The sequence below is a fragment of the Hordeum vulgare genome, chromosome 1H, assembly GCF_904849725.1.
Source record: "Hordeum vulgare subsp. vulgare chromosome 1H, MorexV3_pseudomolecules_assembly, whole genome shotgun sequence".
NCBI classification, from domain to species: Eukaryota; Viridiplantae; Streptophyta; class Magnoliopsida; order Poales; family Poaceae; genus Hordeum; species Hordeum vulgare.
In genome coordinates this window covers 90,232,117-90,376,295 of record NC_058518.1, presented here as the reverse complement: position 1 = coordinate 90,376,295, position 144,179 = coordinate 90,232,117, and the positions used below count along the sequence as shown (strand labels likewise).

At 44.7% G+C, this 144,179-nt stretch overlaps 2 protein-coding genes and 1 long non-coding RNA gene across 8 annotated transcripts; all 3 read right to left on the bottom strand.

Annotated features, from left to right (window-relative positions):
- Positions 1-45,169: 45,169 nt before the first annotated feature.
- Positions 45,170-82,701, bottom strand: LOC123425867. Of its 2 annotated transcripts, XR_006621944.1 has the most exons (6): positions 82,530-82,701; positions 82,303-82,452; positions 46,134-46,294; positions 45,732-45,827; positions 45,555-45,652; positions 45,170-45,470 (listed from the first exon to the last, which is right to left on the bottom strand). It is a non-coding gene; the product is annotated as an uncharacterized LOC123425867 (long non-coding RNA). The 2 variants fall into 2 exon arrangements; XR_006621943.1 differs by lacking the exon at positions 46,134-46,294.
- A 14-nt stretch (positions 82,702-82,715) lies between these two features.
- On the bottom strand, positions 82,716-92,018 carry LOC123425848. Of its 5 annotated transcripts, none has more exons than XR_006621942.1 (3): positions 91,535-92,013; positions 88,321-88,412; positions 82,716-82,802 (listed from the first exon to the last, which is right to left on the bottom strand). XR_006621942.1 is itself a non-coding variant. In XM_045109595.1 (2 exons), exons 1-2 carry the CDS (start codon positions 91,874-91,876, stop codon positions 89,856-89,858), a joined length of 462 nt encoding a protein of 153 aa, XP_044965530.1. In that variant the 5' UTR covers positions 91,877-92,018; the 3' UTR covers positions 89,084-89,855. The 5 variants fall into 5 exon arrangements, 2 of the variants coding, with proteins under 2 accessions (XP_044965530.1, XP_044965536.1); XR_006621918.1 differs by lacking the exon at positions 82,716-82,802 and adding an exon at positions 89,505-89,975 and having other exon boundaries at positions 88,234-88,412; positions 91,535-92,018; XR_006621936.1 differs by lacking the exons at positions 82,716-82,802; positions 88,321-88,412 and adding exons at positions 89,084-89,461; positions 89,550-89,975 and having other exon boundaries at positions 91,535-92,018.
- A 10,986-nt stretch (positions 92,019-103,004) lies between these two features.
- On the bottom strand, positions 103,005-133,673 carry LOC123397097. Its single transcript, XM_045091780.1, has 5 exons — positions 133,346-133,673; positions 105,934-105,968; positions 104,684-105,026; positions 104,356-104,594; positions 103,005-103,431 (listed from the first exon to the last, which is right to left on the bottom strand). Exons 1-5 carry the CDS (start codon positions 133,671-133,673, stop codon positions 103,024-103,026), a joined length of 1,353 nt encoding a protein of 450 aa, XP_044947715.1. The 3' UTR covers positions 103,005-103,023.
- Between the last annotated feature and the right edge of the window lie 10,506 nt (positions 133,674-144,179).

Below are 144,179 nucleotides of genomic sequence, written 5' to 3'. Positions count from 1 at the left end.
TAACGACTATGATGCGGCCCTTTCCTATTTTGGGGCGATGCCCGAAAAGGGAAAGAGGCACATCTAAGCATTTCGCAAGCGAGATAATCATAGCAAATACATAAAACGAAGAATGACAAATAGGGCATACATTTGCCATCTCACATAGTATAATATAAGGTTTACATCCACACAATTATTCACACAAGATAGTCCCCCTACGGTCTACATGAAACAAGGAAAAGACTATGATATCCCGCATGCTGGCCCACGATCACGACCGCGTCCTCAGTCCTCCGGATAGTTCACGTACAGACGGTCGTTGTCCTCATCGTACTGCCATGCCAGCTGCGTGCCCTCTGGATTTCCTGCGTCGGGCGTACCTGTACCTATTGGGATGTTGTAGTAAACTGTGAGCCACGGGGACTCAGCAATCGGATGACCTTGGTATCGAAACTAGTCAAGTTATTAGGTGAGGAAGGTTCAGTGTTTAGGTTGCAGCATCCTAAGCTTGTATGGTGGCTAACTTACGAAGATCAGAGTTATTGATATGGTGGCCTACACAAGCGGTCGAAGACTAGGTGATCACTAAGTGATCCTGAACACCTACTTACGTCAAACATAACCCCACCGTGTTCTCGATCGAAGAGAGGTCTTCGAAGAAGACAGTCACGGTTACGCACACAGTTGGCAGTTTTATTAGAGTTAATTCAAGTTGTTTATAACCGGATGTTAACAAATTATCCATGTTGCCACATAACCGCGAGCACGGCTTTCCGAAAGATTAAACCCTGTAGGGGTGCTCCAACTAGTCCATCACAAACGGTCACAAGCCGCAAAGTAATCCTCTATCACGAATCTCGTGATCTCGTCAGATTCCTTAGAGGAAAACCTCGACTTTGAGGAGACCCAAAGTTTCACCAGAATCCCTATGCGCAAGATATATCGCTAAGGTAAGACAAATCTAGTAGGACCTCCCGTCGTGTCGACGACCCCGATATGAGCCGCGTATCTCAGTCTCCGGACACGACGGATGAGCGACATGTACAGTGGCCTGATAGAAATCTCTCAAGTTGCCCTGAGTTGGCACCGCACAGTGCTCTAGTTTGGACCAACACTCATGAGGAGCACTGGCCCGGGTTGTAGATTAAATCCTCGGGGTAGCTATTCCCTATGCAAGTTATTATTAGGTGGTTAGCAAATTAAAAACCAATGTTGGGTCCTACCGGACAAGCCTTAACACTACAAGATTTATCAAGGGGGTCCCCATAACAACCTCGAACGTGTTAGGAGCAATCAGTTATGGAAACAAACACTGGTAGCCGATACTAAGGTGGCAATAATAGAACAAATCACTCGGCAAAAGGCTAGGCCTTCCGTCATTTATCAAGTATATATGTGCATTAATTAAATAGCAGTTTAATCATAATGATATCAAAAATACTCATGTTATCACATGAAATAGCTGGCACCTGCAACTAGCAAAGGTAATCATTAGAAGCTGAGCAAGCCTACTTAGCCAAACAACATTAGCTAGGAGGGGAAGGTGTTTGGGTTTCATGGCAATGACATGTGGCATTTTAACAAGTGGTATGCAGTGAGCATATATCGAAGGAAACGTGATTCTAAGCATAACAAAGCTAGATACGGTATCAAGGTCACGGTCATCTTGCCTGTGATGTCTTCAGCTTGGAACTGCTCTTGATCGTCCTGCACGTACTCTCCATAATCCACGTACTCGCTCTCCGATCCCGGTGCTACCCAAGATAAAACTAACAGCCAATGAACACCAACACAACATGATGCCACAAACAATATGATGCATGAGATGAGAAGGAGGCATGCATCACTATTCTAGTCACTTCCATATACATTCAATGAGAAGATAAACTTCTGGACAGAACTTCACACTAAGCTATCTTGACATGCATGAGGATGGCATGAATAGGTGCATCACGAGAAAAACAATGCAAAAGCATATAAAGAACGCAGAGAATGGAGCTACGGATCAACTAGAAACTACAAAACAAGATATGGAGTCCTACGGTTCAAATCCACCACAAGCACCCTCCAATGGCACTCCTCTGGTGTTACCAGGTTGCCACATGATCAAACAATCAAATATAAGTGGAGTGGTGCAAAGAAACACACCACACCATCAATAATGCTCACAAAAGCTTCAAAACCACTAAAACATGCAATCTGTCCTAAACAACATCATAGCAGTTTGTCTACAACATTCAAAGTACTTACAACCACCCAAATGAGCCAAAAAAGATGAGAAGATCTATGGTCACAAACTTGGAAGCCAAATGTGTCAAAAGCCATTCAAAAGCTCTACAAGCCTGAGCAAGAAGCTACTTCAAAGGCATCACACATGAGAAGATCTATGGTCACAAACTTGGACAAAAATAACAGATTTCTGGGACTTAGTGAAAATCTCAGATTTTCACCAGCTGCTTATGCTCTGAAGCATTTTGACAGCCTCCAAAATGATATCTACAGGAAGTGAAAGTGCATGAAATTTAACAGAGATCTAGACAAACCCAAAAGCTCACATACCTTAGTTTGTTGCATGGGCTGATTCCCAACACATGAGCTTGTGCAACCACATCAACAAGGGAAGAAAATAACAGCAGTTTTTGAGACTTAGTGAAAATCACAAATTTTCACAAAGCTGACAATTTCACCCAAGTGTCAACTTTGACAAGGCACAACAAGTTCATACAAACTCCTATGTATAAAACAAATCCATGTTGTAGAGGGGTTCACCCACTACTGCCACATCAAGGATTCATCCTCATAGGCCCAACACACCACATGGCACCAAGCTCAAAACATAGCATCAAGACAGAAAAATGACAGTTTATGAAGTTGCTCCAAAGTGAAATCTGATTCCACCAGTGGATTACTGGGATGATTATACCCCAAATCCATATATAATACGTGGGTACTTGCATGGATCAAGTAGACACAAAGCTAGCTCAAAAAACTACATGGAAATCAACATAAGCATATGAGGGCATTATCACATGTGAATCAAGCATACATGGCATCTCTATACCTACCTATGCACACACACAAGGTCATACACCACCAACAACAACATAAGGGCAAGCATGAGCGGTTAGCCCTCATGCTCAGGTGCATAGGTGCACCCATGCCCACACACACACATGCATGACCACATACACACATGCATATCCACACACAATTGCATAAACTCTCAAAGCTACCACATGAAACTCACTCACATATACCTAGGTGTCCAAAAGAACACCCCATGGTTTGCTAAGTCCACCAAGCACACACTTGCTCATGTGTGTGTGACACACACACACTACCACTACACACACAAGTGCATGCACAAGCACTTGCACACACACACTCCATATACATGTGTTGGTGCACACTTGCACAACTATGTGGGGTAACCCACACACATACACACATGCACACACTAACGCACATGCTCACATGCACACATGCACTCAAACACCCACATACACACATCAACTACACACACACACATATACTAAACATGTGCACCTCCACACTACTCACCACATACACCAGTAGCTCAATTAAAAGGGGGGGGTGAATCCCACTGGTTGGTGTAATAAACAGAATAACTTGCTCCCCAAGGCATGCCAAGTGAAACAACACAGCAAAACAGCAAAAAAATAAAGGGGGCAGCCCTGGGGTCGAACCCAGGCTCTCTCTGGTGCACAACCAGCACCACACCACTGGGCTATCTCAATCTCTTCGATAGAGAGGAGGAGGGAAACAGGTTATCCTGCCCCTGTAGAGCTACTACACCACGAAAACATAAATTAAAAAGGGGGCACCTATGGGACTCGGACCCACGACCAACAAGCGCCAAAACCACCTACTCACCACTCTGCTACGCTGCAGATTTTAGCACAGAGGGGGAAATAACTCTTTTGAGTAACCCCCTCTGTCCCTTCTACTGATCGACGGCGGCCGGAACAGGGGATGGTCACGGACGACACTACAGACTACAATCGATGCGGCGGCCACTGGCGTAGGAATGCGGAGACACAGGGGAATCCATTCCCGAGGCTAGTGATGACCCACAAGTATAGGGGATCAATCGTAGTACTTTCGATAAGTAAAAGTGTCGAACCCAACGAGGAGCAAAGGATCTGACAAGTGGTTTTCAGCAAGGAAATATCTGGAATCGGTGAAATTGTAGATAACAAGTGATTGTGTGGTTTGATGATTTGTAGCAAGCAACAAGTAACAAAAGTAGCAACGATGCAACAAAGTGGCACAATCCCTATTGTAGCAAGGGACAAGCCTGGACAAAGTCTTATAGGATGAAAAACGCTCCCGAGGACACACGGGAATTTCTGTCATGCTAGTTTTCATCATGTTTATATGATTCTCGTTCGTTACTTTGATAGTTTGATATGTGGGTGGATCGGCGCTTGGGTACTGCCCTTACTTGGACAAGCATCCCACTTATGATTAACCCCTCTCGCAAGCATTCGCTTCTGTCACTCTAGCTACCCATCATCTACTTACTACTTCCCAATGCCTTCCTCTAGGCCCAAATAATGGTGAAGTGTTATGTAGTCGACGTTCAAATAACACCACTAGAGGAAAAACAACAAGCAACACATCAAAATACCGAACAAATACCAAATTCACATGACTACTATTAGCATGACTTATCCCATGTCCTCAGGAACAAAAGTAACTACTCACAGAGCATAATCATATTCATGACCAGAGAGGTAATGAGTAGCATCAAGGATCTGAACATAAACTCTTCCACCAAGTAATCCAACTAGCATCAACTACAAAGAGTAATCAACACTACTAGCAACCTTACAAGTACCAATCGGAGTCGCGAAATGGAGATTGGTTACAAGTGACGAACTAGGGTTTGGAGATGAGATGGTGCTGATGAGGATGTTGATGGTGATGAGTCCCCTCCGATTGAGAGGAGTGTTGGTGATGACGATGGCGACGATTTCCCCCTCCGGGAGGGAAGTTTCCCCGGCAGGATCGTCCTGCCGGAACTCTAGATTGGTTCTGCTCAAGTTCCGCCTCGTGGATATTTTTCTGATATTTTTCTGGACGAAACCCTCCATATAGCAAAAGAGGGGGGCAAGTGGGCCAGCAGGGTGCCCACAATCCCCCATGGTGCGGCCTGGGGGGGTGGCCGCGCCATGCAGACTTGTGGCCACCCCCTGGTGCCCCTGTGGCGCTTCTTCGGCCCAGTATTTTTGATAAATCTGGAAAAAAATCCTCGTTGATTTTTAATGCGTTTGGAGTTGTGCAGAATATGTATCTCAAACTTGCTCCACTTTCAGGCCAGAATTCCAGCTGTCAGCATTCTCCCTCTTCATGTAAACCTTGCAAAATAAGAGAGAAAATGCATAAGAATTGTACCATGAAGTGAAATAACAGCCCAAGAAGCGATAAATAACAACATGAGAACATGATGCAAAATGGACGTATCACCTAGCTAAGCGAGAGGGCGGCTGCAGCGGCGACGCAACAGGGCTGCTTCTCCTGGCCATGGTAGAGCACGCGGCGGTGGCAACTACGCTACGGCGAGCAAAGGCTCTACGGCAAGGGGAAGAGAAGAAGGAGGAAGAGGTGATGCTCACCCCACACGACGAGGAGGAGAAGAAGGCCCGACAAAGAGGAAGAAGAGGAGATGCGGCGGCGACCCCCAGCTCCTTCCGCCTGAGATGACGATGCCATGGAGGGGCCGACAGAGAAGGAGATCGACCCTCCTAGCACCGGGAACGGGTTGGAGAAGTCCCCGACATCCTCGCGGACACCTCGGATGCGGCAGGGGAGGATGCCGGCGACGAGGAGGACGGCGGGATCGACGGCGGCACTCACTGAATCCTATCTATCTCTGAACTTTCTCTCAGGTAACCTACCTGTAGAGGAGAGGAAGGAGGGAGAAGGAGGTGGTGGCGGCGGAGAGGAACCCTAGGAGAAGGGGCACGCATGCCGAGGGATTAAATAGCCCCTCGACGTCCGTGTACTCACGGCGTCGACCCTCTCTCTCGCGCACCCACCTCTGTTTGACGGGGGAAACAGGGGACGCCGTCAGGGAGAAGAAAGGAGAGGCGAGCGGGGTGCGTTGAGGAGAAAAGGAGAGATGGGCCAGAAGGACGGAGGAGGCCCATCCACTGGCGCCATATAGAAGGAAAGAAAAACCCAGAGGGTTTTACCATTTAAAACAAATGCACAACAAGAATAAAACTCCTAGGGAAATCTAGGTCTCCAAAAATAAAAATAAAATGACCCTGGTCATAAGGGAATTATGACCCAATTAAATAAAATACCAAGATGATTTTTGGAGCAATGAAATATTTACAAAATAGAATTAATTAATCTATTTTGTGAATAAAACCCCATTTTAGCAATGTTTTTAAAATACCCTAATCACATCTCCAGATCCACAAGAGGAGGCACTAAATAATCTACATTTTAAAATCAGGAAAGGAGCAAGTAAAACTTGAGCTCAAGAAAGAATAAAGAAGAAGGGGTTTCCTTTGAACTCTAGTTTAAAAACTAACATAGTTGAAACCCAAGCTTTGCACACCACATCACAACATGCACTATCACACCACATGCATGGATCAACAACAACAACAACACAAGGCATGGCATGAATGCAATGAATGGTATGATGCAAAGGGGAAGACATGAAATGCCCACATAAAATAACAACTCTCATATAGCATGACCACATGGATCCAAACATGAAAGGGTTTCCAAATATGGCAAGGCTACACTTGGGGCATTACAAACTCTCCCACACTACAAGAATATCTCGTCCCGAGATCTAGGAATGAAAGAACTCTGGGGATTCGGAACGGAGGTGATCCTCGCACTCCCAAATGGCCTCTTTATCGGAATGATGTGACCACTGCACCTTGAGAAACTTGATTGACTTATTGCGGGTCTTGCGGTCAGTCGTCTCGAGAACTGCAACTGGATGCTCACGATAGGATAGGTCGAGTTGAAGGTCGATATCTTGAAGATCAACTGTGCGCTCGGGAGTCTTAAAGCATAGCCAGAGCTGAGAGACATGGAACACGTCCTGCACATTTGCGAACTTTGAACCGAGCTCAAGTTGATAAGCAAGGTCGCCTCTCTTGCCAACAACTCTTAAAGGACCAACGAAACGAGGAACAAGCTTGCCTTTGCTGCCAAAACACTGAGTGCCCTTAATAGCAGACACTTTGAGATAGACGAAGTCATCGAGCTCATAATACATGTCACGATGCTTGCTATCACAGTAGCCCTATTTTTTTTGCTGTTTAACTATTATTTAAAAGTGTTAGTTCAGATCTGGACAGATATATATATTGACGTATGAGGTCATCTCGGAGATGCTATATGTCATTCCCGACCTCATTTAAAATGCCTAGATAGGTAGATTAATTGCGCTTCACCTCTTGTCATGCTTAACCATATTTAATATTATCAGTAAACAATCGGGATAGAACTAACTAATTCGTATGTGGAGTTTCGTCAATATGCAACTCGTTGCATATTGAACTTCACTTAATGTGTAGTGTTTGATTGTTGTGAATTGTCATGCTATGTCTTGCATATATCCATCCGTTCATGCATCATATGTGTTGTGCATCGTGTGGTGTATATCGTGTGTTGATGCTTGTTTCCGGTTTGCTTCGTCTCGATAGAGTTCCGTAAGCGTGTCGGATTGTGAGGAACCGTTTGACTACATCGGTTTGTCTGCTTCACAGAGTCATTCTTCTTCCAAACGGGATCTCAGGCAAGATGACCATTTCCCCAGATACCATTACTATATTTGCCATGCTAGTTTTATCGTTTCTATCGTTATGTCTGATGCCTACCACCTGTTAAATATCAGCCTCCCAACATTGCCATGAAAACCTTCAACCTGTTCACAACCTAGCAAACCACTGTTTGTCTATGTTACCGCTTGCTTAACCTTGTGTTAGCGGTGCTAGTTGGAGGTGCAATTGCTTCCATGTGATAACACGGGTTCCTTGTTATATCACCCTATTAAATGCTATTTAATTTAATGCACCTATATACTTGGTGAAAGGTGGAAGGCTCGGCCTTTCTAGCCTGGTGTTTTGTTCCACCTTTGCCCCCTTAGTTTCGTCTACCGGTGTTATGTTCCATAATTGAGCGCTCCTAACACGATCGGGGTTGTTATGGGGAACCCCTTGATAATTGGTTTTAGATTAAAGCTGGTATGGCAAGGCCCAACATTGGTACTACATTTGCCCAACATAATAATACTGTTAATACTGAAAGCATAGGACATCATGAACCCGAGGAGTAATTTTACATAATACAGGGAGGGCCAGTGCTCATGGTGCTGGTCCAAAACAAAGCACTTTGCGGGGCCAACCCAGGGCAACTTGGGTGATTTCTATCATGCCACCGTACGCGTAGCTTATCCGTCATGTCCTGAGAACGAGATACGCGGCCCCTATCGGGATCGTCGACACGTCGTGCGGCCTTGTTGGATTAGTTTTACCTTTGACGAATGTCTTGTGCTTTGGGATTCTGGTGATGCTTTGGGTAATCTCGAAGTTGAGGTTTTCCACTAAGGAGTCCATCGAGATCGTGAGTTTCGTGATCGAGGATTTCTATGTGGCTTGTGGTAATTTGTGATGGATTAGTTGGAGCACCCCTGCAGGGTTAAATCTTTCGGAATGTCGTGCCCACGGTTATGTGGCAACATGGAAACTTTAATAACACTGGTTCTAGATAACTTGAAGTTAACTTAATTAAAATATGCCAACTGAGTGCATAACCATGACTGTTTCTTTCGTGAGTTCCTTCTCCGATCGAGGACACGGTGGGGTTATGTCTGACGTAAGTAGGTGTTCAGGATCATTCGTTTGCTCATCAGTTGTACACGTCCGTTATGCATAGATCTTTCCCCTCTTATTCGTGTACTCGTAAGTTAGCCACCTCATATAAATGCTTAGTCGCTGCTGCAACCTCACCACTTAACCATATCTCACATATTAAGCTTTGCTAGTCTTGATACCTTTGGAAATGAGATTGCTGAGTCCCGTGTGGCTCACAGATTACTACAACACCAGTTGCAGGTACAGGTAAAGGTTACTTGACGTGAGCGCGTTAATTGTTCATTTGGAGTTGCATCTTCTTCTTCATCATCGATCTAGGATGGGTTCCAGGCCGACAGCCTGGGATAGCAAGGATGGACGTCGTATTCTTTTCTCGTTTGTTTTCGTCCGTAGTCGGACCCTGCTCTTCTTCGTGATGTTTATGTATTGTACTGATGTAACATGTGGCGAGTGTAAGCCAATTCCATATATGTCATCTTTTCAGTACATGTACTTGTAACGATATCCATTCTTGTGAAACGATGAGATGCGCCCCTATCCCTAACGAGGCCCTCGTGCAAAATTGAGGATAGGATCGCATCTTGGACGTTACAAGTTGGTATCAGAGCAGTACCGACCTAGGAGCCCCCTTGATTGATCGAACTTGGTCGAGTCGAGTCTAGTGAAAAAATTCTTTGAGTCTAATTATATATCGGAGAGTAGGATTCTTTTTTCTCCTCTTCTATGCTCTGGTGAGGAATCTCGTCGTAAGATTTTAATTCTGCTCCTCTTCTCACTCAAATTTTTTTAGGATCACGCGGATATTTTTGGAATCTATATGATGTCGATGTGACGGACTTCTGTCTTGGTGCCTCCTGTCTGACTTGATTTCTTCCGAGGAGTTGAGCTCCAGCGGATTCTTGAGCACATCGTTATCATTCAGATTTCTTATTATCTCAGGACGAAGGATGTTCGAAATTGCTTCAATACTAGTAGTGGCTAGAGGAGTCCGGCTTCCCGAGTACTGATGCAGAGAGTTCCGTATGTATCGCCATACTTTGTATCGTTGTGATTACGAGTGTCTAAAATAGATGAAGTTCCGAGATTCTGGTTATGTGTTGACGGATGTGATACACTGGACGGGTTAGTATAGGAGTTGAGTGATATATTACTCCTTGTATCCGTGGACCAGATTGCATGACCAGATATTTCGGGAGTTCTTAGGTGGGAATTCAAGTAGTTACTTATAGGACAATCTTCCAACAAATGCATGATCTTAGGTTGGGGTTCAACATCTAGTGGATTCGTTTGTTCACGGTCGTCTTACAGCGGTTCTCGTTGTGTCTTAAAGAGTCCTTGTAGCTTGCTACGACTCGGGGCACTTCGCATGTCGTGTGCACTGCCTTGCACAGGATGGCTACTATAAGGATCGAGCCCGTGCGATCCTGTCCATGAAAATATCAGACGAAATCTTTCTCATGAGTTTGTTCTGGCTAATTGCAAGCCGTATTCTTTGTTTTGTTGAATATGGTAATTCGAGTTGCTTCGATGTCAAATGGTGATTTCATATCTTTCCAAGAGTTGTTCTCGTATTTCTATGGGAATTTTCATTAATTCTTTTGCTCAATCAAGTGTCTTATAAATTCTTGTCAACCGGAGTCGTCATATCAATTCTTTTTCAACCGGTGTGCTTCTCTTCAGTCAATTATATCCTTTTCAAGATTTTCAAGATCAATCTCTCTTTTCTTTCCAGAGTTCATCTCATCTGTCCAAAGTTGTCTTTGTTTTTCCTGCCCTCCGGCCCTTTTCTTCAATGATTAGTTTATCATCCTAGTGCCTTCCTTTTCATTGTTGCTTCCATTATTTTTCTTTTCTCTCATATTCGGTGATTCATTGTGAATATTCTCAGGAGCTTCATGTTCATCTTTATTCATTCATGTGGTATTTTCCGGTGAATTCAATTCAGTTATCCGTGTTCATCATATCCTTTTCATCCTTGTAATTCTTTCCTATGTTGGAAATTCTTATCAGCCTATCTTGTTATTCATTCCTCTCTTTTCTATCCGGAGTGTTGAAGATATCTCAGAAGTTCTTGTTTTCAATTCTTTCAATTATTTCGAGGGCCTCACCTCATCTAGTTTTCATTTATACCGGTGCAAGATCTCTCTTTCTAAGCAATCTTTCAACGGTGGTTTCTTTGAGTGGGCCCATAACCCACAGGTTCTTTCCCAAGATCTTATCTGGCTCTTGTAATCTTTCCCGGAGATCTCTAATTATTTAAACTATGACGTAAGTATGGATTTCATCAGCCATATTCCCTCTTCAAGATAAATTTGATTTCATTCTCTTATTTCACTCAACCTTTCATTCTTCATTGTTCTGGAGTGTCTCAGTTATTCTTGGTGGTGTTCTTCTCATCATTTTCAGCTTGGAAGACCGAAGGGGTGTTTTTCTCAAATCTTGGTTCATTCTCTTGAAGATTCATCATTCTAGCTTTGTGGCATCATCTTGGATTGTTCCCAATCATGAGTATATCTTTCTTGCTATTCGGTGCATTCTAAGTTGTTTTCATTCTCGATCCTCTCAAGGCCATCATTTCAGAACATTCTTCGTCCTCAGCTTTCAGCTTTCATCCTCAATTCTTCTCAATTGTTGTCTCTTCGTTCGTCTCTCAATTATTTCGGTGCCTTGTTCAAGTTTCTCTCTCAGGTGGCTCATGATCTCTTCATTCTCATGTATCTCCATTCATTCATGGTTTCCTCATTTATTTCAATTCTCACTGGTTTTTCTTTCAAGATTTCTTCTAGTTTGTGCTCATATCTCTCTTCAATCATTTCTAGAAGAATAAGTGGTACGCTAAATCCGTTGCTTGTCATCAATTAAACTTGATGAAGGATAAGCATAACATAATTCTTATTCTTGTTCATAGTGATTTGAATTCTTCTTCCGGAGTGGCTCATGATATCAATTTCTTGTCTCAAGGTGTTCTTCAAGATTCTTGTGGTAGTAGTTCTCATTTTCTTCTTCGTTCCCTCTTTCCAAGATCTAGTTTATATTCTCTTGTTCCAGAATTGCGGTGATGTTGCTCATTTGGGTCAATCATGTTGTTCTATCAAGATCATGTTGGTCCCTTGTTCAATTTAGTTGTTTATTGTGAATCTTGTCCGGTTCTCCTATCTTATCAAATTTTTATTCCATTTTCCTACCGAAGTGCTCCCGAAATTTTCTGTGAATTCTTGCTTGTTTCTCATATCATTCCTCGTCTCTTTGCAACCTTCAAGGATCGTTGGTTTCACTCGTTTGTCAAAGAAGCGACTAAGTTTTACCTCTTCTTTCTTATCCTCTCCCCCTTTCATTCTTGGATCTCGGGTCGAGATCCTCTTGTAGTGTAGGAGAGTTGTGACAGCCCAACACCGACGTTCCACAAGATTCCCCTTTTATTTCGTTTTCGTCGTGTGATTATTTTTATTTGTCGCATCATCATCTTATCATGCACATCATCCGCATTGCATCGGCCCTCCGTTGTCGCGAGTTTTCAAAAGTTGCATTCGTTGTTAGTTGCCGGTTCTCGTCGTTGTCCGTTCTGAGCCCGACCACACACGCGCATGCCCGCGGCATCGTCAAAATCTTGTTTTTAAAAGTGTGTATAAACTTTCTCTGATTGTGTTGAAACTTGACGTGTCGTCTTATTTAGTTATAGGTAGGCTGCCTGCCAAATTTCGTCGCAATCGGAGTCCGTCTGGTACCCGAACGGTCGACCATAGCGACACCGTCTTCGGTCTATCGTCGGACGTTTTTTGGTGTTTTAAAATCGTGTTGCCGCGCCGCACCGTTTCCCTTTTTTCCCCGGCTAGCCTACTCTACACGATCACTTAGCCGACCCCGCGTTCGAGTTGGTTTGATTCCGATCGCGTGGGCGAAAACGGGGCCAGATTCGGACAACCCTAGCCCGTTTAGTCTATAAATAGAGACCTAGCCTCCAAACCCTAGCTGTCGCCTCGGGATCCGCGCCCCACCTACCCCCAGCCGCCGCACTCTCTCTCCTCTCTCCTCAGCGCCACTGCCGGGCCCGCCGAGCCCGCAACCGGCCCACCGAGCCCATCTGACGAGCCACCGCCCGAGCCGGCTCCCTCCTCCTCCCGATCTGCAGCTCCCGCGCCTCCCATGGCCGCCGTGCCTCCAGTCACCTGCGCCGCCTGCGCCTGCCGTCGGACCCACCGGGAACGGAGTCCCACGGCCAGATCCGGCGAGCTCGCCGCCACCCGCGCCGGATCCCGCCGCCACAGGTCGCCCCGCCTCCTCCCGTCGATCGCCAGCCGCCTGCAGAGCCGACGGGAGTCCGATCCAGATCGGATCCTGCCCCCGTTGACCCGAGCCGCTTGCCCTCCAGCGTCGCCAGCTGGGCCCCACGTCAGCGCCGCAGCGGCCCCAGGCCAGGCCGCTCGCCCCTCTAGCGCCGCCCCGTGGCCTCGCCTCCCTCTCCTGTCGCCCGGCCAGTCACCGAGCAGGCCGGTCAGCTCAGCCCGAGGTATGAGAAGCCGCACCTATTCCCCGCCCCGGCGCAGATTAACTATTCAGTGCCATGCTGTGTAGGCCCAATTGCTGTAAAATCGGCTCGTGAATATTTTCCTATTTAACCTGCGAATTAGATTTTCAGAGCTATGCTATATTTAAAACGCCCGTAGAATTTAATCTGTGTATCGGATCGTGACGTATTGTATATGAAACTTGTGTAGTTTTTCACGTAGATTCATAATTTGTAACTTGCATGCATGTTTGATGTGATTTGACTTGCCATATGCCTAGTTTTGCGTGTTGTTCCAATAGGGAATTGTTTTGTATTTATTTTCGTGCGTGTCCGGATTGCTCAAACCCCGTGGATGAAATGCTCATGTTTTTAGGGACCTCGTTCCATGTATTTTAGAGTGGTCGTTTGAATTTTTGCATGTAGGATTCCGTCGCTAGTTTGTTATACCGCGTTTAGGACGTATTCTCGCATATTCGTGTGGCGATATTTTTATGTTGTAACCGCACATGTTATATATGTTTTCGGGATAGAAAAATCCATAGAATTTAAATGTGCATTTAGTTTTAGCTTTTGAGCTAGTTAGTGTGTGTGATATTTTGCCATGTTGCCCTCTTGTCTATTTTGTGTGATTTAATCCGTGCATGATATGAAGGAGTTGTCAACTAGAGATTTGTCCTTGGATATGTATGCTAGCCTCTGGTGATTTTGGTTGCAATAAAAATCCATGTTTAGGTGTTGTTTGCTTGCTCTCAACTTTCTAGAAAATAGTGTTGATTTGTAGATGCTGAAATATTTCTAAGTCTGAAATCGGTTATATTTCGTTGGTGTCTTGTCATGAGTTTATCTGGTGATCTGTAGCTCTTTTGTGGTTGGTGCAATGGAGTTAATTGTAGACCTTAAGATTCTCTAGCATGCTGTCAATTTTCATGCCATTTGGAGTCATGTAGCTTATGATTTTGCTGCTGTCAATATGCCTTCAGATCGAAAACTGCACTGTCATAAACTGACATTTTCACTAAGTCTGAAACTGTGTGTGAGAAGCCATTTTGCGAGTTCTTTTCCTAGTGATCCATGCTTCCATGCTAAATCTTATTGGTAGTATGTTGTAGTGCATCTTGCCCTCTATCGTCTCATGCCTTGGTTGAGCATATTGGATTTATGTAGCTCGTAGTTGTGGGGTGTAGAAAATGCTATGTGGCAGTTTTTGGTAGATTGTGTCAATTTCTTGTTTAGCTCGTAGTTGTTGAACCGTTGCTCCGTTTGGATCGTCTCCTATATGAAACTTAATCAGACTCTCGTGTAGTTCCATATTATCTCTCTGGTTGTATGTTTTGAAATGTTGTGGTTGCCATTTGCATGCATATTGCATTCATGCCATCATATCTTGCGGTGTTCGTATCTTTCGATCCGTAGCTCCGTTGGAGATGTTCTCTACGAGTAAAGTGAGTGAAATGACGCGTAGAATCACGTGAACCTTTTTTTTGTTTCACTAATATTTAAAAGTGTTAGTTCAGATCTGGACAGAATTATAAATTGACGTATGAGGTTATCTCGGAGATGCTATATGTCATTCTCGACCTCATTTAAAATGCCTAGATAGGTAGATTAATTACGCTTCACCTCTTGTCATGTTTAACCGCATTTAATATTGTCAGTAAACAAACGGGATAGAACTAACTAATTCGTATGTGGAGTTTCGTCAATATGCAACTCGTTGCATATTGAACTTCACTCAATGTGTAGTGTTTGATTGTTGTGAACTGTCATGCTATGTCTTGCATATATACATCCGTTCATGCATCATATGTGTTGTGCATCGTGTGGTGTATATCGTGTGTTGATGCTTGTTTCCGGTTTGCTTCGTCTCGATAGAGTTCCGCAAGCGTGTCGGATTGTGAGGACCCGTTCGACTACATCGGTTCGTCTGCTTCACGGAGTCATTCTTCTTCCAAGCGGGATCTCAGGCAAGATGACCATTTCCCTAGATACCATTACTATCATTGCCATGCTAGTTTTATCGTTTCTATCATTATGTGTCGCTGCCTACCACCTGTTAAATATCAGCCTCCCAACATTGCCATGAAAACTTTCAACCAGTTCACAAGCTAGCAAACCACTGTTTGGCTATGTTACCGATTGCTTAACCTTGTGTTAGCGTTGCTAGTTGCACGTGTAGTTGCTTCCATGTGATAACATGGGTTCCTTGTTATATCACCCTATTAAATGCTATTTAATTTAATGCACCTATATACTTGGTAAAAGGTGGAAGGCTCGGCCTTTCTAGCCTGGTGTTTTGTTCCACCTTTGCCCCCTTAGTTTCGTCTACCGGTGTTATGTTCCATAATTGAGCGCTCCTAATACAACCGGGGTTGTTATGGGGACCCCCTTGATAATTCGTTTTAGATTAAAGCTGGTCTAGCAAGGCCCAACATTGGTACTACCTTTGCCCAACATAATAATACTGTAAATATTCAAAGCATAGGACGTCATGAACCCGAGGAGTAATTTTACATAATACAGGGAGGGCTAGTGCTGATGGTGCTGGTCCAAAACAGAGCACTGTGCGGGGCCAACCCAGGGCAACTTGGGTGATTTCTATCAGGCCACCGTATGCGTAGCTTATCCGTCGTGTCCTGAGAACGAGATACGCGGCTCCTATCGGGATCGTCGACACGCGGGGCGGCCTTGCTGGATTAGTTTTACCTTTGACGAATGTCTTTTTCATCGGGACTTCGGTGATGCTTTGGGTAATCTTGGATTTGAGGTTTTCCACTAAGGAGTCCGTCGATATCGCGAGTTTCATGATCGAGGATTTCTATGCGGCTTGTGGTAATTTGTGATGGATTAGTTGGAGCACCCCTGCAGGGTTAAATCTTTCGGAAAGCCGTGCCCACGGTTACGTGGCAACGTGGAAACTTTGTTTAACATTGGTTCTAAATAACTTGAAGTTAACTTAACTAAAATATGCCAACTGAGTGCGTAACCGTGACTGTTTCTTTCGTGAGTTCCTTCTCCGATCGAGGACACGGTGGGGTTATGTCTGACGTAAGTAGGTATTCAGGATCATTCGTTTGGTCATCAATAGTTCACGTCCGCTATGCGTAGATCTTTCCCCTCTTATTCTTGTACTCGTAAGTTAGCCACCTCATATAAATGCTTAGTCGCTGCTGCAACCTCACCACTTAACCATATCTCACCTATTAAGCTTTGCTAGTCTTGATACCTTTGGAAATGAGATTGCTGAGTCCCCTGTGGCTCAGAGATTACTACAACACCAGTTGCAGGTACAGGTAAAGGTTACTTGACGCGAGCGCGTTGATTGTTCATTTGGAGTTGCTTCTTCTTCTTCTTCATCGATCTAGGATGGGTTCCAGGCCGGCAGCCTGGGATAGCAAGGATGGACGTCGTTTTCTTTTCTCGTTTGTTTTCGTCCGTAGTCGGACCCTGCTCTTCTTCATGATGTTTATGTGTTGTACTGATGTGACTTTGATGTAGCATGTGGCGAGTGTAAGCCAATTCCATATATCTCATCTTTTCAGTACATGTACATGTAATGATATCCATTCTTGCGAAACGACGAGATGCGCCTCTATCCCTGACGAGGCCCTCGTGCCAAATTGAGGATAGGATCGTATGTTGGGCGTTACACAGGTGCAGACACTGCCTACCATGGAGGTATGAGTACGGACTTGGTGGCTATTAACGAGCTACGAGTGAAAGGATGTGCCGTTCGCTCTTCCTACTATTGTTGTTCTACTAGGATGTGGATGGTTAGCGTCTTGGAAGCTGGGACGACAACCTCGGGTGGAGGTTTGCATGGTTGGCTCTCCGATAGTCATCATGGTAGTGGTGGTGGCAATGCCTCTTGGCCGTGTGGGGGTGAGTGACAGAGTCGATTCAGGGAGATCTCGAGTATGGGGTCCCGAGCAAGTAGCCCAGTTGCGATGGTAACAAGGAAAAGTGATTTTACCCAGGTCCAAGCTCTCCTAGGAGATCAAACCCTACATCTTGCTTGTGTAGTATTGTTTTGGTGTGTTGTACAAAGTACTGGTTCATCTACCACGAGATCGATGATGTCTTATATGAGCCCTACCACTGAAAGTGCGTTATATCGACTAGAGGGGGGTGAATAGGAGATTTTTAGAATTTCATCACTGATGAAATTCCTTTTGAGGAAATTCCTCACTGATGACTAACTTACAGCGGAAACGGTAAAGGATCAGAAGTGCAAAGTTGCCCAACAGCAGTTTTTCAGTGTGAGGAATGTGAAAACAGATTGCACAGTGAGCAGGCACGCAGAAAACAGATGAGGATTAAAAAGCGTGAAGAATTTGGGGTTGAGGAATTTCAGAGAAAGTCTTCAGCAAATTCTTCAAACAGTAACAGTGAAAGTCATGAACACATAATCTGAGGAAAGTAAGGAGTTGAGGAATTAGAACCCGTTTCACAGCGAAGACAGTAGTTGATGACCCAGTTCCAACTGTTGTGATAGTTGTACATCTGGCTTGGAGCGGCTTGGTGTTGAAACCAAAGGACACACAGTCCCGGGACAAACAGTCCCTACCGTGTTCTCCTTGGGCTAAGAACACAAAGTCCTCGCTCAACACTCGTGGTAAGTCTTCACGGCAGACTTCCAAACCCTCACAAACTTGGTCACTCGGCGATCCTCAATTGACTGCTGGATTGCTCTATACCATGACTGTGACAGCCCGATGTCGACGTTCCAGAAGATTCCCCTTTTCTTTCCGTTTTCGTCGTGTGGTTATTTTAATTTGTTGCATCATCATCGCATCATGCGCATCATCAGCATTGCATCGGCATCTCCGTTGCCGCCAGTTTTCAAAACTTGCATCCGTTGCTAGTTGCCGGTTCTCGTCGTTGTTCGTTCTGAAACCGACCGCACTCGCACGTGCCCGCGGCATCGTCGAAACCCTGTTTTTGAAGTGCATTTAAAACTTTCCCTGATCGGGGTGAAACTTGGCATGTGGTCGTAATTTGTTTTGTTAGGCCGCTTGTCGAATTTCATTGCGATCGGAGTTCGTCTGGTACACGAACGGTTGACCATAGCGGCACCGTATTCGGTCTACCGTCGGACGTTTGTCGGTGTTTTAAAAATCGTTGCCGCGCCGCCCGCTTTCCCTCTCGTCTCCGGATACACACTCTACACAGCCACTCGTCCATCACGCGTTCGGAATTAGTCGAGTCCGACCGAGCGGTTGGATCCGGGTCGAAATTTCGCTAAACCTATCCCCCCCATTTCTCTATATATAGTTCCCCAGTGCATTTTTAGACACCCCCTCTTCCCTGCCTCGAAATCCGCGCCCTAACCCTAGCCTCCTACCTCTCTCTCCTCAGCCCCAGCCGCCGCGGGCCCGCGAGCCCAGATCGGGCCTGCCCGGGCCCGGATCACCCCGCCGCCGCAACAGCACCTCCCGGGCGCCTCCCCGCCTCCTGTGCTCCTCGTCCTCGTCTTCCCATGGGCAGCTGGGGCCGAAGCCCTCGTCGTCGCCGGCCGGAGCTCGCCCCGTCAACACCCCGGACCTGCAGCCGCCGCGTCGCCCGCCATGGCCACGAGCTTCCTCGCCCTCGTGCTGCCCTCGATCCCGCGAGCCAGTGCGCCAGGTCGAGGGGAGGAGCCCTCGACCGTTTTTCCCCGAGCCGCCGCTTGCCCACCCGCCGGTAGCAGCATCCTGTCGCCGCCTCCCATCGGTCGCCACTCTGCCAGCGCCGGCAACATCATCCCATCGTCGGTTCCCGTTGCCACAAGTTGCAACGTCGCAACCGCGTTCCAGATCGAGATGGAGCGTCGGCTCGAGCGCGTTGACCGCGCGTGGGCTCCCTGTCGTGGCCCAGGCGGCCTGCCAGCCCCTTGACCGAGCTCGAGCTCTATGAGATCTGGCCCACCCGAGCTCCAGCTGCCTCCCTCAGCCTCAGCGGCCCACCATCGACCTCCTCCTCTCCTGGGCCGAAGCCCGCAAGGTGAGGCCCCCTTGGTCACCCTAAATCGCGCACTAGGCACTAGATAATAACCTGCGCTGCCCCATGTATCGCCCAGTTACAGATAGTTTCGGCCCGTGTCGGTTTTTATTTTTTATTTTTTCCGCAAATTATTCTTTTTCAGGAATTAGGCTATATTTTTAGAACGCGTGTAGTTTTATTTCCGTAAGTCGGATCGAGGCGTATTGTATATGGTTTTGGCGTAGAATTTTGCGTAGATTACGATTATCCAACTTGCATAATTGTTTGACGTCGTTTAGCGTGCCGGATGCCTAAAAGAACGTGTTTTTTAATAGGATACGCCCGTATTTAATTTTCTCGCAAGTCAGGATTGCTCATATGCCGTAGTAGAAATGCCCATGTTTTAGGAACCTATTTTCCATGTATTTTAGAGCGGTCATTGGTATTTTTGCGTGTAGGGATTGCGCTAGTTTATTTTTCCGTGTCTAGGTTATTTATCTCGCATTTATGTGTGGCATTATTTGTGTGTTGCAACCCCACATATTTTATATGTTTTGGGATTTTTCTGTGCAATTAGTTTTAGCTTTTGAGCAAGTTAGTTCGCGCGATATTTTGCCGTGATGCCCTTTTGTTTAATTCGTAGGATTTATTCCGTGCTTCGTTTGAAGGAGTTGTCAACTAGAGAGTTGATCTTGGATATTTTGTCTAGCCCCTGGTATTTTTGGTTGCAATAGATATGCATGTTTAGGTGTGGTTTGCTTGCTCTCAAGTTGCTAGAAAAGTGCTGATTTGGAAGAGCTGAAATATTTCTAAGTCTGGTATCTGTTATATTTTGTTGCTGTCTTGTCTTGCTTGTAGCTTGCGATCTGTAGCTCTTTTGAGGTTGGTCCAATGGAGTTAGTTGTAGCCCTTGTGTTTCTCTAGCATGATGTGAAATTTCATGCCATTTGGAGTCCTATGGATATAGGTTTTGCTGCTGTCAATATGGCTTCAGATCGAAAACTGCACTTTCATGAGGTGTAATTTTCACCAAGTCTGAAATAGTGTGTGAGATGCCATTTTGTGTCTTCTTTCCCTAGTGATCCATGATGCCATGATAGTTGTTGTTAGTTGTTTGTAGTAGTGTTTCTTGCCCTCTTTCGTGTCATGCCTTGCTTAAGTTTATCGGAGTAGTGTAGCTCGTAGTTGTGGGGCGTAGAAGATGCTATGTGGCTGATTTTGGCAGATTGTAGCCAGTTCTTGTTTTGCTCGTAGTTGTTGAACCGTAGCTCCAATTTGATCGTGTCCTACATGAAACTTGCTTAGAATCTCATGTGGTTTATTTTTCTCTTGCTGGTTGTATGTTTTTAAGTGCTCGTGACCGTCGTTGCACACATATTGCATCCATGCCATCATATCTTGCGGTGCTTGTATCTTTTGAACCGTAGCTCCGTTGGAGATGTTCTTTATGTGTAGATTGCTTGAAATGACGCGTAGAATCATGTGAACCTATTTTTTTTCTGTTTAACAACTAATTAAATGTGTTAGTTCAGATCTGAACAGAATTGTAAATTAACATGTGAGGTCGTCTCGGAGATGCTATATGTCATTTCCGACCTCATTTAAGATGTGTAGATAGGTAGTTTAATTTCCGCTTCACCTCTTGCATGTTTGAAAACATTAATATTGCCGTGTAAATAACCGGGAGTGAACTAAATAATACATATGTGGAGTTTCGTCAATATGCAACTCGTTTCATATTGAACTTCACTTAATGTGTAGTGTTTGTTTGTGTGATTTGCCATGTCGTGACTTGCATGTATACAGCTGCTCATGCATCATTTGTGTTGTGCATCGTGTGGTGAATTTCGTGTGTTGATCCTTGTTTCCGGTTTCCTTCGTCTCGATAGAGTTCCGCAAGCGTGTCAGATGTGAGGACCCGTTCGACTACGTCGGTTCGTCTGCTTCACGGAGGCATTCTTCGTCCAAGCGGGATCTCATGCAAGATGACCATTTCCCCAGATACCATTACTATCATTGCCATGCTAGTTTTATCGCTTCTATCGGTTATGTCACGTTGCCTACCACATGCTAAATATCAGCCTCTCAACAATGCCATGAAACCTTCAACCTGCTCAACCTAGCAAACCACTGATTGGCTATGTTACCGCTTGCTTAACCCTGTTGTTAGCGTTGCTAGTTGCAGGTGCATTACTTCCTTGTGAAAACATGGGTTCCTTCCCTTATCACCATATTAAATGCTATTTAAATTAATGCACCTATATACTTGGTAAAAGGTGGAAGGCTCGGCCTTTCTAGCCTGGTGTTTTGTTCCACCTTTGCCCCCTTAGTTTCGGCTACCGGTGTTATGTTCCATAATTGAGCACTCCTAACACGATCGGGGTTGTTATGGGGACCCCCTTCATAATTCATTTTAGATTAAAGTTGGTCTGGCAAGGCCCAACATTGGTTTTACATTTGCCCAACATAATAATTTGATAATATTGAAATGCATAGGGAGTTAGCGCTACCCGAGGAGTAATTCTACATAATACAGGGAGGGCCAGTGCTGATGGTGCTGGTCCAAAACAGAGCACCGTGCGGGGCCACCGCGAGGAAACTCGAGGTTTGGCACTCGTACGCTTCGCTTATCCGTCGTGTCCTGAGAACGAGATACGCGGCTCCTATCGGGATCGTCGACACGTCGGGTGGCCTTGCTGGATTAGTTTTACCTTTGAAGAGATATCTTGTGCATCGGGATTCCGGTGATGCTTTCGGTAATCTCAGAGTTGAGGTTTTCCACTAGGGAATCCGACGAGATCGCGAGCTTCGTGATTGAGGATTTCTACGTGGCTTGTGGTAATTGTGATGGACTAGTTGGAGCACCCCTGCAAGGTTAAATCTTTCGGAAAGTTGTGCCCGCGGTTATGTGGCAACGTGGAAACTTTGTTTAACACTGGTTCTAGATAACTTGATGATAACTTAATTAAAACTTGCCAACTATGTGCGTAACCGTGACTGTCTCTTTCGTGACTTCCTTCTCCGATCGAGGACACGGTGGGGTTATGTCTGACGTAGGTAGGTGTTCAGGATCATTCATTTGATCAACAGTAGTTCATGTCCGTTATGCGTAGATCTTCCCCCGCTTATTTCTTGTACTCGTAAGTTTAGCCACCAAATATATGCTTAGCCGCTGCTGCAACCTCACCACTTAACCATACCTCACCCAGTAAGCTTTGCTAGTCTTGATACCTTTGGTAATGAGATTGCTGAGTCCCCTGTGGCTCACAGATTACTACAACACGACTTGCAGGTACAGGTAAAGGTTACTTGACGCGAGCGCGTTGATTGTTCATTTGGAGTTGCTTCTTCTTCTTCTTCTTCTTCTTCTTCTTCTTCTTCTTCTTCGATCTAGGATGGGTTCCAGGCCGGCAGCCTGGGATAGCAAGGATGGACGTCGTTCTTCTTTTCTCATTTGTTTTTGTCCGTAGTCGGACCCTGCTCTTACTCTTGATGATTATGTAATGTACTAATGTGACTCTGATGTAGCTTGTGGCAAGTGTAAGCCAACTCTATATATATCTCTTCTATTTAGTACATGTACTTGTAACGATATCCATTCTTGTGACACGACGAGATGCGCTTCTATCCCTGACGAGGCCCTTGCGCCAAATTGAGAATAGGGTCGCATCTTGTGCGTGACAACTTGATATCAGAGCAGTACCGACCTAGGAGCCCCCTTGATTGATCGAACTTCGCCAAGTCGAGTCTAGTGAAAAACTGCTTTTAGTCTAGTTATATATCGGAGAGTATGATTCTTTTTTCTCCTCTTCCATGCTCTGGTGAGGAATCTTGACGTAATAATTCAATTCTACTCCTCTTCTCACTCAATTTTTTTTTAGGATCACGCACATATTTTTGGAATCTATATGATGTCGATGTGACGGAGTTCTCTCTTGGTGCCTCCTATCTGCTTTAAGTTTCAGGGGAGTTGAGCTCCAGGGGATTCTTGAGCACATCGTTATCATTCAGATTTCTTAATATCTCAGGACGAAGGATGTTCGTAATTGCTTCAATACTAGTAGTGGCGAGATAACCCCGATGTCCCCAGTACTGGTGCAGATTGTTCGGGAGTACTGCAATACTTTGTACCGTTGTGATCACGAGGGTCTGTTGTAGATGAAGGTCCGAGATTCTGGTTGTGTGTTGACGGATGTGATACAGGTGACGGGTTAGTTTAGGAGTTGTGTGATATTACTCCTTGTATCCGTGTACCAGATTGCATGACCAGATATTTCGGGAATTCATAGGTGGGAATTCAAGTAGTAGCTTATAGGACTATCTTCCAACAAACGCATGATGTTAGGTTGGGGTTCGACATCTAGTGGATTCCTGTCCACGAAAATACCGGATGAAATCTTTCTCATGAGTTTGTTCTGGCTTGTTTCATAAGACGCATCCTTGTTTTGTTGCAATGTGGTAATTTGTGTTGCTTCGATGTCAAGTGGTGATTTCAGATCTTTCCTAAGAGGTGTTCTCATATTTTTATGTGAATTCTAATTCTTTTGCTCAATCAGTTGTCTTATCAATTCTTGTCAACCGGAGTCGTCATGTTAATCCTTTTCAACCGGTGTGTTTCTCTTCAAGTATTTCAATCCTCTCCAATTTTGCAAGATCAATCTCTCATTTCTTCCGGAGTTCATCTCATCTGTTCCAAGTTGTCTTTTGTTTTCCCCGCCCTCCCACCCTTTTTTTCAGTGATTCAATTTTCATCCAAGAGTTTCCCTTTCTCTGTGCTTCCGCTGGTTGTTCTTTCTCTCTTACCCGGTGATTCATTGTGAAGTTTGTCAAGAGTTCTAGTTCATCATTCCTTCAACCTGGTTATCTTTTCCGGTGAATTTAATTCAGTTCAAGTTATCCATGTTCATTATATCCTGTTTGTCCTTGTAATTATTTCCTATGTTGGAAATTTTTATCAGCCTATCTTGTTTAGTCATTCCTCCCTTTTCTATCCGGAGCGTTGAAGTTATCTCAGAATTCTTGTTCTCAATTTTGTAGTTACTTCGAGGTTCCAACCTCATCTAGTTCTTGTTATACCGGTGCAATATCTCTCCTTATAATCAGTTGTTTCAACGGTGGTTTCTTTGAGTGGGCCCTTAACCCATAGGTTCTTTCCCAAGATCTTATCTGTCTCTTTTAATCTTTCCCGGAGATCATTAATTCTTTTCAACTATGACGTAAGTATGAATTTCATCAGTCTTATTACTTCTTCAAGGTCTATTTGAGTTAATTCTCATATTTGGCCCAACCTTGCATTCTTCATTATTCCAGAGTGTCTCAGTATTCTTGGTGATGTTCTTCTCGTCATTCTCTCCATTGAAGATTCGAAGGAGTTTCTCTCAAATCTTGGTCCATTCTCTTGGAGATTCATCATTTCAGCCTTGTGCCATCATCTTAATTGCTCTCAATCATGAGTATCCCTTTCTTGCTATCCGGTGCATTTCTGAGTTATTTTTATTTCTCGTTCCTCTGAAGGCCATCATTTTAGAAGATTCTTCGTTCTCAGCTTTCAGCTTTAATCCTCAATTCTTCTCAATCGTTGCCTCTTCGTTCGTCTCTCGATTATCCGGTGCCTTGTTCAAGTTTTCTCTCAGGTGGCTCATGATCTCTTCATTCTCGGGTGTTTCCATGCATTCTTGGAATTCCCATTCAGTTGTGAATTCTTACCGGTGCGTCCTGCAATCATGCCTCAAGTGGTGCTTATCTCTGTGTCTCTTGAAGATTCTTTCAAGAAGAATAAGTTGTATGCTAGATCCGTTGCATGTCATCAATTAAACTTGATGAAGGACAAGCATAACATAATTCTTATTCTTGTTCGTAGTATTTTGTATTCTTCTTCCGGAGTGACTCATGATATCAATTCTTTTTGCAAGTGCTTATCTTTCTTTTCCGGAGTTTCAAGTTTTCTCAAGATTCTCTCCGTGAGGCTTCATCTAAATCTTGTCAAGGTCATAATCTTATTCTTTTCTACCTTCATATCGTTGCATCATTCATTTGTATACGGAGGTCCTTCATGGTGGTTCATCAAGGTTTCAATTCATTCTCAAGTGTTCTACAAGATTCTTGTTGGAGAACCTCAAGTATCATTTCTCTTGCTTTTCCAAGTGCATTTGTTCGTCCGTTATCCTTTGAGGTGGTATTATAGCATTCTTGTTAGTGTAGGAGCCTCGAAGAGTTTTCCTTTCAAGTATGAGATAATTAAATCCACCAATTCTTTGGTCATGAGATATTTTCAACCCATGATTTCTTCATTGAGCTATCTTGGTTTGGATTTCACCTAAAGCTTTTCCTATGCAGTGTTGCTATCATGGTGCTTGTCATTAATCCAAGTTTTCAATGTATCCTCTTGGTGGAAGAAATTGTTCATATTTTGTTTCTCCCAATCAATCCTTGTTTCTTTTAGTGTTTGGTTGTCACCTCATATTTGTTGAGATGATTTTCACAAGCCCACTACTATCTTGTTCTTTTCGTTGTTGTTTTTCCAACAACTCCGTCCAATTCTTCTTGCAAGAATTCTTGTCAAGTTCATTGGATTTAGTAGTTGTCATTCTCTCTTCATTCTCTTCTTCCGTATGAGCTAGTTCCTATTCTATTGTTCCGGAGGCATTGTGATGTTGCTCTTTTGGGTCTATTATGTTGTTCTATCAAGATCATCGTGTTCCCTTGCTCTATTTAGTTGTTTGTTATGTATATTGTCTAATTCTCCTACCTTTTCGAATTTTTTGTCCCATTTTCCTACCGAAGTGCTGCCGAAATTTTCCGTGAATTCTTGCTTCTTTCTCATATCATTCCTCATCTCTTTGCAACCTTCAAGGATCGTTGGTTTCACTCCTTTGTCAAAGAAGCGACTAAGTTTTACCTCTTGTTCCTTCTCATCCTCTCCCCCTTTCATTTTTGGATCTCGGGGCGAGATCCTCCTGTAGTGTAGGAGAATTGTGACAGCCAGATGCCGACGTTCCAGAAGATTCCCCTTTTCTTTCCGTTTTCGTCGTGTGGTTATTTTAATTTGTTGCATCATCATCGCATCATGTGCATCATCAGCATTGCATTGGCATCTCCGTTGCCGCCAGTTTTCAAAACTTGCATCCGTTGCTAGTTGCCGGTTCTCGTCATTGTTCGTTCTGAACCCGACCGCACTCGCACGCGTCCGCGGCATCGTCAAAACCCTGTATTTAAAGTGCATTCAAAACTTTCTCTGATCGGGGTGAAACTTGGCATGCGGTCGTAATTTGTTTTAGTTAGGCCACTTGTCGAATTTCGTCGCGATCGGAGTTCGTCTGGTACCCGAACGGTCGACCGTAGCGGCACCATATTCGGTCTACCGTTGGACGTCTGTCGGTGTTTTAAAAATCGTTGCACGCCGCCCACTTTCCCTCTCGTCTCCGGATACATACTCTACACAACCACTCGTCCGTCACGCGTTCGAAATTAGTCGAGTCCGACCGCGCAGTTGGATCCGGGTCGAAATTTCGCTAAACCTAGCCCCCCCCCATTTGTCTATATATAGTTCCCCGGTGCATTTTTAGACAACCCCTCTTCCGTGCCGCGAAATCCGCACCCTAACCCTAGCCTCCCACCTCTCTCTCCTCAGCCCCAGCCGCCGCGAGCCCGCGAGCCCAGATCGGGCCGGCCCGGGCCCGGATCGCCCCGCCGCCGCCGCAGCACCTCCCGGGCGCCTCCCCGCCTCCCGTGCTCCTCGTCCTCGTCTTCCCGTGGGCAGCTGGGGCCGAAGCCCTCGTCGTCGCCGGCCGGAGCTCGCCGGATCGAGCAGCTCGCCCCGTCGACGCCCCGGACCTGCAGCCGTCGCGTCGCCCGCCATGGCCACGAGCTTCCTCGCCCTCGTGCTGCCCTCGATACCGCGAGCCAGTGCGCCAAGTCGTGGGGAGGAGCCCTCGACCGCTTTTCCCCGAGCCGCCGCTTGCCCACCCGCCGGTAGCAGCATCCTGTCGCCGCCTCCCGTCGGTCGCCACTCCGCCAGCGCCGGCAACATCATCCCATCATCGGTTCCCGTCGCCACGAGCTGCAATGTCGCAGCCGCGTTCCAGACCGAGATCGAGCGTCGGCTCGAGCGCGTTGACCGCGCGTGGCCTCCCTGTCGTGGCCCAGACGGCCTGCCAGCCCCTTGAACGAGCTCGAGCTCTGTGAGATCTGGCCCACCCAAGCTCCAGCTACCTCCCTCAGCCTCAGCGGCCCACCACCGACCTCCTCCTCTCCTGGGCCGAAGCACGCAAGGTGAGGCCCCCTCGGTCACCCTAAATCGCGCACTAGGCGCTAGATAGTAACCTCCGCTGCCCCATGTGTAGCCCAGTTCCAGATAGTTTCGGCCCGTGTCGGTTTTTATTTTTTATTTAGAACGCGTGTAGTTTTATTTCCGTAAGTCGGATCGAGGCGTATTGTATATGGTTTTGGCGTAGAATTTCGCGTAGATTACGATTATCCAACTTGCATAATTGTTTGACGTCGTTTAGTGTGCCGGATTCCTAGAATAACGTGCTATTTTAATAGGATACGCCCGTATTTAATTTTCGCGCAAGTCCGGATTGCTCGTATGCCGTAGTAGAAATGTCCATGTTTTAGGAACCTATTTTCCATGTATTGTAGAGCGGTCATTGGTATTTTTGCGTGTAGGGATTTTGCTAGTTTATTTTTCCGTGTCTAGGTTATTTATCTCGCATTTATGTGTGGCATTATTTGTGTGTTGCAACCCCACATATTTTATATGTTTTGGGATTTTTCTGTGCAATTAGTTTTAGCTTTTGAGCAAGTTAGTTTGCGCGATATTTTGCCGTGATGCCCTTTTGTTTAATTCATAGGATTTATTCCGTGCTTCGTTTGAAGGAGTTGTTAACTAGAGAGTTGATCTTGGATGTTTTGTCTAGCCCCTGGTATTTTTGGTTGCAATAGATATGCATGTTTAGGTGTGGTTTGCTTGCTCTCAAGTTGCTAGAAATGTGCTGATATGGAAGAGCTGAAATATTTCTGAGTCTGGAATCTGTTATATTTTGTTCCTGTCTTGTCTTGCTTGTAGCTTGTAATCTGTAGCTCTTTTGAGGTTGGTCCGATGGAGTTACTTGTAGCCCTTGTGTTTCTCTAGGATGCTGTGAAATTTCATGCCATTTGGAGTCCTGTAGCTATAGGTTTTGCTGCTGTGAATATGGCTTCAGATCAAAAACTGCACTTTCATGAGGTGCAATTTTCACTAAGTCTAAAATAGTGTGTGAGATGCCATTTTGTGTCTTCTTTCCCTAGTGATCCATGATGCCATGCTAGTTGTTGTTAGTTTTTTGTAGCAGTGCTTCTTGCCCTCTTTCGTGTCATGCCTTGCTTGAGTTATCGGAGTAGTGTAGCACGTAGTTGTGGGGCGTAGAAGATGCTCTGTGGCTGATTTTGGCATATTGTAGTCACTTCTTGTTTTGCTCGTAGTTGTTGAACCGTAGCTCCGATTTGATCGTGTCCTACATGAAACTTGCTTAGAATCTCATGTACTTTCTTTTTCTCTTGCTGGTTGTATTTTTGAAGTGCTCGTGACCGCCGTTGCACACATATTGCATTCATGCCATCATATCTTGCGGTGCTTGTATCTTTTGAACCGTAGCTTCGTTGGAGATGTTCTTTATGTGTAGATTGCTTGAAATGACGCGTAGAATCACGTAAACCTATTTGTTTTGCTGTTTAACAACTAATTAAATATGTTAGTTCAGATCTAGACAGAATTGTAAATTAACATGTGAGGTGGTCTCGGAGATGCTATATGTCATTTCCGACCTCATTTAAGATGTCTAGATAGGTAGTTTAATTTCCGCTTCACCTCTTGCATGTTTGACAACATTAATATTGCCGTATAAATAACCGAGAGTGAACTAAATAATTCATATGTGCAGTTTCGTCAATATGCAACTCGTTGCATATTGAACTTCACTTAATGTGTAGTGTTTGTTTGTGTGATTTGCCATGCCGTGACTTGCATGTATGCAGCTGCTCATGCATCATTTGTGTTGTGCATCATGTGGTGAATTTCGTGTGTTGATCCTTGTTTCCGGTTTCCTTCGTCTGACGTAGGTAGGTGTTCAGGATCATTCATTTGATCAACAATAGTTCATGTCCGTTATGCGTAGATCTTCCCCCGCTTATTTCTTGTACTCGTAAGTTTAGCCACCAAATATATGCTTAGCCGCTGCTGCAACCTCACCACTTAACCATACCTCACCTAGTAAGCTTTGCTAGTCTTGATACCTTTGATAATGAGATTGCTGAGTCCCCTGTGGCTCATAGATTACTACACACCAGTTGCAGGTACGGGTAAAGGTTACTTGACGCAAGCGCGTTGATTGTTCATTTGGAGTTGCTTCTTCTTCTTCATCTTCATCGATCTAGGATGGGTTCCAGGCCGGCAGCCTGGGATAGCAAGGATGGACGTCGTTCTTCTTTTCTCGTTTGTTTTCGTCCGTAGTCGGACCCTGCTCTTACTCTTGATGATTATGTAATGTACTGATGTGACTCTGATGTAGCTTGTGGCGAGTGTAAGCCAACTCTATATATATATCTTCTATTCAGTACATGTACTTGTGACGATATCCATTCTTGCGACACGACGAGATGCGCTTCTATCCCTGACGAGGCCCTCGCGCCAAATTGAGGATAGGGTCACATCTTGGGCGTGACAATTACGCCTAACCGTCTGGAGGATGCACAGTCCTCAAAGGTAAAAGGCTTCAGTCCCACACAGGAACAACTTCTTCAGTGATGCTCAATCACTTGGTTCTATGTTTGTGGTTTGGTGTTTGGGGTATTTCCTCACTGATGAATTACTCTCGAAGACTCTGAGGAATTGGGTTGCTCTTAAGACAAGTGTCAGTTTCTGACGGAGCAACCGACCAGCTAATGGTTGTGGGGGCGGCTATTTATAGCATGGGAGCATCCCGACATGATTTGACACTAATGCCCTTAAATAATATGACCGTTGGTGTGGATCAGACCAATGATGTGGCATGTCTATCAAAACGGTCGGAACCCTCAACTGTGAGAGTCCTCATGTCACTCGTATTCCTCACTTGAGGCTTTTGGTAGGATTAGGCTTGGGTTGAGCATCATGAGGAAATTCATTCCAAAGTGTAACTTCGACCCCCTTTAACAGTACGGTGTTCCTATTACTCTAGTGTGAAGAAAATAAAACAGAAAGAGTAAATCTTCATGCTTCAAAGTCTTCAAAATGATTTTCTTCAGGACACACCGAATTTCTCAATTTCAATATCTTCATGAGGAATATCAAATTCATCACAGATTCTTCGCGATTCAGTTCTTCAGCTTCAGACCAATTTCTTCAACCGAAGATATACATTTTTAGGGGTCGATATTCGCCAAGTATTTCAAACTCCTCAGAGACTTATAGATCCTGTGTACACTCAAGAGCACATTAGATACTTAACCTATAAGTCTTCAAACCACCAAATCACTAAGGGGCACTAGATGCACTTACAATCTCCCCCTTTTTGGTGGTTGATGTCAATTAGGTTCAGTCTTCAATAGGGATCAAAAATATGAAGTGTAAATACTCATTTGAGGAATTTGAAATCAAGATTCAGAGAGACTCCCCCTGAAGATGTGTGTATTTTGAGGATTTTGCTTTTCACAGAAAATGCACATTGATGATTTATATCATGGAGATCTCCCCCTAAGTCTTGTAAATCATGCATACATGTAACATATAGTATGAAGAAAATGAAGATGAATGATGACAAATGGTATCTGACGTATTCCAGCATGCGTGCATTAAAACTTGAGGAATAAGCATGCGAAGAAAAACGTTCTAAAGCGTTAGAGTACCATCGGGCTTAAGTTACAACTCATTACATAAAAACTTCACAAGAGCCAAGAGTTTGTAACTTAAATATAGTTCATAAGCCCCAAAATATCCCGCTTGAAGACTAACTCTCAAGTTTCTCCCCCTTTGTCATCAAGTGACAAAAAGGGACAAACTGAGGACTATCACCCGTGAAGACTTCATTTCTTGGCGGTTGATGAAGAGCCATGATGCTTCTTGGGAGTAGTCTTCTTCCTTGGACCGGTGGCAGTGTCGAGCTGTTCTTCATCACATTCAGCAGTGCGGAATGAAGAAAAGGAACTATCTTCAAGGTTTGGAACTGGAATTGGCCTGAACTTCTTCTTGGGCGGCCACGACCAGTCAAAGTCTCGCTCAAAGTCCAATTCTTCAAGTTCTGTCTGAGTCTTCAGATGAGCAAGTGTAGCCCAGGTGCGATCAAAAACCTCATGCAGATAGTGATGGTTAAGATTCACAAAGTTCTGTGTTTCAATGAGGGTTTTCACAATGGCGCCGAACTGGCGTTTGACCCACTTGTGATTGCGATCCACCTTCTGGTGAAGACTGAGGAGAATCTCTCTTGTATTCACAACGTGAGGAGCAACAGGGCTTGGCGGGTGAGTCTCAGTATCATCCCATGAAGAATATGGCTCAGGCTCTCTGAACTGGCCATCAAGGGGCCTACTGCCTTCATCAATGACAGATTGGCCTTTTCCTTCAACAGGCTCGAAAGTCTTCTTGTTGACCCTGATAAGAGGCATGTAGCCAACATGGTTGTTGCAATCAGCGTGAAATTTGATGCATGTCCTTTTCCTGATGAATCTCATGATCCATGGAGCATATATCTTGTGATCAAAAGGACGCATTGCATTGTCGGCCAAAGTCCTCAAGAAGAAATCATGTATGTTGATAGGAATACCATGGATGATGTTGAAGAGGATATTCTTCATGATGCCTACGACATCTTCTTCATCATCATGGCCTTTGATCGGCGCAAGCACACTGCAGAGGATTCTGTAAACTGACCTTGGTGTATATTTGAGCTCGTGGACGATGAAGGTTTTTCTCGGTGGTTGCCCTTTAGCCAAAGGCTTTATGAGGACTTCCATCATCCCATTGGGCAGCTCACGCTCACCGTAAAGCTTCACAGCCTGTTCTGAGGGAATCGATAATGGCAGTTCACGCAGTAGCTCAGTAGCAGGAGCCTTGTAGTGAGTGTTTTGTGTCATCCAGTCAAACACCTAGGTGTTAATGTCTTCAGGATCGCCAGATATGTGAAGAGTGGCATAAAACTGAAGAATGAGATCACTGTTCCAATCAGAGATGTCTGAGCACATTGGTAGTAGTCCAGCTTCATGAAGGACATTGAGGACTGGAGCCAGGCATGGTATTGCTTCAAGTTCAACATGAGGAATATGCCTGTGCTGGAATATCTTTTTTCTTCCACACATCACAGAGGCATAGTAATTCAGTTGTGTCCTCGTCCAAAACTTCAGATGTCTGATTCGAGGCTTATCATAAGGATTTTCTCCAATGAAGTACATGCGTTCTTCACAGAAGTTCTCCTTCTGAAACTGTGGTCGCTTGGAGAATGGCTGACGCTGCATTGGCTGAAGATTTTGCTGACGAACTGGAGGGGAGACAACAATTGAAGTCTCTGGATTCAGCACGACAAAAGCATTCTCTTGGTCTGGTGCATTTTCCTCGGCATTGCCCTCATGGTGAGGAATTTCATCAACTTGGGCTTCAGGCTGAGGAGCTTGCTCATGTTGTGCTTCATGTTGAGGAATGGGATCTGGCTGGACATCAGGCTAAGGAATAGGTTCATTCTGAGCCTCAGTGTGAAGATCCTGCTCAGGTGGAGGAGTTGGGTCAGCCTGTTCCTCATCTTGAGGATTTTTCTCAGGACTGTGAATTTCATCAGCTTGAGGAATTTCACTTTGCTCTTCCTCAGCTTGCTTGGTGACAGAGGCAGTTTCATCAGCTGGTGCAGTTGATCCTTGTGCAGTGTCTTCCTGAGGAATCGAGGGCTGAGGACTGTCGTCAATACGAATTTCTTCGTCAGTGTGTTCCTCAGATGCGGCATCCTTCATTTCCTCATCTGTCCCTTTCTCTTGGTCTGCAAAGGTGACCATTTCATAAGACGGAGCGACGTTGAGGGGGACCGGGTCCAGTGGAGCATTATCTTCAAGCGCTTTGAGGCGCTTGGCCTCAGTTTCTTCTTCTGCTGAGGAGGCCTTTCTCTTTTTGGCTTCCTTCTCAGCAGCCCTGGTCTTCTTCACGTCTGATGCAGACGGAGTCATCTTCTTCACCTTTGAAGCTTTTGGTGAAGGGGTTCTCTCGACAGATTCATCAGCTGGCTTTGAGGAACCAGGTGGAGCAGAGTCATGAGCTTGCTTTGATGAAGCAGCTGGGTAAGGGGCTGTCTCACAAGCTGTAGCAGATTCTTCAGCTGGATTTTCCGTGGTGATTTCTTCAATAGCCAGTACATCCGCACGACTTTCTTGGGGTATTTCCTCAGCTTGAGGAGTTTCATCAGCTTGAGAAGATTCATCAGCTGGCTCTTCAATCAGAGGCTGAGGAGTTGGTACTGGAGGGGCAGCCTTCTTGTTGTAGTCGTGAACAGCTTTAGTGGCAAATTTGATGAAACTGCTCTTGAGACTCTGACGATCATATAGCTTGGAGTACTTATCAGTCAAAGTCTTCAACTCAGCTTGTGTTGACACCAGTGCATCAGGCGTCAAGTTGAGGAGATTCTGTTTGAGGAATTTCTCCTTTCTAAGCTTAGCAACCTTGGCCTGCTTGGCTTGCTGCTCCTTCCACTTGGCCTCATTGATGAATGTGGCCACCATGTGGCTGATGCCAGGGGGAAGTTTCAAATCATCAAGCGGAGTGTTAGGGTCATCATACCAGATGTTTATGTAGTCTAGGAGGACCTTGGGGTCTATGGCCAGAGAATTGGCGCTACCCGAAGCTTGAGCTACCCTCTCCTGCTTGTTTCTGATTATTGCTTGCAGGGCTTGATCATCATATTCATCACTACCCTCTGATGCAGACGGGATTGTGATGATTTTGCTGGGGTTTGGTTGTGTTCCTCTTTCATCAGACACCTGAGTCTTCACAGGAGGTGGTGAAGACTTTGTGTCCGAGCTGGTTGTAGCTCGGAGTGAGGAGCTGGAGGTAGCGGGCAGTGGCTTCATGACCGGCTTCAGTTCTGGTTTCTCTTGAGGCTTTGGTGGTGGTGCTGAGGATTTTGGCGCTAAGGGTTTTGTAACTGATGCCTGAGCAGATTTCTCTTGAGGCTTCGGAGCCCTTGGTTTTGACAGCACAGACTTTGGTTGAGGAATTGCTGAACCAGAGGTCTCAGCGGCAGAGGAAGTAGCTACAGTCGAAGCAGCAGCTGGGGATTCATTGAATTTCCTCACCGCAACAGCTGCCTGCTTCTTGAGCTTAGCCAAATGCTTTTCCTTTTCATCAGGATAGTCATCAAGGGTCTTGAGGCTTGAGGGGTGTGCTACTTGATGAGCCTCAAGTGGGGCCTGTTTGCTAAGAGGCTTCAGGGCGAATTTCTTCGCATACTTTGCAGTTACAAATCTGTATTCCTTCCATTCCTTAGCCCATCGGCGTTCTATCTTGTGAAGCCGAATCTTTCTCTTGGCCATTGTTTCATTTCATCAGGTGTGCAATAGTCCAAGTAAATATCCTCAGGGATATCCAAAGCTGTGTTCTGCTCAAGTTTCTTCCCTCCCTTATGTTTCCTGTCATCTTCCATTTTCTTCAGCTAAGGATTTTCCTGATGAGATTGAATTCTTGAGGATTCTGATGAGACTTGAAGATTTTCTTCAAGAAATGCTGTAAATGAGTTAATGTGATTAGAACCGAGAGATTCATCAGCTGACATGTGTGTACCTGTGAACAGAGTATAGTTGCGAAGAATTTGGAGAGGTCATATGCGTTCTCAGATTTGAAGAAAATGAAAAAGTTTGACAGTTGAGGAATTTAACCAGTGGTTGAGGAATTTGCCTAAGCATACTGTTCTTGGGTTCCAGAGTTGTACAAGTCCGAAAATTCGCACAATTGAGGAATCTCGTGAAAATCTTAGATGCTTAGTGAAGTTCATCAATGGTGTGGTGATAGGCAGTGTTTGAGGAATCAAGTGCATATCGATTCATGACGAAAAACAGATTTCACATCGGAGATGTAAAATAGTAGATCTAACACGCTGTAAAAATGGGGTTTTTATTTACCCTTGAAGGCGCGCACAAAGAACACTGAAAAGTTGTAGAGAGAAGCTCTTCGGTGCATGTCCAATGCGCCCTAACCCGGCAGCACAGGACGTCTACGGCGGCGGCGGACGAAGATGGTCCGACTCCGGCATGGTTCCGGCGACGGGGAAGTCGAGGCAGTGAAGCTCTCCTTCGCCGACAACGAGACTTCCAGCGGTGGTGCTAGGGTTCGGTGCTTTTTTCTGTAGCAGGAGAGCGATGGGGCGAAGAAGTGTTTGCCGAGGGGGATAAGGACATATTTATAGCCAGGCAGTTACTGTTGGCGCGAAGAATTCGGACCAAACAGCCCCTACCTCTACGTGTCCGCAGGACACGTGTAGCTCCCGAGCAAGGCGGTGGACATAGTGGAGATCGTGGTTATCCGAACGTGGGAAGTGGGGTTCAGTTACTGTGCATTAAAGAAATATTTTTGAAGAGTTGAGGATTTTGTTACATAATCATCAGCTGACAAGGACGCAGTGAGGATTTTGAACAAGGTTTCAAGTAGAACGCATATGAAGAATCGAATAGACTGGATGAGAATATCATAGAGGGAAAGTAGGGTCCGATCACATTCACTTAGATAAAATATCAACTTGAAGAAATAGCTATAAGTGAATGCTATTGAGGACTTGAAATCACAGTCTATCTAGTCAAACGAAAGTCATCAAGTGCTTTTGAAGATTTGAGTAACTTGAGGATTTTGTGATAAATCGTCACAATGAAGAACAACTGTTTTGAAGAAAAACACATTTTGAGGAAATGGAACATTGAATAAAATCAACTTGAGGAATTTCACGTTGGGCGGTGGCGTGACCCACCATATAAGAATGTTGATTACACACGCCGCGTACAATTGTCGTAGGGCCGTGAGAATCAATTTCTTCGTTGATTTCTTCACATTCAGAGTGATATTCTTCATCAGTTGAAGAAAATCGATTCATCATGTGTTGCACATCTAAGTCATCAATTTTGCATAAGTGTTAGGATGTGTGCATGTTGTTACAAAACATTTAAAGATTTTAAGATATTTAGCTCACACCGCAACTTGCAAAACCTTTTCTCATCCAAGGGCTTAGTGAAGATATCTGCCAGTTGATCATCAGTCTTCACATGGTCGATGAGGATATTGCCCTTGAGGACATGGTCCCGAAGAAAGTGATGACGAATTTGGATGTGCTTAGTCTTCGAGTGTTGTACTGGGTTGTATGCAATCTTGATTGCACTCTCATTGTCGCGGTAGAGAGGCACATTCTTCATGTTGATGTCGTAGTCCTTGAGGGTTTGCTTCATCCATAGTAATTGAGCACAGCATGAACCAGCAGCAATGTACTCAGCTTCGGCAGTGGAGAGTGATACGCATTTCTACTTCTTTGAGGACCAGCAAACTAGTGATCTTCCGAGGAAATGACATGTACCAGAAGTTGACTTGCGATCCACACGATCACCAGCATAGTCAGAATCAGAATATCCTACCAGATTGGAGCCCTTGCGATACCATAATCCTAGTGTTGGTGTGTGAGCTAAGTATCGAAGAATATGCTTCACAACCTTATGGTGTGATTTCTTCGGTTTTGCTTGAAAACGTGCACACATGCAAACACTAAGCATTATATCTAGTCTAGATGCACATAGATACAATAAAGAGCCAATCATAGAGCGATATACCTGTTGATCAAATTCTTTACTATTTTCATTAGTGCCGAGATGGCCGTTGGTAGGCATTGGAGTCTTGGCACCTTTGCATTCATGCATGTCGAATTTCCTCAGAACATCCTTGAGGTATTTCTCCTGTGATATGAAGATTCCATTGCGTTGTTGACGAATTTGAAGACCTAAGAAGAATTTCAGCTCCCCCATCATAGACATCTGATATTCTTCACTCATCATGTAAGCAAATTCATCACTGTATCGTTTGTCAATACAGCCAAATATGATATCATCGACATATATTTGGCACACAAATAGCTCATTATCATAGGATTTAGTGAAAAGAGTTGGATCGAGTGAACCAGGTTTGAAGCCTTTCTTCATGAGGAATTACTTCAATGTGTCATACCATGCCCGAGGGGCTTGCTTGAGACCATAGAGCACCTTTTTGAGTCTGAATACTTTGTCTGGATTCTTTGGATCCTCAAAACCTGGGGGCTGAGCAACATATACTTCTTCCTCAAGCTTACCATTGCGGAATGCACTTTTCACATCCATTTGATATAAGATGATGTTATGATGATTAGCATAAGCAAGTAGTATTCGAATAGCTTCAAGTCTAGCTACAAGTGCAAAAGTTTCATCAAAATCTATTCCTTTAACCTGGGTGTAGCCTTGGGCTACAAGTCGTGCCTTGTTCCTCTCCACTTGACCGTCCTCATCTTGCTTGTTTCGGAAAATCCACTTGGTACCAATGATGTTGTGCTTGCGAGGATCTCGTCGTTTGACGAGCTCCCATACGTCATTCAGCTTGAATTGAAGAAGTTCGTCTTGCATAGCTTGGATCCACTCCGGTTCTAGGAAAGCCTCAGCAACTTTTGAGGGTTCTGTGATAGATACAAAGGAAAAGTGCCCACAAAAGTTAACTAAGTGTGAAGCTTTTGAGCGAGTGAGAGGACCTGGCGCGTTGATGTCATTGAGGATTTTGTCAAGTTCTACTTCATTTGCAATCCTCGGATGAGTTGGTTGAGGATTTCGTCTGGGCTGAGGAAGTGGTTCTGGAGCAATTTCCTCAGGAGCATCTTCTTGATTTTCATCAGTGATGGGGATGGTTTCTTCATCTATTTCCTCAGTGGGAACAATGTCTTCAGTAGGTTTGAGCTTTATTGCTTCCTCAGGAGACAGCTTATCTGGATCAGAAGGCAATTGCTCTCTTTGCGAGCCATTAGTTTCATCGAACCGCGCACCTACAGTCTCAACAACTTTGCTGTGATAGTTGTTGAAGACTATGTAGGTGTGCGAGTCCTTTCCATCACCGAGCATAAACCCTCATGTGCCTTAGGTGCAAATTTTGAGCTATGGTGAGGATCTCTAATCCAACATTTTGCACCGAAGACTTTGAAATAACTTACATTGGGTTTCTTATCAGTGAGGAGTTCATATGAGGTTTTCTTGAGGAATTTGTGAAGATATACCCTGTTGATGATATGGCATACAATGTTGATTGCTTCAGGCCAAAAGCGACGAGGAGTCTGATATTCTTCAAGCATAGTTCTTGCCATCTCAACCAGAGTCCTGTTCTTCCTTTCGACGACAACGTTCTGCTGAGGAGTATAAGGAGAAGATAATTCGTGAGTAATACCAAGTTCATCAAGATAATCATCAAGACCAGTGTTTTTGAACTCTGTTCCATTATCACTCCTGATATGTTTTATCTTGATGCCAAATTTTGTCGAGGCCCTTGAAGAAAATCGTTTGAAGATTTCCTGCACTTCAGTTTTATATACTATGATATGCACCCATGTATATCTGGAATAATCATCAACTATGACGAAGCCATATAAAGATGCTGCATTGGTTAGTGTGGCATAGTGAGTAGGTCCAAATAGATCCATATGAAGCAATTCAAAGGAACGAGTGGTGGTCATGATAGTCTTCAAGGGATGCTTGGATCTTGTCATTTTCCCAGATTCAGATGCACCGCAGAGATGATTTTTGAGGAATTTGACTGATTCGATGGCGATGACATGCTTGTTCTTCGCGAGCTTATGCAAATTCCTCATGCCTGCATGACCGAGTCTTCGATGCCACAACCACCCTTCTAAGGTTTTTGCTAGTAAGCAAGTGGCTGGTTGAGGACCTGTAGAGAAATCAACAATGTACAAATCCCCACTTCTGACACCTTCGAAGACTTTGGATTTGTCAGATTCCATGATCACAACACATCTATATCTACCAAAGATAACAATCATATCAAGATCACAAAGCATCAAGACTGACATGAGGTTAAAACCAAGGGATTCAACAAGCATCGCTTTGTCCATATGCCTATCCTTGGAAATAGCCACTTTTCCAAGTCCCAATACCTTGCTTTTACCTTTGTCATCATATGTGATTTGCTTCAGAGGTGATGGAGTTAGTGGCATATTCATCAGCAAGCTTTTATCACCAGTCATGTGATGTGTTCCGCCACTATCAAGAACCCACTCAATATTCTTGGGTTTGTCATCCTGCAGATGAATTAGTACAGCTTACCTTCTCATATGCTTCAAATTTGAAGAATATGATTTCAATTTCATCAGATAAGAATTTCATCACAACAGAATTATGAGGACGTGTGAAATATTTATATTTCATCAATATTAGCTTGCATCCTATCAAGCATTTCCTCAGGTCTCCAGCAAATTCTTCAGATGATGATTTTCATCTGGAGACCTGACCTGAAGAAGTGATTAGTTCGATTTCTTCACCACCCACATCTGAAGAGGTGGTAAAGCATTCATCATCCTGCGAGCACCATATGAGAAAGGTGGCATTGAAGCTAATGCACTTCTCTTAACAGTAGGGGGTTAAAGTACTCATATGAATATGCAGAGAATTGGTTTGAGGATTTATGAACATCATGATTTGAAGAGTAACGCTCATATTCATATTCCTTGTAGTTTCCCTGCATGATAGATGCATTAGCATGGGTATGAGCGTAATTTTGATCAGTTGAGGATTTTGATCCTCTTGAAGACTTTGGTCCTCCTGAGGAATTTTATCTGGGGTTCAGATTCTTCATCGGTGGTGTCATGAGGACATTCACCTGAAGATTTTCAAGACAGCTTTTGGGAATCCAGATTTTCCTCAAGGGAGGACCATTCCTGTAGTTAGTTCCAACATATCGAGCAAATACTTCACCAGATTGATTTTTGAATAGTTTATAGTTGGAGTCAAATGACTCATCTGAGGAATAGGATAATTCACATGAAAAGCCAGTTAGATTGGATGGATCAAAAGGAGGCCCAGTAGCAGCAACCCATGAGGTTTTGGGATACTGCTCAAGTTTCCAATAAGATCCATCAGCATTTAATTTCCTCTCAAAGGCAATTCCTTCTTTCCTCGGGTTCTTGTTCAAGATCTGCTTTTTGAGCACATCACAAAGGGTTTGATGTCCTTTGAGGCTTTTGTATATGCATGTCACATACAATTCCTTCAACCCCGCATTTTCATCAGTAACATTTGTGTTTTCCTCAAGTGAGGAAATAGACACTACAGGTGCAGTTGAAGAATTTGTAGCAATAGAAGCATTTGATGATTCTGGTGAAGAATTGGTAGTTTCGCGTTCAATGCATTTAAGACATGGAGGAATGAATTCAGCTTGAGTAGAGCTGATCTGTTGAGCTAGTAATGAATCATTTTCCACACGAAGATCATCATGAGAAATCCTTAGCTTCTCTAGATCAAGCTTCCTTTGAAGAAATTCATAGGAAAATTTCTCATGATCAGCGAGGAGTGTATCATAACGATCTTGAAGATCATCAAATCTAGACTAAAGACTTTTCACATCTTCAGTGAGGATTTGGGTAAGATTCATTTCATCATTCAACAGATGATCACTTCTATCTAGCAGTTTCTGAAGCTTTTCCAGGGCAGTTTGTTGTTTAGTGGCAATGATAGCAAGTTTACTGTAACTGGGTTTTTTATAATCATCAGGTTCATAGTCACTTGAATCATAGGAGGAAGCATCATTTGGTACCTTTGAACCTTTTGCCATGAAGCAATAGGTTGGAGCGAAGTCATCAGCATAGTCATTAGTGTGGATGGAGTTATCATCTTCTTCAAGGTTGAAGATTGACTTGCTGACGAAAGTGGTTGTCAGTGCAAGACTAGCCTGTCCAGATTCTGAGTCTTCATCAGAACCCTCTTCTTCATCACATTCCTCTGATTCTGCCTCGGAATCCATTTCCTTGCCAATAAGTGCCCGAGCCTTTCTGAAACTAGTCTTCTTGTGCAATGAGGGCTTTGAAGATGAGGATTTTGAAGATTTCTTCTTCTTCTTCGAGTCATCAGAACTGTCATCCTTGTATTTCTTCTTCTTTGATTCCTTTGCCCAACGGGGACAGTCAGCAATGTAATGACCTGATTTCTTGCATTTGTGGCAGGTTCTTTTCTTGTAGTCCTCAGATGAAGATTCTGATTTCCTCATGCCTCTTCTTGAAGATTTACCGAACTGGCCACATCGTGTAAACCTCTGGAATTTCCTCACGAGCATTGCAAGCTCCTGTCCAAATTCTTCAGGGTCACCAATGCTATCATCCGAATCTTTTTCTTCACATGAGGAAATTGCTCTAGTCTTCAGTGCACGTGGTCTAGAATAGCTTGATCCATATAGATCTTTCTTTTCTTGTAGCTGGAATTCATGAGTATTGAGTCTTTTGAGTATATCAGCTGGATCAAGCATCTTGTAGTCTGGCCTTTATTGAATCATCAGTACTAAAGTATCAAATGAAGAATCCAAAGATCTTAGCAATTTCTTCACAACTTCGTGATCAGTAATGTCTCGAGCTCGCAGTGCTTGCAGTTCATTTGATATGTCAGTGAGGCGATCAAAGGTATCTTGGCAGCTTTCATTGTCATGCCTCTTGAAGCGATTGAAGAGATTGCGAAGAATATCAACACGAGAGTCACGCTGGGTTGATACTCCTTCATTTACTTTGCATAGTCTCTCCTAGATAAGTGTTGCAGAGCCCAGAGCAGTCACTCTTCCAAACTGGCCTGGGCTCAGATGGCCACAGATGATATTCTTCGCTTGAGAATCAAGTTGTTTGAATTTCTTCACATCCGTAGCAGAGACACTAGCAGAGATGATGGGGACGCCATGTTCCACAATATACCAGAGATCATTGTCAATAGCTTGTAGATGCATTTGCATCTTGTTCTTCCACAAGGGAAAGTTCTTTCCTTCGAAAGTAGGACATGATGCAATAACCTTAAACATACCTGCAGTCGACATAACTAAAACTCCAGGTGGTTAAACCAAAATCACACAAAACAAGGGAGTACCTTGCTCTGATACCAATTGAAAGTGCGTTATATCGACTAGAGGGGGTGAATAGGAGATTTTTAGAATTTCATCACTGAGGAAATTCCTTTTGAGGAAATTCCTCACTCATGACTAACTTACAGCGGAAACGGTAAAGGATCAGAAGTGCAAAGTTTCACAACAACAGTTTTTCAGTGTGAGGAATGTGAAAACAGATTGCACAGTGAGCAGGCACGCAGAAAACAGATGAGGATTAACAAGCGTGAAGAATTTGGGGTTGAGGAATTTCAGAGAAAGTCTTCGGCAAATTCTTCAAACAGTAACAGTGAAAGTCATCAACATATAATCTGAGGAAAGTAAGGAGTTGAGGAATTAGAACCCGTTTCACAGCGAAGACAGTAGTTGATGACCCAGTTCCAACTGTTGTGACGGTTGTACATCTGGTTTGGAGCGGCTTGGTATTGAAACCAAAGGACACACAGTCCCGGGACACACAGTCCCTACCGCGTTCTCCTTGGGCTAAGAACACACAGTCCTCGCCCAACACTCGTGGTAAATCTTCAGGGCAGACTTCCAAACCCTCACAAACTTGGTCACCCGGCGATCCACAATTGAGTGCTGGATTGCTCTAGACCATGACGCCTAACCGTCTGGAGGATGCACAGTCCTCAAAGGTAAAAGGCTTTAGTCCCACACAGGAACAACTTCTTCAGTGATGCTCAATCACTTGGTTCTATGTTTGTGGTTTGGTGTTTGGGGTATTTCCTCACTGATGAATTACTCTCGAAGACTCTGAGGAATTGGGTTGCTCTTAAGACAAGTGTCAGTTTCTGACGGAGCAACCGACCAGCTAATGGTTGTGGGGGCGGCTATTTATAGCATGGGAGCATCCCGACATGATTTGACACTAATGCCCTTAAATAATATGACCGTTGGTGTGGATCAGACCAATGATGTGGCATGTCTATCAAAACGGTCGGAACCCTCAACTGTGAGAGTCCTCATGTCACTCGTATTCCTCACTTGAGGCTTTTGGTAGGATTAGGCTTGGGTTGAGCATCATGAGGAAATTCATTCCAAAGTGTAACTTCGACCCCCTTTAACAATACAGTGTTCCTATTACTCAAGTGTGAAGAAAATAAAACAGAAAGAGTAAATCTTCATGCTTCAAAGTCTTCAGAATGATTTTCTTCAGGACACACCGAATTTCTCAATTTCAATATCTTCATGAGGAATATCAAATTCATCACAGATTCTTCGCGATTTAGTTCTTCAGCTTCAGACCAATTTCTTCAACCAAAGATATACATTTTTAGGGGTCGATATTCATCAAGTATTTCAAACTCCTCAAAGACTTATAGATCATGTGTACACTCAAGAGCACATTAGATACTTAACCTATAAGTCTTAAAACCACAAAAATCACTAAGGGGCACTAGATGCACTTACAACCACCATGTTTATATGGATAGTGGGGGGTCTAGGCTTACAACAAGGTCAACTATGTAGAAGGTAAACATGTTGTGGACGAACTCTAAGTCTTGGCGTTTCACTAGTGGAGAACGGGGATTTAGTCCCGGTTGGGAACTACCTTTAGTCCCGGGTCGCCAAGTGGGATTAAAGGGTGGGGCTAAAGGGTCTAGCATTTAGTCCGAGTTGGCCACACCCGGGACTAAAGTCCGTCCACGTGGCCGCGGGCGTGTGGCGGGGGCTGGATGACCTTTACTCCCGGTTGGTGTCACCAACCGGGACTAAAGATTTTGTATTTTTTTTGTTTCAGGTTTAGGATTTTAGGGTTTTATGGTTTATAGTTTATTTTTCCTATTCATTTTGTGTTTTCCATTCAATTCTTTTTCATTTCAAACATATTTTACGCTACTACATACTGTACATGTTGATGCATATCTTTACCTAATAATAAAGAGGCTATTGCTTCCGTCGGAAAACCCGTCGCTGCCGTTTTTCAAAAAAGCCCCTGTCTTTTAGGTAATTAAACCCACAGTACCTTTTATGTGTTACGAACAGGAAAACGTTTCATTTTTGCACAGAGCCCCCTATGGCATTGGATAAGAGAAACGCATCTCGGCTGATAGAAAACGCACGAGAGGGCTATTGCTTCTGCCCTCATAATCCCACATCGATACTTCACAGATAATTTCATCACTTTATATACATGCGCCTTGGTGATTTTACAAGAGACAACGGAAATCAACAGAGGAACAAATTCGAGAAGAAGAAATTGGGATGACACAAATAGAGGTGGAGCCTCGAGACAGAGGGGGCTCAGGGCGAAGGAAAGGGACTGGCGCCGGCGATGCATAGGTGGAGGTGGGGGCGTCGGGGTTAGAGGATTCAGGCAACCGATGGGGTAAGGCTTTCCGGAGACTCAGGAAACACCATGGGGGCGGAAGAGAAAAGAGAGGAGACCGGGGGTAGGAGTACCGGCTGGCGCTCGGGCACTGGAGCTGGCCCCGTCGCCCCCAGTCTCGAGCAACCATCCACAATGGGAGGCCGACCTCGCAGCAGCACACCATGGGAGGCGGTCGCGAGGTGCAGAGGTGGGAGGCGGTGGAGGAGCAGAGGAGGAGGGGAGTATGGGCGCCATTGGAAGGGGGAGTCGGGGAGATTGGGGATCCACTCGGGCTCTCTCCCCTAGCGGCGCGAGGTGGAGGAGAGGAGGGGGGCTGGGGATCGGGCAAGGTTAGGGGATTTAGGAGTGGGTAAGGTTGGGCCTTGGCAGGCCTAATGGGCTGTGCACTACTACTTTCTCTCTTTCCTTTAATTTCTTTCTCTAAATTCTTTAATTAAAATGTGTGGTATTATTTTTTCCCGTTACAACGCACGGGGCCTTTTACTAGTATAATATAATTTCTCGTATGACCATACATACATATATATATATACATACATACAATTTGGTATATACAATTTCTCCTATACAATGTGAAGATCATTACATGTAATGGTATTCTCCGCTTTTAGGTATGACCTCATTAAGGAAAAATTCTGTAATTTCCTCTTGAATTGCTCGTATGCGGTTCTCTCGTAAGAGCTTCCGCCGCATTTCTTAAATCTTTAAACAATAAGATCAATGTAAATATATTAGTAGTATATATATTAGATCATCATAAAAATAATATGAATAGTGTTTACATACCTAACGTTGTTGTTCATCTCTGTGTCATTCAGTCGCTATGCGAATGTTCTTGCAAACGTAGTATGCACATAAACTAGTCCATGTTTCTGGCTAATGCACTATGCGAGAATAGAATTCAATTAGACAATAATCAAGCATGATAATGTATTGAAACTAGAATTAAAAAGATGCACGAACCTAGCTAGTAGTACTTAATTAATTATCTTGACCGGTTTCCAACATAGCTTTGGTTTCCATTCACCCCTAACCTCTTCGATTAACCGTTTCCAAACCCTGCCCGACAAAGAAAATGAATAAAGGAGTTATTAATTACTTGGTATAAGGAAATGAACAAAAGAGTTCGATATAGTGCGATAATGACTGAAATTACCCACGGAGCATTTTAACCACGTTGGTGTAATCTTGAGATTTTTTACCTATTGAGTCTAGGACTTCAATAATTCTAGCATCAACTCTAATGATTAGTAATATCCAGTGGAACCAGCGCACGTTTATATAAACATGCATGCATAACTCATCAACTACACTTAACATCGATTAAGCAAAATAGAATTTGTAGGACAAGATAGTAACACTCACTTGAAATTGTAAGGTCATAGTATTTCTGTTTTAGTATTTTGTGCCTTTAAAAACATTAGCAAGTTCCTCTCTGAGTCTTCGGGGTGGTCTTCTATCAATTTTTTAGTAAGGATATATGGGTCAATGAACCCAATGGCATAGATTTGCTCTCTTTTCTCATTCTGTATAATAGCGTACAAAAGAATATAGTGAGGATAATTACAGGCAATGAACGAGTTGATCTAGAGACTTAAATTATAGAAAGAAATCACTTAAAGACAATAGCAACTAACGATAGATTTATCAAGTGTGTCTTGATTGTATAACTCAAACAATTTTTCAAACTCAATGTATAGGTCATTTTTTGTAGAAGTAATGCTCTTTCTTGACTTTCACCATGAGGTACAATCGGCCGACGACAACTTCTTTCATGTACCACTCATGCAATCTTCGCATTTGTGTTGTTAGCTGCGAGACCTGCTCAGGTTTGACCAGAGGGTGCCCGACGACATATCGCCATGCTACTTCAGCCATGACGACTTACTCGGTGCCTAGGAGTTGATTAACACTTGATGTCTACAACAGTGTCGCTCAGCACCTTGAGCGGGGGGATCGATTGCATTGCATGTTCTCCGAGATGGGGAATTGTTTTCCCACTTTTTTTTACTATCTGTAGGCTCCGACTACTACATTTGTTTTTTATATAATATCTTGATAGAGCGGTCATAGTCTGATGGGCTATTCGCCACATGTGACGGGGGTCGCTCAAGAAATTCCACAAAGTGTCTATGGTTTTTTCAGGTATTATTTCCTTTGACGGCTCCCAAACGTATCTATAATTTTTTATGTTGCATGCTTGTTTTGTACCATTTGTCCTATGTTTTTACTATGGTTTTATGATTTATTGGGACTAACCTATTAGTAGTTGCAAAAACGCACAAGTTCTTGTTTTTTACACTTTGATGTGTAGGAAATAATTGGAAATTGGCGAAAATCCGCAAAAGGAGCCTTGTGAGGTTTACCCCGAAGACAGCATCAAATGAAAAAAGTTAAAACTACAAAAATATGGGGAATTTTATGGCATTGATTCTGGACTACAAATTTGTCCAAAACGGTGTTCGTATTCGATCTCCCATTTTACAGGAAGAAAATATCTGATTACGAGAATTGATGACGTGATTTAGTCCAACTCTTACCATATTTGATATATTCGGCGAAACCACGACTTTGGGGACTCATGGTGCTGTGAGGAGTCCCTAGGAAGGTTCTAGAGGTGCCCAAGAGCCATTGGATCAAGGGTCCATCTATCAAAGGACCATAGAGCACCATGGAGGCACATATAAAGAGAGGAAAACCCTAATTTTGTGGCATCCACAAAAAGGCACGAATTTGCCTCTCCCTTGGCAGCCGCCAAGAGGGGGTAGACTACTCCATTGCAGCACCAAGACCAAGGAAGAAGGGAAGCCAAGGGGACGCCGCCCGTTGCTAGCGTCGTGGCCGCAACCGCCGCCGACGTCGTGGCCGCCATCGCCTCCATCTCTTCGGGGTCGCACCTCTCCATCAACAACTCTCTCTTTCTCACCATGATGATGTTTGAGTAATCACCCTCGAGGATGAGGGTATGTACCACTAGCTATGTGTTCAATCTCTCTCTCTCTCTCATGTTCTTGAGATGTCACGATCTTGATGTATCACGGGCCTTGTTAATCTAGTTGGATCATATGATGTTGTTTCCTTGCTACCTTGTTGTGATGAATTGAACCTTTGCCTTTGAGATCTCGTTATGTTTGATTGAATATTTTGGTTTGAAAACACGTGATGCATGCCTTGCATGCGGATACCCGTAGTGACATTGGGGTATTCAAGTGATTCACTTGATATATGTTATGGCATCAACTTGCGGATTCCGATGACCTTGGGAATCTTTGCATAGGGGTTGATTGCACGTTTTCATAATATGTTCTTCGATAGAAATGTTGGAGTGATCCTTGAAGTTCTTTGTGTTAGATTGAATATGAAGAATCTGAAATTGTTCGATCCATGTCGTATAATTAGCCCACGGATACTTGAGGTGATATTGGAGTATCTAGCTGACATTAGGATTGATTAATATGCATCATGGGTGTTATTCTAGTACAAACTCTACGGCTATTTGTGACACTTATAGAAAATCTCAAAAGATTGATGAGAAAGAATAACTTTGAGGTGGTTCTACTACCTACACGAATTTCATCTTATTGTTCTCTGCTAGATAGGAACTTTGGAGTGATTTTTTTGTTTCACGTTGAGGGATGACCATATGATTCTATTATGTTAGCATTGTTGAGAGATTGCACTAGTGAAAGTATGAACCCTAGGCATTATTTCCAAGCATTTATACGATGTTTTGCTCGTTGTTTTCCACTTGCTACCTTGCTGTTTTTATATTTTCATATTGCGAAAACCTATATCTACTATCCATACTACACGTGTATCACCGTCTCTTTGTCGAACTATGTGCACCAATACAATTTACCATTGCATTGGGTATGTTGGGGACACAAGAGATTTCTTGACTTTGATTGTAGGGTTGCTTGAGCGAGTCCATCTTCATCCTACACCTCCCACGGATTGATAAACCTTGGATTATCCACTTGAGAGAAATTTGCTTGTCCTACAAAACACTACACTTGGGGGGCCAACAACTTCTACAGAACATGCTACGACCGACGTCAGTGCGTAAGGTCGGGTTCATGGCGATGCGACCAGCATCGGTGCGCCAGGTCAGGTCTGTGGGCTGGTCATGACCGTGTGTACGTATGCCCGTACGTGTAGCGTGTGTGTGCGGTTGTGACAGTAGTGTGTGTGTGCTATAGCTAGGCCGTTAGAGCAACTCTACCAGACCCTGTATAAACACGACCTGCAAACGCGTTTTGCAGTTCGACGAAGTGGGGTTTTGCGGGAAGAAAAGTTGCGCTGCAGAACAAAACCCACATAATGAAACTGTATAATTTGAAAAATAAACATTTGCGGGCATGTTCAGAACCATAGTCATGATCATACAAGACTACATTCATGATCATACAACACTACATTCAGTACTAGAGGGGGGCATCACCTACTGGAGCTCAACGGAGCTCACCAGAGCTACTACCTATACTACCGCACTACGCAAAATGGAGCTCACCGGAGTCGAACTCGTGCAGTAGTAGATAGCCTACATTCAGTCGTCGTCCTCGTCGGAGGAGAGCTCGACGTAGATGCGCTTCTGCGCAGTAGCTTCGCGGTGCCACTCCTCCACCTTGTGGCCGAAGGCGATGGCCGACGCGACACCCTGCTCGTAGAGCACGGTGTCGATCTCCTCCTCCCTCCGGCCGCGCTGCTGGTCCTCTTCCGCCTCTCATGCACTCTGCGCCAGCAGCACGGGCAGGAGGCTATCCGCCTCCGCCGGAGGGAGGAAGTCCTCCGGTCCGACGACGGCCCCGGCACGTCGCTTCGGCACCGCCTCGGCCTCCGGCTCCATCTTCACCGACGGGAGCTCTTCGAGCTCCCTCTTCACCGGTGGGACAGAGGAGGACGAGCGGGAGCTCGACGCCTCGATTGAGCTGCTGCAGGAGAAGAGGCGGCCGCGTCTGGCCCAGTGCGTGTACCGCGAGCGGCGCGCTTACGGGCGGTGTCGGATCTGACGCGACGAGCCCTCTCGGGGTCGTCGTTCCTACGGCTACCGAAGCTGTCCATGCGCGACGGTGGATTGGAGCGGCTACGCAGTGTAATGGAGGCGCGCGGCGGTGGATTGGAGGCGCCGACGGTGAGGTGGGGTGGGCTTTTCGCGGCGGCGGTGGGATAGGGTTTCGACCCGCATCCAGCGGTTGAACCCGCAGTTATACCGGTCGAGGGGTCGCGTTTACGGGCCACCGTAAAAAAATTCCAGGTCGGATCACGTTTGCAGTGTCTGCTTTGACAGGAAAATGAACCCAAACCCGTATAGTCGTTGAATTTTTTAAGGACTGACCTTTTGCAGGGTCTGCTAGAGTTGCTCTTAGCAGCAATATGTAGAGCAGGCTGCGTTCAACACGTAGTGCACGTCATGCGCCTGGCTGTATGAATCGCTCACAAATATGTGCGCATGGAAACATGGGCGCTGCGTTACTGTCAGGGCTACAAAGCCGGCTGGGTTGAATTGTGTTAGTTGCGTAGTGGTTAGTACAGCTAAAGAAAAGTAAGGATTTGTTGTTCGGGCGTTTGTCGCCGGAAAATTACTTGTCTTCTTTTTTTCCTTTTTTGTCAGTGTGAGAGTGAGATAGAGAGAGGGCAAGGCTGCGCCAACATCTTCCATTCTTCAAGCTGTTGTGTCTAACCCCACTTCAATAAACAGTGAGTGTGGCAGCAGCGGACGAGCTGGCTGTAGCGGGCGGCGGGACAAACGCTAGGTTGTGCATGATCTCTACAATGCAGAGCCTCATTATATTTGTACGCGACGGCCAGCTACTACTGAGTAATGCTAGACATGCTAAAAATTACATAGACATTTTATAGGATGCTGATGTGGATGATTAGGATTGGAAGTGGGGGAGGGGGGTTGAAAGTGACACGCAGCATCTCACGGACATTATCATAGAAAGAGTCCCTTTGTCAAGTGACACGTGCTACTTCTACTTAAACATACAAAGGTGAATCTTCTTCTTTACACGTGTCAGCTTGTGCCCTTCGAGAATGGTATACTACTTGAAAATCCTTCCGTGTGCATGCATAGATATTGCCGGAGCTTCACGGATGACGAGGAGGAGTGCTAGCACCTGCGTACGACTACACCATCCGATAAGGAGGCCTCGAAGTAAAGACGAAAGAAGATGGAGCTGCGGAGTCTATAGCGGCCGGGCGACCAACGTCTAGCGGACGTCGGACAGACTCCAGCAGTCGGACAACCGATGCCGCCTGGACGTCCGACACATCCCAGCCTCCGGTTGTCCCACGCGGTCCAGAATTCCGGTGCCAAGATACTAGAGGGTTTCGCCCGGAAATCCGAGCCATCCGGACGACCGACAAACCGCCCGAACTTCCGAGCCCTCATGAGTCGTCGGACGTCCGACGCCGTCCAGATGTCCGAGACCTCCTCTGCACAACCGTGGCTTCTGCCTTGTATCTCTCTCCCACTTACCCCTTCGTGGGTAGCACTATATATACTCCACCCCCACCTCCTTTCTAGGGTTAGCTGTGTACTGACAATTACTTGTTGAGCTTAGCTCCATCTACTACCTGCTCCCATGGAGGTGCCTCCATGTGAGAAGACCACTTACTGGATGCCAAGGCCCCTTACGAGGGAAGATCCCCTGGTGGGTTCAAGGCCCCATCTCCCACGAGATTTGGGACGAACTCTACCATATATATTACTTTCCTTTGTTGTTCATGTACATTTGTGGATCTCGTATGTGGTGAGTCAAGTGAATGTGTGATTGGACTTGTTCTTGAGTGTTTCCCCTTGTCATTTCTTCCCGTTCATCCATGTGTTCTTCGTGTTCTTGAGGAATCCCCCTCCAATTCATGAAAGATCGACACCCACGGGCCTGCCCCGTATCTTATTGGTATCAAGAGCCACATTTCTCAGGAATTTGGAGTCCTCTCCTTCTTTTTCTACCCTTAATTATGTGTGTTTGTGTCCCAATTCGAAAATTCCTCACAAAAATAGCCATACCATTTTTTTGTGATTTGATGTTCTTGTGAGTTTTTGTTGATTTTGATCCATGGATCTAGTGTTTGACAAGTGGATCTACCTCCCTTGGCGTTTCCTAGCCCTAATTTCTCGTTTTCCTCATCAATTTTGACCTCAAAAATCAAAAATTTCGTCCAAAATCGCGTCCTCAATCGGGACGCCGAGCTGACCCAGACACCCCGGTCGTCCGAGACTTTCCGGACGTCCGGCCCCGCCCAAACCGTTGTACGTCTAACAGCCTCCGGACGTCCGGAACACCCCAACAGAACAGATTTCTCGGATTTCCGGACCGCCCGAACGTCGGAGCCTGAGATGTCCGACATCCTCCGGACGTCCGAGACCTGTAGTTGCTGATTTTGGCTGAATTTTGTTTATTCCATAACTAATTCATCTAGACTCCGATTTTGACGTTCTTTAGCTCGTTTTGTAGCTATTGACACCCTTCATCCCACAAAATTATTTCCACCATCATTTGACACCATCATATTTTTCAAAATTTGGCAAGTTTGCCTAAGCCCTCCACCATATCTCCCACATTTCCACCAAAGACTTCCACAACCTAACCCATTTTGGTTATCATTGGATTTGTGGTTGCTTGAGTTGTGATTCGAGTCTCCTAAAGTGTTTCGCTACTTAGGGACGGTTACTTCATCATCCACCATCGTTGACTTGTATTGATCCATCATCTACATCGACCACCGACGATCGACATCGACGACGACCATCCATCATTTGAGACTATCTTTAACCGGAAGCAAGGCCGGTTACCCCCGACTTCGTGAAAGGTTAAGTGTGACGAAGGTATACATTTTTTCATACACTTTTTCTTCCTTGCCATTACATCTTGATAGCCCCACCATCTTTGCAGTTACCTTCATACATACTGAGACTAGCTATCCGAGTATTGCCGGTCTTCGCGAAAACTTGTGCACCATAGTGATACGATATCATACTGTTGCATCATTGGAAATATCATATTGTGTAATTACTTGCTCCCATGCATATCTTGTCATACTTGTCTCATATAGTTGGTTGAGGCTCAATAAGAATAGTGGAAAGGAAAAGAAGACAACAAAAGCTTCTAAGCAAGAAAGAAAGATCAAAGCTTATAAGCAAAAAGAGTTGAGCAAGACAAGAGATATTTGTGCATGAGGATACATAAATAGGAAACGTTTTGCTTACATGAATAGGATTGGTGCGAAGTGGTGAATCTTGCCCAAATGTGCAATAAGCTAGCGTCTCTCCTTGTGTTTGTGAAATATGAGCTTTGCTCATCCCTATAGTCGCACAAGCCCCATTATCCCACCGTGTGTGTTTCTTTATTGCCCTTCTCTATATTTGTGATCACTTGCTTTGCATTTTGAGTCCTTTGATTTTATTTCAACATTTGCAATATCTTGGACTTCAATTTGCATGAATTTGTGCCACTTGTCCTAACCAAGCCACCCGATAAGCTTTATTTTGTACTCCCTCCGTCCCAAAATAAGTGACTCAAAAGTGACTCAACTTTGTACTAAAGTTAGTGCAAAGTTGAGTCATTTTTGAATCACTTATTTTTGGACAGAGGGAGTAGGTGTGAGTGGACAAGTCCTGTACCAATTCCACTATTCTCTCATGTCACATTGAATGAAACGGGATACATTCTCAACTTTGGGAAACGGTATTGGTATTGTTTATCTCATTTCCCACTCACCGTTGCTCGAATGTTGTGATGGATAGGCAAAGCACATCTACTTAGGTCTACAACGACAATGACAAGTTCGATGCCATAAAGAAAACCATCGACGCCAAGATGGATGCTCATTTGGAGGAGCTCCAAGCCCTCATCAATAACTGCACGAGATCTTCATCATCTTCGAGAAGACTCTCAAGTTCACGTGCTTCCGAGATACCATCTCCGGCAAGATCAAACCGACATCGACACCATCACCGACACGAAGAAATAACGACGTCCACTTCAAGGCGTCCAAGGATGAACAAGCGTGAAGGTCACGAGCTCGACACCAACCACCACTCGATGACTTCACCACCTACCTTGGCATCTTTGCCAAGCGACTTCAAGGCACCTTCGCCTTTGGATATGCGGCATCTTCACCGGCAAGTACCCCAAGAAAAGCTTCCCAAGCTCAAGTCCGCGACTTCCATGAGCTACTACGACTTCGACATCGACTTCAAGAGTCCATTCTATGGAACTCATGAACCCGAAGAGTACTTCGAGTGGGAGCGCAAGATGGACACCTACCTCAAGCTACTTCAAGTCCCTTCCGAAGACCAAGTGAAGTGCGCCACAAGAAACTTCCACGACTACGCGTCGACATGGTGTCTTCACACACCTTCGAAGAACTTTGAGATGAGTTGGTCCAAGATGAAGAAAGCTATGCGGCAAGAGTTTGTTCCTTCTACATACACGGAACATCTTCAACGCCAATTGATGAACACCATACAAGGATCCAAGCCCCTCGGCGAGTACTTCATGGAGATGAAGAAAGCCTTGCGACGAGCTGGAGTTGTCGACCCCATTTGGATGACGCTCCACTTCATGATGGGATTGAACAACGACACTGCCGAGACTATATTAACCAACACCTACAAGTTCTCGATGACGTCTACTTTGGTGCTCTCAAGAAGGAACAAGAACTCAAGGCCAACGCTACTCGACCCCGAGCACACTTCGCGATGACCAAGCTACATGACTATGAACATGAGGACGGTACCACCAAGATGTCCAAGCCCGACGATATCCAAGACGATGCTCCCAAGTCCGATTTCACCGCCATCCCTCTTTGTGGCATTGACTATGCCGAGTCTAACACGACTCTTTTTGAAGATGGCGCGGCGACGACCACGACTACGGAGCCACTCATGGAACATGGTTTGAAAGCGAGCGACAAGGTGGCGAGCAAGGATGATGCTTCCATCCTTGGAGGCGAGAGTGATGATGTGCCATCTTCGGCCTTCATCCACAGCAACGGTGACGACATGGTTGAGCATGGGATTTTTCCCTTTGACCACGGCGGAGTTTGGCGATGAGTTGAGAGACTTCTGCCACCATATTGAGAGTGAGAGTGACTTCACTACTAGCCCCATATGTGATGAGTTGCCCCCATTCCCATGTGAGGAGAGCCACAACACCCACCACTTGAGTGAGATGAGTAACTCCACCATATGTGAGTATGAGTGCAACCACCTAGAGGGAGTGAGTGAGCCACCACCACATAGAGCGAGTGAGGTTGTTGATACGGCATGTGAGGCCATTTTGATTTCTAACAACTTAACCTCTACTTCTATTGTGTCTTCTCATTTGGTGCTAGGTCCCATATATGATGACACGCCGATCCTCGATGACTTTGTCCCTCCTTTGGACAAGACAACGGCCATGGTGGAATATGATGCACCCCCACATGGTTCCATCATGATGAAGATGACCATGATTTTTATTTTCCACCTCACTTACACCACATGAGTGGAATGCGAAAGGTACAACAGGTGAAAGTGATGCTATTGTCCCACTAGTGGACTACCTCAAGATTGATTACTTGCATGATGTTGATCACCCTATTGATACTTCACATGCTATGTTTTCTTCATGCCTAGATGTGCCACCACTTTATGATACATATGATGATGAGCATGTCGAATTACCTACTTGTGATGCTATACTCCATAGGATATCTTGTGAGAACTCTATAGGTCACATCATGTTTAACAATCCGCTTGACTTGTCATATGTTATGCATGATATCACCCATATTGCATCTTTGCAATCTCATCATAGTAACTATGCATATCCCATTAAAATTAATCCAATTTGTGAATAAGGCGTAGATGACAAGCCCATGTTTATTAAAAATTTATTTTTATTGTGATGATATTGCTGTTGGAAATATGCCCTAGAGGCAATAATAAATTAGTTATTATTATATTTCTTTGCTCATGATAATCGTTTATTATCCATGCTATAATTGTATTGATTGGAAACACAATACTTGTGTGGATACATAGACAAAACACTGTCTCTAGTAAGCCTCTAGTTGACTGTCTCGTTGATCAAAGATGGTCAAGATTTCGTGACCATAGGCAAGTGTTGTCACTTGATAACGGGATCACATCATTAGAAGAATCATGTGATGGACTAGAGCCAAACTAATGAACGTAGCATGTTGATCGTGTCATTTTGTTGCCACTGTTTTTCTGCGTGTCAAGTATTTGTTCCTATGACCATGAGATCATATGACTCACTAGCACCGAAGGAACACCTTGTGTGTATCAAACGTCACAACGTAACTGGGTGGCTATAAAGATGCTCTGCAGGTATCTCCGAAGGTGTCCGTTGAGTTAGTATGGATCAAGACTGGGATTTGTCACTCCGTGTGACGGAGAGGTATCTCGGGGCCCACTCGGTAATACAACATCACACACAAGCCTTGTAAGCAATGTGACTTAGTGTAAGTTGCGGGATCTTGTATTACGGAACGAGTAAAGAGACTTGCGTGTAAACGAGATTGAAATAGGTATGGGGATACTGACGATCGAATCTCGGGCAAGTAACATACCGAAGGACAAAGGGAATGACATACGGGATTATATGAATTCTTGGCACGGAGGTTCAAACGATAAGATCTTCGTAGAATATGTAGGATCCAATATAGGCATCCAGGTCCCGCTATTGGATATTGACCGAGGAGTTCCTCGGGTCATGTCTACATAGTTCTCGAACCCGCAGGGTCTGCACACTTAAGGTTCGACGTTGTTTTATGCGTACTTGAGTTATATGGTTTGTTACCGACTGTTGTTCGGAGTCCCGGATGAGATCACGGGCGTCACGAGGGTTTCCGGAATAGTCCGGAGACGAAGATTGATATATAGGATGACCTCATTTGATTAACGGAAGGTTTTCGGAGTTATCGGGAATGTACCGGGAATAACAAATGGGTTCCGGATGTTCACCGGGGGGCAGCTCACCCCGGGGAAGCCCATAGGCCTTAGGGGTGCCACACTAGCCCTTAGTGGGCTGGTGATCAAGCCCAAAGAGGCCCCTGCACAGGAATAAAAGAAATCAAAGAGAAAAAAAGGGGAAGTGGGAAGGAAGGGAAGGACTCCACCTTCCAATCCTAGTTGGACTAGGATTGGAAGGAGGACTCCTCCTCCCCCCTTCGGCCGAACCCCTTGGGGCTCCTTGAGCCCCAAGGCAAGGCCCCTCCCCTCCCACCTATATATACGAAGGTTTTAGGGCTGATTTGAGACAACTTTGCCACGGCAGCCCGACCACATACCTCCACAGTTTTTCCTCTAGATCGTATTTCTGCGGAGCTCGGGCGGAGCCCTGCTGGGATAGATCACCACCAACCTCCGGAGCGCCGTCATGCTGCCGGAGAACTCATCTACCTCTCCGTCTCTCTTGCTGGATCAAGAAGGCCGAGATCATCATCGAGTTGTACGTGTGCTGAACGCGGAGGTGCCGTCCGTTCGGCACTAGATCGGAGCGGATCGTGGGACGGATCGCGGGACGGTTCGTGGGACGGTTCGCGGGGCAAATCGAGGGACGTGAGGACGTTCCACTACATCAATCGCGTTTATTAATGCTTCTGTTGTGCGATCTACAAGGGTACATAGATCTGAAATCCCCCTCGCAGATGGACATCACCATGATAGGTCTTCGTGCGCGTAGGAAAATTTTTGTTTCCCATGCGACGTTCCCCAGCAGTGGCATCATGAGCTAGGTTCTTCCGTACATGTTATGTCGAGTAGAACACAAAAGTTTTTGTGGGCGGTGATGTGCGCTTTGCTGCCCTCCTTAGTCTTTTCTTGATTCCGCGGTATTGTTGGATCGAAGCGGCTCGGACCGACATTACTCGTACGCTTACGAGAGACTAGTTTCATCGCTACGAGCAACTCCGTTGCTCAAAGATGACTGGCGAGTGTCGGTTTCTCCAACTTTAGTTGAATCGGATTTGACCGAGGAGGTCCTTGGATGAGGTTAAATAGAAATTCATATATCTCTGTTGTGGTGTTTGCGTAAGTAAGATGCGATCCTACTAGATACCCATGGTCACCACGTAAAACATGCAACAACAATTAGAGGACGTCTAACTTGTTTTTGCAGGGTATGCTTGTGATGTGATATGGCCAACAACGTGATGTGATATATTGGATATATGAGATGATCATGTTGTAGTAGTTAAATATCGACTTGCACGTCGATGGTACGGCAACCGGCAGGAGCCATAGGGTTGTCTTTAAACTAACGTTTGTGCTTGCAGATGCGTTTACTATATTGCTTGGACGTGGCTTTAGTAGTAATAGCATGAGTAGCACGACAACCCCGATGGCGACACGTTGATGGAGATCATGGTGTGACTCCTGTGACAAGAAGATCGTGTCGGTGCTTTGGTGATGGAGATCAAGAAGCACATAATGATGGCCATATCATGTCACTTATGAATTGCATGTGATGTTAATACTTTATGCACCTTATTATGCTTAGAACGACGGTAGCATTATGAGGTGATCTCTCACTAAAATTTCAAGTTCAAATTGTGTTCTCCCTGACTGTGCACCGTTGCGACAGTTCGTCGTTTCGAGACACCACATGATGATCGGGTGTGATAGACTCAACGTTCACATACAACAGGTGCAAAACAGTTGCACGCGCGGAACACTCGGGTTAAACTTGACGAGCCTAGCATGTGCAAACATGGCCTCGAAACACATGAGACCGAAAGGTCGAGCATGAATCATATAGTTGATATGATTAGCATAGAGATGCTTACCACTAAAACTATTCTCGACTCACGTGATGATCGGACTTGAGATAGTGGATTTGGATCATGTACCACTCAAATGACTAGAGACATGTACTTTTTGAGTGGGAGTTCTTAAGTAATATGATTAATTGAACTAATTGTCATGAACATAGTCTAATGGTCTTTGCGAATTACGATGTAGCTTGCGCTATAGCTCTACTGTTTTTATATGTTCCTAGAGAAAATTTAGTTGAAAGTTGATAGTAGCAAATTTGCGGACTTAGTCCGTAAAACTGAGGATTGTCCTCATTGCCGCGCACAAGGCTTATGTCCTTAATGCACCACTCGGTGTGTTGCACCTCGAGCGTCGTCTGTGGATGTTGTGAACATCCGACATACACGTTTTCTGATGACTACGCGATAGTTCAGTGCAAAATACTAAATGGCGTAGAAGAAAGGCGCCGAAGACGTTTTGAAACGTCGCGGAACATAAGAGATGTTCTAAAGAGATGAAATAGTGATTTCATGCTTGTGCCCTTGTTAAGAGGTATGAGACCTCCGACAAGATTCTTTGTCCACGAAGTAAAGGAGAAAAGCTCAATCATTGAGTGTGTGCTCAGATTGTTTGAGTACGACAATCGCTTGAATCAAGTGGGAGTTAATCTTCCAGATGAGATAGTGATGGTTCTCCAAAGTCACTGCCACCAAGCTGTGAGAGCTTCGTGATGAGCTATATCATATCAAGGATAGATACAATGATCCTTGAGCGATTCACGATGTTTGACACTGTGAAAGTAGAAATCAAGAAGGAGCATCAATAGTTGATGGTTAGTAAAACCACTAAGTTTCGAGAAAGGCAAGGGCTAGAAGGGATACTTCGTGAAACGGCAAAACAGTTGTTGCGCTAATGAAGAGACCCAAGATTAAATCCAAGCCCGAGACTAAGTGCTTATGTTATGAGGAGAACGGTCACTGAGGCGGAGCAACTCTAGATACTTGGTAGATAAGAAGGCTGGCAAAATCGAAATAAGTATATTTGATATACATGATGTTGATGTGTACTTTACTAGTACTCCTAGTAGCGCGAGGGTATTGGATACCGGTTCGGTTGCTAAGTGATTAGTAACACGAAATGAAAGCTAAGGTATAAACGGAGACTAGCTAAAGGTGACGTGACGATAAGTGTTGGAAGTGTTTTCAAGGTTGATGTGATCAAACGTCGCACGCTCCCTCTATCATCGGGATTGGTGGTAAAACCTAAATAATTGTTATTTGGTGTTTGCGTTTAGCATGAACATGATTGGATCGTGTTTATTGCAATACGATTATTCATTTAAAGAGAATAATAGTTGTTCTATTTGCTTGAATAATTACCCTCAATGGTTTATTGAATCTCGATCGTAGTGTTACACATGTTCATAATATTAGTGCCAAAAGATACAAAGTAATAATGATAGTACCACTTAGTTGTGGCACTGCCACTTGAGGCATGTTGGTATAAAATGCATGTAGAAGCTCCATGCTGATGGATCTTTGTACTCACTCATTTTTGAAACGTTTGAGACATGCAAACCATACCTGTTGGTATAAATGCATGAAGAAACTCCATGAGAGATGGATCGTTTGGACTCGCTTGATTTTGAATCACTTGAGACATGCAAAACATGCCACATGAAACAAGAGAGTAACTTGTTGGGAATAATACATTTTTGATGTGTGGAGTCCAACGAGTGCTGAGTCACGCAGTGGATATCATTATGTTCTTACTTCACTAACGATTTGAGTAGATACATGAGTATTTACTTGATGAATCACAAGTCTGAAATATTGAAAAGTTCAAGACAATTTCAGAGTGAAGATCGTCGTGACAAGAGGATAAACTGTCTACGATATGATCATAGAGATGAATATCTGAGTTACGAGTTTTGGTACGCAGTTAAGACAATGTGGAAATTGTTTCTCAGTTCATGCCACCTGAAACACCATAGTGTGATGATGTGTCTGAATGTCATAGCCACGCCCTATTTGATATGGCGCATACTATGATGTCTCTTATCGAATTACCACTATCGTTTATGGGTTATGCATTAGAGACAACCGCATTCACTTTAAATAGGGCACCGCGTATTTCCGTTGAGATGACACAGTATAGACTGAGGTTTAGAGAAATCTAAGCTGACGTTTCTTGAAAGTTTGGGGCTGCGATGCTTATGTGAAAAAGATTTCAGTCTGATAAGCTCGAACCCAAAGCGGATGAAAGCATCTTCATAGGATATCCAAAATAGTTGGATACATCTCCTATCTCAGATCCGGAAGCAAAGTGTTTGTTTCTAGAAACAGATCCTTTCTCAAGGAAAGGTTTCTCTCGAAAGAATTGAGTGGGAGGGTGATAGAACTTGATGAGGTTATTGAACCATCACTTCAACCAGAGTGTAGCAGGGCGTAGGAAGTTGTTCCTGTGGCGCCTACACCAATTGAAGTAGAAAAACTGATGATGGTGATCATTGATCTTGGGATCAAGTTACTACAAACCTCGTAGGTCGACAAGGTCGCGTACTGCTGTAGAGTGGTACGGTAACCCTGTCTTGGAGGTCATGTTGTTGAGCAACAATGAACCTACGAGTTATGGAGAAGCAATGGTGGGCCCGGATTCCGACAAATGGTTGGAGGCCATGAAATCCGAGAGAGAATCCATGTGTGAGAACAAAGTGTAGACTTTGGAGGAACTGCTTAATGGTAGTAAGACTATTAAGTAAAGATGGATCTTTTAAAGGAAGACATACGATGATGGTGATAAGTCACTATTAAGAAAATCTCGACTTGTCGCAAAGATGTTTCCGACAAGATCAAATAGTTGACTATGATGACACTTTCTCACTCGTAGCGATGCTAAAAATCTGTTAGAATTATGTTAGTAGTTGCTGCATTATTTATGAAATATTGCACATAGGATGTCAAAACATTGTTTCCTCGATGGTTTCCTTGAGGGAAGATTGTTTGTGATACAACCAGAAGGTTTTGTCAATCCTAAAGATATTAACAAGTATGCAAGCTCCAGCGATCCTTCAATGGACTGGTGCAAGCATCTCGGAGTTGGAATACACACTTTGATGAGATCATCAAAGATTTTGGGTTTGTACAAGGTTTATGAGAAACTTGTATTTCCAAAGAAGTGAGTGGGAGAGCTATAGAATTTCTGATAAGTATATATATATGTGGTTGACATATTGTGGATCAGAAGTAATGTAGAATTTCTGTAAAGCATAAAAGGTTGTTTGAAAGGAGTTTTTCAAAGGAATGCCTGGATTGAGCTACTTGAATGTTGAGCATCAAGATCTATGGAGATAGATCGAAACACTTAATAGAAGTTTCAACAAGATGCATGCCTTGACAAGTTTTTGAAGGAGTTCAAAATAGATCAGCAAAGAAGGAGTTCTTGACTGTGTTGTAAGGTGTGAATTTGAGTAAGACTCAAAACCCGACCATGGCAGAATAATAAGAATAGACGAAGGTCGTCTTCCATGCCTTAGTCGTAGACTCTAAAGTATGCCATGCTGAGTACCGCACCTGATGTGTGCCTTGCCTCAAGTCTGTTAAGAGGTACAGAGAGTGATCCAGGATTGAATCACTAAACAGCGGTCAAAGTTATCCTTAGTAACTAATGGACTAAGGAATTTTTCTCGATTATGGAGGTGGTTAAAAGAGTTCGTTGTAAAAGGGTTAGGTTGATGCAAGCTTTGACAGTAATCCGAATAACTATGAGTAGTGAAACGGATTCGTATAGTGGAGTAGATATTTGGGGTATTTCCGAATAGCACGTAGTAGCAGCATCTAAAAAGATGACATAAAGATTTGTAAAGAACACCCGGATCTGAAAGTTTTCAGAACCGCTGACTAAAACCTCTCTCACGAGCAAGACGTGATCAGACCCTAGAACTATATGGGTGTTGGATTCGTTAGAATCACATGGTGATGTGAACTAGATTATTGACTCTAGTGGAAGTGGGAGACTGTTGGAAATATGACCTAGAGGCAATAATAAATTAGTTATTATTATATTTCTTTGTTCATGATAATCGTTTATTATCCATGCTATAATTGTATTGATTGGAAACACAATACTTGTGTGGATACATAGACAAAACACTGTCCCTAGTAAGCCTCTAGTTGACTAGCTCGTTGATCAAAGATGGTTAAGGTTTCATGACCATAGGCAAGTGTTGTCACTTGATAATGGGATCACATCATTAGGAGAATCATGTGATGGACTAGACCCAAACTAATGAACGTAGCATGTTGATCGTGTCATTTTGTTGCTACTGTTTTTCCTGCGTGTCAAGTATTTGTTCCTATGACCATGAGATCATATGACTCACTGGCACTGAAGGAATACCTTGTGTGTATCAAACGTCACAACGTAACTGGGTGGCTATAAAGATGCTCTGCAGGTATCTCCGAAGGTGTCCGTTGAGTTAGTATGGATCACGACTGGGATTTGTCACTCCGTGTGACGGAGAGGTATCTCGGGGCCCACTCGGTAATACAACATCACACACAAGCCTTGCAAGCAATGTGACTTAGTGTAAGTTGCGGGATCTTGTATTACGGAACGAGTAAAGAGACTTGTCGGTAAACGAGATTGAAATAGGTATGCGGATAGTGACGATCGAATCTCGGGCAACTAACATACCGAAGTACAAAGGGAATGACATACGGGATTATATGAATCCTTGGAAAGATCTTCGTAGAATATGTAGGATCCAATATGGGCATCCAGGTCCCGCTATTGGATATTGACCGAGGAGTTCCTCGGGTCATGTCTACATAGTTCTCGAACCCGCAGGGTCTGCACACTTAAGGTTCGACGTTGTTTTATGCGTATTTGAGTTATATGGTTGGTTACTGTTGGGGATATTACCTGTTAATAACCCGCCCAAGTTGGGCCGGGTCAACTTATCAGGCGATTCATCTGAGCGTGGTTCGGGCCTTGGCCTGGCAAGACCGAAGGTTGTATGGCAGTTTATAATTTCCGGAAGGTCTCCAAGATTTGGAAGATGGCGACTTGGAGATCGTAGAGGTCACGATTTGTAGAAAGGAAAGTACCCTTGTAAACCCTAGGGATTCGACCTGTATATAAAGGTGAGTTCCAGGGAAGAAGAGGACAGGTTAGAAACCATCGAGTACTAGGTCTGGCGAGTTACGCCCTCCTTGTAATCAAAACTCCATCAATACAACTCAAAGCAGGACGTAGGCCTTTACCTCCTCACAAGGGGCCGAACCTGGGTAAATCGCCGTCTCTCTCCTGTTCAACCCCTTTGAGTCGCCACCAAGGTGCGATGGCTCCAGTACTAAGTCCTTTCACGAGGACATCTGCCGTGACAAAACCACGACAGTTGGCGCCCACCGTGGGGCTCACGCACGGTGGAGTTGAGTTCTCAAAGGGAGCCCTACCAGGGTTTGGGAGTTACGCGACGGGGCTCATGCCCGGAGCCGCCGTGGGAAGATCTACATCGACAACCAGCAATGGGGACCCGAGGCGGATTCGATCGAATCTGGTTACAGGGTCCCCTTTGGCAAGATCAACATCTTCATCGGCATGATCGGATCATCTGTGCCTGAGCCGGACATCTCCACCGACATCGTCGAGCCGGCCAGGTATGTCCGCCCAGTAGTGACGCCAAATCTGACTCACCCGGTCTTTGTTGGGTTCACGCAGGGATCGGAGGAACCAGAACACTCGGCGTCCCAGGAAACTACACCAGTCAACACTGATGACGAATCATCCATGGGCGATTCAGATTGAATCCGGTCTCTACATGGGGATTGTCTTGGGGGCTTGTCGCTGGCCATGGACCCCGAAGTCCTTGACCGAACCCGCCGCCAGATCGCTATTTATATGGCGGGGGCGACTCAACCCTCGCAAAACCCTACAGGAGGCGACGGAACCGGCGAGACATCTAGAAGCCCGGCCGCTGTCTTGGTGGAATTAGCGGCGGAAATCACAAGGCTGATGGCGACTCCCCTCACACCGGAAAATCAGGAGGAGGTGAACACGGAGCTGGCGAAACTCAGAGAAGCAGTGGCAAAGGCTCATCGGGATGCCGAGGTGGAGTCCGCCAGGATCGAGACTCGGCAAGCTCAAATTGCGGCCGAAAGGACTCGCTTAAATACTGACAACTGGCGGCTCGAACGACACCAGCGCGCATCCGACGCCGTCCATCAACGGAGACACCAGGGTCGCCTGCCCCCTGATCTCAACCCGACCCGCCTGTTCGATACTCCACGAACTTCTGGGGCCGGAGCCGCCCTAGGGGGAGGACCGGGTCAACCGCCTAACCCACCGGTTCAGCCAATTGAGGATCGCATTCCGCGATTCCGGACGCCTCAAGGTCACTTTTCCAATCCGGTGGACAACGTCCTTGCTGCAACTCGCCATTTGGAATCTCTTCCGATTCACGACAACACTCCTGCCGAGATAGAAGCAATGAACGCCATTGAGATGTTGAAGACGGCGGTGGTGCAAAACGCCCAGTTCTCACATAGCCTAGATAGGCTGCATTCCACTCCCCAGGCGAGTTACACCAGGAGTCGGCCAGAGGACCAGCCCGCCGTAAACAGCGGGCCGCGACCCGTCCCTCAGGACAACCCGCCTGATCATCAGAACCCGCCGGGCCGGGATCTCCCGAACATCCAAGTCGCCCCAGCCCCTCTCGTCGGGAGCGGCGGGCGAGTAGGGGTGCCGTGCTTGGCCCCCGCCCTTCGCAACGAACGAATGCCCAAAGATTTTAAGGGACCAAGAAAGGTGCCTAACTACACCCCGGACCTTGAGCCGACATCATGGGTCGAGAGTTATGAAATCGCCATGGACATGCTCGACGTAAACGAGGCAGTCTTCGCCAGATACTTCACGATGATGCTCGAGGGGTCAGCACGTACTTGGTTAAAAAACTTACCCCCCAACTCCATCCAGACCTGGGCCGAATTGAAAGAGCGATTCATCAAAAACTTCCGAGGAACCTACAAATGTCCAATGACGATCGTCGATCTGCAGCACTACGTTCAGCGCCCTGATGAGTCAGCCCACCATTGGTCACGGCGGGTTGCGGAAATTATCCATTCGTTAGATGGCATTACGGCGGCTCAGGCTGTGTTGATCCTCGAGCAGAATTGCCATTACGAACCCCTGGTACAAAAATTGGGGCGACTCAAGCGAAAGGTCCAAGACATGGGAGAGCTGATGGACACCCTCACTAGGTACGCTGAAGCGGATGACACCAAAGATCCCGGTGAGGACGGTAAAGCTAATTCGCCCAAGAAGGACGAGTCATCCAAAAATCATACCCGGTTCCAGGGACGTAACCGCCACAGTCAAGGAGCCAATGGCAAGAGAAGGCAGCAAGAGGAACCTTCAGATTTAGTCGCCAATACCAACACCAATAGTGGCAACCAACGCCAGAAGAAAAATAGGGGATTTAGTGGTAAGAGGTCGCGTAACTATGAAGAGTTACTCAAGGGCCCTTGCCCACACCATGCCACGGCAGACGGCCCGGCGACTCACTCCTGGGAGAACTGTTTCGTAATGCGGGAGTTTCGGGCGGAGGAGATCAAGAAAAGCCAAAACGATGACCCGGACCAACGGCAGGAGCAGTTTGCTGCACCCAACCAATGATAGAACCCCTTTGGCGGTTTTCCCGAGCTAGGGGCTCAGGGAGGCTCGCAGCCAAGCAGCGGCCAGTATCCGATGCATCACCAGCGGCGGTATAACCCGCCAGGAGCCTTTCAGCAGCCGCCCCCATAGGGGGCTCCGCAGGGTCAGGATGACAACGGAGGCTTCCGCAACAATCCCAAACAGTTAAGCAATGGGCAGTATCACATATTCACCACCAATGCTTGCAGACGTGATAAGAAGGTGAGTCACCAGGCGTACAGTGTGTCTGAGCTGGCGCTTCCGAGGTACCTCCACTGGTCTGAGCAGACCATATCATGGAGTAGGGAGGATCACCCGCCCAGAGTTGACAACCCTGGCGATTTAGCGTTGGTCGTAGCTCCCCAAGTTGTGGGGTACACCTTGTCCAAAGTGCTAATGGATGGTGGCAGCAGCATTAATATCTTGTATTTCGACACTTTCCAAAGGATGAACCTATTGGAAAAGGACCTGGTGCCTTCAACCACGGTTTTCCACGGAATCGTTCCAGGCAAGTCGGCGTACCCCATAGGCCGAGTCAGACTCACAGTGGCGTTTGGAACGGCGCAGAATTACAGGTCCGAGTCGCTGATGTTCGAGATGGTCAAATTGAAAAGCCCCTATCATGCGCTATTTGGGCGGCCGGCTTATGCTCGTTTCATGGCTCGCCCATGCTATGTTTACCTTAAGCTCAATATGCCCGGTCCTAAGGGACCCATCACGGTTGAAGGGGATAGAAGGATTGCAAAGGAATGTGAAGAAGGGGACGCGGCTTATGCGGAAGTCGCCTGCGCTGCAGAGGAGCTCAAACATCATCGGGCCAATGTTGACCCGGCGGACATGTCACCCCTAAATAAGCCAACAACAGATACTGAGTCGCCCCTCAAGTTCAAACCGATGGATGACACTAAAACGATCGATTTCGTTCCCGGCGATTCATCCAAGCAGTTCACCATTGGGACGGGCCTGGATCCCAAATAGGAAAGTGCGCTCATCGAATTCATCCATGAGAATTGGGACATCTTCGCATGGAAGCCTTCTGACATGCCTGGTGTGCCGAGAGAATTCGCTGAGCACCATCTTAATGTTGACCCAAAGGCAAAACCTATCCAGCAGTATCTTCGCAGGTTTAACGAGGAGCGACGCAAGGCGATCGGGGAAGAGGTTGCCCGTCTCTTAGCCGCCAGATTCATCGTGGAGGTTTTCCACCCCAAATGGCTGGCTAACCCGGTTTTGGTACTCAAGAAGAATGGTACTTTCCGTATGTGCATTGATTACACGGACCTCAACAGAGCTTGTCCAAAAGATCCTTTCGCTCTTCCCCGCATTGACGAGATCATTGACTCGGTGGCGGGATGCGAACAATTGTGCTTTTTGGATGCCTACTCTGGATATCACCAGATCAAGATGGTCGTGGAGGATCAAGAGAAGATAGCTTTTATAACCCCCTTTGGGGCTTTTTGCTATGTGTCCATGCCTTTTGGACTCAAGAGTGCGGGGGCGACTTATCAGCGCTGCATCCAGAATTGCCTCCGCAGCCAAATCGGTCGCAACGTCCACGCCTACGTCGATGATATTGTGATCAAAACCCGCCAGGGGGAGACGCTACTGGAGGATCTCAAGGAGACTTTCGATAATCTGCGGATATATCAGATGAAGCTGAATCCCACCAAGTGTGTTTTTGGTGTTCCTGCAGGGAAATTGTTGGGCTTCCTGGTGTCTGAGCGTGGCATTGAAGCTAACCCGGACAAAATCGAAGCAGTTACATCCCTTGGAAAGCCGGCAAACGTTAATTAGGTTCAACGACTGGCGGGTCGCATTGCGGCTCTAAGTCGCTTCGTAAGTCGCCTGGGAGAAAAGGCGATTCCTCTTTATCAGTTACTAAAGAAATCTGACCAGTTTGTTTGGACAAATGAGGCAGACGAGGCGCTCGAAGCCTTGAAACGGCAACTGGTTAACCCGCCGATCCTGGCCGCCCCGACTGAGAAAGAGCCCATGCTTCTGTATATTGCGGCAAACTCCAAAGCAGTAAGTGTGGCAGTGGTCGTTGAAAGAAAGGAGGAAGGGAAGGAGTACCCAGTGCAAAGGCCGATGTATTTTATCAGCGAAGTGCTAACCCTTTCCAAGCAACGGTACCCACATTGGCAGAAGTTAGTGTATGGGGTGTTTATGGCGAGTCGGAAATTTAAGCATTATTTCCAAGAACATCCTATCAAGTGGTTAGTTCTGCCCCCCTCGGGGACATCATCCAGAATCGGGAGGCAACAAGGCGGATTGCCAAGTGGGCGATTGAACTTGGGCCGCATCACGTACGATACACCCCCCGCACAGCCATCAAGTCTCAAGCCTTAGTTGATTTCGTCAATGACTGGACGGAGTTGCAGGCCCCGGAGGACAGGCCTGATCTTACATACTGGACTATTTATTTTGATGGATCTAGACAGCTGGAAGGCTCAGGGGCTGGCGTGGTATTGGTATCCCCTCAAGGAGATAAATTCTGTTATGTCCTCCGACTCATGTTTCCGTGCACTAACAATGCTGCGGAATACGAAGCTTTGCTTCACGGCTTGTGACTCGCCAAGGAGATGAATCTGATGCGAGTCAGATGTTTTGGTGACTCTGATTTGGTGGCGCAGCAAGTTTCAGGTACCTGGGATTCTCGGGACCCTGTGATGGCGACTTACAGAAGGGCTGTGTCTGACGTGGCGGGTCATTTTCATGGTTATTAGGTTGACCACATTGATCGGCGCCTCAACAAGGCAGCTGACGCCCTTTCACGTCTTGGTTCCCAGCGAAAGTCAGTTCCTCCCAATGTTTTTCTGGATATTTTGCATAAACCATCCGTGAGTTTACCATCGGAGGAGGAGTTGGCAATACCGGATCCTGAGTCTCAGTTGGTGGCGGCTCTCCACGTCACGCCGGATTGGGTTCTTCCCTATTTGGCTTATCTCGCCCGAGGCGAGTTACCAACAGACGAAGTTTCGGCCCGTCAAATTGTTCGGCGGAGCAAATCCATGGTGATCATCAATGGTGAGTTATGTAAGCGGAGCGCCTCTGGAGTTTTTCAACGATGCGTTTCCTCCGAAGAAGGATGCATAATCTTAAATTACATTCATTCCGGAGACTGTGGGCATCATGTCGGGTCACGCTCTTCGGTGTCAAAGGCATTTCGTCATGGTTTCTTTTGGTTGACGGCTCATGCAGATGCAGAAGAGATAGTTCGTCGGTGCAAGGGATGCCAGCGTTATGGATGACAGGCTCATGTGCCGGCTCAAGAACTAAGAATGATTCCCATCACTTGGCCTTTTGCGGTCTGGGGGTTAGACATGGTCGGCCCCTTTAAAATGCCATCCAACAAGAAAACCCATTTGCTGGTGGCGGTTGATAAGTTCACCAAGTGGGTTGAGGCAGAACCTATTGGAACTTGCGATGCGGAGACAGCGGTCAAGTTCTTGAAGAAGCTGATCTTCCGGTTTGGATATCCACACAGTATCATTACTGATAATGGTACTAACCTGTCCCAAGGGGCGATGCAGGAGTTTTGCCGTCGAGAACATATCCGGCTTGATGTTTCTGCGGTCGCTCACCCACAATCTAATGGGCAGGCGGAACGGGCGAATCGGGAGGTTTTATAAGGAATCAAGCCCCGACTCATGGTTCCCCTAGAGAAAACCCCAGGATGTTGGGTCGAAGAATTGCCTTCAGTACTGTGGAGCATCCGGACCACCCCGAACCGGTCCACGGGTTTTACCCCTTTCTTTCTGGTCTGTGGAGCAGAAGCCGTTCATCCTACTGACATAAGGCATGACTCGCCTAGAGTTGCCGTATATGTGGAGCAAGACAACGTACTGGCGCATCAAGACTCCTTGGACGCCTTAGAGGAGGCACGTGACTTGGCTGCGGCCCGTTCGGCCATCTATCAGCAGGATCTACGGCGTTATCACAACCGCCGGGTTAAGAGCCGGACCTTTCAGGAAGGTGAGTTAGTTCTTCGGTTGATACAAGATCGTGCTGGCATGCATAAGTTGTCACCACCATGGGAAGGACCGTTCATCGTGAGCAAAAATCTTCGCAACGGCTCTTATTATCTGGTGGATCTCCGGCCTGACCGGCCAACCACGGAGGCTGAGTCAACTCGCCCCTGGAATATTGCCCATTTGTGGCCTTATTACACTTGAGCTCTTAAGCTCTGCATTTTGTAAGTTTTTCAGTTTCATTATGAAGTAATAAAATTAAAATGCTTCCCGACTTTGGGGCTTCCTCATTGAGATCAATTTTGTCATCCCGTCGCAACCTTATGAGCCGACGAAATCATTATCATCTAGGGTGGCGCTTGAGCTTTCTGACTCGCCCCATCCTGTCGCGACCTTATGAGCCGACGAAACCATCATTTAGGGTGGCGCTTGAGCTTTCTGACTCGCCCCATTCTGTCGCGACCTTATGAGCCGACGAAACCATCATTTAGGGTGGCGCTTGAGCTTTCTGACTTGCCCCATCCTGTCCCGACCTTATGAGCCGACGAAACCATCATTTAGGGTGCGCGCTTGAGCTTTCTGACTCGCCCCATCCTGTCGCGACCTTATGAGCCGACGAAACCATCATTTAGGGTGCGCGCTTGAGCTTTCTGACTCGCCCCATCCTGTCGCAACCTTATGAGCCGACGAAACCATCATTTAGGGTGGCGCTTGAGCTTTCTGACTCGCCCCATCCTATCGCGACCTTATGAGCCGACGAAACCATCATTTAGGGTGGCGCTTGAGCTTTCTGACTCGCCCCATCCTGTCGCGACCTTATGAGCCGACGAAACCATCATCTAGGATGCGCGCTTGAGCTTTCTGACTCGCCCCATCCTGTCGCGACCTTATGAGGCGACGAAACCATCATCTAGGGTACGCGCTTGAGCTTTCTGACTCGCCCCTTCCTGTCGCGGCCTTATGAGCCGACGAAACCATCATCTAGGGTGCGCGCTTGAGCTTTCTGACTCGCCCCATCCTGTCGCGACCTTATGAGCCGATGAAACCATCATCTAGGGTGCGCGCTTGAGCTTTCTGACTCGCGCCATCCTGTCGCGACCTTATGAGCCGACGAAATCATTCTTGGGTGGCGTTTGAGTTTTCTGACTCGCCCCATCCTGTTGCGACCTTATGAGCCGACGAAATTGCTATTTTTTATTTACCTTCCTGGCAGTGCCACAAGGTTTTCCAAACTTTTTTCTGATTTATCTTGAAATATTTGTTATCACTTATTATTCATTAAGATGATTTCACATATGTTTTTCAAGCTTAGAACAGGTTGATGATCAAAATCACTTTATCCATGGCGGATTAAGCATTATAAAGAATTTTCAAACGGCGGATCTAGTATTTCGAATCGCCTTAAGGGCGACATAAGGATTCTTTTTGAAGGTATCACAAAAGCAGTACCGATTCCTAAAGGAGACCTATTTCATGGCTCTTAGGGCCAAATCAATGAAGTTTATTCTGCTGACGCCCTTGGATCGTTTTGCTGCGAGCTTTGGCCAACCTCAATTTGCAAGTCGCCCAGTACCCAGTTACACTTGGCCAGAGCTGCAAAGTCATCTTCATCGGTAAGGATTGATGAAAGATCTGCGTCCAAGTCAAAAGGGTTCTTGGGTCACCGTGGAGTTAAGCTGGTCGTCACAAAGGTTGGCGGGTTTACCTTCTTGTTCTTACTATCATAAGCAGCCTGGTACTTTGATAAGTCCAGACTTGCAGCAAGTTGAGTCGCCGCCAGCCGGGAGTCATTGATGACACACTGGTAGTCCTCTTCGATGAATTCTGACCCGTCATCCTTGAGTTGAGGAAAGCCTGCCGCTACTTCTTCTGGGTTGATCTCTGGAGTATACGCTAAGCAGCGACTTAATGTAGTCAGCACTCCCTTCCGGGCGGCTGACCGAGTCAACTCACCAATCTGGGGAGGAAGCGTGGATAGGCAGCCAAGCATCTTCTTTATGGAGGTTATAGGCTCCTTGGCGCCCATCACTGCTTTCACAGTCAATACACTGTCGGTATACAGCTGCTCTGTCAGCGTGTAAATCGCCTTCAGCATCAGCACGCAATCATCCTGAAGGTTGGCGGCTCTCAGACATGTAAAAGGGGTAATGATAATCAGCGACTCAAGATAAAGAGTTATTTGTTTAAAAAGGTCAAAGGTTTGAGTATTTTACCAAAGACAGCTTGCGCCATGTTTGAGATATGACGTTTCAAACCAGATAGCTCTTGTTGCACAGTAGCTAGCTTGGCTTCAGCTTTCTCTGCTCGTTTTGTTGAAGCATCTTGGTCAGCTTGAGCCCTTTTTAAATCGGCTTTTAGTTTTTCCATCTCAGCTAAGACCAGTTGATACTTCTCCTCCGATTTGGTTCGGGCATCCTGCTGATCAGATAAGTTTTTCTTCAAGTCGCCAAGTGCTGATTCAGTCTGGATAAGAGTTTCCTGTTGAAGTACATGATAAGGGGCAAGTCTCAGAACTATTGCAAGCAATATCCCTGACACTTGGGGGCTAATGTATAATTTTTTTCACACAAAATTATACAGCATCAAGACCCGACTCATCTTTTTACTAATGACCCGGCCCTTGGGGGTTACTGGTCGAAAGTTTTTCTAAATGATCAAGACCCGGCTCATCTTTTTACTGATGATCCGGCCCTTGGGGTTACTGGTCGAAAGTTTTTCTAAATGATCAAGACCCAGCTCATCTTTTTTACTGATGACCCGGCCCTTGGGGGTTACTGGTCGAAAAGATTTCTAGTGATCAAGACCCGGCTCATCTTTTTACTGATGACCCGGCCCTTGGGGGTTAATGGGGATAATATAGTATATAACAAAACTTACCTCATGTTTATTTTTTAGCATCCGAAGCAGGCTTTTCTCCATCTCATAACTCGCCTCCAGGCGACTTGCAAAACCAGAGCAAAGTTCTTTGAATTCCAGATGTTCATATTCAGAAAGCTTAGCCTTGGAGAGTCCAGACTCAGGAACGGTTTGAGATGATGATGGCACATGCTTTGATAAAACCGCTGTGGCCGGTTTAGAAAAGCTGGTACCAGTGATAATTACAGCGTCCGGGTCTTCTGTTGTTGTCAATGGACTTGGCGGCTTTGGGGCATCCATTGTTTCCTTGGGCGAGCTAGGAGGATCCATTTGATCCTTAGGCTTGTCTTGGTCCGGGTTATCTTGGATCGGCGCCGGCTCTTTGATGGGCTCTGAGATTATGATAGGAGTTGACCCGCTGGTTTTCCTCTTCTTCGCCTGTGCCCTAAAAGAGGCAAGAGGCGCGTTTGACGACTGAAAATTTATCACCATCAGATTCAAAGTAAAATTATCAAAGGACTTACCCAGGGACACGGATCATTGGCGGAAGTGTCGACATTACTGAGTCGCCAGATGTAGGAGGAGAATTCTGCAAGAATTATACGTCAAAGATATAGGCAGGTTACAAATGCGATCCAAAGAAACATGAAGAAGTGTTGTTCATGGGTACCTCATTTGGCTTTCTCTTGTTCTTTGTTGGTAAGCCGGACACCAGATCACCGGAATGACTTCGGGTCTTTCGATTTGAAGTGTATTGTGCTTTCTTCAGGAGGAAATTTGGGTCCAAACAAGCATTTGGATGTGAGAAGAGAACTTTCCCACAAATTCACCTGGCCGGCTTAGGAGGAGAAGGAGATGAATCGGAGGAAACAGAAATTACCTCTACGGAATCCTCCTAGCTTTCGTTGTCTTCATTCTATTCAAGAGAGGTAGAGACATAAATACAAAGTCAACAGTAATGGATGGCGAGTGAAAAGAAGATAAGTTTTTACCTCTGAAGGTGCATCGCCGACTTGAGATTCATCGGCTTCGGATGGCTCGGCCACAGCAGCTTTGCCCTTGCCCTTGGTTTTCTTCTTTGGGGGCGGCTTAGCTTGCTTCATGGTTGGCTTTTTGGGCTTCTTAGACCAAAATTTATCACCTTTCTGGAATGGCATATGTTATAAAAGGCCATAATTCGAATGAAACACAAGGAGTAAAGACAAAAGGCGGGTTAAAGTTGCTTACCTTGGGCGCCAGATTAATCTTGCAGAAGGGTTTGAGGCCGATTTGGCCGCATTTTCCCGCAGGCTCGCCGGTCAGCTTCTTGATGATGGTGACAATATCATTTTCCGTTAAAGCCGTGTGGAAATAACATTGAGGATGATCTAAGGTGCCGTCAAATTCGCACATTAACCCGTCCCGGCGACTTAAAGGGAGGATGCGCCATTCGACCCAGCAGCGGATCAAGTCAACCCCAGTAAGGCTGTTGTTTGTCAAAGATCTTAACTCGGATAATACTGGGATAAAATCTGATTCCTCCTCTTTGGTGAGCTTGTCCGGAAGCTTGAAATTCGTTGGAAGGCGATCTGCCCTATAGCCCAGAAGCTTTTTTCGCCTGCAGGCGAGGTCTCTTGACAATAGAACCAAGACTCACCCCAGCCTTTGGGATGGCTTGGCATGGCGAGTGAGGGAAATGGGCTATCCCTGCGGCGCTGAACATTTACACCGCCGAGTTCCAGGCTGGGGCCGTTGTGAAATTCTGTTTGGCGATTTAAGTGGAAAAAGTACGAGAATAAGGGAACTGAGGGTTCCATCCGCAGGTAGGCCTCACAAAACACTTGGAACTGGCATTGGTTGCTTATCGAATTGGGCCCTAGATCCTGGAGGCGGACGCTCATGAAAGCCATGGCGTCTCTAAGGAACTTCGATCCAGGCGGCTTAAAACCCCGCTCAAGGTGTTCGACGAAAACAACTATCTCCCCTTCTTTGGGATTGGGGATTTCCTCTCCAAACCCGGTACGCCAACCGATAACATCCTGAGGGTCCAAATTTCCCGTTTTCACATAATCCGCTAGTATGGTATGTTGACTTTGGTAGGGAGCCAGTCACTTTTGAAGACGGTGCCCATGCTACAAAGGAGTAAAGTACGGGTGAATTTACACGCTTGAACATCTATCGTAAGAGGTGGAATAAGTTCTTTTGACTCGCCAAGTAATTTGTCCGCGGACTGAGGAGAAATCTTGACCCGTCATATAAAGATCCGAGTCAGGTTGCTATGGCGACTTACGAAGTTTGGCTACTCACAAGAGTTGTGTCTTAAAGCGTCGGAGACATTTGTTCAAAATGGTGAAGTATGAAGACTACAAACAGCTTTTACGCAACGAGTGGTAGATTATGGATCTACTGGACAGCCGAAAATAAATGGGGAAAATGACTGGATCCGGCAACTTACAAGCAGGATGAGATAATGTTGTTGGTTTGATGCAGTATTACTCTAAAACATGCAAATCAAGGGCGGATATGTGAAGGTATTAGAGACCTTGGTTTTCTCGTCGTCATCAATACTAACTAATCAAGGATAAGTAACAAATATTCGGGAAGACATCAAGAACATGGCAGTGATGAACTTCGAAAAGGGATGGAGATCTGCTCTTAAGTAAGCGGTGACCTAACCTGATGGGTTCGGCCAGAGATGGTCGACGGCGACGAAGGCTTTTGGAGGGGCACGGAAATCTCGGTCGGACGCAGAGATCTTCGGCGGCGACGAAGTGCCTGGCAACAGCGAGGTGGTCGACGATGGTGAGATGGTCAACGGCGGCAAGCAGCTCGGCCGCGGTAAAGTGCTTGACGGCGACAAGATCTTTGGGCGGCACCAAAGCTTTCGGGCGACGACAGGAACTGCGGTCAGCAGCGGAGCTCTCGGAAGGCAATAAGGGTTTCTCGCTATGATAATGGGGAGAAGGTTGACGAGACTGGTGGGTGGAATGCGCCAGACCTGTCCCCCCCCCCCACTTATTTAATAGGGCAGGCGCTGGAATCGAGGCGCCGTGGGCGGGAACCGCCGAAGGATAAAAAGATTCTCCATAATGGCGCTCCGGAAATTTTGGGATAGCAATACCAAAGGATCCCTTAGGATTACGTTAGTCTTTTCCGGAATTCAAGGGATAAGAAGATGCCAACAAGAAATGGTTTGGCGATTTAAGTCTTTCCACGATAGATGACGGGTTAAAGTTTCTGACGTATAGAGAAGGATGAAGAATGAATTGCCTTTAACTGAGCGAAAATATTGGCGTGAAGAGAATTCAAGTCAATCTGGGGCCTAATGTTGGGGATATTACCTGTTAATAACCCGCCCTAGTTGGGTCGGGTCACCGAATCAGGCGATTCATCTGAGCGTGGTTCGGGCCTTGGCCTGGCAAGACCGAAGGTTGTATGGCGGTTTATAATTTCCGGAAGGTCTCCAAGATTTGGAAGATGGCGACTTGGAGATCATAGAGGTCACGATTTGTAGAAAGGAAAGTACCCTTGTAAACCCTAGGGATTCGACCTGTATATAAAGGCGAGTCCCAGGGAAGAAGAGGACAGGTTAGAAACCATCGAGTACTAGGTCTGGCGAGTTACGCCCTCCTTGTAATCGAAACTCCATCAATACAACTCAAAGCACGACGTAGGCCTTTACCTCCTCACGAGGGGCCGAACCTGGGTAAATCGTCGTCTCTCTCCTGTTCAACCCCTTTGAGTCGCCACCAAGGTGCGATGGCTCCAGTACTAAGTCCTTTCACGAGGACATCTGCCGTGACAAAACCACGACAGTTACCGAATGTTGTTCGGAGTCCCAGATGAGATCACGGACGTCACGAGGGTTTCCGGAATGGTCCGGAGACGAAGATTGATATATAGGATGACCTCATTTGATTACCGGAAGGTTTTCGGAGTTACCGGGAATGTACCGGGAATGACGAATGGGTTCCGGATGTTCACCGGGGGGGCAGCCCACCCCGGGGAAGCCCATAGGCCTTAGGGGTGCCGCACCAGCCCTTAGTGGGTTGGTGGGCAAGCCCAAAGAGGCCCCTACGCAGGAATAAAAGAAATCAGAGAGAAAAGAAAAAAAAAAGGGGAAGTGGGAAGGAAGGGAAGGACTCCACCTTCTAATCCTAGTTGGACTAGGATTGGAAGGAGGACTCCTCCTCCCCCCTTCGGCCGAACCCCTTGGGGCTCCTTGAGCCCCAAGGCAAGGCCCCTCCCCTCCCACCTATATATACGGAGGTTTTAGGGCTGATTTGAGACAACTTTGCCACGGCAGCCCCACCACATACCTCCACGGTTTTTTCTCTAGATCGTATTTCTGCGGAGCTCGGGCGGAGCCCTGCTCGGATAGATCACCACCAACCTCCGGAGCGCCGTCATGCTGCCGGAGAACTCGTCTACCTCTCCGTCTCTCTTGCTGGATCAAGAAGGCCGAGATCATCGTCGAGCTGTACGTGTGTTGAACGCGGAGGTGCCGTCCGTTCGGCACTAGATCGGAGCAGATCATGGGACGGGTCGCGGGACGGTTCGTGGGACGGTTCACGGGGCGGATCGAGGGACATGAGGACGTTCCACTACATCAACCGCGTTTATTAACACTTCTGTTGTGCGATCTACAAGGGTAGGTAGATCTGAAATCCCCCTCGTAGATGGACATCACCATGATAGGTCTTCGTGCGCGTAGGAATTTTTTGTTTCCCATGCGACGTTCCCCAGCAATTGCCATGCTAACTTTGCATCATTTGCGCAATTGTTCACGTATGCCATGCCATGATTACCATGCTTTGGATGTGCACTGTTTTGGATGTTGTCCATGTTGTGTGAATTATGCTTCCGCTATTGCACATGAGGATACCTCCATAGTTTCCTCATACATGTTAGGAGATTGTGTTCCATCCCATCCATTGCATTATCCAACTAATTGTGTGCACAATACGTTTGACATTGCTATGAATGATATGCTTGTGCCACATACTTGTTGTAATTTGCGTCCCACTCATGTTGACCATAATAACTATCATTGCATGATGGATGGCGTATTCCTATACCATGCCTCAAATATCTTTGAGCATTGTTTATCTTGTGCTAACTCTCACGTGCACATACACATCATGATGGATGATGTGTACATATACCACACACATACTTTGTTTCGTGTGTCTCCTTGTGCAGGTACACATGATTCCTCGTCAACGTCGCAAGCACACGAGTTGATGAAACGATCTCTAGAGAGCAACAAAGACGTGTGATACCATGGAGTGCTTACCCTCCACCAAAGTTGTCAGAATCGTGACTCAAGTCTTAGAATCTTATGACTTTACAATCCAAACTAGCCCCTCTGATTCTACGATTGTTCATAGAATCTAAGTTTCTACGATCCTAATAGTTATGATTCTACGATTCACGATCCTACCAACGGAGCTACGATCCGATTCAGAATCACAATTCTAACAACCTTGTCCTCCACCCACCCACGTTGCGCAAATACTTCGCGCATTTCTTCTACATGGCTCTCACATGGCTATGGCTTATTGTCCATTACCCATCTTATGTCCATATTGCCATGTTCACTTTGCATGATATGCTCATTTATATGCCCTTGCCATGCATTTGTGTCCCATGTCTTGCATCTCACATGACACTTGATTCTCGTATTTGTATGTGTATTTGCAAGCATCATGGAGATATTAGTTGTTATTGCAATGTTTGCTTTGTGCCCCATGCATATGATGATGCTTTGCTCTTGTTTTGTGATCATGCTCGCTATATGTCATGTGCATTATTTATGCCCACTAGTTTCACACATGACATGATTTCCTCTAGTATGTTGCGTCTTCGGACTACTAGTTTGCGTGACATAATCACTATACTTGCTTATGTTGCATCACCGATGATTAATACTTGCTCATTTCATGCGGTTGATGACAACCATTGCCATGCTTCGCACATGATTGATATTGCCTATTGTCATATGTCTCTATGTGTTGCCTCATGCTCGCTATTGCCATGTATTGAGTGCAACAATGCTATTAATATTGCTAATGAGATTGCCCCCATAGCTTTCACTCATATTATTGGAGATTTTGACAACTTTCATGTGAAGCTTGCTTGTCTTCCTTCCTTGCACCATATGCCTATTACCATGAATATTGCCATTGTTGCATCATATTATTCATGTTCTTGTGCCCCTAACGGTTATGTGCAAGAGAAGAGAAGAATCATGATGGACGATGTGTTCATCTACCATGCACATACATTATTTTCTTTGTTGTGTGTATGTGTAGGACGCTTCGACTACATGTCAACTTCCACATCACATGAGTTGACCATTCGAGCTCTTGAGAGCAATCCATGCTACTCCGACGTGTTTCTACATCGCACTTGCTTGCGCGTCGGCATTGTGACGGACGCACAAGGTCACACTTTCGAGGTGACATCCTTCTTGAGCATGGATATTGTGACTCGCGCTACTTGTGTTGCTTGTACCAAGTCATATATTGGTCCTCTTGGACCACTTACTTGCACACGTGTTAGTGATATTGCTTTTCTTCAAGCTTGCCTCATTTCCATGCCTCATGATATATATGCCTTGTGTGTTGCATCCGATTTGTGGATTGTTTGCTCTTATCATATGCTTGGTTGCAACAATGCCCATTATTAACTCGTGCCATGCCACATTGCTTGCTACATGCTTGACTTGCTTGCCTCACACATGATGAAAAATTGCTATTTCTATTGTGTTGAGTGCTACACTACCTTCATTACACCATGCGCACATTATGCTTGGATTTCTTTGCACTTTGGATTGCTCCATGTGTTTACAGACTTCATCTTACTTGGTGTTGTGAATGATTCCTGTGCCTACCGTCAACCATTCGTTGAGCACTTTGTGCATGCTTCTTATGATCGTGAGATAGATGCTTGTTATCTTGTCACGCATATTTGCATCTCTACCTCACCCTTGCACAATTGTTCCCGTAATCACATTGCGTGTGCTCAATTTATATTCTTGGATGACATGCCACAATCCTTTGTAACATCACATGATATGCATGATGACAACACTAGCTCGGCGATTCACCACATGAATGCTTGGTTTTGCTCTAACGCTAACCACATTTGTTTTTTCAAGTGTTTGTCGTATTTTCTCCTACCACATGAATTCGTAGATGGTGATGATACAGAGCATCCCACGGACATCAATATGGTATGAGTTGCCAAGTGACACATGTTACTTCTACTTCAAGCATACATAGGTGAATCTTCTCCTTCACACGTGTCAGCTTGTGTCCTTCCAGGATGATATACTACTTGACACTCCTCCTGTGTGCATGCATATGTATTGTCGGAGCTTCACAACTGACGAAGAGGAGTGCCAGCACCTGCGTACGACTACACCATCCGCGAGGGAGTCTTGGAAACGAAGACGGAAGAAGACGGAGCTGCGGACTCTACAGTGGCCGGACGACCGACGTCTACCAGACGTCCGATAGACTCCAGCGGTCGGACGACCGACGCCGCCCGGACGTCCGACACATCCTAGCCTCCGGACGTCTGACACGCTCCAGAATTCTGGTGCCAAGATACCAGAGGATTTTGCCCGTAAATCCGACCCAGTCGGACAACCGAGCCCCGGACGATCGACAGACCACCCGGACGTCCGATCCCTCACGAGTCGTCGGACGTCCGAGACCTCCTGTGCACAATCGTGGATTTTGCCTTGTATCTCTCTCCCACTTACCCCTTCGTGGCTAGCACTATATATACTCCACTCCCACCTCCTTTCTAGGGTTAGCTGTGTATTGACAATTACTTGTTGAGCTTAGCTCCATCTATTACCTCCTCCCATGAAGATGCCTCCATGTGAGAAGACCACTTACTGGATGCCAAGGCCCCTTATGAGGGAAGATCCCCTGGTGGGTTCATGGCCCCATCTCCCCACGGGATTTGGGACGAACTCTACCATGTATATTACTTTCCCTTTGCTGTTCATGTACATTTGTGGATCTCGTGTGTGGTGAGTCTAGTAGATGTATGATTGGACTTGTTTTTGAGTGTTTTCCCATGTCATTTCTTCCCGTTCATCCCCGTGTTCTTGAGGAATCCTCCTCCAATTCGTGAAAGATCAACACCCACGGGCCTGCCCCGTATTAGAAGGGGCCCATCCCACCTGAAACTCAGGGAGCTTTACATAACTCTCTGAACTAAATCTTCTCCCCGAGTTCCAAAGATGACAATCGTCTTGTCCTCCATCCTTGCATCGTCATAGTGGTGGACGACAATTTATGGAGAAGATGAAGTCTGAACATTGTAGATAAGGCATGCACTCATCAATGATGGCCTCCTCGGTGGAGCTATGATGCATGCAGACACGGTTGCTGCTCGGCCTTCACTGCAACACCACTAAATCTTCTTTGGCCAAAGGGTGGCCTTCATTCTTCCTGGCCTTTATGCCAATAAAAAGTCAACACAACGTTTGGTCAAAGTCCATGGCAGGATGTTGTGAAGACCTCATCATTCAAGTGGTCCCGTCCCCGGCGAGGGTGAGGTTGACTCAAGTGAAGGCTATTTAGGACTCGATCGTGTTTCTTTATCTCGCTATGGGGTCCTCTTTAGAAAAGATGCGGATGCATTTGTAATTTCTTGCTTCTTTTAGATCCAAAAAAATGATGTGCACTTATTTTGTGACGCTTTTTTAAGATATGATCACTTTTATTAGCCATAAAAAGGATAGAACGTATTAACCAGTCGCCGCACCACACCATACCTTGGGGACATAGATTATACTAGCACATATGCCCGTGCGTTGCAACGGGAAAAAGTAAGGTTGATGTTCCACCGCTTCCTAAATTTTAAACCATTTGGCTTTGGTTTAATTAGACTTTAAATTCAACCAAATTTGTATTAAATTAAATTTACTTAAATTTAAAGTCGATAAGATACCCCAAATCACTTCATTTTCCTCATATTTTTTAGATCCCATAAAAATATCTGTTGTTGGTCTAAATTCCTTCTTTACTTGTTTGGCTTCTATAATTAAAGGTAATTCATTTTGACATAGTTTTTTCCATCGACTTCAGTTACAAATTGAATAACTGTTAGCAGCAAAGTTGTACTTGCTTTGGTTGGTGGGGCAACTCCTCCATCATGAAATGCATTATTAACTTGAAGTTTCAAGTAACACCATCAGAATTACATCATGTAAAATCTGAAAGAGAATAGGTTTATGGTTTACCTCAAGCAATTATTATCAGTACGGTGAGGAATCATAGCCCGAGCAATCTTAGCCCAGGGACCAACCTCATGGACGGAAGCCAATAACTTGGAATCCTCTTCAGGGCGCCATTCCCCATGATCTATATCCGGATCAAGAACATTACACCACCTGTTTAATGAGGATAAAAAAAAGCATCACCATCAAACCATAAACTTTGAAGTGACATGGTAAGACTACTACATTACCTCTCGCTGCATTGACTTTGATTGCGGCCAGGAAGAAACTGAGCAATCTTATTCCAGCTGCCAGACCTAAAAATCTTGCCAGATACCAGGAGGCGCTTGTCCTCATCCTCAGACCATCTCCCCACCCTTTTCCTTTCAGGGATTAGCGTCGCGCCCTTTATTCATTCTCCCTTGTACTCGTTAGTCTCACAATTTGGCATGGAAGGTATCAGGATGCACAAAGGTGCTGGTAGTAGAGATGTCTGAGGTCCAACAAAAGTGGTGGTATGCTCCCTGGTGAACATGCGCAGAGCTAATACATGATTAGTTGACATGCCCCCCCCCCACACACACACACACTTCAAAACTGAAAAAAGAACTTGATTTTGTTAGAGTTATAATACAAGTCATGTATCCTTCTGTAATTATCCCAATGTATAAGGGGTTTCCTGCATATAGTCCACCACCTGTACATGTATATATATACCGGCCTATGGCCTCATGGTAATACAAGTTGCTTATTCCTAACATGGTATTAGAGCCCTAGGTTTTTTCGCACGCGCAACTCGTGCTGGTTCCTCTTTCCATCACGGCCGCCGGCTTCTCTTTCCGTCACAGCCGTCGGCCGCTCGTCCCTGCTCCAATCCCGCCGGCTCCCGCAGGATCCCGCTCCAGGCCCCGTCCCGCCCCGCTCCAGGCCCGGCTCCCGCAGGATCCCGCTCCAGGCCCCGTCCCGCCCCGCTCCAGGCGTCGTCCCGCCCCGCTCCAGGCGTCGTCCTGACTCGAGGCCGCCGTTGGATCTCGCAGCCCCGGCCCGCCCCGATCCCAGCGGCCGCTGGATCTCGCAGCCCCGGCCCGCCCCGATCCCAGCGGCTCCAGGCGCCGTCCCGACTCGAGGTCGCCGCTCCCGCAGGCTCCTGTCTCGACGCCCCGTCCCGCCCCGCTTCAGGCGCCGAGGCCGCCGCTGGATCTTGACGCCTCGGCCTGTCCCGATCCCAGCGGCTCCAAGCTGTTAGAGGCACAGGCGGCCGCGTCCCATCTCCTCAGATCGCGCCGCCCCTCCGCCCGAGATCGTGTCCTGTTGTCTGACGCGTTTCGTTGATAAAAAAAAAAATGTCTGCTGCGTCCGGTTACATTGCTGTTCCTCGTTGTCCAGTGATTTTTGATGGCACTAACTACATCGAGTTCACTGGCTTCATGCGCATCCACATGCGTGGCATCCGCCTATGGGGCTTTCTTTCCGGCGAGGTCTCTTGTCCGCCATGTCCGGTTCCTCCCATGGCTCCCCCCCCCCCCCCGCCGATCCCACCGGCTCTTCCTGCGGATGCTTCTCAGGCCGCAAAGGATACGACTCAGCTTGCTTATGAGGCCGCTGTGAGTGCTTATGATGAGAAGGTCTTGGCTTATGAGGAAGCTCTTCAGGTGTATCGTGATGCTCTGTCTGGTTACACCCAGTGGCTTGATGATGATGCTCGTGCTGCCGCTGTTCTCACTGCTAGTGTTCTGCCTCAGTTTGCTTCTGAGTTTCTGGGCCTTCCTACTGTCTTTGAGATGTGGACCCGCCTTCGTCAGCGCTATGAGCCCTCTGGTGATGCCTTATACCTCTCCGTGGTCCGTCAGGAGCATGCTCTTCATCAGGGTGACTCTACTGTTGATGCCTTCTATGCACAGAGTTCTGCTATCTGGCGCCAGCTTGATTCTCTTCGCAGTGCTGGTTGTCGTACTTGCGCCTGTTGCCAGGCCGTCCAGGCCGACTTGGAGTTTCATCGGGTCTACGAGTTCCTGTCTCGGCTCCGTAAGGAGTTTGAGCCCCGGCGTGCTCAGTTGTTTGCTCGCGGCCGTATTTCTCTCATGGAGGCGCTTTCTGAGATTCGTGCTGAGGAGACTCGCCTACGTGGTGCTAGTTTGCTGGAGGTTCCCTCGGTGCTCGCTGCTCGGATTTTTTCTACGCCACCTGCTGCACCGACCCCTTCTCGCTCGAGTGATCCACCGCTCTTGCCCACTCCTTCTGGCGGCTCAGGTCGCCCCCGTCCACATTGTAACTACTGCAACAATGATGGTCATATTGAGCCGCACTGTTACACGAAGAAGAAACACTTGCGCAAGGCGCGGTCCCCATCTCCAGCGATTTCGTCATCTACCTCGACAGCTTCAGCCATCGCTTTGACTGAGCAGGATATTCTGAGACTTAAGCGTCTGCTCGCTGCTTCCGGTTCTTCCTCAACGGGTACTGCTGGTTCTGTGACTGAGGCTTCCCGCACTGAGCAACCACCTTCTACACAGTCAGGTACATCCCCATGGGTTCTGGACTCTGGAGCTTCCTTTCATATGACTTCTAATTCTTCCACTCTGTCCTCTCTTCGTTCGCTTGATTCTCCTGTTCATGTCCTCACCGCTGATGGTACTCCCCTTCCTGTCGTTAGTAGAGGCACTCTTACCACTCCTTCTTATTCTGTTCCTGATGTTGCTCATGTTCCTCGACTTACCATGAATTTGTTTTCCGCTGCTCAACTTGCTGATTCTGGTTGTCGTGTCATCCTTGATCTTGACGCTTGTTCTGTCCAGGACCGTCGCACGCACACTCTGGTTGGGGCTGGCCCTCGCCGCCGTGATTCTGAGGGTCTTTGGGAGGTGGACTGGCTTCATGTTCCTTCCTCTGCCCCTTCTCTCGCCAGTTCTTCCGCTTTGGTCGCCTCGGCTACTGGTTCTTTCCAGCAATGGCATCATCGACTTGGTCATCTGTGTGGTTCCCGTTTGTCGTCGTTAGTTCGTCGAGGTCTTCTGGGGTCTGTCTCAGGAGATGCCTCCTTAGAGTGTCAGGGTTGTCTTCTTGGCAAGCAGATTCAGTTACCATATCCACATAGTGAGTCAGTGTCTAAGCGTCCTTTTGATTTAGTCCATTCCGATGTATGGGGTCCGGCTCCCTTCGATTCGAAAGGGGGTCATAAATACTATATTATTTTCATAGATGACTTCTCTCGTTACACATGGCTTTATTTCATGACTTCTCGTAGTGAGGTGTTGTCCATTTATAAGCGTTTTGCTGCCATGGTTCATACTCAGTTCTCTTCTCCCATTCGTGTGTTTCGTGCTGACTCCGCTGGCGAGTATATCTCTAAGATGCTGCGTGGTGTTCTTGCTGAGCAAGGGACTCTCTCTCAATTCTCTTGTCCTGGTGCTCATGCTCAGAATGGCGTGGCTGAGCGCAAGCATCGTCATCTTCTTGAGACGGCTCGTGCATTGATGATTGCTGCCTCTCTCCCGCCGCATTTTTGGGCTGAGGCCGTCTCCACCTCCACCTATCTCATCAATTTCCAGCCTTCCGCTGCTCTACAGGGTGGTGTTCCTTTCGAGTGTCTTTTTGATCGGTCTCCCGATTATTCGACGCTTCGCTTGTTTGGTTGTGTTTGCTATGTTCTTCTTGCCCCCCGCGAACGCACCAAACTGACCGCTCAGTCTGTTGAGTGTGTCTTCCTAGGTTATAGTGATGAGCATAAGGGCTATCGTTGTTGGGATCCTATCGGTCGTCGGATACGTATCTCTCGGGATGTGACTTTTGATGAGTCTCGTCCCTTCTACCCACGCTCATCTTCCTCGACTTTTTCCGTAGAGGATATCTCTTTTCTCACTTTTCCTGACACGCCTATCACACTCGTTGAGCCTTTGCCTACTCATTCTGCTCCCTCTGCTTCTCCACCTCCAGTCGATTTGTCGCCATCATCTTCCACGGTCTCCTCGTCTAGCCTGTCACCGGATTCTACACCTTCCTCTCCGGTGACTTCTTCATCGCCACTCTCCGATTCTACTTTAGCGATTCCTCCTTCCATTGTTCCATCTTTTCCTCAGTGTTACACTCGTCGTTCACGTTCTGTGGATGCTTCTCTGGATGTGCCGTCCTCCTCGTCTCAGCCTACTTATGGCTTGCGTTCTCGTCCTCGTCCGCCTGTTGATCGCTTAGGCTTTTCCACTGCTGGAGCTGCTGTTCTTGAGCCAACTACTTATCATCAGGCTGTTGTTCACCCTGAATGGCAGTTTGCGATGGCTGAAGAGATTGCTGCTCTTGAACGCACAGGTACGTGGGATCTTGTCTCCCTTCCTCCTGGTGTCCGTCCCATCACTTGTAAGTGGGTCTACAAGGTAAAGACTCGCTCCGATGGTTCTCTCGAGCGTCACAAAGCTCGTCTTGTGGCTCGTGGTTTTCAGCAGGAGCATGGTCGTGATTTTGACGAGACTTTTGCTCCTGTAGCTCATATGACCACTGTTCGTACACTTCTTGCCGTGGCCTCTACACGCCACTGGTCTATCTCTCAGCTTGATGTTAAGAATGCTTTTCTTAATGGTGAGCTGCGTGAGGAGGTGTACATGCAGCCTCCACCTGGGTATTCTGTTCCTGATGGCATGGTATGCCGTCTTCGTCGCTCTCTCTATGGCCTTAAGCAAGCCCCCCGAGCCTGGTTTGAGCGGTTTGCCTCTGTGGTGACTGCCGCTGGTTTTTCACCAAGTGTTCATGATCCAGCATTATTTATTCACCTTTCTCCTCGTGGTCGGACTCTTCTTCTTCTTTATGTTGATGACATGGTTATCACTGGGGATGATCCTGAGTATATTGCCTTTGTCAAGGCTCGTCTTAGTGAGCAGTTCCTTATGTCTGATCTTGGTCCTCTTCGCTATTTTCTTGGGATTGAAGTCTCTTCTACCTCTGATGGCTTTTTTATATCCCAGGAAAAGTATATCCAGGATCTTCTTGCTCGTGCTGCTCTTACTGATGAGCGCATTGTTGAGACTCCTATGGAGCTCAATGTTCACCTTTCTGCTACTGATGGTGATCCCCTGCCTGACCCGACGCGCTATCGTCATCTTGTTGGCAGTCTTGTTTATCTAGCTGTCACTCGTCCGGATATTTCTTATCCGGTTCATATTCTGAGTCAGTTTGTCTCTACTCCCACATCGGTTCACTATAGTCATCTCCTCCGTGTTCTCCGATATCTTCGGGGCACAATCTCTCATCGTTTATTCTTTCCTCGCTCCAGTTCTTTACAGCTTCAGGCCTATTCGGATGCTACGTGGGCTAGTGATCCTTCAGATCGCCGTTCACTTTCTGCTTACTGTGTTTTTCTTGGTGGTTCTCTCATTGCCTGGAAGACGAAGAAACAGATTGCAGTTTCCCGTTCGAGTGCAGAGGCTGAGTTGCGAGCGATGGCTCTTTTGACGGCAGAGGTGACTTGGTTACGGTGGTTACTTCAGGATTTTGGTGTTTCTGTCACTACACCGACTCTGCTTTTATCTGACAGTACAGGTGCTATTAGCATTGCGCGCGATCCTGTGAAGCATGAGCTCACCAAGCATATTGGTGTTGATGCTTTCTATGTGCGCGCTGCTGTGCAGGATCAGGTTGTTGCTCTTCAGTATGTGCCTTCCGAGTTACAGTTGGCGGATTTCCTGACGAAGGCCCAGACTAGAGCACAACATGGCTTTTATCTCTCCAAACTCAGTGTTGTTCATCCACCATGAGTTTGAGGGGGGGTGTTAGAGTTATAATACAAGTCATGTATCCTTCTGTAATTATCCCAATGTATAAGGGGTTTCCTGCATATAGTCCACCACCTGTACATGTATATATATACCGGCCTATGGCCTCATGGTAATACAAGTTGCTTATTCCTAACAGATTTGAGCACTGGTCTAGGTGCCACGGAACAACATCGACAAAGCGTTCTGTATTTTCTGAGCGGTTATGCTACGCTTCCGGATATTATTGTTACGGATTAATATTACAAAATGAACAACCCACACTTTAACGATCTGCATATACCTTTCTGTTCTTTCCTCTTCCTCATCGGCCGGACATCCTCCAGCTGCGGTGAGGTCAATCCTCTGCTAGATCCCACCACCATTGCGTGCCAGCTGCATGAAACATGACGACCAAGATGCAGATTTCATTTGTGTAGCCTGACAGTGATGTACATGAATTTATGACTTTTGCTAGCTGAATAACTCTGCTTTATGTGCAAGTCAGTTCACACGTGTATTTCCAAGCTGAGGGCGTTTAGACTCACTCCTCCTTGCAGATCTGGCTAGCCACGCCGGACCCCCCCCCTCTCTCGCGCACCGCCGGCAGGACAGCCGGCCGCCGCCGCTGACGAGGAGCCGCTGGAGCTCCACGTCCCCAACCCCCGAGCCGGGACCCCCCTCTCTCGCCACCGCCGGCAGGACAACCAGCCGTCGCCGGTGACGAGGAGCCGCTGGAGCCCCACGTCCCCAACCCCCGAGCCGGGACCCCCCCCCCCCTCTCTCATGCACCGTCGGCAGGACAGCCAGCCGCCATCGATGACGAGGAGCCGCTGGAGCCCCACGTCCCCAACCTGTGAGCCGGTCGATCCCGTCGGCCTCTGCTTCGCGCGGCATCGAGCAGCAGCAGTTGGGCAGAGGAGGACGACCGCGGGGTGAATACAAAAAACTGCAGGGTTTCTAACGCAAAATTCTAAAACGAAATCTTTTTTCACTTAAAAACGGAGTGCGGGTTGAATACACAAAACGACAGGGGCTTTTTTGTAAAACCGCCATGACGGACGACAGAAGCAATAGCCGCTTTATTATTAGGGAAAGATAAACTAGCAAAAGAGCCTGTGCGTTGCAACGGGATAAAAAGAAAACACCCTTCGACTTAAAAAAAAGAAACAAAAAAAAAGGAAACCCCCCTTCCCCATGAACCAGCCCAACTAGCCGGCCCACCTAACAAGCCAGCCCAGCCGGCACCACTAACTCCCCGTGGGGGGCACCGACACCCCACCCCGCAACCCCCTCTCGCTCCTGATCCAGATCTGGATCGGGGCAGAGTGCCCCACGTCGGCGCTCCCCTCCCAGGCTCCCAGGCAGCGCTCGGTCGCCCCGCTCACCCCACGTCGCCCCGCTCCACTGCCGGCCACCACCTTCCCTCACCACCGCGCCAGCCCCTGCGAAAATAACCAGTATGTTCGTGCACTAATAATAACATACCTTGTAAGAATAAAAGACATGATGGTGGAACGAGATTGTCCTGACCAGTTAGTTCATAGCATGGAGAGCTTGTTTCGTTATCCTTGATGCAATCCCAGTTGTCCAACTTGACGAAACAACTCAGGTCTTCACAAAACAGTGCCCTCGCATGTTTCCTCCGAAGCTCGCTGAGTACGGACACTTGTCAACCGGGTCCCACCACCAGCCAGGCTACTCAGAATCTGGATTAGAATCCTCCTTCGGGATATTGGCTCCAGACGCAATTGTACTATTCATTTCTTTGCTGAGCACTGGAGGTCTAGCATCAGCCGCGCCACCTGTTCCCCTTCTTTCCCTTGGCTGCATCAACCGCTATGATTCTGACCTCAAACCAATTGAGCTGCTGCATCTCTTGGAATAACTCCAGGCTTCAATACGCTTGTCAAAGACAGTGCCTTTCCTAGGTCTGTAGTTCTTAACTATAGCTATCAACTGAAAAAAGCAGAAAGCACACCAGCATTGACAAAAAGAAAGTTCTGCAGAGTAATCAAGGCATTTGGAAGGTCATGTGAGTGCATATATGTAGAAGGAGTATGTTCGAGTATACGAAAATTATAGTAGGAAATTAGTTATGGGTCCTTGTTATTACAGGTTGTTTATGCCACTAAATTTTTATATATAAATCAGAAGGCCAATTATCTTAAGAGACCTCGAGTCTTCAACTATCAACATCTGATTCTCAAATCTTTAGCATAATCTTCCAAAGTCCTTAGCCACCAGCAAAAATCACACTGACATACTTAAGACTTGTGCTCCTACAAAAATAATTGCCATTTTTCCAGCAGGCAGTAGTGCCATTTTTCAGCCTGCGTGAATTTCTTATCCCTCGAGATCTTAAACATAGAATTTTTTGAATATGAATGTAATCCGTACTCAGCACGCAGCAATATGCCACTACTCAACAGCCATTGACTAACTTGTTCCTGTATTTTCCCAAGAAGAATCGGTTAAGTATACAGTTACCGAAGCACCTAGAGGTGGGCATGTTCCTTATCTTCCAATCGATTCTGGAATGTGCAACTTCAGTTTGATGAAAATTGCAACTTGCACTTTAGTAAACAGACCTTCCACCATGCAAGACAAGCACGGAAGAGTATAAGCTGAGGAAGGCAAGCTCCTTGACTTGTCACAATCCCATTCCTTAAGGATCAAAGTCTGAAGGAATTTACCAACGTCATTCTAAATGGGTTTGCCACAGGAACCTTCCTCGAACTTGCTGAGCCATCGCCTCGAAGTACAGGTGTCATCCACTTTATACATACATATAGAACGGTAGATTCTTCCGGAAGAAAAAGATGGTGCAAACAGACAGTTCACATTATAGCTCTGAGCTGACCAATCTGAAATGCCATTTGACTTGGGTAGAATAGCGCCAATTATTGATCCTTCCCTAGTGCAATGAACAATGATAACCATTGTTATAAGAGACTGCATTGGCCCTACACACCCTGTCCCTGTCAAAACAGCTCAGGAGATGGACGCCGCGGCAAGGGCCATCTTGTTGGTGTTGTTCTTGCCGTTCCTCAGTCTCAGTGTTGCTCAAAATGTTACCCAGAGTAGAGTGGGTATACTCGATGTTGGAGTGATCCTCCATCTGAAGTCTTTGGTGGGCAAAATGGCACGTACCAGCATATTGATGGCTATGGAAGATTTCTATGCAGTCCACATGAATTATACAACTTTGCTATATACTGCAATTGAAATGTAATATAAGGGCACAGTAGCTCTGGAAACTAACATGTGTCAATTACTGAAAATTATTTTGAAGTTACTAACTACTATGATTATCATCAGAAATTAGACACTTTGTCCTGAAGGAAATTTAACACACCGCAAGTTCTGAATGACAAGGAATCCAAAGTGACTCTTTAACCCATTGCAAGGACAGAGAGGACACTGTCCGTCCAGCCAAGTTGATAGAAAGACATTACGTCGAACAGGTTCTGTGCTTGCGCGCAGAGATGAATCAGGAGCTTCGGAAGAAACGGTACCTTGACGTGATCCCAAACGTCAGAGATGGTGAGGGGGCCGTGCTCCTTGACGACGTCGAAGATGGTGCGGGTGATGGACTGCGCCTGCTCCGGCGCCGTCGTGAGCCGCTCCGGCGCCATGGCCGCCACCGGAGAGCGGCGCCTCCTCGTCGCCCTCCTCCTGCTGGCCCTGATGGTCTCCGCGCACTGCCTGGATGGCGGGGGCCACCACGGTCCACGACTGAAGCGGCGACGCAAGAAGCGCGAGATCCACTCCCCCGTCAAGACGGTGGTGGTGGTGGTCATGGAGAACCGCAGCTTCGACCACGTCCTCGGCTGGCTGCGCGCCACCCGCCCCGACATCGACGGCCTCACCGGCAAGGAGTCCGACCCGTCCTCCCCGGAGATCTTCGTCAACGACAAGGCCGGCTAGGGAGGGGTGTTTCCTCCCCAGAGATTTTCGTCACCGACAAGGCCGGCTAGGGAGGGGTGTTTCTATAAAAACGAAACGTTTTTTAACTAAACAAAGGACTGTGGGTTAATTTCTCTGAAATAGAAGGGTTTTTTTGTTAAACTACCACGATGGACGACAGAAGCACTGCGCGCTTTATTATTAGGGGAGATTAAGTCACCTTACTTTCGGTGACTGACATAGGTCAACTTGTTGCCCAATGCCCACAAGGCTATCTTATTATCGTGCGGGTTTATGCCTAATTGTTAAAATATAAGTATATTGTCCTTCTCTTTTCATCAATTCGGCCTTTTGAATAATTTGATTAAAGTACATATTCAATATGATATCAGAAACAAAGAGTCTCTAATTCAAGACCTTGCCAACAGTATGGTCTACATCTATCCGACGTAATATAAGGACTGAAAAAGAGTACACATGAGGTAACGCTGTGATTTTGCCATCTCATGGTAGCCTTCATCCTCTGCATGGAATATGTGTTGGGCACAACGAAGTTCAAATTTTTGTGCCAACCATGTGGTCACAATTTTGAATCATCACTTGCACAAAAATTTAGTGCCTATCATGACGATCTTAATTTGAAATCATCAAAACGGACCAATAATCATATACTCCCCTGTTCCAAAATATAGGGTGTAGTAGGTTTTCTAAAAGTCAATCATATACATGTTTGACCAAGTTTTTAGAAAAACTACCAATATCTACAATACCAAATTTATATCATTAGATTAGATTCATCATGAAAACTATTTTTAAATTTTATTTATTTTGTATTGTAATTGTTGATATTTTATTCTATAACCTTGGTCAATCATATACAAGTTTTCGCATGAAAATCAGTACAACTTATATTCCAAAACATAGTCTTAAATGGAGTTGCTGAAAAGGATTACCATCAAGACAGCAAACTATATGGAGACTATTGTTCCCGGTTGGCTAATTTACTGAAATCGTGCACAATATAAACTGAACTGTCACCGTTCGTAAAGACTCCCACATAAGAAGAAAAAAGCAATACAAATACAAAGTAAAAATAATAACATACAACTTTTCAAACTGTGATTCCAAAACAAAAGTACACCGTTGCACGTGGAATTTAAGAGTAGGTAGTTCCTGGTGATGTTCTTCCAGCTCCAATAGTCCATGACTCCCAAAAATCGATGTTAAACAACAATCAGTTCCATACCATATATAAAGACATAATATTGCTCAGGCAAGACTACAGCGGATACATTTACATCACAAGTGCAACAAGATAACAGTAGCCACGGGGAGCCTGCTTAGTTCCATGAGATCAAGTATACATTTAGCAACCTCTAAATAGCTCAACTTGTCATATAGGCAACAAATCAGAGTCTACCGCTCAAATATAATTGCATACAAACACTACTTGGCTCCATGAAGAGACGCATTGGCAACCATTACATAGGTCAATTAATCATAGGTGCATCAAAGTTTACAATTCAAATAATGACCAGTTGACCTTAATGAGCATCTTAACAGCATCACATATAATTTCATCTTCCTCTGCACCATTCAAATGTGGAGTGAAATTAATGGTTTGTGTAGCAGAGGCAGTTGTCACGTCACTAGCCTGGGTAGCAATTGTTAATAAAAGCATATCCTTCATCCCAACAGTTACAACGCGACGCCCCTGTTGAGATTTAATTAACTCACGTGTTAATTAAGGAGAATGTTAATAAAAGCATATCCTTCATCCCAACAGTCCACTATCCCTAACCGCCATACACAAAGGACGCGACTGTTCGCTCGTGTCTCTTCAGACCATTGCGTCTATTGAATGCATCCCCTCAGGGGCTATATATACTTGTACTCAATCATCAATAAAGATATCGATTCATTCTTGTCGATTCTTGTCTCTCGTTTTCGTTCTCTCGATTCCACTTGCAATACGTTATCAGCACTGCTCTACCAGAGCGATTCCGACGAGATCGATTCCGGGAGATCGACAGGCAAAAGGTGAGGAAAATGCCTCGCTTCATGTCTTCGTACCGTCGCCGACTGCAGCAGAACGACGACCGTCGTCGGCGCCTCGCTGCACTCCACCGCAGGTACAGGTTTGTAGAGAGCCGCCGCTTCGACGGTTCGGCACTACGGGGTGGGCCGCTACATCGGCCGCCGCCACGGTGTGCACCGTTTCCACGGCCAGGGGCAACCGCTCCCTGAGTGGTGCTGGTCCGGCGGACGGCGCCGCGCCCCTCGCCCCGCTCGCGCTGGAAGTTCTTGACTGGCTTCTCGCCGGTCCAGCCCCGCCAATGCTCGGGGCCGACGTGAACACCGACGCGGCACAGGGGGCACCGCCGCCGGGATTTTGGTGCCCTGCGCACGGGTGGGTCATCTGCCCACTGCATGAGGATGCCGCCACCGCCGCCGTGGACGCCGTTGAGCAGTCGCCCGCCTCCGTCTTCGAGTTCGGCTCGACCAGCGCCGCGGCTGCCGACGCCAACATCGTCGCGCCGTGCCTCCCATCTCCGACCCCTGCGGTTGTCGAGATGGAGGGCGACACCTCTGCGTACGTGTCCGCGCCGACCGGGTCCTCCTCCTTCGTCTTCGGCTCCGGCGTCCGCAGCTTCTCGAGCACGGCGATCGTCGATGCCATCACGCCCGCGACGCCGGCCACGCCCCCGCGCCTGCCGTCTCCAACGCCTGCCACGCCTCCGCCTCGCCGTCGGCTGATGCCCTTCGGCTTCGCGGCGTTGAGCCCTCCGTCGAGCAGCCGCGCCACGCGCGCAGGGACATGGAGCTCGGCCGCCCTTGGGCTCGCGAACGGTGTCTCCAACGGCATCGCGTCGGGCACCTTGCTCCTAAGCGGGTCTTCAGACGAGGACATGGACGAGCGCGGCGGGGGCACCTTCGCCCGTCTCCGGTGAGCACTGTGCGGCTGCACGCGCGGAGCTTTGCCTGATTCGCTGCCGCCCTTGTTTCTATCGCGTTGGTGGGGATTTGATTTGGTTGAGGCTTCCGCATGGGTCCTTATCCTCCTGTGAATAGACTGTGAATAAATGACTGTGTCCTGCTGTGTTGACCAAAGTGGCCTAGGCACATGCGGTCTAGCATCAGCAGTCCAGCAGGTTTTAGTAGTATTTCTAGTACTATTTGATTAGTTTGCTAAATTTCCTCCTATGATTTAGCATAGCATGTTAGTCTTTTAACAGTAGCTCTAGCAGTAGATTAATCTCTGTTTCAGATCCTGTTAAATTCAGTACGTTTTTTTAGTACTGTTTTTCTGTAGAGTACTTTGTATTCTAGAACATATGTGATGTAATATATATTTCCTTGTTTGCTACATGTTGAGATTTATTACCTCTATTATTTGCAATTGAGATTTTCAATTTCTTGCAAATAAAAATCAATTCATCGTCTTAATTGAGCCGTTGGCTTAATACGAGCACGAGTTGATATGCAAAATTCCAAGTTATTTTTTTTTCTTTTCAAATTGATGTTTTGGGACCATAAAGTAGTGTGTTGATCTAGTGCATAGCAGATTATCACCACTACGGTTTAAGCCTACATTTTATCATATTGACATTATGATTGCTTAAGATTGTGCTCTCCCATACATTTTATTAAGTTATGACATAAGGTACTAGAAACATGAGTATCTACTGTTTTCATCAGATTATACTCTCTCGTGCTGAGAGACGGACCCCGAAATTTTCTTTTGGGGCGTATCTACAATATGTCATACTTAACAATTTGAGGTTCACATGAATGGTTTCAAGATAACTTCTTGAAATACCCATTGATTTTGCTAAGTTCATTACAACATCAACCATGTGATATTTAATTTACTAACGGTAATTTATTATCTCAGGGTTACCCATAGCGGTAAAATATGGCTATAGAATTTGAGGCACTCGCCCTCAATGGCCACCACTGCCCTATCTGGGCCATGGACATCATGACCGCTCTTGTCTCGTGGGATAAAGTGTGCAATCCAGGATTCACTTCTGGTCAGGATCACACCGCTAACAGAAAAATAGTGTCTTATATATCATAAGGCATTAGATTAAGATCTTAGTATTTGATTATTCTATATTAGCAATTCCTGGGATACAATGAACTCAAGGGCAAAGGTTTGAAGCTCACTTCAACCTTCATCCCGACATCACAGTGATGACGGGAACCCATGGACACGAAGAACGTGATAGTTGAATATGCCTCAACCGACATGTTTGGAGACTATGAATAGTCTCTCGATCTCTTGAGTGATCAATATTTATTTATGTCTATTTATGATGTTGTATCAACAACATAAGTATTGTTGTCATCATATATTGTATATCACAATATATTGTATCGTCATCTTGGTACAAATACATTTATATGTGTTACATATATCTGACAGTGATTTTCATATTGAGAATCTTCATGTCTATATATAGATTTCTACGGGAGTTAATCCAATGAAAGATGATATGTGCCTTGTGGACATATGCACCATAAACTCTATACCTGTGGAAGTCCAATGTTTCCACTCTCGTTGAGAGAAAGGAGATATTTTAAAATCGCTAGACGCGATGAGGTATTTGTTGGCTCATCTCGAGTCATATTTACTATCCCTCTGGGTACTCGAGTAATGTCAGGATGCTTTATTTCTCCTGGTTTAACTCATACCCTACTAAACTATAGAGGTGTTCGTAAAAATAGTTTCCATAGCGAAACTTATGATGACAACAAAGAGGACTAACTTCTCTTTACCATATGCAAAGGATATGGCAAGCACATTCTCTATGTATCATTTGGATTGTACTACACACACTACAAACCCGTAGCACATGTTGTGTACGAGATAGTGTTCCAAAGTGTCTTGTACATGAAATACTTGGCATACTCGCCTTGATCATCGAGACATTGGGTTGAAACCGAAACTCTCAGCAATTCCAATAGTTTATCATTATTTTGATGCTAAATTCTAACAATATTTGGATTTTGTGTGCACTACATGTGACACAGGGAAGCTAATTTTAAGGCCCGCACCTTAAAGCAAAATGCTGAACCACTCAGACTCCTTGAATGCACCAAGTCGAGGTAAGTGGCTCTTTCCATCCATTGACTAGACTATTCAGGTATTCCATGGCGCTCAAAGACATATCTACATGATGGTCTTGAGTGTGTGCTTTATTCACACGAAACCATTGGCTCATTATCCTGACATCGATTTCAAACAAATCAAATGGATAACATTGTCGAATTCTCCTTGAGTGCCTTCTATATGGCGCTTGGATTGAAGTTTAGCAATTTGTCCTAATGTCTAGACCCAAAATGGATTGATAGAATCCTTTATCCAAAGAGTTAAGCTGATTGCATTATCTTTACTTTGGAATTGCAACTTACCAACTTTACGTTGGAGTCATGCAATTTTACACGCTCATGACAGAACTGCATAATATTATTCTCCTCTATCTTTGATACGTGGAAATCTACCAAGTATTTCCCATCTGCGGTAATTTGGTTGCATACCGATATCACCACCTGACATACATCATTGGCCCCTCAACATATAGTTGGGATCTATGTAAGGAATAACTGTATTTTCGTCAATACATCAAGCCCCTCAAATGGGGAGTTATTCAAGGCCAGTATGTTTATTTAATGAGGAATATTTCCAGGCATTAGGGGGAGAATTCAAGTACCATGAAGAATGCCAGGAAATTAGTGGAATGTTCAACACATTTCTGCCTCAAATCGACGTACTCAAAGATCTGAACCATGCGTTCAAAAGATTTGCAACACATTGCAAATAACCTGCCAGACTCATTTACTGAATATAATGGTGTCACACAATCCTACAATCCTACAAAAGTACGTATGAAAGAGTGGAGGACCAACAAAAACCACTCCACTCCCCGTTCGATGCAACAGGGGGAGATGTAAGGAAAAAATACATTAGGATTCAGTTTCTTTGCAAGCAAGGATATCAAGGCCTATGAATCAGTAAATGCAAGTCACGTTGACAGACACCTAATGGGTAGTACACCCAGTGGATGCGAAACCTCCATCAACCCAGGTCATAGTGCACACAATGACCGGGACATCGGAATACCCGACTCAATCGCATTGGGAAAACGCGAGTAGTCACCATGGGTAACGATATTTCCATCAACTATATATTGATATATATATATTCTGGAGAATCATATAACCAGAAGTCTATAATTGTCGACATACATTTTTCAACTAGATTGCAAAACCTTTCACATGATTCGGATCCAAAGACCATGGCCATGGCAAAGTGTGAACAACACTCGGACTGAACTCAAGCAAAGGGTATAATCTAGGTAGAAATGATCTTGCTCAATAATGGAAAGGTATTCATAAGCAATACCTACACAAGTTTTCTTCTGGAAACAGAATTGAGAACAACGAGGTGGTGAAACAAAGAGCAAGTATTGTAGCACAAGGGTTCACGCAAATACCCAACTATTCTCTAGAGGTGGAATACCTTTCCGATAACTTATATCATTGGCAGTACAAAATCATCTATCTATGTAGTGGATAGATGTAGTGATCACATATCCATGTAGATCACTAGATTCAGACATATATGATTGATTCCTGATGGAATCTCACTTCTGAATCGAAATGCAAAATACAACATACATTGTGTAAAAATCAGTAAGTCACCATACGACTTATTGTTGTCGGTACATATGGTACAACCGGCATAGTGAGTTCCTTATGCACAAGGATTACTCCTACAATGATGATTATCATGCTTGTGTGTATGCAATGATGACACATGTAATCATCTAAATGACGAAGTTTAAAATGAAGGATTTGGGTAAACCAAAATACTGCTCGTTACTACAACTTGAGCACCTTCACTCCTACATTATGGTATACTATGTTGTCTATATCCAAAATATATTGGAGAAATTCATTATGGACAAATCTTATCCATCCATAACTCTTATGGTAGTTCATTCTCTAGATGTAGAGAAAGATCTATTTAGACCAAGAGATGATGGAAATGAGATATTGGGACTCAACGTTCCATAAGGCATTGGATTCACCAAAGGCAATTGTTTGGGACTCAAGAATATCTATCGATATCTTCAAAGGCAGCAAACATTTGTCCTGGTTTTTCAAGTTTCAGAGAAATCTGAACACCAGTATCATTGGATACATTGATCAGATCCCCGCTATGTCAGATCATAGACAAGCATAGTGTTCCTACTAGGTGTGGTATCCCTCTCCCGAAGAGTCTTCGAAACAGACCTCATGGCTACACTCACCAACCATTATCTCAACGATAATGTCTCTTGTGTTGCCCGGATGCAAACAGGTTACAAATAAGCAATATCTCTGTATTGCATATCTTGCAAGTTAAATCATGTGACTGGTTTGTTCATGAAGTCTATACCAACATCTACATTCTATAAATATGTTCATGGAATTGGTATGTGACGGCTTCGAAGTTTGCAAGAATCAGGGGAGTATCTTCCTGAATTGTTCGTGTTCAATGCATCATATTATACTCTTTTTCCCTCCATGAGTTTACTATATAGGTTCTCATGAAGGTTTTTAATGAGGTAATATCAACACAATATCATATGTACTACTTTCTGTTTTCCCCCACTTGGGTTTTTTAGGAAAGTATATACGACATATTTATTGTCCTCTAAACTCTATGATTCTCACATATTGAGTTAAGGGAGACAACAACTATTATATGTTGCAGCATTTTCTCCTTATTTTCCCACTGGGTTTGAAGGAGTTTTGGCAACACATCAAATATTATACTCCTCACATTTTTCCCATAGGGTTTTTGGAGGAGCTTTTAAGATACAATGTCTACAAGGATAGCGTAGATTAGGGGAAGTGTTGAGATTTAATTAACCCACGTGTTAATTAAGGAGAATCTCCACTGTCCCTAACCGCCATGCACAAAGGACGCGACTGTTCGCTCGTGTCTCTTCAGACCATTGCGTCTATTGGATGCATCCCCTCAGGGGCTATATATACTTGTACTCAATCATCAATACAGATACCGATTCATTCTTGTCGATTCTTGTCTCTCGTTTTCGTTCTCTCGATTGCACTTGCAATAGCCCCAACTGGAGCATTCCAGTACTATCACACACTAGTAATCTGGCATGTGCAACGCACGTATAACCATAAAAAAATATACTCATTCATTCTTATTGGTATTATTAAATAAAAACCAAAAGATAACATGATAATGTATTAATATAACAGAATCCATTACATTATTGTCTGTGAATCATTTTTTAGAGAGCCTAACCTGTATATCAGGCATTTGTCAAACATAGCTCCCGTATGCTTCTCTACAAACGCTTTGTAGGATTTTCCATCCAGGTAGTGTTTGCAAAGCAAAGACGGCTCTTCACTCAAAAGATAATAAAGTTTCAAGCATCCCAAATGTCATGAGAACCAGAGATATCATCCTGCTTGACCTGATAAAAACATGTAAATCCAAAAATTGAAAAAAATATGGGGGTACTAATTAGTTTAAGAAAACATTCAAAAAGAGAGCGTACATACTCCATGCTACTAAGGCATAGTATGAAACTGCATTTAAAAAAGGCATAGTATGAAAGTGTGTTCATGCTGACCATAGATAATTTTTGTTGTTTCCTTCAACTAAGAAACCTTCAGAAAATTTTTGGCTTCTTTATTACATTTCTCTTAACACAAAGTGACAAAACTAAAAAGTCTTGTTGATTCGCTGGTCTGCACAAATATTATAAGCATGCTCCCAGGCAACTATTTTGAAACATGAACACGATTGGAGTCCTGCTAACGGATAGTAAGCATGCACGTGCAACGCACGTCTTAAAAAAATGGGTTCATATGGTATCATAGTAAAATAATTTTTGATTTTTTCAGACGGTACAAAATGTTATTATGTCACTCAAATTATATTTTCAAAACTGTGACATATTTGTGATCCAAGATATGAACCATTGGATAGAAATAATGAATAATATATATGGATTCAGGTACTCCAAAATAATATATGGATTTAATTACACATGATCATTCAAGCTAGTTTTCTAGAGATTGTTTTGGAAATCATTATTCAAAGCAGTACAAAGAATTGTATAATTTTTAACAAAACACATGATGTGCGACATTCAATACAAACTTTGACCATATACTTTAAGCATGTCCAAGGTATATTTGTCCAGATATGAGATTTACATTCATGATTATAAACTAAAACCTACTATCATGCTTTAACACAACTCATCAGAAGGATGACTACAACACGTGGATCATGGATAATTAGGAGCATGATGACGTACACACATACTGCTGGTAGGGTTATTGTTCATGCACATCTTTGGCGGCCGAAGAGACAAGAGGCCTCCAACACCGGCATGGCTCCGTGAGGCCATCACATGTGACATTTGCTGCTGCTGGAATGCGATCCTAGCGACAAAGGGTCCGTGGGTAGGAGGGGGCGGTGATGCCATACCTACGTTGATACTTCACAAACCAAAAATTACATGTTATTGCAACATATGAAAACATAATGAAGGAAAGAGGAACATAAAAAAATATAAGATGCAAATCGAAATCAAATTTTCATCAACAATTGTAAGAAAGCAGGCGACACCGAGTGACTGAAACATGTGCCGATTGATCTCGATGCAAAATAAATACTGATCAATCTAATTGACTGTCAGATATCGAGTTTCATGAATATTTGTGCCGGAGGTACATGGTCTTCTGCTTGGGGCTGATCCGGATGTCGCCGGAGAGCTCGCACACCGACGGCCGGGCGTAGGGGAACCCCTCGTCCACGCCATTCTCGTCGCAGCTCAGCTTCGCCGCCCCCTCCCCGCCGGCGGCGCCCTCCGTGGCTGAATTCATTCACCAAGAAACAAAGTCACATTACAACGCGGGCAGATCTCGGGCATTTCCGACTAATCTGAAGCAAATTAACTGCGCCGACATGAAGTGGGCGATACATGTTTACCCAGATTGCAGAGTACAGAGCATTAAACGTGTGCAAGAAGCTGCCTGCTGACCTGGGAGTGATGGCGGTTTTGTTCTGCTGTTGCTTTCCGTTTAAGGTGCGAGGAAAAAGGAGGTGAGAAAGGGCGAGATTCTTTACATGCCTTCGGCACGGAGGTCGCCGCCGCCGCCGCCTTCTCGGCTTCGTCTTCCTTTCTAGAGAGCACCTCCGGCACGCGGGGCTCTTGATCTTGAGAGCCGGCTGCCGCAGGCCCCTCCTCCGGGAAATTGACGGGATCCACGGCGTTGTCGTTCTCGCGGCCGATGAATGTAGTGTCTTCGGCCGGGATGGCGTCCGTCGTCTCCGGGACGGACGACGACGACGCCGGCGGGGCGTTCTGGAGCAGGCCGGACGTGTTGGCCGTGCTAGCTGAGCGCGGATTCAATTCAACGTCAGTAAATGTTAGATCAGGGAGTGGAATGTAGAGAGTGAGTGGAGGTGGAGCACGCACCGAAGACGGGGGAGTAGATGGCGAAGAGCTTGGCGAGGGAGAGGTAGGTGAGGAGCGCGAGGCAGCAGCCGACGAGGAGGCCGGTGCCGAGCTTCTTGGGCTCGATCTTGGAGGCGAAGCCCCTGAGGCGCGTGGGCGGCCTCCTGTCGTCGGCGCCGACCAGCAGCTTCGACGGCCGCGAGTACGCCGTCGAGTTCATCCCGTTCGGCCTAGCTGCTCCTTCGCGCGTCGCGTCGGGGATCTACGAACGCATAAACAGACGCGCGCGCGCAGAGGAAGAAAGGAAGGAGACAGCCGGGGGTGGAGTGCGGAGCAGGGCGAGCGGAGCGGCGATAGTCGTGCGCGGGGTGGGGGCGTCGGCGAGCCGGGCGAGTGGAGCGGCGGCGGCCGTGCGCAGGGCGGGGGCGAGCGGGGCGAGAAAAGGTGCGGTCATCCTCCGCTGGTGGAGTACGGTCAGCCTTTGGTGAATTTGGTAACTGCACACCGTCGTGATGCATGGATGGTGGAAGGCCGTTAGATTGTAATTTGTTGACTGATTGTGTGGTGGTGATTGGTGTTTGTTTTTTTTGATGTAATAGCTATGTGTACTTAGAAAAGTTCTCGTTTGATCTTTTATTAGTAGTATAGATTACACCACCTGCTTTGCTATCATGAAGCACAAGGCGATCCTGAATGCTGGAGGTGCAAGCTGTGATTTCTCCATAGAAATCTCCTTTCAGAATCTTGATTTCAAGGGCAGCCTGCACTGAAAGTTTAACCACTGCAAATTTCACCTCCACAGTGCTCAGCCTGCTATCAAGGTCTTCACATCCAACATGACCATGTTCCTCCCCTCCCATTAATACGCCATCAATCACACACAGTCCCTTGCTAAGTTCTTGGTCTTTCTTCCCTTGGTCATCCTTGATTTTAAGATCCACCTCAAAATATATACGATCTAGTAACACAAGTCCTCGAGTTGGCCCAGTCAATATCAACGATTGGTCCTATGGGAAAAGGTCACATAACAGATTAGCCATAACCTCATCTGGATAACACAGTGGAAGTGAAAAACAAGCAACGGATGAAAGCTGTTGCAATGCATGCAAGTATTAAACTATTTCTAACGGTTTACATTGACATCTGATTGTATGTGAGCATGTTCCGTTCTACTCTGCTTCATACCATATTCAAAGCATATTTTCTTATAATATCATGACCATTTTTTTACCTTACTAATGGCAACCTCTTTGATTCAAAGGATATTCATACAAATTTGGGAGGATTTAAACCCTTAATATTTTTTCCTATGTAGGGTGTTTGACTTGTAGGATTGAATCACATAGGAAATTTTCCTACCGATCCCATTCGCACTACAAAGTTCAAACTGAATTTTACATCAACTCAAACCTCTTGGAAAGAACCCTTTGTTTATGTTATTGTGCAATCGGGCAAACTTTGGCACAAATTCATGACATTAGAAACCTGCACTTTTCTCTATTCACGTTTTTTTGGAATTCTACGATTCAGTAGGCTCTAAACTTTATAAGGAAATGGAAGGTCGCAACCTCTGTTCCTACCATAACCATGCATTATTCGTATGCTTCATTTTGTACACAAAACATGTGTAAACAACAGGAATACACTTAACTATCCTTGTGTATTATTACGATGCCAAGACATGTTTATATGACGATCCAGCCATAGAAAACAACAAGCATAAGCTTCATTAGCAATACGTATTTTTATGAATGCTGAGATTGCAACCTATAATCTGATGATTGTGTTATACAATTTCCAACACCCTATAATATATTCCCGGAGCAGAAATGAGAAAGAACTGACTAGCCGAGGAGAAAGGCGGCCATCACCACACAATGAGAAATGACTGGTTCTAAGTAAGTATGGTCTTCAAAGACAAGCTGTACTACCTCTGAGTTGATGAGTTGGTAATCCTCTCTACGGCGACGGAACAGATAGACACATTTGAAATCGAGGTAATCTCTTGCAATCACGGTACCATACACCTTTAATGGGAATCCCAAATCCGAAGAGACTATCTTCACTGAGAGGATGTTTACAGAGTCAGACACGTCGTACACCTGTCTTCCCAGTGAATTGGTGTATTTGGATGGTGTTATGTGAGTGTATCGCATTGGAGCCAGAGGAGCTGTTGCGGTAGAAAAAAAAACCAAAACAGCACCGTTTATGTCAGTATATCGCTATGGACTACATGGAGGAATTGGATTTTGGACTTACACTCCTCGTCGATGTCAAATTCGGAGAAGTCCCTGTTGAAGAATCGGGTGTAGCAGACTTCCCCCGTCTTGGGGTCGTACTCGCTGATCCTGTCGATGACGGCCTGATGTGCTGCCTTTCTCCGTCTGAATTCATCCACCTTCCGCGCATGCTCCGCTGCTTTCTCCTCAGCCTCCCGCTGCCGCCTCTCTGCCGCCGCCGCCGCTTCGGCCACCACCTCCGCCTCGTCGTAGAAGAAAGGCTCTAGGAAGCCACTCTCGTCTACTGCCTCCTCCAACCTTAGGTTGCCGTCCGCTAGGAGCACGCCGTCCGCTATGAGAACGCCGCCGGGGCCGAGCAAACCCTATCGGAAAATCCTATACGCCGCTCGCTACGAGCGAAGGTAGCAGTGGGCCGGTCCAATTAATAACGAAGATTTTTCTGTACAGTATATTACCGATTTGGGGTTTTTTGTGTTTCTTTTTTTTTGTTTTTCCTGTTTATTTTGTTCAAAAATTTCAAACATTTCTAGGAATTTCAAAAAAAATATCTTTTTTCAAAGTGTGTTCGCATTTACCAAAAGATATTGTTATTCCGAAAAATGTTCAGGAATACCAAAAAAATGTTCTTGATTTCGAAAAAAATATCACAATTTCCGACAATGTTCACATTTTAAAAAAAAATTCGAAATTACAAATTTGTTCACATATTAAAAACGTTCTCATTTAGAAAAAATGTTCACAAAACATAAAAAGTTCACATTTTCATTTTCTCCAGGAGTTTTGAAAAATTATTCACGTTTCAAAATTGTTCACAAATTACAAAAGATGTTCCTGTTTTTTAATTTTGTTTGAGAGTTTAATGTTCGCCTTGTTAACTTTGATTTCAGAATTTTGAAAAAACATATAGAAAAACATTTTGCAAAATTTTCATCATTTTCATAAAAACCTAATTTAGAATATTCATAATTATCAGAAAACTGTTCAAATTTACAAAACAATTAATAGTTTCAAAAGGTGTTCCCATTTCTAAAAATAGTTCATCTATTTCTATAATGGTTGAGTTTTTCATAATTGTTTCACAAATTGTGAAAAGTGTTCGTGTTTTGAAAAACATTTGTACTTTTTTGAGTTTCTATAAACATGAAAGTAAATTATATTACCAAAAATTGTTCGTGTTCAAAACAAATCCACACATGTTCAAATTAAATGAGATATGAAAATGTTATCTTTTGCAAAAGAAGACTTAAAAGTTTTAAATTTTGTTCAAACATTCCAACAATGTTCATGCATTGCAAAAATTGTTCCTGTTAAAAAAAATTCACAAATACAAAAAATGTTCTAATTTTCAAAATTTGTTTGGAAACTAAAAAATTTGTTCACATTTCTAAATTTCTTTATGAAATTTTGCAAACGTTCCTCTTTCTGAAAAAATGTTACCTTTTAAAAAATCAAGTTTTAGAAATTTGTTTAAAATTTCAAACCTTGTTCACAGATTCAATAAGTCTCTTTTTTTTAACTAGTCGAGTTTTCTAAAAAAAATCACGTGCTTGAAAAGTGTTGGCGTTTCTAAAAATATTCCTCTTTGAAAAGCAAAAAATCTGTTAAATTTTTTAAAAGTTCAGATTTGCCGCTGCCTTTTAGTTCTTAGGGCCTCGCGGAGTCAGTAGCTCCCTTTACAATGCAATTTTGCAAACGGATGCCTGCAACCGCCTTAGCCTGGCTTGGCCCATTTGTTTCGCCTGTCGCGTACTTTTAAAGTGCAAAAAAAAACACCGTTTTTAAAAATTTCAAACCTTGTTCACAGATTCAATAAGTCTCTTTTTTAACTAGTTGAGTTTTCTAAAAAATCACGGACTTGAAAAGTGTTTGTGTTTCTAAAAATATACCTCTTTGGAAACAAAACAAAAAATCGTTCAAAATTTTAAAAGTTTCAGATTTGCCGCTGCCTTTTAGTTCTTAGGGCCTCACGGTTATTCATTGCTAGGGTCGGTCAGTAGCTCCCATTACAGTGCAATTTTGCAAACGGGTGCGTGCCCGTAGAGAAGGGATTCGAACACAGGAAAACCTGTTCACGGCGAACTGTGGTAAGCACCCCGCCAAGAAAACCTGTTGCGCTTATTGTCATCATTTTCCTAACTTATCATCTTTTCTTTCGTTTTTTTTGTTTTTCATTTTTTTCTGTTTTCTTTCTCGTTTTTCTGTTTTCTGTTTTATTTTTCGTTCTTCCTCATTCGATGGTTTTTTACCAAATTCATTCACATTATTTTGAAATTATTGAAAATTTTCAAATTCAGTGAAAAAATCCAATTCAATGAACTTTTTTTTTCAAATTCCACAAAGTTTGTTTTCAAATTTTATGAAGTTTTCCCGAACTCAATGAACTTTTTACAGATCCAATGGACTCTTTTTATAAAAAAATGAACTTTTTTCAATATTGACGAATATTTTCTTCAAATATATGAACTTTTTTCAAAATCGATCAAATTCTTTTAAACTTGATGAACTTTTTTGTCAAAGTCATTGAACTTTTTCCCAAAATGGATGATTTTTTTTCAAATTTCATTAACTTTTTTGTTAAAATCTATGAACATTTTTCAAATTCATGAACTAATTTTAAAAAACAGTGGACTTTTTCAAAACATTTGAACTTTTTTTTATATCACAGTGAAATTTTTCAAATTCATTAACTTTTCTTTCAAATTTTATGAACCATTTTTCGCCTTTATGAACTTTTTGTGTTCACATTTGTTTTTCTAACTTTTTATAGAAAATTCGGCCCTAAAACTAGGCCGACCCAATTTGCATGGCGCGCGGGCGCCGGTTGTCCTAGCCGGCGCTTAAGGCCCCGGAGCTCCCTGTGATTGAATTGAAGCAAGCTCATATTTTTGCAGGTTTCCGCGCTACAATCCCGAAGTTGGCTTACAATGGCTGCTCGCGGTAGCCTCTGATGGGTTGGCCCAGTCGTGCTCGTCATTGTGCGTCGTGGCTTTGATGCAGATTGCGTTAAATAGAAGAACCAACCTGGGAAAATCCTATTTGACACTCTTTGCCTCAAATAGTCGCGCAAACGTTGCCTAGGGGCGCGACAAACTGGGCCATATAAGTGCTCGAGCGTTTCGGTTCTACATGTTTTTTTTGGTTTTGGCAATTTTCTAGAAAGTTCCTTGAACCGGTTATTTTTTCTTTTTTTCTTTTTTCCTTTCTGTTCTTTTTTTGCTTCTGTTTTAGAAAACATTCTTGTTTTCAAAAAATGTTCTTCAAATTCGAAAAATGTTCTTACTTTCCAAAAAACTGTTCTGGATTTTCAAAAAAATGTTCTCGTTTTTGTAAAATGTTTTAGATTTTCAAAAAGTGTTCTTGATTTTGAAAATAATTCTGTATTTTCGAAAAATGTGTCGGAATTTGAAAAAATGTTCCAAAGTTTGAAAAAAATAATGTTCCTGAATTTGAAGAAATGTTCCGGAATTTAAGAAAATAATTTCAAATTTCAAAAAAATGTTTCGGAATTTGACAAATGTCTTGGAATTTGAAAAACAATTCTAGAATTTAAAAATATGCTGAAATTTGAAAAATTATTCCTGAATTTGATTTTTTTTTTAGAATTTTGGAAAATATTCCGGAATTTGAAAAAATGTTTCGTAATTTGAAAAAAATGTTCCTAAATTTTCAAAAAATGTTCCATAATTTGAAACATCCTCTGGAATTTAAAAAAATGTTCTCGAATTTATATATAAATGTTTCGGTTTTTTCAAAACAATTTACAAAAATTTGAAACAGTGTTCCAGTATTTGAAAACATGTTGCATTTTTGAAATCGTGATAACCGTTCTGAAATATATGAATAAGTTTTGAAAATATGAACATTTTTTTTAATTTGTGAATAAATTTCAGTATCGCTAACTGTTCAAAACTACAGACGAAACTGCAGAAACGCGTTCGCAGCCCATGAAGCACGCTAGGGACACGCCTATGTGCGAAAGGGAAGCAACTTGACGCACAACGCATCATATAGGAGGTGCCACCAACCTGCGCTAACGGTTGGTGCTTCTGCCCGAGGTGGCTGCTCGTATGGACCGGCCCACCACGAGGCGAAGAGAATCGGACGCTTTTGTTGAGAAAACAAAAAAAAGGTTGATAAATCCGTGAATTCAAAAAAACATCATTAACTTTGAGAACACAAACTTTAAATGCGTTCACGGATTTGAAAAAAAAGGGTCACAAACTTAAAAAAAAATCATTGATTTTTAAAAAATGACAATTTTTTTAAAAAAATAATTCATCTTGATTTTCCCCTTTGTTTTCACTTTTACCTAGTTCCTCCATTCAATTTGGGATGGGAATATTAGTCGTTCCGGTGAGGAGGATTGTGGATTCCGTGATTTTGGGAATGGTGTGTGGGTAAGTTTAAGTTTACGTCTGTGCCATTTTCAGATGTTATTGGGGTGGGATTCAGCCTGGGCATACGGGTATTTTGGTTATTTCGGTTTGGGTAGTTCGGTTTATGGGTAATTCGGGTATTCGAAAATGAGAACCAAAATTGTTTCTGTCAAAAAAAATACCCGAACCCAAATTACCCAAAATTTCGGTTCGGGTAATTCGGATACCCAAAATACCCAAAATATTCGGAGCATACATCAACTTTTGATATGAATAACTCGGATAGTATGGGTATTTTTGATAATATGGGTATTTTAGTTAGTATGGGTAACAAGTTATTTGTGTAATAATAGCATGAAAATTTTGGACAGTATGAATAATTTGGATAGTATGGGTATTTTGGGTTTTCCACACTAGAACCCGAACCCTAACCCGAAAACCGAATAGTCAAGAAATGAGAACCGAACCCTTGCCCGATACCTGAATTACCCGACAATTCGGGTAATTCGGTTCGGTTCGGGTTCGGGTACCCAAATGCCCAGGGTGAGGTGGGATTTCTAGACTAAAGAAAAAAAATTGATAATTCAATGAGAAGAGGCTCGAGGGGCCCACAAACCCTAGGAGCGTTGATACGGGGCACACCCACGGTTGTCGATCTTTTCACATTTGGAGGGGGAAGAGAGTGAAAATCAAGAGAAACGCAAGAACTCAAGAACAATCATCAATCAAACACCCACTAGATCCACATAAACACATGGGGATACATGATTCAAGGTCAACAAAAGGATACACGTAAAGATAGTCTTCCCTACGAGAGGGGCCTTGTATCCACGAGGGGATCTTCCCTAGATTAGGGACCTTGGTATCACTATGGATCTTCTTCACATGGAGGGCATCTCCATGGGGAGGGAGGATAGTGATGGAGCTAAGCTCAACAAAATTCTGTCAAATCATAGCTAACCCTAGAGAGGAGGGGGAGGAGGCCTATTTATAGTCCAAGGCACAATTGAGTGATACATGGTCTGTGGCCCAACAGCTTGTGCGTAGACAAGGTCCTAACGTCCGAGAGGCGTCGATCGTCCAACGGCCCAGAGGGGCTCGGACGTCCGATGACGTCCGGTCTTCTGAGGAATCTGGTTCAGGAGCATCGGTGTCGGCTGTCCGGAGCCTATTGGTCGTCCGACTGGGTTGGATTTTTGGGTTATATCTTCTCATGTGGTGGCATCGTAATTCCAGGCGGCTTCATACGTCAAGTCGCTTGGGGGGTAGGACTTAGGCGAATCCATGCGTCGATCGTCCGGGTTGGCACGGACGTCCGGTGGCTAGGACGGCTAGGACGTCCGACCAGTCTCGGTCGTCCGGGCGCTGGGAGGTGCAGCTTCAACTTCTTCTTCTTCTCCTTGTTCCTTCGTGATAAGTCCTTGGCCTCCTTCATAGCACTTGAGTATGCAGAGCGTCTCCGTTTGAGGTAGTGACCATGTCTCGAGTGGATCAAACTATAGGTGAGCAAAGAGAGATGTCACCTCGGTTTCAATGGCACGTGCGCGGGCTCTCGGCATGGGAGCACTTGTAGCTTGAAGTGTTGGTGGTGTTTCCATGGGGATGATCAAGGGATGCTCCGTATCATCTCCCCCCTTGGAGAGATCCGTCCTCGGATCAAGTTCTCCATCACCATGGAAAGGAGATAGGTCCTTGATGTTGAATGTGTCGCTCACGTAGTACTTGTCACGTGGAATGTTGACCTTGTAGGCATTGTTGTTGTAGTGTGCCAACACCTTGAAAGGCCCGTCCGCTCGGGGAAGTAAATAGGACTTGCATTCGATGGGAAGCGGTCCTTACGAAGATGTAGCCACACAAGATCACCTGGCGTGAACACCATGGGGTGTTTGTGATGGGGAACATCGCATGGGAAACAAAAATTTTCCTACGCACACGCAATACCTATCATGGTGATGTTCATCTACGAGAGGATATTTCCGATCTACGTACCCTTGTAGACCGCACAGCAGAAGCGTTAAGAAACGTGGTTGATGTAGTGGAACGTCCTCACATCCCTCGATCCGCCCCGTGAACCGTCCCGCGATCCGTCCCACGATCCGTCTCGCGATCCGTTGCATGAACCATCTTGCGATCCATCTCACGATCTGTTCCAATCTAGTGCCGAATAGACGGCACCTCCGCGTTCAGCACACGTACAGCTCGATGATGATCTCGGCCTTCTTGATCCAGAAAAAGAGAGACAGAGAGGTAGATGAGTTCTCCGGCAGCGTGACGGCGCTCCGGAGGTTGGTGGTGATCTATCTCAGCAGGGTGATGACCCACAAGTATAGGGGATCAATCGTAGTCCTTTCGATAAGTAAGAGTGTCGAACCCAATGAGGAGGAGAAGGTTCTGATAAACGGTTTTCAGCAAGGTAATAACTGCAAGCACTGAAAGTAGCGGTAACAAGTGATGGTTTAGTGAGGTGAAACGTAGCAAGCGAAAAGTAACAAGTAACAAGTAGTAGCAACGGTGCAGCAAGTGGCCCAATCCCTTTTGTAGCAAGGGACAAGCCTGAACAAAGTCTTATAAGAGGAAAAACGCTCCCCAGGACACACGGGAATTTCTGTCATGCCAGTTTCATCATGTTCATATGATTCGCGTTCGTTACTTTGATAGTTTGATATGTGGGTGGACCGGCGCTTGGGTACTGCCCTTACTTGGACAAGCTTCCCACTTATGATTAACCCCTCTCGCAAGCATCCGCAACTACGAAAGAAGAATTAAGACAACGTCTAACCATAGCATTAAACTAGTGGATCCAAATCAGCCCCTTACGAAGCAACACATAGACTCGGGTTTAAGCTTCTATCACTCTAGCAACCCATCATCTACTTACTACTCCCCAATGCCTTCCTCTAGGCCCAAATATGGTGAAGTGTTATGTAGTCGACGTTCACATAACACCACTAGAGGAAAAACAACATACAACATATCAAAATACCGAACGAATATCAAATTCACATGACTATTATTAGCATGACTTATCTCATGTCCTCAGGAACAAAAGTAACTACTCACAAAGCATAATCATAATCATGATCAGAGGTGTAATGAATAGCATCAAGGATCTCAACATAAACTCTTCCACCAAGTAATCCAACTAGCATCAACTACAAAGAGTAATCAACACTACTAGCAACCTTACAAGTACCAATCGGAGTCGCGAGACGGAGATTGGTTAGAAGAGATGAACTAGGGTTTGGAGAGGAGATGATACTGATGAAGATATTGATGGAGATGCCTCCCCTTCAATGAGAGGAGTGTTGGTGATGACGATGGCGACGATTTCCCCCTCCGGGAGGGAAGTTTCCCCGGCAGGATCATCCTGCCGGAGCTCTAGATTGGATCTGCTCAAGTTCCGCCTCGTGGCGGCGGAGAAACCACGAAAAAGCTCCACCCTGATTTTTTTCCGGACGAAACCCTTCATATAGCAAAAGAGGGGGGAGTGGCCCACCAGGGTGCCCACAAGCCCTGTTGCCGCGGCCAGGGGGTAGGCCGCAACAACCAGGCTTGTGGGCCCCTGGTTGCTCCCCTCTGACACTTCTTTCGCCCAGTATTTTTTATAAAATCCAAAAAAATCCACGTTGATTTTCAGGGCATTTGGAGTTGCGCAGAATAGAGGACTCAGACTTGCTCCTTTTCCAGTCCAGAATTCCAGCTGCCAGTATTCTCCCTCTTCAAATAAACCTTGCCAAAAAGAGAGAAAATGCATAAGTAAGGTTCCACAAAGTATAATAACAGTCCATAAAGCGATAAATATCAACGTGTAAGCATGATGCAAAATGGACGTATCAACTCCCCCAAGCTTAGGCCTCGCTTGTCCTCAAGCGAAAACCAAGACCCAAAACATGTCCACATGTTCAGGGATGAAGGTGTTGATAAAACAAAATACGGACATGAGAGCATCATGATCACACATAGAACAACAATACATCATAGAGATTCTTATGGGAAAGTAACAATTCCTTCACAAAGCAAAGTATGAGACAAAAACCTTACCGAGAAGTGGCCAACAACCGTCCAAAATCATTGAAGCAATTGCAATTTATCATACTATCAGAAAGAGTCCAATAAGAGCTTGTAAGGCAAATCCACATACTCAATCATCTCTTTTGTTTTCCACAATTGTTACAACTCACGTGGTACTCATGGTATCGAAGTTTCAGTTGGACACAGAGAAAGATAGGGGCTTATAGTTTGCCTCCCAACCATTTACCTCAAGGGTAAAGTCAACAATAATAAAGCATAAGTATTCAACTCCAAGTTGATATATGAATATAGATCTTTCCCAAGCATATGACGTTCACCAAGAAAAAGGCTAAATAAGGAATTGGTGAAGATCACCATGACTCTTACAAGGGCAAAAAGTAAAAGTACAAGATAGGCCCTTCGCATAGGGAAGCAGAGGTTGTCATGCGCTTTTGAGGTTTGGATGTGTGTCCTCTTAGTGCGGAGGAACGTCACTTTATATTGCCTCCTGTGATAAAGAACTTTATTATGCAGTCTGTCTCTTTTATGTTTTCCTCATCACAGGTTCGTACAAAGCTTATTTTCCACACACTAATAGATCATACATATTAGAGAGCAATTTTTATTGCTTGCACCGATGACAACTTACTTGAGGGATCTTATTCAATCCATAGGTAGGTATGGTGGACACTCATGGCAAAACTGGGTTGAAGGTTTATGGATGCACAAGTAGTATCTCTACTTGGTGCGGGAGTTTTGGGTAATATGAGGTGGAAGCAATCGTCACATGCTAAGGGATCTCTAATCATATAACATTGTTTGGAACCAAACAAACACAATTCATTGTGTTGTCTTCCTTGTCCAACATCTACTTCTAGGCATGTAATAGTTTGGTGAGTGCTCACAATTATAGAAAGTGTCTAAGATGATATATTTATATGTGAACCTCTCTTTCCTTATTACTTCTTATTAATTGCAACAATGACTGAGGTCTATGTTGGTCTACTCTGAACAAGTTTCAATCATCATATTTGTTATATGTGAAGCTATCACTTTCCATAAGATCATCTCATGATCTTTCATGCTATCGTTCTTTTCATACTTTTGATCACGCCACAAAGCAAAGCCCTTAACTAAGATACTCTTTATTATATAGCTCGCAAGCTCGAATACATCGGGGGAGACACAGGGCAAAAGACTCAAACTAAACACTAAAGACTTACTCAACTAAGAGAAGAAATAAAAACTGAAAAGGAAAGAACTAAAACAAAGGTAAAAGAAAAAGATATAAAGGTCATACGATACCACGGCAACTCCCCCAAGCTTGGCATAAGCCAAGGGGATTGCCCATACCAATGCTTAGTTATCTTCCTTTGGTGGTTATGGTGTTGTTGTTGTTGAAGTAGTCCGATCCTCCGTCTTCCAAGGCATAGGTGCTCCATCATGGCAGGATGAACGAGTCGCCGGAATCCTCAAATCTGCAGCCAACCGTATTGATTTAAATCTATACTCATACTCACAGTTTTGGTTCTGCAGGTCATAGATGTGGCCCTGGAGTTGATCAACCCTGTCATAGAGCCTGGAGAGGTGCTTCCCAATGTCAATGGCATCCATCTTGTGATTGCTGGTGAACTCCGTGATCATCATGTGGTTGGCGTTGAGTCCACGCTCCACCATCCCTTGGCGCTTGAAGACTTGTTGCTCCATTGCTTCGAGCCTCGTATCCATGCTTCCAGTCTTCTTAGGCCCCTCAACATCACGGATGTGCAACATCCCCTCACTCATCTTAATAGATTGAGGGTGTTTCAGCACTTCCCTGAGGTCGGGATTGATGACCTTCTCGAAGATCTTGTCCTTAGGAGCTTTTGGGGAAGTCATGATGGTCTAGATCTGCGACAGAAACAAGCTTGAAACGAAAATAGAGGAAAACTGCGCGATACGGAGATCAAAACCCTCGGGCGTATATATAATGATTTTTTTCTGGACCAGAAGGAGTGCTCCGCAAGAAAACGGAGTCCGGGAGGCACACGAGCTGCCCACAAGCCATGTTGTCGTGACCAGGGGGGAGGCCACGACAACCAAGCTTGTGGCCGCCTCGTGCGCTCTCCGGACTGCTTTTTATTTTTCTAATTTTCCATAAATTCCAAAACAGAGAAAATTTCCTATTGGAAAAGTTTTAGAGTCCAATTACTTACCGAAACAAATACCTCTTGGTTTTTAGGGTCTGAAACAGGTTGATAAACATCCCTTATGTACTCCTCTCGAGTTATGATATTGATGATATTGGTCTCAACATTTATGGGAGTACCAGAGATATAATGCTTGATTCTTTGCCCATTTACCACTCTAGAAAAATTGCTGTCCGTGTTATTGATTTTGATGGCACCGGAACGATATACTTCCTCGACAACGTGGGGACCTTCCCATTTAGAGAGGATCTTGCCTGCGAAGAATCTTAAACGAGAATTGTATAGTAGGACATAGTCACCTACATTGAACTCTCGTTTTTGTATTCTTTTGTCGTGCCATCTCTTAACCTTTTCCTTGAACAACTTGGCATTCTCATATGCCTGGCCCCTCCATTCATCTAATGAGCTGATATCAAAGAACCGCTTCTCACCGGCAAGTTTGAAATCAAAGTTGAGCTCTTTGATTGCCCAATAAGCTTTGTGTTTCAGCTCAACAGGTAAATGACAGGCCTTACCGTAAACCATTTTATACGGCGACATGCAGATGGGATTCTTATAAGCAGTCCTATAAGCCCATAGTGCATCGTCAAGTTTGCTAGACCAATTCTTTCGAGATCTATTAACGGTCTTTTGTAAGATCAACTTGATCTCCCTATGACTCAACTCCACTTGACCACTAGACTGAGGATGATAAGGAGATGCAACTATGTGGTTGACATCATACTTAGTGAGCATCTTGCGAAAAACACCATGAATGAAGTGTGAACCGCCATCAGTCATCAGATATCTAGGGACTCCAAATCTTGGGAAAATGACTTCTTTAAGCATCTTAATAGAGGTGTGGTCATCAGCATTTTTAGTGGGGATAGCCTCTACCCACTTAATGACGTAGTCCACAGCAACTAAGATGTGAGTGTACCCATTGGAACTCGGGAAGGGTCCCATATAATCAAAGCCCCAGACATCAAATGGTTCAATGACCAGTGAATAGTTCATATGCATTTCCTGACGTTTGCTAATGTTCCCTATTCTTTGACATTCGTCACAAGACAAGACAAACTTACATGCATCCTTGAAGAGAGTGGGCCAATAGAAACCTGATTGCAATACCTTATGAGCAGTTCTGTCTCCAGCATGGTGTCTTTCGTAGGCCTCGGAATGACACTTCTGCAGGATCTGTCCCTATTCATGTTCAGGCACACAACGTCTAATAACACCATCTACTCCTTCCTTATAAAGGTGAGGATCATCCCAAAAGTAGTGTCTCAAATCAAAGAAGAATTTCTTCTTTTGCTGGTAGGTGAAACTGGGTGGTATGTATTTCGCTATGATATAGTTTGCGTAATCAGCATACCACGGTGCACTATGTGAAGTGCGGATGACATTCAATTGCTCATTAGGAAAGCTGTCATCAATAGGTCGTGGGTCATCAAGGGCATTCTCTAGCCTAGACAAGTTATCTGCTACAGGGTTATCATAACCCTTTCGGTCAACAACGTGCAAATCAAATTCCTGTAGCAGGAGAACCCATCTGATTAGCCTAGGCTTAGCGTCCTTCTTCTCCATGAGGTACTTAATAGCAGCATGATCAGAGTGAATGGTGACTTTGGAGTCAACTATATAAGATCTGAACTTTTCACATGCAAACACGACTGCTAAAAACTCCTTCTCCGCAGTGGCATGGTTTCTTTGGGCACTGTCTAGAGTTTTACGAGCGTAGTGAGTGACATTCAACTTCTTGTCAACTCTTTGTCCTAGAACAACACCAACGGCATAATCACTAGCATCGCACATGATTTCAAAGGGCAAGTTCCAATCAGGTGGTTGAACAATAGGTGCGGTTATTAAGGCCTTCTTAAGTATTTCAAAATCTTCCTCACAATCCTCATCAAAACAAAAGGAACATCCTTCTGCAAGAGGTTGGTAAGAGGCCTAGAAATCTTAGAGAAGTCTTTAATGAACCTCCTATAGAAACCAGCATGACCAAGGACACTTCGTATACCTCTGATATCTGTGGGGCAAGGCATTTTCTCAATTGCATCAACCTTAGCCTTATCAACTTCAATGCCTCTCTCAGAGATTTTGTGTCCTAAGATGATGCCTTCATTAACCATGAAGTGGCACTTCCCCCAGTTCAAGACGAGGTTGGTATCTTTGCATCTCTGTAAGACTCGATCAAGGTTGCTGAGGCAATCGTCAAAGGAAGAACCGTAGACGGAGAAATCATCCATGAAAACCTCAACAATCTTTTCACAAAAGTCAGAGAATATAGCCATCATACATCTTTCAAAGGTGGCAGGTGCATTGCACAAGCCAAAAGGCATGCGTCTATAAGCGAAGGTACCGAAGGGGCATGTGAAGGTGGTTTTCTCTTGATCAGATTGTGCAACAGGTATTTGCGAGAAACCTGAATAACCGTCTAGAAAGCAGAAGTGTGTGTGTTTAGATAGCCTTTCTAGCATCTGGTTGATAAACGACAAAGGATAATGGTCCTTCCTGGTTGCCTTGTTCAGTTTCCGGAAGTCTATCACCATCCTATAGCCAGTAATAATCCTCTACGGGATTAGTTCATCCTTATCATTAGGGACGACGGTGATACCTCCCTTCTTAGGTACGCAATGTACTGGACTTACCCAATCACTATGAGCAACAGGATAAATGATTCCTGCTTCCAGAAGCTTCAATATTTCTTTTCTCATGACCTCTTTCAACCTCGGATTTAGTCTCCGTTGATGATCAACAACTGGCTTAGAATCAGGATTGGTTTTAATCTTGTGCTGACATAGAGTGGGACTAATACCCTTAAGATCATCAAGAGTCTATCCAATAGCAACACCGTGATTCCTCAAAGTTTTTAATAACTTCTTCTCTTCGTGATTCGAGAGGTGAGCACTAATAATAACAGGATATATCTCCTTCTCATCAAGATAGGCATACTTAAGAGTATCTAGTAACTGTTTTAGCTCGAACACAGGATCACCCTTTGGTGGGGGAGGATCCCCAAGCAATTCAACAGGCAGATTATTCTTGAGAATAGGATATTGTTCTAAGACAATTTTATCTATCTCATCTCTTTCCTCCATATGCATATCATTTTCATGCTCAAGCAGATATTGCTCTAAATGATCCATAGGAGGTACGACAATAGAGGCAAGAGCAATGATTTCATCCCTACCAGACAACTCTTTTTCATGGGGTTGTCTTCCAAACTTGGAGAAGTTAAATTCATGAGACACACCCTCGAAACTAACAGTGACAGTCTGTTTAATGCAATCAATGTGAGCATTGACAGTGTTGAGAAAGGGTCTACCAAATATGATGGGGCAGAAGCTATCTTGTGCAGTAGCAAGGACGAGGAAATCAGTAGGATACTTCGTCTTACCACACAGGACTTCTACGTCTCTCACAATTCCCAGGGGACATATAGTGTCTCTATTAGCTAGCGTAATAGTGACATCAATGGGTTCTAACTCAGCAGGTGCAATCTCATCTTTGATTTCATCATATAGGGAACGGGGTATTGCACTAACACTAGCACCCATATCACATAAACCATGGTAACAGTGATCTCCTATCTTGACACAAACAACGGGCAAGCCAACTACAGGTCCGTATTTGTCTTTCACGTGAGGTTTAGCTATTCTAGCGGAGTCCTCACAGAATTTGATAACATGCCCATCTATGTCTTCGGCTAAGAGATCTTTGATAATAGCAACACTAGGTTCAACTCTAATTTCCTCGGGGGGTGCAAGTGGTCTAATGTATCACAGTTGGAGCTTTAGAATAATCCTTTTTCCTAGCAGGGTAAGGTGGTTTCTCAGCGTAGGCACAAGGAACAATAGGATCACTAAAGGCAATGGCTTTCTCTTCAACTAGATTGGGTTTAACTATGTTGATTTCTATAGGAGGATGATACTTAAACCACTTCTATTTAGGAAGATCAACATGAGCAACAAAAGATTCACATAGAGAAGCTACTATCTCAGAGTCAAGTCCATACTTAGCGCTAAAATCTCTAGAAGTGTTTGTTTCAACAAAAGATTTAACGCAATCAAACTAGAAATTCATACTTGACTCCTTACCTTCTTCCAGCTCCCAATCTTCAGAGTTACGTTTGATTCTTTCCAATAAATTCCACTTGTGATCAATATCCTTCTTCATAAAAGAACCGGTACAAGAAGTATCAAGCATGGTACGATCTTCATGGGAAAGCCGAGCATAAAAGTTTTGAGTGATAATTTCTCTTGAGAGCTCATGATTGGGGCATGAATATAGCATTGATTTAAGCCTCCACCAAACTTGAGCTATGATTTCCCTGTGACGAGGCCAAAAGTTATAAATATAATTCCGATCACGATGTACTAAATGCATAGGATAAAACTTTTGATGAAATTCCAATTTCAACCGATTGTAGTCCCATGATCCAGTATCATCACATAGCCTATACCATGTCAACGCCTTATCCTTCAAAGATAAAGGAAAGACTTTCTTCTTTACCTCATCCTCGGGCAAACCTGCAAGCTTAAATAAACCACAAACTTCATCTACATAGATTAGATGCAAGTCTGGATGTGATGATCCATCTCCTGTAAAAGGATTAGCCAGCAGTTTCTCAAGCATACCCGAAGGAATTTCATAAAAGATATTTTCAGTAGGTACCTCAGGTTGAGGAACAACTCCTCGTGCTTCCGTTCGTGGTGAAGATACCCCGAACAAACTCCTCAAAGGAACAGTTTCCATAGTGACAAGTGACAATAAATTTCAGCACAGTATATAAATGTTTCCTTACCAAATTCCACTTACCAAAGGCGATTCCCTCCCCGGCAACGGCGCCAGAAAAGAGTCTTGATGACCCACAAGTATAGGGGATCAATCGTAGTCCTTTCGATAAGTAAGAGTGTCGAACCCAACGAGGAGGAGAAGGTTCTGATAAACGGTTTTCATCAAGGTAATAACTGCAAGCACTGAAAGTAGCGGTAACAAGTGATGGTGTAGTGAGGTGAAACGTAGCAAGCGAAAAGTAACAAGTAACAAGTAGTAGCAACGGTGCAGCAAGTGGCCCAATCCCTTTTGTAGCAAGGGACAAGCCTGAACAAAGTCTTATAAGAGGAAAAACGCTCCCGAGGACACACGGGAATTTCGGTCATGCCAGTTTCATCATGTTCATATGATTCGTGTTCGTTACTTTGATAGTTTGATATGTGGGTGGACCGGCGCTTGGGTACTGCCCTTACTTGGACAAGATTCCCACTTATGATTAACCCCTCTCGCAAGCATCCACAACTACGAAAGAAGAATTAAGACAACGTCTAACCATAACATTAAACTAGTGGATCCAAATCAGCCCCTTACGAAGCAACGCATAGACTGGGGTTTAAGCTTCTGTCACTCTAGCAACCCATCATCTACTTACTACTCCCCAGTGCCTTCCTCTAGGCCAAAATATGGTGAAGTGTTATGTTGTCGACGTTCACATAACACCACTAGAGGAAAAACAACATACAACATATCAAAATACCGAACAAATATCAAATTCACATGACTATTATTAGCATGACTTATTTCATGTCCTCGGGAACAAAAGTAACTACTCACAAAGCATAATCATAATCATGATCAGAGGTGTAATGAATAGCATCAAGGATCTGAACATAAACTCTTCCACCAAGTAATCCAACTAGCATCAACTTCGAAGAGTAATCAACACTACTAGCAACCTTACAAGTACCAATCGGAGTCGCGAGACGGAGATTGGTTACAAGAGATGAACTAGGGTTTGGAGAGGAGATGGTGCTGATGAAGAAGTTGATGGAGATGCCTCCCCTCCAACGAAAGGAGTGTTGGTGATGACGATGGCGACGATTTCGCCCTTCGGGAGGGAAGTTTCCTCGCCAGGATCGTCCTGCCGGAGCTCTAGATTGGATCTGCTCAAGTTCCGCCTCGTGGCGGCGGAGAAACCATGAAAAAGCTCCACCCTGATTTTTTTCCGGACGAAACCCTTCATATAGCAAAAGAGGGGGGCCAGTGGGCCACCAGGGTGCCCACAAGCCCTGTTGCCGCGGCCAAGGGGGTAGGCCGCGACAACCAGGCTTGTGGGCCCCTGGTTGCTCCCCTCTGACACTTCTTTCGCCCAGTATTTTTTATAAAATCCAAAAAAAATCCATGTTGATTTTTAGGGCATTTGGAGTTGCGCAGAATAGAGGACTTTGACTTGCTCCTTTTCTAGTCCAGAATTCCAGCTGCCGGTATTCTCCCTCTTCAAATAAACCTTGCAAAAAAAGAGATAAAAGGCATAAGTAAGGTTCCATGAAGTATAATAACAGTCCATAAAGCGATAAATATCAACGTGAAAGCATGATGCAAAATGGACGTATCACAGGGCTCCGCCCGAGCTCCGCAGAAATACGATCTCGAGGAAAAACCGTGGAGGTATGTGGTCGGGCTGCCGTGGTAAAAGTTGTCTCAAATCAGCCCTAATACCTCAATATATATAGGAGGGAGGGGAGGGGCCTTGCCTTGAGGCTCAAGGAGCCCCAAGGGGGTCGGCCGAAGGGGGGCGGGGAGGAGGAATCCTCCTCCAATCCTAGTAGAACTAGGATTGGAAGGTGGAGTCCTTCCCTTCCTTCCCACTTCCCCCTTTTTTTTCTCTTTGATTTTTCTTATCTCCTGCGCAGGGGCCTTCTTGGGCTTGCCCACCATCCCACTAATGGCTGGTGCGGGACCCCTAAAGCCTATGGGCTTCCCCGGGGTGGACTGCCCCCCCCCCCTAATGAACATCCGGAAACCATTCGTCACTCCCAGTACATTCCCGGTAATGCCGAAAACATTCCGGTAATCAAATGAGGTCATCCTATATATCAATCTTCGTCTCCGGACCATTTCGGAAATCCCCGTGACGTCCATGATCTCATCCGGGACTCCGAACAACACTCGGTAACCAACCATATAACTCAAATATGCATAAAACAACGCCGAACCTTAAGTGTGCAGACCCCGCGGGTTTGAGAACTATGTAGACATTACCCGAGGGAATCCTCGGTCAATATCCAATAGCAGGACCTGGATGCCCATATTGGATCCTACATATTCTACGAATATCTTATCGTTTGAACCTCAGTTCCAAGGATTCATATAATCCCGTATGTCATTCCCTTTGTCCTTCGGTATGTTACTTGACCAAGATTCGATCTTTAGTATCCGCGTACCTATTTCAATCTCGTTTACCGGCAAGTCTCTTTACTCGTTCTGTAATACAAGATCCTGTGACTTACACTAAGTCACATTGCTTGCAAGGCTTGTGTGTGATGTTGTATTACCGAGTGGGCCCCGAGATACCTCTATGTCACACGGAGTGACAAATCCCAGTCTTGATCCATACTAACTCAACGGACACCTTCGGAGATACCTGTAGAGTATCTTTGTAGTCACCCAGTTACGTTGTGACGTTTGATACACATAAGGCATTCCTCCGTTGTCAGTGAGTTATATGATCTCATGGTCATAGGAATAAATACTTGACACACAGAAAAACAGCAGCAACAAAATGACACGATCAACATGCTACGTTCATTAGTTTGGGTCTAGTCCATCACATGATTCTCCTAATGATGTGATCCCGTTATCAAGTGACAACACTTGCCTATGGCTAGGAAACCTTGACCATCTTTGATCAACGAGCTAGTCAACTAGAGGCTTACTAGGGACAGTGTTTTGTCTATGTATCCACACAAGTATTGTGTTTCCATTCAATACAATTATAGCATGGATAATAAACGATTATCATGAACAAAGAAATATAATAATAGCTAATTTATTATTGCCTCTAGGGCATATTTCCAACACTCTCCCACTTGCACTAGAGTCAATAATCTAGTTCACATCACCATGGGATTTCAACGAATCCAACACCCATATAGTTCTGGGGTCTGATCACGTCTTGCTCGTGAGAGAGGTTTTAGTCAACGGTTCTCAAACTTTCAGATCCGTGTGTTCTTTACAAATCTTTATGTCATCTTTATAGATGCTGCTACTACGTGCTATTCGGAAATACTCCAAATATCTACTCTACTATACGAATCCGTTTCACTACTCATAGTTATTCGGATTAGTGTCAAAGCTTGCGTCGATGTAACCCTTTACAACGAACTCTTTAACCACCTCCATAATCGAGAAAAATTCCTTAGTCCATTAGTTACTAAGGATAATTTTTGACCGCTGCTAGTGATTCAATCATGGATCACTCTGTGTACCTCTCAACAGACTTTGAGGCAAGGCACACATCAGGTGCGGTACTCAGCATGGCATACTTCAGATTCTACGGCCAAGGCATAGAAGACGACCTTCGTCTATTCTTTTTATTCTGCCGGGGTCGGGTTTTGAGTCTTACTCAAATTCACACCTTACAACACAACCAAGAACTCCTTTGCTGATCTATTTTAAACTCCTTCAAAAACTTGTCAAGGCATGCATCTTGTTGAAACTTCTATTAAGCATTTCGATTTATCTCCATAGATCTTGATGCTCAACGTTCAAGTAGCGCAATCCAGGTATTCCTTTCAAAAACTCCGTTCAAACAACCTTTTATTCTTTACAAAAATTCTACATTACTTCTTATCCACAATATGTCAACCACATATACTTATCAGAAATTCTGTAGTGGTCCCACACTTCTTTGGAAATACAAGTTTCTCATAAACCTTGTACAAACCCAAAAATCTTTGATCATCTCATCAAAGTGTATATTCCAACTCCGAGATGCTTGCACTAGTCCATTGAAGGATCGCTTGAGCTTGCATACTTGTTAGTATCCTTAGGATCGACAGAACATTCTGATTGTAGCACATACAATCTTTCCTCAAGGAAACCGTCGAGGAAACAATGTTTTGACTTCCTATGTGCAATATTTCACAAATAATGCAGCAACTACTAACATAATTCCAACAAACTTTTAGCATTGCTACGAGTGAGAAAGTCACATCATAGTCAACTCTTTGATCTTGTCGAAAACATCTTTGCAACAAGTCGAGCTTTTCTTAATAGTGACTTATCACCATCATCGTCTGTCTTCCTTTTAAAGATCCATCTTTACTTAATAGTCTTACTACCATCAAGCGGTTCTTTCAAAGTCTACACTTCGTTCTCACACATGGATTCTTCTCTCAGATTTCATGGCCTCCAGCCATTTGTCGGAATACGTGCCCACCATTGCTTCTCCATAACTCGCAGGTTCATTGTTGTTTAAACAACATGACCTCCAAGACAGGGTCACCGTACCACTCTGTAGTAGTATGCGACCTTTGTCGACCTACGAGGTTTGTAGCAGCTTGATCCGAAGCTCCAATGATCACTATCATTAGCTTCCACTTCAATTGGTGTAGGCGCCATAGGAACAACTTCCTGCGCCCTGCTACACACTAGTTGAAGTGATGGTTCAATAACCTCATCAAGTTCTATCACCCTCCCACTCAATTCTTTCGAGAGAAACCTTTCCTCGAGAAAGGATCTGTTTCTAGAAACAAACACTTTGCTTCCGGATCTGAGATAAGAGATGTATCCAACTGTTTTGGATATCCTATGAAGATACTTTCATCCGCTTTGGGTTCGAGCTTATCAGACTGAAACCTTTTTCACATAAGCATTGCAGCCCCAAACTTTCAAGAAACGACAACTTAGATTTCTCTAAACCTCAGTCTATACTGTGTCATCTCAACGGAAATACGCGTGCCCTATTTAAAGTGAATGCGGTTGTCTCTAATGCATAACCCATAAATGATAGTGGTAATTCGATAAGAGACATCATAGTATGCACCATATCAAATAGGGCGTGGCTATGACGTTCATACACATCATCACACTATGGTGTTCCAGGTGGCATGAACTGCGAAACAATTTCCACATTGTCTTAACTGCGTACCAAAACACGCAACTCGGATATTCATCTCTATGATCATATCGTAGACAGTTTATCCTCTTGTTACGACAAACTTCACTCTGAAACATAATTGAACTTTTTCAATATTTCAGACTTATGATTCATTAAGTAAATACTCCTGTATCTACTCAAATCGTCATTGAAGTAAGAACATAATGATATCCACTGCGTGCCTCAGCACCCATTGGACTGCATACATCAAAATGTATTACTTCCAACAAGTTACTATCTTGTCTCATCTCAATGAAAACAAGGCCTTGTTCATGTGGTATGATTTGCATGTCACAAGTGATTCAAAATCAAGTGAGTATAAAGATCCATCAGTATAGAGCCTCCTCATGCAATTTATAACAACACGACTCAAGCGGCAGTGCCACAAGCAAGTGGTACTATCATCATTACCTTGTATCTTTTGGCACCAATAACATGAACATGTGCAACACTACGATCGAGATTCAATAAGCCATTGAAGGTTATTATTCAAGCAAATAGAGTAACCATTATTCTCTTTAAATGAATAATCGTATTGCAATAAACACGGTCCAATCATGTTCATGCTTAACGCAAGCACCAAATAACAATTATTTAGGTTTAACACCAATCCCGAGGTAGAGGGAGCGTGCGGTATTTGATCATATCAACCTTGGAAACACTTCCAACACGTATCGTCACCTTGCCTTTAGCTAGTCTCCGTTTATTCCGTAGCTTTCATTTGGTGTTACTAATCACTTAGCAACCAAACCGGTATCCAATACCCTCGCGCTACTAGGAGTACTAGTAAAGTACACATCAACATCATGTATATCAAATATACTACTTTCGACTTTTGCCAGCCTTCTTGTGTACCAAGCATCTAGGGTAGCTCCGCCTCAGTGATCGTTCCCCTCATAACAAAAGCACTTAGTCTCGGGTTTGGGTTTAATCTTTGGGTCTCTTCATTAGTGCAGCAACTGTTTTGCCGTTTCACGAAGTATCCCTTCTAGCCCTTGCCTTTCTTGAAACTTAGTGGTTTTACTAACCATCAACTATTGATGCTCCTTCTTGATTTCTACTTTCGCAGTGTCAAACATCGCGAATCGCTCAAGGATCATTGTATCTATCCTTGATATGTTATAGTTCATCAGGAAGCTCTCACATCTTGGTGGCAGTGACTTTGGAGAACCATCACTATCTCATCTGGAAGATTAACTCCCACTTGATTCAAGCGATTGTTGTACTCAGACAATCTGAGAACATGCTCAACGATTTTGAGCTTTTCTCCTTTACTTTGTAGGCAAAGAATCTTATCGGAGGTCTCATACCTCTTAACAAGGGCACAAGCATGAAATCACAATTTCATCTCTTTAGAACATCTCTTATGTTTCGTGATGTTTCTAAACGTCTTCGGCGCCTTGCTTCTAAGCCATTAAGTATCTTGCACTGAACTATCGCGTAGTCATCAGAAACGTGTATGTAGGATGTTCACAACATCCACAGACGATGCTCGAGGTGCAGCACACCGAGTGGTGCATTAAGGACATAAGCCTTCCACGCAGCAACGAGGACAATCCTCAGTTTTGCAGACTCAGTCCGCAAAGTTTTCTACTATCAACTTTCAACTAAACTTTCTCTAGGAACATATAAAAATAGTAGAGCTATAGCGCAAGATACATCGTAATTCGCAAAGACCATTAGACTATGTTCATGATATTAGTTCAATTAATCATATTACTTAAGAACTCCCACTCAAAAAGTACATCTCTCTAGTCATTTGAGTGGTACATGATCCAAATTCACTATCTCAAGTCCGATCATCACGTGAGTCGAGAATAGTTTTAGTGGGAGGCATCTCTATGCTAATCATATCAACTATACGATTCATGTTCGACCTTTCGGTCTCTTGTGTTCCGAGGCCATGTCTGCACATGCTAGGCTCGTCAAGTCTAACCCGAGTGTTCCGCGTGTGCAACTGTTTTGCACCCGTTGTATGTGAACGTTGAGTCTATCACACCCGATCATCACGTGGTGTCTCGAAACGATGAACTGTCGCAACGGTGCACAGTCGGGGAGAACACAATTTCGTCTTGAAATTTTAGTGAGAGATCACCTCATAATGCTACCGTCGTTCTATGCATGATAAGGTGCATAAAGGATTAACATCACATGCAATTCATAAGTGACATGATATGGCCATCATCATGTGCTTGTTGATCTCCATCAGCAAAGCACCGGCACGATCTTCCTGTCATCGACGTCACACCATGATCTCCATCATCATGATCTGTATCAACGTGTCACCATCGGGGTTGTCATGCTACTCATGCTATTACTACTAAAGCTACGTCCTAGCAATATAGTAAACGCATCTGCAAGCACAAACGTTAGTTTAAAGACAACCCTATGGCTCCTGCCGGTTGCCGTACCATCGACGTGCAAGTCGATATTAACTATTACAACATGATCATCTCATACATCCAATATATCACATCACGTCGTTGGCCATATCACATCACAAGCATACCCTGCAAAAACAAGTTAGACGTCCTCTAATTGTTGTTGCATGTTTTACATGGTTGCCATGGGTATCTAGTAGGATCGCATCTTACTTTCGGAAACACCACAACGGAGATGTATGAATTTCTATTTAACCTCTATCCAAGGACCTCCTCGGTCAAATCCGATTCAACTAAAGTTGGAGAAACCAAAACTCGCCAGTCATCTTTGAGCAACGGGGTTGCTCGTAGCGATGAAACCAGTCTCTCGTAAGCGTACGAGTAATGTCGGTCCGAACCGCTTCGATCCAACAATACCGCGGAATCAAGAAAAGACTAAGGAGGGCAGAAAATCACACATCACCGCCCACAAAAACTTTTGTGTTCTACTCGAGATAACATCTACGCATGAATCTAGATCTGATACCACTCATGGGGAACGTCGCATGGGAAACAAATTTTTTCCTATGCACATGCAATACCTATGATGGTGATGTTCATCTACGAGAGGAGATTTCCGATCTACGTACCCTTGTAGACCGCACAACAGAAGCGTTAAGAAACGCGGTTGATGTAGTGGAATGTCCTCACGTCCCGTGAACCGTCCCACGAATCATCCCACGATCCGTCCCACGATCTGTCTCGCGATCCGTTGCATGAACCGTCTTGCGATCCATCTCACGATCCGTTCCGATCTAGTGCCGAACAGACGGCACCTCCGCGTTCAGCACACGTACAACTCAACGATGATCTCGGCCTTCTTGATCCAGCAAGAGAGACGGAGAGGTAGATGAGTTCTCCGGCAGCATGACGGTGCTCCGGAGGTTGGTGGTGATCTATCTCAACAGGGCTCCGCCCGAGCTCCACAGAAATACGATCTGGAGGAAAAACCGTGGAGGTATGTGCTCGGGCTGCCGTGGCAAAAGTTGTCTCAAATCAGCCCTAATACCTCAGTATATATAGGAGGGAGGGGAGGGGCCTTGCCTTGAGGCTCAAGGAGCCCCAAGGGGATCGGCCGAAGGGGGGAGGAGGAATCCTCCTCCAATCCTAGTCCAACTAGGATTGGAAGGTGGAGTCCTTCCCTTCCTTCCCACTTCCCCTTTTTTTTCTCTTTGATTTTTCTTATCTCCTACGCAGGGGCCTTCTTGGGCTTGCCCACCAGCCCACTAAGGGCTGGTGTGGCACCCCTAAAGCCTATGGGCTTCCCCGGGGTGGACTGCCCCCCCGATGAACATCCGGAACCCATTCGTCACTCCCGGTACATTCCTGGTAATGCCGAAAACTTTCCGGTAATCAAATGAGGTCATCCTATATATCAATCTTCGTCTCCGGACCATTTCGGAAACCTCGTGACGTCCGTGATCTCATCCGGGACTCCGAACAACACTTGTAACCAACCATATAACTCAAATACGCATAAAACAACGCCGAACCTTAAGTGTGCAGACCCTGCGGGTTCGAGAACTATGTAGACATGACCCGAGGGAATCCTCGGTCAATATCCAATAGCGGGACCTGGATGCCCATATTGGATCCTACATATTCTACGAAGATCTTATTGTTTGAACCTCAGTGCCAAGGATTCATATAATCCCATATGTCATTCCCTTTGTCCTTCGGTATGTTACTTGCCCGAGATTCGATCGTCAGTATCCGCATACCTATTTCAATCTCGTTTACCAGCAAGTCTCTTTACTCGTTCCGTAATACAAGATCCCGTGACTTACACTAAGTCACATTGCTTGCAAGGCTTGTGTGTGATGTTGTATTACCGAGTGGGCCCCGAGATACCTCTCCGTCACATGGAGTGACAAATCCCAGTCTTGATCCATACTAACTCAACGGACACCTTCGGATATACCTGTAGAGTATCTTTGTAGTCACCCAGTTACGTTGTGACGTTTGATACACACAAGGCACTCCTCCGGTGTTAGTGAGTTATATGATTTCATGGTCATAGGAATAAATACTTGACAGCAGAAAAACAGTAGCAACAAAATGACACGATCAACATGCTACGTTCATTAGTTTCGGTCTAGTCCATCACATGATTCTCCTAATGACGTGATCCCATTATCAAGTGACAACACTTGCCTATGGTCAGGAAACCTTGACCATCTTTGATCAACGAGCTAGTCAACTAGAGGCTTACTAGGGACAGTGTTTTGTCTATGTATCCACACAAGTATTGTGTTTCCATTCAATACAATTATAGCATGGATAATAAACGATTATCATGAACAAAGAAATATAATAATAACTAATTTATTATTGCCTCTAGGGCATATTTCCAACAGTTTGTTGATGTTGCGTTTGTTGGTGGTGCGTTTCACTTGACGTTCGATCGTGTGCCTTGTAACTTCGTGCAATTTCTTGATATATCTTGCCCTTGTGCTTGCGTCCATGTTTACTCGCTCTTGAAGTGGGAGAGGAAGTATGTCCAATGGTGAAAAGGGGTTGAAGCCGTAGACCACTTCAAAAGGAGACTTGCCGGTGGTGAAGTGTTTTGCACGGTTGTAGGCGTACTCGACGATGGGAATGCAGTCTTCCCATTCTTTGAGTTTTTTCTTGATCAACCTATAATTCTTTAATATGCTCAAATCCGATCACATTCAATTCAATTTGTGTAACGAGCATGCATTTATGGTAAAGAGCTTCTGCTACTACATTCTCTTTACCTTTAATGTATTTGATAACATAAGGAAAAGACTCAATGAATTCACTCCATTTAGCATGTCGCTTGTTCAATTTGGTTTGACCCTTAAGGTATTTTAATGTTTCATGATCAGTATGAATGACAAATCCATGAGGTCGTAAATAATGTTCCCAAACATGCAAGACTCTCACTACGACATACAATTCTTTGCCATATATGGGATAGTTGAGTTGTGCGCCCGAAAGTTTATCACTAAAATAAGCAATTGGGCATTTGTCTTGCATTAGCGCACCACCCATGCCATTACCACTAGCATCACAATGCACTTCAAAAGGTTTATGAAAGTTTGGTAAGGCAAGCAATGGTGCATTAGTAAGAAATTTTATAAGTTTGAGAAAAGCGGTGTCTTGCGATGGTCCCTAAACAAAGGGTGCATTTTTCTTGCTCAAAGCATGCAGAGGGGATGCAATGGCGCTAAAATCCTTAACAAAGCGGCGGTAAAAGCCGGCTAGGACAAGGAAACTACACACTTGTTGTAAATTCATGGGTGTGGGCCAAGTTGTAATAGCATCAATTTTAGTTTTGTCAACGTGCACACCCTTAGAAGATACTAAAAATCCAAGAAAAACAATCTTGTCAACATCGAAAGTGCATTTTTCCATGTTCGCATAAAGTTTTTCATTTCTTAGAACTTGCAATACTTCCCTAACATGTTTAGCATGCTCCGCTAGAGTGTTGCTAAAAACAAGAATGTCATCAAAGTATACCACAACATAATCACCAATGAGATGACGCAAGACATAGTGCATGACACGCATGAAAGTGCTTGGTGCTTCGGATAAGCCCATGGGCATCACTAGCCATTCATATAGACCAAACTTGGTTTGAAACGTTGTTTTCTGCTCATCACCTTCTTGTATGCATATTTGGTAGTAACCACTCTTCAAATCAATTTTAGAAAATATAGTGGCACCACTAAGTTCATCTAGCATATCATCAAGTCGAGGTATAGGATGTCTATAACGAACGGTGATAGCATTTATGGGACGGCAATCCGAGCACATGTGCATACTACCATCTTTCTTAGGAACGAGGATTACCGGAACCGCGCAAGGAGTTGGGCTCTTGCGTACATGCCCATTATCTAGGGTTTTTTGGACTTGCCTTTCTATATCCTTACTTTCTTCGGGGTTGACGCAGTAAGGTGCCTTGTTAGGTAGCAGTGCTCCGGGTATGAGGTTGATACGGTTTTGATCCCTTGTTTTTGTGGTAGTCCCGGAGGTAGCTCGTCGGGAAAGACGTCTTGGAATTCCTGCAATAGACGAGACAACACAAGAGGTAGATGTTGTGAAGCATTAATCCTTACAATCTCATCTTTGCACACAAGTACAAAGTGAAGAATGGTTGATGGGCTCTCACTCACATCCCTCAAGTCTCTTTTGGTGGCTAAAAGAACTAGATCACTCTTGTCCCTCATCATGGAGTCACTCATTTTTGGCTTGTGGAGCTCACTCTCTTTTAGATGGGTCGCTCTTTCTCTTTTATCTCCATGATGGGATGTGTTTTGTTTGTCAGCGATGACTTGACTTGGTGACATTGGGAGAAGCACATATTCATTGCCCTTCATCTTGAAGCTATAGTGATGATCCATCCATCGTGGATGACACTACGGTCGAATTGCCAAGGTCTTCCAAGTAGAGATGGAAAACGGTCATGGGAACCACATCACACTCTAATGTATCTTCATAAGTGCCAATCTTGAAGGATACTTGCACGGTGTGTTCGACGTGAATTGTGCCGGAGTCACTAAGACATTGTACCTTGTAGGGACGTGGATGCTTATGCTTGACCAATTGTAGCTTAGAACAAAGTTGTTCGCTTGCCAAATTGTGGCAACTTCTGCCGTCGATGATGACCTTGACGGATTTTCCTTGGATGCTCGCCTTAGTGTGGAAGATGTGGCAACATTGGTCTTCATCCTGTTTTTGTGTAAGATTCAACACCTTTGAAACAACGAGAGCGGGCTCGAATCATTGTCACAATATATTTGTGCATCTTCATCTTCATTTAATTGTTGGTGCATGGCCACATGTTCCAATGCATCCATCTCGTCTTCGCTCATAGAGTCATAGGTGTCGTCATCTTGGAGGATCATCGTGCGTTTTGTGGGGCACTCATATGTCTTATGGCCGCGGCCTTGGCACGTGAAGCACTTGATGGAGCTTGTTTTAGCGGTGTCATCCGATGTTGGAGTAGAGTGTGAAGCTCTTGGCTTGTAGTTGCTTGTTGTGGGAGAGCGGCTTGACGAAGTCATTTTGTCCTTGTAGCTTGACGTGTCGCCGATTGTTGTGGGAGGCTTAGTAGTCGGAGGATTTGTAGTCCGAGAAGCTTGAGCACTTGAGCCATAAGTCTTGGAAGAGAACTTGGAGTACTTGTAGTCATCTTGCACTTGGCGTTCCGCCTTTAGTGCTTGATGCACTAGCTTGAGTAAGTTGGTGTAGGGATGGAAATCCGCAATTTTCTTGACTTGGTAGTTGAGACCATTCAAGAAACGCGCCGTTGTTTGCTCCCCATCTTCCTTGACATTGGCTCGCATCATGGCCATTTCCATATCTTGATAGTATTCTTCTACCGACTTTGTGCCTTGCTTGAGTAGTTGTATCTTCTTGAAGAGGTCACGGTTATAGTGTGTGGGCACAAATCGAGCTCTCATGAAATCCTTCATTTGGGCCCAAATGGTGATAGGAGGATCACCCTTGTCTCTTCTTCGCTCAATCAATTACTCCCACCAAATGAAAACATAATCATGGAACTCAAGTGAGGCCATGGAAATCTTCTTCTCTTCATCAAAGTTGTCAAGACGGAAAATCTTGTCAACATTGAGTGTCCATGATAGATAATCTTTGAGGTCGTTGCTTTCGGAGAACTTAGGCATGGTGAACTTGAGATTTCCAAGGCATTGCTCTTCATGGTTGTTGTTTCGGCAATGCCCTTGTCTTGGTGGAGGGTCTTCCATGTCGTTGTCGACTTGGCAGTGTCGTTCTTACCTTGGAGCATGGGCATCCATTTGCTCATCATGATTTTCTTCTGGTTGTTGGCGAGGTATTCTTGCGCGGTCTCGTAGCTCTTGGTTCCCCACTTGGTGCGTGGCTTCTTCTTGATGTTCACGCTGGAGTGCTTCTTTTTGTTTGTGTGCTTGGCAGTTGCATTCTTGCAAGGCGCGAGTTGCTTCTCAGAGAGCATGCTGAGCCTCAAGTGCTTGTTCTTTATGTCACCGTTCGTCTTTGTAGCTTTGTTGAATGTGTTCTTGCTCCAAAGCATCTTGTTCTTGTTCATGTCATCGATCACGATCGCGAAGATGATCTTGCAATCCATTGCTATGGAAAGGATTGTCCGAATCTTGTTTGTGGTGACGGTCGTCACATTTATGATGTCGAGCTTATGGAGGACTAGCACCGGAGGAGTACTCGTCGGAGTGGCGAGTTGAGTGGTGCCGCCACGATGAAGTAGAGGTTGAGGATGCACGATTCACCATCAATGCACAGATCTCTTCCATTTGTCTTGATAGCTTGTCCTCGAGGTATTCCCTCGTGCATGCCTCGGATTCACGTAAGTCGGTGGCGAGTTTCTCGATGCGGTCATTTATAGCGTCTTATGCTTGGCACATTCCTTTTTGGGCGCCGAAGAAGTGTAGTTTGGCGACGTAGTTGTTCTCGTCGTCGTCTTGCTCCTCAAAGGCCGGGTTTTACATAGTAGTCCTATCCATAGCACTTAAGGCGATATAAGTGGAAGGGTGAGAAGACAATATCAATTAGTGATCCAAAAGTTGAAAATGAATTAAGATCACCCAATGTGCAATTATGGAAATAGTAGAATTAGTATTGAGGATTGTCCTTCTCACACCTACACAAATAAAGCTTGTGGAGGAGCTTGGTTAGGATGGTGGCACAAAATTCAAGCAATCTAAAGATGAGAATCAATAATGTTGAAAGGAATTCGCATATTCGCAAGTAAGACAAGCTAGATGAATATCAATGAGTATACACGGAAACACACACGCGGATAAAATAGTGGGGTCGTGCAACCAAAAGATGAGCACAAAATGTGGTTTCCCAAGAAACGCTCTTGCTGCACAACACTAGAGAGACGCTAGCATGATTGCTCAAATGAGCATGATACGAACTTGTCCACAACCTAAGAGAAGCAAAACGTGTTGTCTTCCTATTCCCAACTTTTTCGATATGTATGAGGCACAATGTCTCTCGCTCAAGTGATCCAAGATGATCAAATATGATATGATATGAAATAAAATTTATGCAATTTGGTGATGCTATTTCTCTTTGCACTTGCTTAAAAGCTTTGCTTTTCTTTCTTTGGACGATGATATTTTGTATTGTCATTATGCGGTACGTGCACACCAAGATAGCAATTTTGTATGCGGGTACTATTGCGACACAATGAGATATGACCATGATACCTATGGTATATGCATGCTATTGAAGCTATGCGGCGTACGTATCACTAATGTGCACAAGTATCATGGCCCGGAATACTCGATGGATGTTCTCAATAAGCAAGTAACACAAATAGGCTATGGGTGACAATGCAATGGCAAGGGTATAAGTCAAGAGTGTTATCGTGGTTACTGTCCTTGCTTAGAGTGTGGTATCAATGGAGATATGGTTGACGATGATTCGGGGTGATGATGAGCGGCGATGTCGATGTAGAACCACTCCTAATTAGCCGAAACACCTTAGGAAGTGGAGGGGCTCGCGACTCAAAATCTCAAATGCAAATGGGTTGCGGAATAATTGCGGTGGAAAATGCGGAAAAAATAGTGGAAAACAAAAATTATGTGTAAAATGCATCTTGGCCAAAGTTGGCCGAAAGCCTGGGTGGCCCGGTCGTCCAAAAATCTCGGTCATCCGACAGGATCGAGACGTCTGGGCGGCTCGGTTGTCCGACACGTGAGAACCGGCCATGGGATGAACTTAGCCGAAATTCGAAGAACTAACCAGATTTTAGCGATTTTGGGGGGGGGGGGGTGGTGGGGATGGTGGGGAAAAGGTAGATCCACTTGTCCACAATGAAATCCGCGGATCCAAATCAACAAAACCTCTTCAAATCCAATGAATCCAAGAAATTTTGGTATGGCTATTTTTGTGGGGAATTTTCGAATTTCGGTAAAATCAAAACAAAAATTGGCAAAAAGTTGGGGATGAGACTCCAAGGTGTGAATCAACCTGGCCCATGATACCAATATGATATGGGGCACACCTGCGGTGGTCGATCTTTTCACAGTTGGAGGGGGAAAGAGAGGGAAAATCAAGAGAAACGCAAGAACTCAAGAACAATCCTCAATCACACATCCACTAGATCCACATAAATACATGGGGATACATGATTCAAGGTCAACAAAAGAATACACGTAAAGATAGTCTTCCCTACGAGAGGTGCCTTGTATCCACGAGGGGATTGATACGTCTCCAACGTATCTATAATTTTTGATGGTTTCATGCTATTATCTTGTCAAACTTTGGATGTTTTGCATGCCTTTTATATATTTTTTGGGACTAACTTATTAACTCAGTGCCAAGTGTCAGTTCCTATTTTTTCCATGTTTTTGACCCCTTTTAGAGGAGATTTTGAAACGGAGTCCAAAATGAAGAAAATCCCCGAAAAGATTTTTTCTGGAACGGAAGAAGATTGGGGAGCTTGGGAGCTAAGGCAGGGGAGCCCTAGGGGCCCCACAAGCCCCCACCCCGCGTCCAGGGGGGAGGCCGCGCCATCCAGGGTTGTGGGCCCCCTAAGCATCCCCTGATCTAGGGGTTGCGCCTATAAATTCCAAAAAAATCCCAAAAAAATAAGGAGATCATCGCAATCACTTTTCCGCCGCCGCAAGTTCTCCATGATCTTCATGGAGATCTATCCGATGTAATCTTCTTTTGCGTTGTGTTTGTCGAGATCCGATGAATTGTGGATTTATGATCAGATTATCTATGAATCTTATTTGAGTTTCTTCTGATCTCTCTTATGCATGATTTCATATCCTTGTAATTCTCTTCGAGTTGTGGGTTTTGTTTGGCCAACTAGATCTATGATTCTTGCAATGGGAGAAGTGCTTGGTTTTTGGTTCATACCGTGCGGTGACCTCACCCAGTGACAGAAGGGGTAGCGAGGCACGCATCATGTTGTTGCCATCAAGGGTAAAAAGATGGGGTTTTCATCATTGGTTTGAGATTATCCCTCTACATCATGTCATCTTGCTTAAGGCGTTACTCTGTTCGTCATGAACTCAATACACTAGATGCATGCTGGATACCGGTCGATGTGTGGAGTAATAGTAGTAGATGCAGAAAGTATCGGTCTACCTGTCTCGGACGTGATGCCTATATGTATGATCATTGCCTTAGATATCGTCATGACTTTGCGCGGTTCTATCAATTGCTCGACAATAATTTGTTCACCCACCGTGATATTTGCTATTTTGAGAGAAGCCTCTAGTGAACACTATGGCCCCAGGGTCTACTCCACACCATATTTTCAGCCTTACACTTTTTACTTCATTGCACTTTCCGCCTTCAGATCTCACTTTGCAAACAATCTTGAAGGGATTGACAACCCCTTTGAAGCGTTGGGTGCAAGCTTGTTTTTGTTTGCGCAGGTACTTTGGACTTGACGAGGCCCTCCTTCTGGATCGATACCTTGGTTCTCAAACTGAGGGAAATACTTACTGCTCCTGTGCTGCATCACCCTTTATCTTCAAGGGAAAAACCGACGCAAACCAGAGAAGTAACAAGAATAATTCCTAAGTGCCAGGGAAGGACTTTTGTTGCCGCAGCAGAAGAATTCCTCGCGCCGTTGCCGGGGAGGAAGATGAAGTCACGAACTCATCCAAGTAGGTGTCGCAAACTCATCTCTTGCATTTACTTTGTTTGCCAGTTGCCTCTTGTTTTCCTCTCCCCCACTTCACCAATTTGCCTTTTTCGTTTCCTTTTCGTTCGCCTTTTCGTTCTCCCTTTTTCTCGCCTACTCTTTTTTTGCTCATGTGCTTGCTTGCTTGCTAAAGTCACCATAAATGAAAACACCAAACTTTGTGACTTCTCGAATACTAATAATAATGATTTTATTAGTACTCTGATTGCTCCCGCCACTAGTGCGGAGTCATACGAAATCAATGCCGCTTTGCTGAATTTTGTTATGAAAGAGCAATTCTCTGGCCTTCCTAGTGAAGATGCTGCATCCCATCTCAATACCTTCATTGAGCTTTGCGATATGCAAAATAAAAAATATGTGGATAATGACGTGATTAAATTGAAGCCTTTTCCTTTCTCGTTGCGAGATCGCGCAAAAACTTGGTTTTCTTCTTTGCCCAAAAATAGTATCGATTCTTGGGATAAGTGCAAAGATGCTTATATATCCAAGTATTTTCCGCCGGCTAAGATCATCTCTCTCCGTAATGATATCATGAATTTCAAACAACTTGATCATGAACATGTTGCACAAGCTTGGGAGAGAATGAAATTAATGATTAGAAATTGTCCCGCTCATGGCTTGAGCCTTTGGATGATTATTCAAATCTTTTACGCTCGCTTGAATTTCGCTTCTAGAAATATCTTGGACTCCGCCTCAGGTGGAACGTTCATGGAAATCACGTTAGGATAAGCCACAAAGCTCTTAGACAACATCATGACGTACTACTCTCAGTGGCACACTGAAAGGTCACCTACTAGTAAGAAGGTACATGTTATAGAGGAAATTAACTCGTTGAGTGCTAAGATGGACGAGTTAATGAATTTGGTTGCTAGTAGAAGTGCTCCTTTGGATCCTAATGATATGCCTTTGTCTTCTTTGATTGAGAGTAGCAACGCTAGCTTGGACGTTAATTTTATTGGTAGGAATAACTTTGGCAACAACAATGCTTTTAGAGGAAACTATTTTCTTAGGCCCTTTCCTAGTAACTCCTCTAATAACTTTGGCAACTCCTACAACAATACTCATGGAAATTACAATAGATTACCCTCTGATCTAGAGAGTAATATCAAAGAGTTCATCAACTCTCAAAAGATTTTCAATGCGTCCATAGAGGAAAAGCTACTCAAAATTGACGATTTGGCTAAGAGCGTTGATGGAATTTCTAGTGATGTTGATGCCTTGAAAGTTAGATGTGCTCCTCCCAAAATCAACATGGATGAAACTTTTAAAGCTATGCGTGTTTCCATGATTGAGAGCCAAGAAAGAACCGCCAAAATTCGTGCTAGACATGAATGGCTTAAAAAGGCGTGTTCTCGTGATGAGAATCACGAAGATCTTAAAGTGCTTGGTGTGACTCCCATTGAATCTTTGTTTTCTTGTGTCAAACCTAATGATTATGGGGCTGGATATGAATCCACTTTGGTTGAAAAGTGCCCCAATGATTCATAGTCCATCTATCTTGATGCTGAAAGCATTGAAAGTGGAGTATAAGATGTTAAAACTTTTAGTAGTAACGACATTACTACCATGGATTTCAAGGAATTCAATTATGATAGTTGCTCCTTGATTGAATGCATTTCTTTGATGCAATCCATGTTAAACTCTCCACACGCTTATAGCCAAAACAAGGCCTTTACCGATCATATCGTCGAAGTTATGATAAAATCTCTTGAAGAGAAACTTGAATTGGAAGTCTCTATCCCTAGAAAGCTTCATGATGAGTGGGAACCTAACATAAAAATCAAAATAAAAACTATGAGTGCAATGCTTTGTGTGATTTGGGTGCTAGTGTTTCTGCGATTCCAAAGTCTTTATGTGATGTTCTGGGTTTTAATGAGATTGAAGAGTGTTCTCTTAATTTGCATCTTGCTGATTCTACTATCAAGAAACCCATGGGAAGGATTAATGATGTTCTTATTATTTCAAATAGGAACTATGTACCCATGGATTTCATTGTGCTTGACATTGATTGCAATCCTACTTGCCCTATTATTCTTGGTAGACCTTTCCTAAGGACTATCGGTGCTATCATCGATATGAAGGAAGGGAATATTAGATTTCAATTTCCTTTAAGGAAGGGCATGTAACACTTTCCTATAAAGAAAATAAGATTGCCTTATGAATCCATGATGAGGGCCACTTATGGTTTGAGCACCAAAGACGACGATACGTGATTCTATCGCTTTTATGCCTAGCTAAGGGCGTTAAACAATAGCGCTTGTTGGGAGGCAACCCAATGAATTTATCTTTTTTCTTTCTGTTTTGTTGCATGTACACGATCACAATTCTGTTGTGATTGTGTTTTTTGTGTTTCTTTTTGTGTTTGAGCCAAGCAAAACCTTTATGACTAGTCTTGGTAATGGTTGTTTGATCCTGCTGGAAAAAGACAGAAACTTTTCGCTCACGAGATGATTTTTCATTTTTATTCAGAAAGAGATTTTGAGTTGATTCTTTTTGCTTCTGGTTGATATGCTTTTTTCCCAGTCCGTCGTAATTGTTCAGATTTTGTGAGGTACCATAAGTATACGAAGTATATAGATTGCTATAGACTGGTCTGTTTTTGACAGATTTTGTTTTTGTTGAGTTGGTTTCTTGTTTTGATGAAACTATGGTTAGTATCGGGGGGTACTAACCATGGAAAAGTGAGAATACAGTAGCCCAACACCAATATAGATGGAATTCAAGTTTTCTACAGTACCAAAAGAAGTGGTAGTTTGTTTTCTTTTACTAACGTTATCACAAGTTTCTCCTTAAGTTTTGTGTTGTGAAGTTTTCAAGTTTTGGGTGATGTTCTCATGGACGATGAGATAAGGAGTGGAAAGACCTCAAGCTTGGGGATGACCAAGGCATCCCAAGCCAAATTCAAGGACACCAAAAAGTTAAGCTTGGGGATGCCCCGGGAAGGCATCCCCTCTTTCGTCTTCAATCCATCGGTAACATTACTTGGAGCTATATTTTTATTCACCACATGATATGTGTTTTGCTTGGAGCGTCTTGTATCGTAGGAGTATTTTCTTTTTGTTGTGTCACAATCATCCTTGCTGCACACCTTTTTGAGAGAGAGAGACATGCACTCATCGTGATTTTTGCTAGAATGCTCATAGTGCTTCACTTATATCTTTTGAGCTAGATACTTTTGCTCTATGTGCTTCACTTATATCTTTTAGAGCACGGCGGTTCGTGAATTGGTAGTTGGCTTATGCTTTGAAAGTAGTCCCAAAAGTGATAGATACCCAAAGAGGATGCAAAAACCTCCATCTTCATGTGCGTTGAGTAGAAAGAGAAGTTTTGATTCCTCTCAAATAGTTTTGAGACATGGATTTGGTAATATTAAGAGTTATGTTAGTAGGGTGTTGTGAATCTAGAAATACTTGTGTTGAAGTTAGTGATTCCCGTAGAATGCACGTATGGTGAACCGCTATGTTAGGAATTCAGAGCATAATTGATCTATTGATTGTCATCCTTTGTGTTTAGGTCGGGATTGCGCGATGGTTTACACCTACCAACCCTTCCCCTCGGAGTATGCGTTTAGCAGTTTGTGGCGATTACTAATAAAAACTTTCGCAATAAGTATGTGAGTTCTTAAGGACTAATGTGAGCCCATGGTATAGATGCACTTTCACCTTCCACCATTGCTAGCCTCTCTAGTGCCGCGCAATTCTCGCCGGTGCACAAACCCACCAAATTCCTTCCTCAAAACAGCCACCATATCTACCTACTATGGCATTTTCATAGCCATTCCGAGATATATTGCCAAGCAACTCCCATCGTTCTGTCTCATGACTTGTGCCGTCACTCTCATATTGACATTGCATGATTTTAAGATAGCTAGCGAGATGTTTCAACGTCATACGCCATGCTAGATCGTTGCACATCCCGGTACACTGCCGGAGGCATTTCCTATGGAGTCATCATCATTGTAATCTTTGAGCTGTGAGTAAATAAAAGTGTGATGATCATCATTATTAGAGCATTGTCCCATGTGAGGAAATAAAAAAAAGAGGCCAAAGAGCCCAAAAAAAGAAGAGAAAAAGAGGCCTAAGAGCCCAAATGAAAAAAAGGAGAGAAAAAGACAGAAGGGACAATGCTACTATCTTTTTCCACACTTGTGCTTCATGATAGCACCGTGTTCTTCATGATTGAGAGCTTCTTGCTTTGTCACTACCATATGCTAGTGGGAATCTTCATTATATAACTTGGCTTGTATATTCCAATGATGGGCTTCGTCAAAATTGCCCTAGGTCTTCGTGAGCAAGCAAGTTGGATGCACACCCACTAGTTTTCCTTTTGAGCTTTCACATACTTATAGCTCTCGTGCATCCTTTGTATGGCAATCCCTACTCATTCACATTGATATCTATTAATGTGCATCTCCATATCCTATTGATACGTCGAGTCAGTGTGACCATCTCCTCCTTTTTGTCTCACAACCACCACCACACTCTATTCCACCTATAGTGTTATATCCATGGCTCGCGCTCATGTATTGCATGATAGTTATAAAAAGTTTGAGAAAGTAAGAGTGCGAAAACAATTACTTGGCCAATACCGGGGTTGTGCATGATTTACATTAGTTGTGTGAGGATGATGGAGCATAGCCAGACTATATGATATTGTAGGGATACCTTTCTTTGGCCTTGTTATTTTGAAAGTTCATGATTACTTTGCTAGTTTGCTTGAAGTATTACTGTTTTCATGTCAACAGTAAACTATAGTTTTGAATCTTACGGATCTGAACATTCATGTCACGTGAAAGAAGTTGCAAAAGACAACTATGCTAGGTAGCATTCCACATCAAAAATTCATTCTTTATCACTTCCCTACTCGAGGACGAGCAGGAGTTAAGCTTGGGGATGCTTGATACGTCTCCAACATATCTATAATTTTTGATGGTTTCATGCTATTATGTTGTCAAACTTTGGATGTTTTGCATGCCTTTTATATATTTTTTGGGACTAACTTATTAACTCAGTGCCAAGTGCCAGTTCCTGTTTTTTCATGTTTTTGACCCCTTTCAAAGGAGATTTTGAAACGGAGTCCAAACGGAAGAAAATCCCCGAAAAGATTTTTTCTAGAACGAAAGAGGATCGGGGAGCTTGGGAGCCAAGGCAGGGGAGCCCCAGGGGCCCCACAAGCCCCCACCCCGCCGCCAGGGGGGAGGCCGCGCCATCCAGGCTTGTGGGCCCCCTGAGCGTCCCCTGACCTAGGGGTTGCGCATATAAATTCCCTAAAAATCCCAAAAAAATAAGGAGATCATCGCAATCACTTTTCCGCCGCCGCAAGCTTCTGTCTCCACAAGATCCCATCTGGGGCACGTTCTGGTGCCCTGCCGGAGGGGAGATTCGGACACGGAGGGCTTCTTCATCAACACCATGACCTCTCCGATGATGCGTGAGTAGTTCACCATAGACTTACGAGTCCATAGTAGTAACTAGATGGCTTGTTCTCTCTCTTGGATCTTCAATACAAAGTTCTCCATGATCTTCATGGAGATCTATCCGATGTAATCTTCTTTTGCGGTGTGTTTGTCGAGATCCGATGAATTGTGGATTTATGATCAGATTATCTATGAATCTTATTTGAGTTTCTTATGATGTCTCTTATGCATGATTTCATATCCTTGTAATTCTCTTCGAGTTGTGGATTTTGTTTGGCCAACTAGATCTATGATTCTTGCAATGGGAGAAGTGTTTGGTTTTGGGTTCATACCGTGTGGTGACCTCACCCAGTGACAAAAGGGGTAGGGAGGCACGCATCCTGTTGTTGCCGTAAAAAGATGGGGTTTTCATCATTGGTTTGAGATTATCCCTCTACATCATGTCATCTTGCTTAAGGCGTTACTCTGTTCGTCATGAACTCAATACACTAGATGCATGCTGGATAGTGGTCGATGTGTGGAGTAATAGTAGTAGATGCAGAAAGTATCGGTCTACTTGTCTCGGACGTGATGCCTATATGTATGATCATTGCCTTAGATATCGTCATGACTTTGCGCGGTTCTATCAATTGCTCGACAACAATTTGTTCACCCACCATGCTATTTGCTATTATGAGAGAAGCCTCTAGTGAAGACTATGGCCCCCAGGGTCTACTCCGCACCATATTTTCAGCCTTACACTTTTTACTTTGTTGCACTTTCCGCCTTCATATCTCACTTTGCAAACAATCTTGAAGGGATTGACAACCGCTTTGAAGCGTTGGGTGCAAGCTTGTTTGTGTTTGCACAGTTACTTTGGACTTGACGAGGCCCTCCTTCTGGAACGATACCTTGGTTCTCAAACTGAGGGAAATACTTACTGCTCCTGTGCTGCATCACCCTTTCCTCTTCAAGGGAAAAACCGACGTAAACCAGAGAAGTAACAAGAAGAGTTCCTAAGTGCCAGGGAAGGACTTTGGTTGCCGCAGCAGGGATCTTCCCTAGATTAGGGGCCTTGGCATCACCATGGATCTTCTTCACATGGAGGGCATCTACATAGGAAGGCATGATAGTGATGGAGAAAAGCTCAACAAAAGTCTGCCAAATCATACCTAACCCTAGAGAGGAGGGGGAGGAGGCCTATTTGTAGTCCAAGGCAAGGAATACATGGCATGTGCGCAGACAGGGTCCGGACGTCCGAGAGGCGTCGACCGTCTGACGGCTCAGAGGGGATCGGACGTCAGATGGAGTCCGGTCGTCCGAGGAATATGGTTTGGGAGCATTGGTGTCGGCCGTCCGGAGCTTGTCGGTCGTCCGACTGGGTCAGATTTCCAGGTTATATCTTTTGATGTGGTGGCACCGAAATTCCGGGCAACTTTGTACGTCCAATCGCTGGGGAGTTAGGACCTGGACGGCTCCTAGCGTCGGTCGCCGGGCTGGCTCGGACCTCCGGAGGCTGGGACGGCTCGGACGTCTGACCAATCTCGGTC

What these genes read in the sequence shown, in the direction of transcription:
- LOC123425848 (XM_045109595.1), bottom strand. Translation starts at nt 91,876, where the DNA reads ATGTCGGGGCGGGTGGCGCGCAGCCAGCCGAGGACGTGGTCGAAGCTG. An exon ending in ACGTTTGGGATCACGTCAAG is followed by an intron (nt 89,976 to 91,534) that starts GTACCGTTTCTT and finishes TGCTTTTTTCAG; the next exon opens with TTGATAGCTATAGTTAAGAA.
- LOC123397097 (XM_045091780.1), bottom strand. Translation starts at nt 133,673, where the DNA reads ATGGATTGCAAGATCATCTTCGCGATCGTGATCGATGACATGAACAAG. An exon ending in ATTTGACATCGACGAGGAGT is followed by an intron (nt 104,595 to 104,683) that starts GTAAGTCCAAAA and finishes CTACCGCAACAG; the next exon opens with CTCCTCTGGCTCCAATGCGA. An exon ending in ACCAACTCATCAACTCAGAG is followed by an intron (nt 103,432 to 104,355) that starts GTAGTACAGCTT and finishes CTTTTCCCATAG; the next exon opens with GACCAATCGTTGATATTGAC.